Here is a 121,896-nt window from a genome sequence, read left to right on the forward strand (position 1 = left end):
TGTAAACCTTCAGTTTTTTATCACGCGCATGAAAAACAAATCAAAACGCATTGCACCCGCGCGGAAAAAAATGAATAACTGAACGAAATCGCAGACTGCAAAACTGACTGAATTCGTTTGCAAAATGGTGCGAGTTTCACTGAACGCACCCTGAATGCATCCGGTGCCAATCCGTCACTCTCGTGTGAAAGAGGCCTAATGGTAACCCAACTGACCCCATTATAGTCAAGTGGGCTAGTCAGGTGCTGTTGGTCCATCATATGCCGATACAGCACTTCCATTTTTCTTTTATATTTCTGTTCATATAGTGGAAGAAATAAATGGAAAATGCACATATGTGAGCCTGCCTTCTAGTGGTTGCTACTTCTGTACTGAGATTCATTTACCAAGCTTGAAGTTTCATGTAAAAGGGGTTGTCCGAGATTACAAATCCAGACAAGTCACTGTGCACACCACAATAGTTAATGATGTGTACAGTGACGTGCCTGGATTTGGCATCTCACTGCTGCAGCCAATCACTGTCCTCAGGTGTAGACCACTGAGGACAGTGATCGGCTGCAGTGCTCACATGATGTAGCCAGGCACATCACCATTTTTATGTGAAAACAAACAGCGTTGGGAGTACCCGGTCAGTACCACAGAGAACGGCACTAGAGAAACGGGTGAGTATATAATTTTTGTTTTATTTTAAGACATTGTAGGACTTGCCAAGATTTTTTTTTATTGTGTTTTTTTTTTTTTTTTTTTTAAATTAAGTCTTTTTTTGTCCAAGATTTTTAATTATCTCAGCCAATCCCTATAGTTTGGAAAACCCATATAGCATTGCCAATAACCCCATAAGAAATAAATAATAAACCATAATAGAAAAATTGAATTTATTAATCTCACAAATGATAACACAAATATAAATTAAGGGCCAAAAGCCCCAAAGTATATGCTACAGAAAAGAAGCCAATACCGGGCATTTTAGACAAGGTCAATCGGATAATAGTAAAGATGACTATATTTAAATTATCTATAGTACCACATGTAGCTATATCAAGAAAAATAAATAACATATCCTACATTGTGACTCAGGGAGAGTCGATAGACATGCTACATATAAAAGAAAGCCCAGGTTGGAGATAATACATGTACATACATGATAATTTATAGATGTAAAAAATGATAATATAGACCAACCATCGGTATAACTAGGCAAAAAGAGGTTAAATAACCATAAACCCTATTATGTTTGACTCTCACAGAGATAATGTTTTTGTGTAGACAGGGGTCACAAAGCAGAATATACCATACATAACTAATCAATAAAATATATAAATACCCATATTGGCGGTGGTCCCAAAGTGCCCCGTACAGCAGACACCCTTGAGGCTATTTTTGGCAGAACCCAACATTTTCAGTGGGACAGGCCAACAAGCTGATGTGTATCTTAAGTGTATGAAGAACTCTGGAATTTTAGTGGCTGATGCTTTTGTTCTCAAGGTAGACCACCACCACTAGAAGTGTCAAGCAGCGCCTTTCTGTGCTCTAGCATTGAAACACATAAGTTTAACCAAGATGTGTGTGCATAGGGGAATCGGGACATACAGCTATCAGACAAATCGAGCGAGTATGTGTGCGGGGGAGCTGGTTGCCCAGATTCACTAAGGTATCTGGGTCTAAAATCTGTCTGGCGCAAATTGGTACAATTTTGGTTCAACTAGGATTTCTACACTTTTTCCAATTTTCTCAAAGTGGGCATGGCATAGCGGGAAAGGGCAGGATTTCGCTTAGCCTAAGATGCACAAGTTTTCACCACAATTATGGCGTAAGATTCTTTCTCAAAGTAAGCGGAAAAAATAGCTGTTATAGTCAGGGAAAAGTGTCTATCCCTGCACCAGATTTATCATCCAGCCTGAGCCCCTGGGATAAATCTGGTGCAGGTCTAGACAGCCGGTCTAAGGTTACTCCATTCATAACATTAGTAAAAATGGGCCAGTACACAACATATGTGTGTCTTCATGTATAACTGATCTAATAGGGTATCTGACATAGGGAGGTATCAAGTGGCATCAAGATTGTAAAGTTTCCAGAAAAGCTATGAAGAAGCACAAGCTTTTAATAATTTTTAAGAATTGCAGCATAGAGAATCTGTCCACGGCACTCACCCAATTGCAAAAAAGTCTATTTAGGCCTCATGCACACGACCGTTCCGTTCTTTGCGGTCCGCAAATCGCGGATCTGCAAAACACGGATGGCGTCCGTGCGCGTTCCGCAATTTGCGTAACGGCACAAACAGCCTTTAATATAACTGCCTATTCTTGTACGCAAAGCGCGGACAAGAATAGGACATGTTATATTTTTTGGGCGGGGACACGGAACGGAGCAACGGATGCGCACAGCACACAGAGTGCTGTCCGCATCTTTTGCGGCCCCATTGAAGTAAATGGGTCCGCTCCGGAGCCGCCAAAACTGCGGCTCGGATGCGGACCAAAACAACGGCCGTGTGCATGAGGCCTTATTCATACAAAAGTGCACAATACAGGGAGTAAGAGTACAGAACATACAGTTTTGCGTTGTGTAACGCTTTTAAGAATTGCTATGAAACGTTTTTATTTGAATTCAGGATGGAAAATTGACATTATACGAGAAGGTATATATGAGGGTATAGGTAGAACGGGAGAGGGTATAGAACTGATGAAATCTGAGTTGTTTTTTGCTTTCACATTTGTGAATAGAATAACATCTTTTAAGGCATTTGGCTTGTGTAATATGTGTATGCACTATGTGGAGTACTTTTTGGCATCTTATTGAGCAGTACAGTATTGAAGAGGTTCCTAGAATGATAAGGTTTCCACAAGCTGTGACATTTTCGGTTGCCCTTAGCAATGTGAGTCTTGGATTACGTCCTGTAAAAGAAGCTTTTGTTGCACTGTTTTGAATAGATCTACCACTGAATGCAAATTGAGGAGAGTATTTTATCAGATGACTGTGCATATTATTGCAAGATTAGAAGACCTTCCAGCTAGAAAGACTGCTGGTATCCAGGGAAACAGGGGAAGGGTACCACCTTTAACTCACCCTTGGCCCCTTTACCCAACCTTGACCCATAACAAAAGACACCGACAACTGTATCATTTTCTTGCTGGGTGGTGATCGGCCACAGCTTCTTTATTAAAGCGGCAAACCTTAATAAACCATAATATCGGAGCGGTCTGCCAACCGCTGGACTCCCAGCGGGCAGTTACGCCATCTGCTACCACCATATCTCCGCTGTACTCAAATGCCGCCAGCTGTGACTTCATAAACTCGACCAGAATTCGCAGCTCTCAAAAGCCGTAATCATCGGAGCAATATCCAAAACCGCTGGACTCCCAGTGGGGGCTCTTAAGAATATAAAAAAAAAAAAAAAACAGAATAACCAAGTATCCATAACTGATCATAACCGTGCACCTCGACCCGCCTCCCAAGAATAACCGCAAAGGGAGGGCCAAATCTGCTTCCACTTGCAAGAGGAAGTGACCAGAACAGAGAGGAGGTATATGTGACCTTCAGGATTTCCTGCACCGCCCCATCCTGTCTAAGGAGGATCCTCAGTGAATTAACCCTTAATGACCCTAATCTGCAACCTACTTAACCATTACTAAGACGGTGCCAGCTCCCTAAACGCCCCTAAGGGGAAAAGGGGGGAGGGGTAGGACCATCAGTCCCTAAGCACCCTCCCTATACATTCGGGCGCTTGCCTAGACTGCTACTTTTTGCGGTCAACGTGAGTGACTTTGGGGCTACTAAACTTTCTGCAGTGAACCAGTAACATCTGGCTCGTACTGGGGTTCCTCTGATCCACCAGAGAAAAGTATTCTCAGGGCCCAAACCCCATATCATCAATAATGTCTAATATGTTTTGAGTCAAAGAAATAGACCCTAGTTGCAACTTATTGGCTCCAAGGCTGCTCCAAATGAACATTTCTTCTGGACCTTTGGGGCCCACTATGCTATAAGAGCCTAGGCCCACCAGAGAATCCTCTGGTACTCTAGTGGGCCAGTCTGATGCGGACATCCATGTAAACTATCAGCCACTGACAGCTAGCTCTGTATACACACTTAGGCCCCTTTCACACGGGCGAGTTTTCCACGCGGGTGCAATGCGTGAGTTGAACGCATTGCACCCGCACTGAATCAGGACCCATTCATTTCTATGGGGCTGTTCACATGAGCGACGATTTTCACGCACGGTTGCTAGGAGACGATCGAGATGGGGACCCGATCTTTATTATTTTCCCTTATAACATGGTTATAAGGGAAAATAATAGCATTCTGAATACAGAATGCATAGTACAATAGCGCTGGAGGGGTTAAAAAAATTATAAAAAAAATGTAACTCACCTTAATCCACTTGCTTGCGCAGCCCGGCTTCTCTTCTTTGCTGTGTACAGGAAAAGGACCTGTGGTGACGTCACTCCGGTCATCACATGGTCCATCACATGATCCATCACCATGGTAAAAGATCATGTGATGGACCATGTGATGACCAGAGTGACGTAACCACAGGTCCTTTTCCTGTACACAGCAAAGAAGAGAAGCCGGGCTGCGCGAGCAAGTGGATTAAGGTGAGTTAAATTATTATAATTTATTTTTTTAACCCCTCCAGCGCTATTGTACTATGCATTCTGTATTCAGAATGCTATTATTTTCCCTTATAACCATGTTATAAGGGAAAATAATACAATCTACACGACCCCGATCCCAAACCTGAACTTCTGTGAAGAAGTTCGGGTTTGGGTACCAAACATGCCGATTTTTTTCACGCGCGTGCAAAACGCATTGCAATGTTTTGCACTCGCGCGGAAAAATCGCGCATGTTCCCGCAACGCACCCGCACCTTTTCCCGCAACGCCCGTGTGAAACCAGCCGTACAGTACACAATGTTATCAGTCACTGATAAGACCGGCCTGGTGTACAACTATCAGTGACTGACAGCTAGCTCCATATACACACTTACATATACAATACTATCAGTCACTGATAAGACCGGCCTCGTGTACAACTAGCTCCGTATACACACACAATGTTATCAGTCACCGATGCGCAACTAGCAGTGACTGACCGCTATCTCTGTGTACACACTTACATAGACAATACTATCAGTCACTGATAATACTGCCCTGTGCACAACTAGCAGTGACTGACCGGTAACTCTGTGTGCACACTTACATATACAATACTATCAATCACTGATAATACTGCCCTGTGCACAACTAGCAGTGACTGACTGCTATCTCTGTGTACACACTTACATATACAATACTATCAATCACTGATAATACTGCCCTGTGCACAACTAGCAGTGACTGACCGCTATCCATCTTGAATCCAAACCAAAATCCATCTTGAATGGGTTTCTCGCGACTGTCTTGTCGCAGTCGCAGTGCGACAACATAGACTACCATTATAAATATTGTCATGCGATAAATGTCGTTGTGTAGACCTAGCCTAAAACTATACATCAGTCTGCTCAGCTCCTCCTGCTCTGTAACATGCTGCCTGCAGACTGCACTGCATTTCCATAGTGATAGGCTTGCTTTAAGGTGATACTGAAATAGGATGACATCAATAATTCCACAGTAATCTCACATGCATAGAGCCTTATATGTTAACCCCTTCCCACCCAGCGGCGTACATGTACGGCGCTGGGCAGAACTTTAAAGATAAAGCCTGCTTGCGAGTGCAGCGGGCACGATAGCCACCGGGTGCATCCAGGGCTAATGCCTGTGATTGACAATACGTTCCTATGGAACGTAAGAAAAACTATACAAATATTATATCAATGTACTGCCCTGGAGAATGAAGAGGACAGGTCAGTTTTACCTCAATAGGGAACGCCAGAAGAACAAAACCCATAGAACTGTGGCAGAATTGCCTTTTGTTTCCAGTTCCACTATATGTGGATTTTTTTTTTTCAGCTTCCCACTACATTGTATGCAATATTAAATGGTGGCATTAGAAAGTACAACATGTCCCTTAAAAAACAAGCCCTAATACGGCTCTGTGAACGGAAAAAAAAAACAAGTTATGGTCCAGAGAGACAGGGAGTGAAAAACTAAAAGGGAAAAACAAAAAACCCTCCGGGAGTGAAGGGGTTAAAGCTGTGTCTTTGCCACAGCCTTTGGCTCCTAGGTCTAGGGTTACATTTACAACCAGCTTTCCACTTAACTAGTTTACCAGTCTACTTGACTGCACCCATATTGATATCACTATCATTAGGGCTGGGTTCACACTTGAGCGTTTTACAGCGCGTTCAAACGCGCTGTAAAACGCTCAACACATGAAAACCAATGCTTCCCTATGGCCCTGGTTCTCACTTGAGCGTTTTACAGCGCGTTTGAACGCGCTGAAAAACGCCCTACGCTCAAACAAGTTCTTGAGCTTCTTTGGGGCGTTTTGACGCGCGTTTGTGGCCATAGGACACTGCAGTCAACCACACAAAGAATTACTGATAGGGAACTTAGAGTGTGAGCTCCACTGAGGACAGCAAGCGATGCTAATGTCTGTAAAGCTCCACGGAATATGTCAGCGCTATATAAGCAAGAAAAATCTAATATAAAAAAAAAAGGGTCCAACTTGACAGGTATTCTTCCCCATCCTTACCAAGGTAGTACCAAAGCATCACTAGATTAAAGGGGTTCTGCACTTTCATTTAACTGATGATCTATCCTCTGGATAGATCATCAGTTTCTGATCAGCGGGGCTCCGACACCGAGGACCCCCGCTGATCAGGTGTTTGAGAAGGCAGCGGCGCTCCAGCAGCGCCGCGGCCTTCTCACTGTTTACCGCCGGCCCGGTTAAATGAAAGTGCAGAACCCCTTTAAGCATGTCACATGGTTGTCCTTTCTCAACCACTTTCTATTTGAGAAACATTGGAAGAGGGCAGGTATTTTCCAGTATGTGTCTTAAAAGGGGTTTTCCAAGATTATGGTCATTTTACCAATCCAACCCTGAATTTGTGGTACCTAATGAAAGGAATCATACTCACCTGCTCCCGCCACCCGGTTCCAGTACCCTGGCTCCATTCAACGATCTTCTAGTCTCTGGCTCGTTTACTTCTGGCTGGGTTATGGACAAGGTCATGTGCTTTGTTGCAGCCAATGACTGGCCCCCGCAGTGACGTGTTCACAAGCAGCATGTGACCCAGCTGTGATGTGCTGCTTGGGGACAGATGACTGCTGAGGCCAGTCATTGGTTGATGTGGTGCATGTGACCCTTGCTGGAAGTAAATAGGCCTTGGACCAGATTGTCGAATGGAGCCATGGTGGCAGCAGGGAGTAGGTAAATATTTATGTTTTATTTTACTGAAAGCATTATTCTAAGTGATGTACCTATTTAGGGTCCATTCACACGTCCGCAACTTGGGTCCGGATCCGTTTCGCAATTTTGCGAAATGGGTGTGGACCCATTCATTTTCACTGCATCCGCATTTCCGGATCCGCAATTCCGCTCCGGAAAAAAATAGAACATGTCCTATTCTTGTCCGCAACTGCCCACATTTTCTATTATAGTGCCGGTGATGTACATTGCCGGTGTCCGTGTTTTGCGGATCCGTAAAACATTTACGGACGTGTGAATGGACCCTAAAGGTGAATATCTTTGTGCAATGCATCAGCAGATTTGTACCTATGAAGCTGGCTGACCTGTTACATGTGCACTTGGCAGCTGTGTTGGTCCCATGTTCATATGTGTCTGCATTTCTGAGAAAAAAAGATGTTTTAATATATGCATATTAGGCCTCATGCACACGACCGTTGTTTTATTCCGTGTCCGTTGTTCAGTTTTTCGTGATTTTCTGTGGACCCATTGACTTTCAATGGGTCCATTGAAAACTCGGCTAATGCACCGTTTTTCATCTGCGTCTGTGATCCATGGTTCCAGTCCGTCAAAAAAATATGACCTGTCCTATTTTTTTCACAGAAAACGGTTCGCGGACCTATTCAAGTCAATGGGTCTGCGAGAAAACGTGGAGGCACACAATATTGTCATCCGTGTCCGCACGTCCGCGTCCGTTTTTTTCCTATCATTTGCATGGCAAACTTGACTTAGACTTTTTTTTACTTTCCTTCATGTCTGGTGATCCTCCAAAAATCAAGGCAGACACACGGAAACAAAAACGGATCACGGAACAACGGAAGCCCATTTTGCGGAACAGAACACAACAACGGTCGTGTGCATGAGGCCTTAACCTGTAGGAGCAACGGGGGCGTTGCCGTTACACCTAGAGGCTCAGCTCTCTGAAGTTGCTGCGCCCTCTCTACTTTGAATGACTATAGGAGAAGTCAGGGCCAGGCAGGTGTGATCACGTTTACAATGCCTGGCCCTGTCAATCAAAGTGCAGAGGACGCAGCAGTTGCAGAGAGCTGAGCCTCAAAGAACAATGCCAACGCCCCTGTTGCTCCCAGAGGCTCATTTGCATATACTAAAACTTCATTTAGATCAGCAATGATGAACTTGGGACCAACACAGATGCCTTCAGTTGCCAAGCGCATCTGCAACAAGTTAGGGAGAGTTCACAACTCTGTTTCAGAAGAACAGAAAAAATTAAACGGGATCCTGTAAAAAACATTTGGCATCCGTTTGAGCCATTTCCGCCAGAGATCCGTTATTTTAGACAGACTTGTATGCAGTACTTTTTTCCATCTAAAAAAAAGGATCTCGGACGGAAATGGCTCAAACAGATGGCAAATGTGCCTAACTGAAGAACAGTGTCCGTATTTTGGGGGGTTTTTTGTTTGTATTTTCCGTTCTTCTGATGTATCAGAAGAACGCAAAATGAAACTGAGATGTGAACTCTCCCTTAGGCCTCTTTCACACGAACGTGTGTCCCCCGTGGCCGTGCTGTGGACCGCAGATTGCGGTCCACAATGCACGGGCACCGATCGTGGGGCAGCCGCATGCGGATCGCGGACCCATTCACTTGAACAAGTTCTATCTTTTTGCAGAACGGAAGAACAGAACGGAACCCCACAGAAGCACTCCGTAGTGCTTCCGTTTCGTGGTTCCGTTCAGCACCGCATCCCCGTATTTGTGGACCCATTCAAGTGAATGGGTCCGCGTCCGTTATGCGGAATGCACACAGCCGGTGGCCGGTGTATTGCGGACCCGCCTCAGCCAGTTTCACAGGTACAAATCTACTTACAGATTCCCTTTAATAAACTAAATGCTTACTAATGGGGGTCCTTTACTAATAACTTTGCATTTCAATTATTACTAAGATCTCTGCTTGCTGTGAGTAAATGAAAATGTGTTTAAATGTCAAGCCCAAGAACACATCCTGACCTGCATTTCCTAATAATGTAGTTTGTGACTTTTTTTTCCTCCCAACAGGATCCTGTAGAAATGTAACAGAAACGAAAGTCATCCAACAAACAGATTGTAAAATCTTCAAAGAAGCAGAAGACCACGGAGGGCAATGATCTGAACTCAGTAAATCCAGGTGTTTCTACTGACTCACCCTCTTCCTTAGGCCTCTTGCACATGACCACATGGCTTTTTCAGTATTTTGCGGTCCGCAAAAAACGGATCTGCAAAAAATACGGATGACGTCCGTGTGCATTCCGTATTTTGCGGAATGGAACAGCTGGCCCCTGATAGAACAGTACTATCCTTTTCTCTTATTCGGACAATAATAGGACAAGTTCGATTTTTGAACGAAATGGAAAAACGGAAATACGGAAACGGAAGGCATACAGAGTACCTTCCATTTTTTTTGCGGATCCACTGAAATGAATGCTTCCGTATACGGTCCGTATACGGAATGCAAAAAACGGAACCTAAACGGAAAAAAAAACGTTTGTGTGCAAGAGGCCTTACCTGTATCGAGGAGCTATTCTCTACCAGGGAGGGAGAAGTCCTTTGAAACTACTAGAAGATCCACCTGGAGACCATCATACTGTGGGGCTGAAGCTCCTTATCCTTCAGATAGAGCAGATTTCCAAGTCAGGAAGGATTTTACAAAACATTATGTGAAGTTTGCTGCAAAGTCTGAGATTTCACATTGATTGTCTCCTCTATGTATTCTGATGAAACCACTAAGGACAAAATGCAGAGGCTAATGGAAGTGTTACCGAAGAAAGAGAAGAGGGAAATATAAACAGCACTCCAAGATTTGTCTTGCTTAATATGTGATATTTATTTAGCTTTTCCCAAAAGTCAGATCCAAACCAAAAAGCATCACACTTTGTAGGTAAATGCAAAGTTTTGGGTATTATAAAACCTTCGTGAGGCTTGAACTGGGTCTCTGGGAGGCTACTTTTACACTAGTGTTTTTTGCAGATCTGTCATGGATCTGCAAGAACACTTCCGCATGCATCCGTCATGAACGGATCCGGTTGTATTATGTCTTCTATAGCCATAACGGATCAGTCATGAACACCATTGAAAGTCAATGAGGGACGGATCCGTTTTCTATTGTCAGAGAAAACGGATCCGTCCCCGTTGACTTACATTATATGTCAGGACAGATCCGTCTTGCTCCGCACCACATCACGGACAGAATAACGCTGCAAGTGCAACCAAACGGAATGGAATGCATTTTGGTGCATTCCGTTCAGTTTTGTTTTGCCCCCTATTGACAATGAATGGGGACAAAACGGAAGCACTCGGCTATAAAATCATACTTCTGATATATGTGAATGCATATGTGGGAAACTACTACTGAGGTTTTTAGCCATAATATAGTTACAGCAGATTAACATGAAGTTCTAGAGCCCAGTGGTTAAGGTTCTTGACTTTAATGTAGAAGGCTGTGAGTTCAAATCCCAGCAGAATCGTTAAAAAAATAGAGGCTAAATAGACACACCAACCTTTTTAATTTGTGAAACTATTATTTTTTGTTGGGAAAGGTGGCAACCCTAACAGAACCCCCATAACTTTTTTTTATAGTTATGTCTACGGAGATGTGTGGGGCTCATTTGAGTGAAATCTGTCTTTTTTGACAATACCATTTTGGGGTGTGTATGACTTGATCACTTATAAAATTTTCTTGGGAGATAAAGTGATGAAAAACGGCATATGGGCTAACTTTTTTTAATATTTTAATAGTATGGGTGTTTTCGCATGCGACGATGCCCATAATTTTATTCTTTTTTGTTCTTTTTTTATATTTTCAAAACTTTTTTTTTTTGCTTTTTTTAAATTGCTTTTCATCAGATTGCAACTTATACAGAATAATGGAAATTGCTCCATTATTCTCTATAGAAATCATTATATCACAGTTTAGTGCTGACACCTAGTGGCCTGAACTGGGATATACTAATAATGAGCCTGGAAGCCTAGTACAGGCTGCGGCTCATTTGTAGAACAGGGTGCTTTCCCTGATCTCCGCTGGGAGAAGGCGTGTCTGAGAAGGAAGCCCGCGCTTCCGTTTTTTAACACTCTCAGATGCCATGGTGACATTTGACAAATGGCACAAGGGGGTCCACTGTGATTTATCGCCCAAGGGCCCACATGAACCTGGAGCCGGCCCTGGTTTTCCCCTGCTATTGAGATCCTATGAAGGATCTCAATAGCAGAAAGGGAAAACGCTAATGTGAAAATAGCCTTAAAGGGTTTCTACCACTTCGTTTTCACATAATTAGCTTTCAGACACTAGCGATCCGCTAGTGTCTGCTCTACCAAACAATCCTAATATAATAGCTTATTGTGCAGCCGTTTCGCAAAAAAAGAACTTATATTGATATGCTAATGAACCTCTAGGTGCTATGGGGGCGTCATTAGCACCTAGAGGCTCGGTCTACCTTCACAAAATGCCGCCGCCCAGCGCGTCCCTCCAGCCCGCCCATCTCCTCCGGAATGCGATCCTCCCTGTGAGCCAGCGGACGAATTCTCGCGCATGCGCCGTGCGCGTCTGTCTTCGGCGCATGCGCAGTGAATGTCTGACCGCTCCCTGCTCAGACATGTCCACTGCGCCTGCACCGATGATGTCATAGTGCTCCGAGGAACAGGCGCAGTGGAGATATCTGAGCAGGGAGCGGTCAGACATTCACTGCGCATGCGCCGAAGACAGACGCGCACGGCGCATGCGCGAGAATTCGTCCGCTGGCTCACAGGGAGGATCGCATTCCGGAGGAGATGGGCGGGCTGGAGGGACGCGCTGGGCGGTGGCATTTTGTGAAGGTAGACCGAGCCTCTAGGTGCTAATGACGCCCCCATAGCACCTAGAGGCTCATTAGCATATCAATATAAGTTCGTTTTTTAGCAAAACGGCTGCACAATAAGCTATTATATTAGGATTGTTTGGTAGAGCAGACACTAGCGGATCGCTAGTTTCTGAAAGCTAATTATGTGAAAACTAAGTGGTAGAAACCCTTTAAGGACAACTGCAGATGATGAAGTTGCATGATTGTCCTATAAGGGACCTGCATGGGACAGATATCTTGTTTTGTGGTGTATGACCAGCAAACAGGAAATCCCTCCCCTGCAGATCCTTCATAGGACATTCACGGAACTTCATCTATAATTGTCCTTTACAGAGACCTAGTCGAAGCCTGATGAAGGATTTATATTCCCTGAAACATTGCAATTAAGCTCAAACTATCACAAACCAGTGTGTGACGCTTTTGTTCTCAGGGAGAAAAACCTTCTCACCATTCAACACACATGCATGTTTGGCCGAGCAGGTAGATAGCTGTCAGAACAGATAACTGCTGGCCGGACAAACCAACAGTTTATCGCATGTCTCTGTCACAGTACGTTTCCATCTTCTGTAAATAATCTGACTCTAAAATTCAGAAACTTTCAAGTGCTTCCACACAGGCGAGTGTGGTCCAGAAAGAATCGTCAATGTGATGGCCACATTTCCCAGACTGACCGTGTCTTGACTGACTCATTCTCACTGCATTACAATGGTTTTTGATGCTGTGAGTTTCAGCCCAACCGCAGGTCTACTGTCCTGTAGTCATAACCTCATGTGAGTACAGTAAAGTAGACCTGTGGTCGGCTGGAACCCACAGCATTATAAATCATAATGATACAGTGAATTTGGGTCAGTCGAGACACGGTCAATCTGGGAAATGTGGCCATTATATGGACCATTCTTTCTGAGTCGAGCCATAGTCATTTCGGGAAATCCAGCCACCACACTGACTGTTTTTCTCAGAACCAAACTCACCCATGAGGAAGCACCCTGAAAAGTCGTTTAGAACAAGGGCTAGACACAAACAGCAGAGCCCCCTGTGCAAGAATGAGCCCCTAGCTCTTGAATAATATATTGCATTTTAGGTTGCTCCTTATTTCTAACAAGCCACCAGCATTTGTGAACGATAACATTATTTAGCACGTTCCCTTATGTAAAATCTAATACACAGTAGGAAACTGCAGTTAAATTGACAATGGCCCCCTTGCTTACTGGGCCCGTGTACAATTGCACAAGTGGTGTGTCCGCTCCTGGTTTAGAACCCTGGCCCATAAGAGCTGCAGATTTTATTGTATTTTTTATTTTTCCCTATTGTTCACTTGTAAATGAGTTTTTTCTGAGTGTAGCTGTTTTAAAAGCTTTAATGTCTTCACTTAAAGTTACAGGCAGAAGTGAAGTGTTCATATTTAGTGTTAAGCCAGATGTAGTCATTCCCCTCCTGTTAATGGACATTTGGATTTTGGTAATTGGTTGGAAGAGAGGACAATCTTAAGAAACATTTCATGATTACACTTAGGAGTTGTGTGTACTTAGACTAGGGGTAGAATGGGACTTACATGGGTCATTTTAGGACCGCACCACATGGCTAATCCACAATGTATATAAAGGATGTAATAAAATTGTAATATTGTCTAATAAATAGCTCCTTTATTAAAAAAAATATTTCAGGACCATTTTATTTATGTGATGCAGCAATATTTCTTTGAATATATTACACAACCTTTTCAGCTCCCATGAACCGAGTGAGGTCAAGAATCCTATTTGATGCCCCTACAATATCAGGATGATCATCAGATACTTATCATCCAGAGACTACACTTCATATGCGAAATTGTGCAATTCATTATACTGCGCATTGTCCCTCAGTTTCTCCCTCTCCTCTGCTCTGTAAATTTACTGATAACAAGGACTCCAATCTCCCATGACACAAATTCAGAAAAAGAGCACCGACCTTATCTGGGAAGTAGGACACAGATAGCATCCAAATGGAAAGCAGACTCTTCAAGATCAATATTGGCTTCTAGGCCTTCCATTGAAAAGGTATACAGACAGGCTTTCCATTCACATGGGGGGTCAACTTTGTTGGGTGCTTCCCAGTAATCGCAAATTGTCGCGCGACATTGGTGCGACAAATGTTGCAGTGTAGTTGTGCCCTATCGGTCGTGCGACACATCTCGTCGTGTAGACCTAGTCTTACGCTGCCAGATCATTGCTAACGAGCGTTCATACGAAAGCTCGTTAGCAATGATCTTCATGATTATCTGCAGGTGTAATATAAGTTTTAGATTTGACCAGTTTAACAAGTGGTGCAAGCCTTTTAGGAAATTTGTTGCACTTGTGAGGTCAGTGCACTAGACACTAAAGCCTATCCTAAATCTTCAGTAATGCCAGTTTTTTGGCATAATTTATAGCAAAGGTGTCAGGTTATGGTGTCCCACCCCCTTCATTCACAAATCTTTTTGCAACATGCCATTCACACAGAAAATTTGGGACTTGGCATGCACGTTTGGTAAATGAGCACATTCCTACACTGATACTACTAACACTTATTGTATTCGCACGTGGCTACTCAGAGGGAGGTTTATACTGGGGGTCTGCAAGCTCCATGCAGATGAATGAGCTATGGTAATTGTCCTGAACCACAGAATGAGGTTGTCATGTCCACACACAGTACTGCACACAGTGAATGCCATTAAAAAAAAATTGGTAGAATTGCAGTTTTTATTTTCACCCCACAAATATTTTTTTTCCCCATTTTTAGGACATGATACGGTAAATTATTATATGGTAATAATTAATGATTAAATGGTGCTAGTAATACATACAATTTGTACAACAAAAAAAGAGACGTCATCCACCTATGTGAATGGAAAATTTAAAAAGTTATGTGGCACTTGGATAGTGCGGAGAAGAAAACGACAACAAAAAATAAATTGGATGGGTCCTGAAGAGGTTAAATCCATCTATCTAGTTATCATGAAGCTGCCCTGGCCGACTTACTATCTACCTGCAAACCGGACTTTAGCAACCTGGGACATGTGGGTTTTTGTCCTGTGACTGTTGTCACTTTGGAGTTCAGCCATGCACCCCCCCACCACCCCCCTCCATACAGTCTGTGTATGACTGGTAGCTGTCCTCAGTAATTAACCACTTTCTCACTAGTAGAGCAGGCTTGTAGCTCCACTAGAGGCACAGGTAGCAGAGCCTCAGGCTAGGGAGGGTGTGGTGCCACCCAGCCCCAGTAATAATAGTGTTAATGAGTGCATTAACCCCATCATTACTGAGCGGCACCACATTGCTGATTATGCCCTTAGTAGAACTGCTGCAATAGTGAGGAAGGGGTTAATCACTGGCGAAAGCTGCTGAACATATACACCCTGAAGTGGATTCAGGGGACAGAGAAGGAGGATCAAAGAGATCACCTTGAGATAAGAGAACATGTCTGGTTTGTGTCCTGTCAGGTAATAACTAGCTATATGGGTGACCTAGTGCCTTGAAAAAGTATTCATACCCCTTGAACGTTTCTACATTTTTTCACGCTACACCCACAAACTTAAATACATTTTGTTGGGATAGACCAACTCAAAGTAGCGTGAGAAGTGATACACGGTTTTCTAAATTTTTAATAAATAAAAATTTGAAAAGTAAGGTTTGCATTTGTATTCAGGCCCCTGTACTCTGATACCCCTAAATACAATCCAATGTGACCAATTACCTTCAGAGGTCACCTAGTTAGTAAATAGAGTCCAGCTGTGTGTGATTTGTTCTCTATATAACTACAGCTGTCCTGTGAAAGCCTCACTTACAGAACATTAGTGATCAAGCAGTATCATGAAAACCAAGGAACACACCGGATAGGTCAGGGATAGAGTTGTGAAGAAGTGTAAAGCAGGGTTAGGTTATAAAAATAAATCCCAAGCTCTCAACATCTCACAGAGCACTGTTCAATCCATCTGGATGGCTAACCTCTGGCACTCCAGCTGTAGTGAAAATACGACTCCCAGTATCACCCAATTCTCTTCTCTCCAGGTATGTCTGCACTGAAGTTTACTACTCCACCCAGCATTTCGCTAGTCTGATTGTCCACACATCTCCTCTTTCCTTCTTCTCATCCTCTTCTATGTATGCTGCTTTCCCGATACATCCCCACATGTAATCTCCAATACGCACAAGACCTCCTTCTCTCCTCTTATCGCCTCTTCCCACAATCGCCTCCAAGATTTCTCCCCTGCATCCCCCACACTCTGGAACTCTCTACCCTAACATATCAGACTCTCACCTACAGTGGAATCCTTCAAAAGAAACCTCAAAACCCACCTCTTCAGACAAGCCTGCTGCTGCTAGACCACCATGACCAGCTTAAGGCTGGGTTCAGACCTGAGCGTATTCGATATGCGCTTTTTACAGGCATTTTTATCGGGCGTTTGTATTGGGCGTTTTTAATGGGTGGAAACAAGCAAACGCCCATTTAGGCGCGTTCCCGCTGAAGTCTATGGGCGGGAACGCGCGACAATACGCCCGAAAGAAGCTCCTGTACTTCTTGAGGCGTCGGGCGTTTTACAGCGCGTTCGTACACGCTGTAATACGCTCAGGTGAGAACCATGCCCATAGGGAAACATTGGTTTTTGCCTGTTGAGCGTTTTACAGCGCGTAGGAACGCGCTGTAAAACGCTCAGGTCTGAACCCAGCCTTACCCTCATATACTGTGTCCTTCCTCCATACCTTGTAGATTGCAAGCCCTAGTGGGCAGGGCTCTCTCTCCTTCTGTACCAGTTTGTAACTCGTCTTGTTCATGCTAGTGCAATTGTCTGAATTATGTATGTATATCCCTTTTCATATGTACAGCGCTATGGAATGAATGGCGCTTTAATAATAAATAATAGTAATAAGTATCCTGGAGACCAGGCAAAGTGGTCTCCCTGCGTGGTACAGCAATCCATCGCAGTGTAAAGTGAAAATGCCAGTAGGGGCATGATCTTCTTGATGTGAGAGCTCCCTCTGCTGGTTGTTAAATTAATTGTGAACTTGCACTCTTTGAATTAACCCCCTTCTGCCCTGACTGAGGCAGGAAGGGGTCAATTAACTTTTTTCACAAAATAAATAAAAAGTTAAAAAACAAAATCAATAAAAAAAAAGTGAAATGAAAATAAAAAAAATATAGCTAGCTACAGTTACTAGTTTGAGCAATTGTATAGTAGACTACATACAAAGAGAAAAGAAAGAAACACAGAGAGGCAGCGCCTCATGGGATGTATAGTCAGATGCTTACTGTAATAGATGGTAAGTATTGGACTCACCTATTGCCGTTGTGTGTCACCAATGCTCAATGGGGAAATATATATGCAAAGAGGTATCTCACTAACTCCAACTTCTGGAAGTGGCTCAGTATGAGTCAAAATCTGACTTTTTAATAAGCCTTGCTAGATAATTCCTTTGGAGATACCTCCATTATCTGACCTATTTTAAAGGTACATGATATGAACTGCAGTAAAGGTATTTATTTTTTTTACCAGTGACTGCATTTGAGTTATAACCTCCCTTCTGATCCTTAGCTGTGTCATGTGATCAGCACTCTGATCTCCAACTGACACAGGACATTAGTTATTTCTCTGTTCATTCCTATGAGACTGACAGTGAGGCTCCCATAGGTATACATAGAGAAACTGGCTTCCTGTCCACACATAAGATACTGTGTTATTTGGATAATCTGTGTCAGTCACATGACACAGCTGAGGATCAGAAGGGCGGTTATAACTCACAAATACAGTCACTGGTAAGAAGATTGCCTCGAGTACAATTTACATCATGTACCTTTCTAACAGGTCAGAGAATAAAACATTTTGTGGGAGTTCTTCTTTAAGGAGACCTAGCACCCTGCTTAAGCTGCATCGAAGACATCGCACCCAGTTAGAATCCTACTCCAGAGATAGCTGTCTACAGATGGATATTTGACTTGGCTATTTTTCCATGTCATGTCCCAAAACTTGTTAAAACGTTGGATTTTGACTCATAGGGGCCACTCCCTCCTAAAAGAAGAGCTGCACCGTTTACATTTGTCCTTGTTAGGCCTCTTTCACACGGGCGTCGCGGGTGAGGGCCGGATGCGATGCAGGTGTTCAGGGAAAATCGTGTGAGTAGGCACGCAATTTCACTCCGTTTTGACTGCGAGCGCGATGACGTCAGCGGAGACCCTTGTCTCCTTAGCAACCATGCCTGAAAATCTCACCGCATCCGCACTTGCTTGCGGATGCGATGCGATTTTCACGCAGCCCCATTCATTTCTATGGGGCCTGCGTTGCGTGAAAAACGCAGACTATAGAAAATGCTGCAATTTTCACGCAACGCACAAGTGATACGTGAAAAACATTGACATGTACACAGCCCTATCAAAATGAATGGGTCAGGATTCAGTGCCGGTGCAATGCGTTCACCTCACGTGCCAGATGAAGGCAGCACCGCGGTGACCGGGGATGTGTAGAAGGAGGTACCGACCCAAGGACAGACCATATATAGCACATTATATACCCACATCAGCCTGTATGTGAAGACTGACCCACACCTAAAACTGCTTATCATTTCAACGCAGCTTTCTCTCAATTATTAGGGAAAGGCAGAGCAGGTGGCACTGGATTATTTTGCAAGTATGAGTGAATATCAACAACCAAAAATGACTGTGTCACTTTTATGGAAGCACTGTGTATGACTTTGTTATGGCAGCACTATTGTGGAAGCACTGTGAATGGCTCTGTTATGGTGGCACCATTATAGAAGCATGGTATAGCTCTGTTATGGTGGCACTGTTCTGGAAGCACTGTATATGGCTCAATTATGGTGGCACTGTTATGGCAGCACTGTTGTGAAAGCACTGTGTGAGGTTTCACTGTTATGGCAGCACTGTGTACGGCTCTGTTGTGGTAGCACTGTGAATGGCTCTATTGTTGCTTTTCCTGAACATGGACTAAACACCCAGATGACAAAGGTATGGTTAGAAGACTTTTACAATGTTCTGATGGCCATTGCTGGTAGATATATTAGTGAAATTTACGTGACGGACTCCCTTTAATTGTACATAATATTTCATGGTCTGACTGATATTGTTTATGGCAAAACCCATGCCCTTCACTCTCTGGGTCAGTATGATTACAACAATACCCCATATGTATAAGTTCTTTATGTCTAAATAGTGTAAAAATAAATTCACTTTGATCATTACTTCTTTTTTTTTCACGTCACCATATTCTGACCCCCATAACATTTTTTATACTTATTTCTACTGAGCTGTTTAGGGGCTCATTTTTTGCAGAACAATCTGTAGTTTTTATTGATACCATTTTGGAGTGTGCGTGACTCTTTGATCACATTTGATGCCATTTTTTTTGGTAAAAGAAGCAATGAAAAAATGGCAAATAGGCCATTTTGACCCTTTTTTCCGTTACGCCATTCACCTAATTGGATTTTTTTTCTATTTTAATAGCATGGGCGTTTTCGGTCGCAGTGATACCCATGATGTTTATATTTATTGTTATTTATGTATTTATTTTTTTATTATACGGAAAGGGAGGTGATTTAAAATTTTATATATTTTTTATATATTTAACATTTTTAAAAAGAAAATTTGTGATGATTTTGTGGCTCATATATGAGCCTATAAATTATGTTTTTTATTTTTTTATTTTGGTCTATCAGGGATTTTTAAAATGCCATTTAAACTCTATTTTGCTAATTTCTTATCCTGGCCTTATCCAGCGAGGCTGAAAGTGTTCAGTGCAAGAAACGATGCCCAAATTGGCCACACGGGGCATCAGTAGAAAGCCCGAACTTCTGGGTCTTTGTGCATTTAGATGCCGTGACCTCACTTGGTCCCGGCATCTAAAGCATTTAATTACCGCGATCGGCATTATTGCCGGTCACGGTAATTAGCCGCAGATCTCTGCTGTTTGAAACAGCAGAGATCTGCCGGCCATGACGCCCGCTGCACGTGCGAGCGGGCGCCATGTTTACACATCGCTCCAGTGCCATACATGTACGGCGCTGGTAGCAAACGGGTTAAAGTGCATGACTTGGGTCAAACGTTTTAAACATCCTTCCACAAGTTTCTCACAATAGTTGGTCAGAATTTGGGCCCATTCTTCCTGACAAAACTGGTGTAACTGAGCCATGTTTGTTGGACGCCTTGCTCGCACCTGCCTTTTCAGCTTTGCCTATAAATTTTCAATAGGATTGAGATCAGGGCTTTGTGATTGCCACTCCAAAACATTGACTTTGTTAAGCCACTTTGTAACCAGTTTGGCAGTATGCTTCAGGTCATTGTATATTTGGAAGACCCATTTCCGCCCAAGCTTTAACTTCCTGGCTGATGTCTTGAGATGTTGCTTCAGTATTTCCACATAATCTTTTTTCCTCATGATGCCATCTATTTTGTGAAGTGCACCAGTCCCTCCTGCAGCAAAACAACCCCACATGATGCTGCCACCCCCGTGTTTCACAGTTGGGATGGTGTTCTTAGACTTCCAAGCTTCTACCTTTTTCCTCCAAACGTAACGATGGTCATTATGGCCAAAAAGTTAAATTTTTGTTTGGTGAGACCAGAGGACATCTCTCCAAAAATGTAGGTCTTTGTTCCTGTGTGCATTTGCAAACATTAATTTGGCTTTTTTATGTTTCTTTTGGAGTAATGGCTTCTTCCTGGCAGAGTGGCCTTTCAGCCCATGTTGATACAGTACTCGTTTCATTGTGGATATTAACACAATCTTACCATCTTCACAAGATCTTTTGCTTTTGTTCTAGCGTTGATTATGCACATGTCGGACCAAAGCACGTTCATCTCTGGGACACAGAACCTGTCTCCTTCAGGTATCTTGAAATTGCACCCAAGGTTGAGCCAGACTTGTGCAAGTCCACAATTCTCTTCCTGATATCTTGGCTGATTTCTTTAGACTTTCCCATGATGCTACACAAAGAAGCAGTGTGTTTCAGGGGTGCATTTAAATACATCCACAGGTGTGTCTCTAGTTAACTCAGATGTTGCCAACAAAGCTAACAGAAGCTTCCAAACACATGACGTAATCATACGGGCAGTCCAGAATTGTTTAAAGGCATAGTAATCTTAGTGTATGTAAATAGTGATGATCGAGCATGCTAGGCTGAACAATAGTTAGGCTCGAACATCGCGATGCTCGGCATATCACAGTGTTCGGCCGAATACCAAGTGTGCTCGAACGCCATACTCGAGTCTCCTCCCCGCTACGCAGCCAATATATGTGCAGGTAAGTACTGCCACTCACTGAAATGCCATAGCCTTGCTGGTTACTGGCATTACAGTGATTTGCTGGCCGGAACGCGTCATCGGGTGCTATAAAGCACCCGATGACATGTGGTTCGGCCAGTCTTAGTCAGGGAGAGCTGTGCTGTAGAAGGGACAGATAGTGTAGGGAATTTAATTTAATTTTTTGGTTAGGCAGGGTTGGTGTTAGAGACCCAAAAGTCCTTTTAAGGACTATTGTTGTGTCTGGCAGCAATATATATTTTTTGCGCAACCTGCGCTAAATTGCGTGCGATTAGAGACCCAAAAGTCCTTTTAAGGACTATTGTTGTATCTGGCAGCAATATATATTTTTAGCGCAACCTGCGCTAAATAGCTTGCAATTGTTTGGCCGCTGCAGACAGCGACATTATCTGCGCTACATCTCCTGTGTAACGTGTGCGCAGCCTAAAAATATCTGTGACATCCAGTGTACTTTTTCCGTAGACGGTGTCCGCTGCAGACAGATACATTAACTACGCTACATCTCCTGTATAACAATTGCGCATCCTAAAAATATCTGTGACATCCAGTGTACTTTTTCCGTGTACGCTGTGGACAGTTACATTGCCTGCGCTACATCTCATGTATAACGTTTGCGCATCCTAAATACAGTATCAGTGATATTCCCTGTAATTTTTTATTAGCCGCTGGTGGCAGCGACATTACCTGTGCTACATCTGCTGTATAACGTTTGCACATCCTAAATATCAGTGACATTCAGTTTAATTTATTTGCGCATACACTTACAAAACCTGCGCTACTGTACCTATGACATACTTGCAAGCATATATACCATTTAATATGCAGAAGGAGAGCAGTAAGAGACGGGGGAAATGGCCGTGCTGCTGATGGTGCACGCAGAGGCCGTGGCCACTCAACCTAGAACCAGGCATGGTTGTGTCTGATAATGGCCGTAACTTGGTGGCGGCTTTGGAGATCAGCAAGCTTACACACATACCATGCCTAGCCCATGTGTTCAACTTAGTTGTTCAGCGGTTTCTTAAAACCTATCCCAATTTGCCTGAGCTACTGGTGAAGGTGCGCCGCGTGTGTGCCCATTTCCGAAAGTCATCTACAGCTGCCACCGGTCTGGCAATCTGCAGCAGCTCTTGCAATTGCCATCTCACCGACTGTTGTGCAACGTGAGAACACGCTGGAGCTCCATGTTCCACATGTTGGCCAGGCTTTGTGAGCAGCAGAGGGCAGTAGTGGAATACCAGCTGCAACATGGTCGTCTCCTTTCCAGTCAGCTTCCACTCTTCACAAGCGACAAGTGGCCATGGATGTCTGACTTCTGTGACGTTTTACGCAACTTTGAGGAATCAACACAGATAGTGAGCGGCGATGCCGCTATTATCAGCGTAACCATCCCACTTCTGTGTCTACTGAATCGCTTGCTGCTCACAATGAAGGAGGACACTTTGCATGTGGAAGAGGTGGAAATGGGGGAAGACAGTACACAGGATGATAGCCAGACCACCCTCCTTTCGTCTTCTCAGCGCGAATTGGATGATGATGAGGAGAAGGAGGAGGAGCAGGAGACGGTTGCCTCCGCTACAGCGGGTAGTACCCAAAGCAGGTTTATTCCATCTGTTCAGCGTGGATGGGCCAAAGATGAGGAGATTGAGAGTCATCCTCTTGATGAGGACAGCGAAGTCTTGTCTGTTGGGACTCTGGCACACATGGCTGACTTCATGTTATGCTGCCTTTCCCGTGACCCTCGCATTATACGCATTTTGGCCAACACCGATTACTGGTTGTTCACCCTTCTTGACCCCCGCTACAAAGAGAACTTCTCATCTCTCATTCCTGTGGTGGAGAAGACAAGCAAAATGGTGCAATACCAGAAGGTCCTTGTGGAAAAATTGCTCCAAAAATTTCCAGCTGACAACGCTGGCAGCAGAGTACGTAGTTCCTTGGGCAACCGAGGAGGGGAGACGAGGGGAACACAGATCAGTTCCAGCAGAGGCAAGGCAACACTCTCAAAGGCCTGGGACAGTTTCATGACACCCCGCCAGCAACCTCACCCTGATGCGTGGTCTAGTGTCACAAGGAGAGAAAAGTTTTGGAAGATGGTGAAGGAGTACGTAGCAGACCGTGTCAGTGTCCTCAATGATCCCTCTGTGCCTTACAACTATTGGGTGTCCAAGCTGGACACGTGGCATGAACTGGCGCTCTATGCCTTGGCGGTGCTGGGTATTTAGTGCTGCTGGGGGCATAATAACTGATAAGCGCATCCGACTGTCAACTGAAAATGATACACTTTCACAACTGGATATTTAGCAATTTTCAGGTTTGATAGACAGTCTATCAATAAACCTGAAAATTGCAAAATATCCAGTTGTGAAAGTGCGCCTCCTACTGTCCATACATTCGACTGAGAAAGTCAAGCATCCTTTTATTCTATTTATACTGTCTCACAAGAGTGGTGGCGTGGTTCCCGCCCAAGGTGTTTGGACAAATCCAGGATGCACCAACTGTGAACCATCTACATTTAGCCTCCACTGTGGTTACACCCAATTAAGTGCAACCCAAATAGGTGAGCAAAACACAAAAAATCGTTCTTACTGTGGATTATCAATATAACAAAATAATAGCAAAGACTGTGGATTATCCACTTATCGTAGATACTCACCCTATGAGCGCCCCTCTTTACCCTCTGGCCATTATTAACTGAAAATGCTGACAGGTTGACTCTTATAAAAATGAACAAGGCCTGGATTGCCGCTGACTTCTCTACTCCACCAGAGGAAAGCGGCTGAACATAAAGGCCCTTTAAATATGGCTTTTATGGTGTATTGAATACACTGTATTCCCATGCACCCCTTCCACCACTAAAAAGGGTATATGGTTCAATCTCCCTTTTCTCGTCCTCCTCCTCCTCCTCCTCCTCCACCTCCACCATCATATCAACGTGCCTATTAGGCTGCCCTCGCTTCTAATGTTTTAGATGGTCAGATCAGCAGGTCCTTGCTTCTAATGTTTTTGAGGGTCACCAGCAGGCCATCAATCATAATTTTTCAAGGGTGTGTATGATGCCCTCCTTTATGTGTGATAAAGGGTGTATTGGAGTGCCGGTTCCTTGTAATTTTTGGCAGCCCTTTCCCTTAGTGCATAGGCTTTATGAGTGTAGGAGTCCCACTACCTGAACAATTGTACCACAATGTAAATGCGGCTCTCCTTTATGTGATATACAGGTTGTATCGGAGTGCCTCTTCATTGTAATTTTTGGCAGCACTTGCACTTTATATACAAGTAAATATACAGGAAAGAATGTTTCCTAATAATTTTTCTTTTTATCTTCGGTTTGGTGCGTATTATTGTCAGTCTGTATAAGTGGCGTGCTAATCGGACAACATCGTTCCCAGTAGCGACCTGGGAGTCCAAGATGCATCCAGACATCCTTCCCATGCTGTTCCCGAACCATTTCAGTGGTGTTTCCATCAATTTCTAACCTTTTTATGTGAACAGACACCCTCCCCTCTTCAGAGCAGGGGGGGCCTGGTTTAATGCTCGGGTTCTCCCATTGACTACCGAGCACCCGAGCATCCCGAGGTGTTCTACTTGAGCACCTGAGCACTTTGGTGCTCGATCAACACTATATGTAAACTTTTGACATTGTAGAAAGTAATAAAAATGCTCTCATTATTCTGGCATTTGGCAAATAATAATAATTATGGTAAACCTAAAAAACCAAAAACAGGAAAGGTTTATTCTGATTTTATGTCAGATATTGAGAAAAACATGCATATGTGTCTTTTTATATAGTTTATGTAAACTTACTGGTTTCAACTGTAATTGTCTGCAATTTCTCCACTCAAGCCTCCAGCTTCTTCTAATCCCTCTGTGATATTATATTATCTTCCTCTGTGCTGATTACTTTACAGAGCTTATTATCATCTGCAGATATTGAGATTCTACTCTTTAATCTCTACAGGGCCATTAACAGATTAACAAGAAGAGGGTCTACTACAGACCTCAGTGGAACCCACGGGTGACTTTGTATTTGAGGCTGTACGAACCCTCTATTTCCTATCACTGAACCAGTTGTTAAACCATTTATACATATTCTCCCCTAGTGCTAGCATTCTCATTTTATGATTCTTTCCTTTATAAGTCTAAATACACATGACCCTGTTCCAGTACGAAACGTACATTCTCTAATTAAGGCCAAATCTAGTACTCATCAGGTCAGTCTATGTTACATGTGTCATTCTAACTATGATTCATAGTCCCCAATTAAGGTACAAAATAGTATGTGGCCCCACCAACTGGTATAAGATTACTAGTGTAAAATTAAAACATAATTATCAGCATAAGTAGCAATAATTTAAAGGTATGTATAATTGCACTACATACAGTTGCAAGAAAAAATATGTGAACCCTTTGGAATTATATGGATTTCTGCACAAATTGGTCATAAAATGTGATCTGATCTTCATCTAAGTCACAACAATAGACAATCACAGTCTGCTTAAACTAATAACACACAAAGAATTAAATGTTACCATGTTTTTATTGAACACACCATGTACACATTCACAGTGCAGGTGGAAAAAGTATGTGAACCCTTGGATTTAATAACTGGTTGAACCTCCTTTGGCAGCAATAACTTCAACCAAACGTTTCCTGTAGTTGCAGATCAGACGTGCACAACGGTCAGGAGTAATTCTTGACCATTCCTCTTTACAGAACTGTTTCAGTTCAGCAATATTTTTGGGATGTCTGTGTGAATCGCTTTCTTGAGGTCATGCAACAGCATCTCAATCGGGTTAAGGTCAGGACTCTGACTGGGCCACTCCAGAAGGCGTATTTTCTTCTGTTTAAGCCATTCTGTTGTTGATTTACTTCTATGCTTTGGGTCATTGTCCTGTTGCAACACCCATCTTCTGTTGAGCTTCAGCTGGTGGACAGATGGCCTTAAGTTCTCCTGCAAAATGTCTTGATAAACTTAGGAATTCATTTTTCCTTCGATAATAGCAATCCTTCCAGGCCCTGATGCAGCAAAGCAGCCCCAAACCATGATGCCCCCACCACCATACTTCACAGTTGGGATGAGGTTTTGATGTTGGTGTGCTGTGCCTCTTTTTCTCCACACATAGTGTTGTGTGTTTCTTCCAAACAACTCAACTTTGGTTTCATCTGTCTACAGAATATTTTGCCAGTACTGCTGTGGAACATCCAGGTGCTCTTGTGCAAACTGTAAACGTGCAGCAATGTTTTTTTTGGACAGCAGTGGCTTCCTCTGTGGTATCCTTCAATGAAATCCATTCTTGTTTAGTGTTTTACATATCGTAGATTCGCTAACAGGGATGTTAGCATATGCCAGAGACTTTTGTAAGTCTTTAGCTGACACTCTAGGATTCTTCTTCACCTCATTGAGCAGTCTGCGCTGTGCTGTTGCAGTCATCTTTACAGGATGGCCACTCCTAGGGAGAGTAGCAGCAGTGCTGAACTTTCTCCATTTATAGACAATTTGTCTTATCGTGGACTGATGAACAGCAAAGCTTTTGGAGATACTTTTATAACCCTTTCCAGCTTTATGCAAGTCAACAATTCTTAATCGTAGGTCTTCTGAGAGCTCTTTTGTGTGAGGCATCATTCACATCAGGCAATGCTTCTTGTGAAAACCAAACCCAGAACAGGTGTGTGTTTTTTATAGGGCAGGGCAGCTGTAACGAACACTTCCAATCTCATCTCATTGATTGGACTCCAGTTGGCTGACACATCACTCCAATTAGCTCTTGGAGATGTCATTAGTCTAGGGGTTCACATACTTTTTCCACCTGCACTGTGAATGCTTACATGGTGTGTTCAATAAAAACATGGTAACATTTAATTCTTTGTGTGTTATTAGTTTAAGCAGACTGTGATTTGTCTATTGTTGTGACTTAGATGAAGATCAGATCACATTTTATGACCAATTTGTGCAGAAATCCATATAATTCCATAGGGTTCACATACTTTTTCTTGCAACTGTATCAGAAAACCCACACTATAGCAAAAAGTCACCATATTGTTATTCCCCACAAAAGGCTACAATGTACAGTGATTGCACGTGACCTCTGGGCCCCATATCGAGTGCTATGGCTATAGATACAGCCATGCTAAAAGCACTTTGGATAGGTCATCGGTATCTAATGGGTGGGGGGCTGACACCCGGGACCCTTGCTGATGAGGTGTTTGAGAAGGCACCAGGGGTCCTTACAAAGCACAGCGCCGTACATTGTATAGTGGCCATGCCTGATAATGCAGCTCATCCCCATTCACTTCTATGGTGTTGAGCTGCGCCTAAGCCACGTGACTGACGAACGTGTCTTCACTGGCCTAGGAAAAGCTAAGCTAAGCGAAGGCTGCGGCACTACTGTGAGCGTCACTGCCTTCTCAAACAGCTGATCGGTGGTGGTCCAGGGTGTAAGACCCCCACTGATCAGATACTGATGACCTATCCTGAGGATAAGTCATCAGTATTAAAATCTCGGAAAACCCTTTTAACCTTCAAATCCCTAGTCTCCCCGGAGGTCTGCCTCTTGAGAATCATTGATGCGATTGTACAAGAAATATATAATAAGCTGTTCTTTCAGCCAGGAAATGTGATCCTTATGGCATGGAAGTCAGAAGATCAGCCTAGCCTTAGGCCTCATGCACACGACCGTTCAGTTTTTTGCGGTCCGCAAACCGCGGATCGGCAAAAAACGGAAGCCGCCCGTGTGCCTTCTGCAATTTGCAGAACAGAATGGGCAGCCCATTGTAGAAATGCCTATTCTTGTCCGCAAAACGGACAAGAATAGGACATGCTATATTTTTTTTGCGGGGCCACGGGACGGAGCAATGGATGCTGACAGCACACAGAGTGCTGTCCACATCTTTTGCGGCCCCATTGAAATTAAGTGGTCCGCACCCGAGGCGCAAAAAATGCAGCTCGGATGCGGACCACAACAACGGGCGTGTGCATGAGGCCTAACTCAGTAGTTAAGAGCTGTTCCATTGTATAACTTGCTATTTATGAGTAGAGGATGCCCTTTGATAAAAATATGGGATAGGTCCACCGTGATGGCTAACCTCTGGCACTCCAGCTGTGGTGAAACTATGACTCCCAGTATGCTCCATTCATTTATATGCAGTTCTGAGAACAGCCAAGCAAGTGTGCATCTTGGGAGTTGTAGTTTTACCACAGCTGGAGTGCCGGAGGTTAGCCATCACAGGGATAAGGGAATAAACTGTAAGCTTACTGCTACATAATACAATACATTTAATGGATTAACACACTGGGAATAATGACCAAAGTTTTGGGTATACTGGTTACAAGTAAGCTAAGCAGCAGTACTAGATACCGGACAGAGGCTACAAATGCAAATATGATTTAGTGTTTATAATAAGAGAAATAAAATCCTGCCATTAAAATACAATATTGCCCCCAATATAGTATATACTTTACAGTTGATATTTTTCATAACAAAGGTGAATTAAAAAAACTAGTACATTAAAGCATTGATGCAACTCACTACCAGTATTCTTACAGTGTAATCTGTTCCACCCTTATTTGCATCTATACATTTTGAACCTTTTCATTATAGCAACCTGATCTTGTGACTTTAATCTGACCCCAAGCCCAGAACTTACTGTAATTTGTCTCCCAGAAGTCACTCTGTGTGAATTACAGGATGACACAATCACCTATAAAATACCTCCTGGCAGCTCTCAGGCCCCTCTCCACCATACATGTTCCTCTGTATACCCCTGTATTCTGTTGTAGAAAAAAAGTGTCTCCCTATCCGAAGGTCCAGGAATGCAGACATATAGTAGTATAGTAGATGAGTGTATACAGTGATTGGCTGCAGTTATATAAAACTCTTGACTTACAAAGCCTGTCTATGCCATCTGTGTATGCTGACCCTCCAGTGCATGGGAGGTACCTTCACATTGGTCTCCCTGATCCCAGCATGTAAGAGCCAACAGGGGAGAGAGATGACAGGGCAGAGAGGGCAGACAGGTTCAAGTTGCATCACATAAGAAAACATAGAGATCCTGCAGTGTGAGGGGATAGCAGCTGTGTCACTGATCTGTCATGGCTGCCATTACACAGGACTCAGAGCTGTGCAGTGTGATGACACTCTGCCCTCCTGGCTCTGCAAAGCCAGGCCTGACGGGAAATGTAGGATTCATTAGGAGAACCATATCTATGGTGAAGGAATTAAGATGCAGACAATGCACAAATTGCACATACACAAGAGCCTCCAATTCTTTAATAATTGCCTGTCCTGCACTATATAAGCAAAAAAAAAAAACTAGCGTGCTTCTATGTTTATTCCAAGAACTGTACAAAAGACCAAGGGATGCTCTGTGTGTAGGGGAAAGGCAATTCATTGGGTGAACAGTCATGTGGAATGGCCTACCATATAGACAGTACTAATAGCAGATATTTTTAAAATTTGATTAAAGCTTTTAAAAGTAAAAAAAAAAAAAAAAAAATACAGTATGTGACAGAGGAGGATGTAGATTAGTTGCAGCAATCACGGCCATATAACGGGGCGTCACTGCTGCTGTTTGTAAGAAAGCAGTGGCTGGAGGACTGGACCAGCAGAGTAGATAAGCCCACTAGAGGAAAAGTCTAAATTTGCTTACCGAAATGTATCTTTCCTTAAGTCCAAAGGCAGCACAACACAAAGGGGTTAATGTCTTGCTCCTCCCATCTAGGACAGAAGATAAATCATTAGTAAATCAGACAAATTAACCCCCCTATAAAGGAGTGCACACGCATTAGGTAGATGTGTTTTTTCCAAGCAATGTCTTTTTCAGGGAGGGATCAGTGCTGCCTTTGGACTCAAGGAAAGATACATTTCGGTAAGCAAATTAAGACTTTCCTTATCGTCCTACAGACAGCACAACACAAAGGGATCTGAAAAGCAGTATTAAACAAGGAGGGGGGTCAAAATTGCGGACTTAATAATCACTTGTCTGTCAAAGGCTGAATCGTAAGCACCAGATACATCCAACTTATATTGTTTTGTAAAGATGCATGGAGAAGACCATGTAGAGGCTCTGCATAATTGATCCAATGTTTTTTTTTTTTCCCCTTTCCTCTGCCGAAGCGACTAAGTGGACTGAGTTGAGTGTGCTATAACTCTACCTGGTAACTGGAGTACTCGAAATTTAGAAGCAGACTTTAATAGTATTCTTAATCCAAGCAGTGTAGCTTGCTGGCTTTTATACTACTCTATAAACAGCTGGTCAGCAGACCTGAAGGACCCTGGTTCTCCAATAACCAGTAGATGAAGCTTGTCTTGTTCAGCTGATTGAGGATTCTGACAGATGAAACTTAACTTACATTCATGTCAGATGAGAGCTTTGGTAGGATATAGGGCATCAACCTTAAAATCGAGTCTTCTTGATGTACTTTCAGATATGGCCCTTGCAAAGTCTGACACCTTCTTTGCTGATGCACATGCCACCAGAAATAAAACCTTCCAAGATACCAACCTTACTGGTGCTTCTGTAAGAGGCTGAAATAGAGATTCAACCAGGGTCTTGAGGAGAATAGCCCAACCCCAGGCTGGAATAGGAGATTTAACCGATTAAATTAAATTGAATAAAGAATAAAAAAAAAAAATATGCATGAATGCACGAAAGCTCCATCTATGCAAGCAGTGGGGGTTGTGAAATGCATTCTTACAGTGTTGGATTTTAACCGAAACTGGAAACCTTCCTGAAAAAAATGTAAGACTTCAGACCGATCAGGGTTCTGCAAAGTTTCCTCCACCACATCTTACAAGCTCTTCTCTAGTCCTGAACCGTCAGATTCCAGGCTATAAGCTGAAACATCTCCAGTGGATTCTGTAGGCCTACTTGAACCAGAAGGTTCGGCTGGACTGTATCTCCAATAACTTCCTTTGGAAAGTTGCAGCCAGTGAGGGATCATGCCCTTTTGGCCAGATAAGCACTATGGCTATAGCTGAGACTCTTGTCTTATTTTCCTGAGCACTCAGGATATGAGAAGAAATGGAGGAAAATTTGGATGAAAAATTCCTTCCCAACTGAAAGACAGGCCATCTATTCTTTCTGGTGGATCCGCTGGATTCAGGGAGCAGAACTTCTTGAGCTTTGTATAGGAGGCTTTTTCCTTAACATCTAAATGGGGGTACCTCATCTGCACACAATCTTTTAAAAATACAGCCGCTGAGACTTCAAATGTGACTTAACAGATCCGTCTGAATATTCAGAATACCTTGAATGTAGATGGCTGTCTACAGTTTGACATGCCGCTGCCTAAGTCAAAATTTGATTGCATTGACTGTACCGTGGATCAGAGCGAGTCCTGTGCCAATTGTTGATATAGCACATGGTGGAGATTACCTTCCTTAGGCATCGTGGCTGCCTTCCGTGTGAGCCTGTGAGATCCAGCCCCCTAGATCTCACAGGCAGAAAGGCTGTAAGTGTATTACAGTGTGTAATACAGCCAATGTATTACAATACAGAAGTATTGTAATGCATTGTAAAGGGGATCAGACCCCCAAAAGTTGAAATTCCAGAGTGGGATAAAAAATAAAGTGAAAAAAAAGTTGAGGGGAGGCCACTGTGAAAATCACTGTTAAAAGGGCGGTCACTGTCAAAGTCACTGTTAAAGGGGCGGTCACTGTGAAAGTCACTGTTAAAGGGGCATCCACTGTTAAAGGGGCGGTCACTGTGAAAGTCACTGTTAAAGGGGTGGTCACTGTGAAAGTCACAGTTAAAGGGGCGGTCACTGTGAAAGTCACTGTAAAGGGGCGGTCACTGTCAAAGTCACTGTTAAAGGGGCAGCCACTGTTAAAGGGGCGGTCAATGTGAAAGTCACTGTTAAAGGGGCGGTCACTGTGAAAGTCACTGTTAAAGGGGCGGTCACTGTGAAAGTCACTGTTAAAGGGGTGGTCACTGTGAAAGTCCCTGTTAAAAGGGCAGTCAGTGTGAAAGTCACTGTTAAAAGAGCGGCCACTGTTAAAGGGGTGGTCACTGTGAAAGTCACAGTTAAAGGGGCGGTCACTGTGAAAGTCACTGTTAAAGGGGCGGTCAATGTGAAAGTCACTGTTAAAGGGGCGGTCACTGTGAAAGTTACTGTTAAAGGGGCGGTCACTGTGAAAGTCACTTTTAAAGGGGCGGTCACTGTTAAAGGGGCAGGCACTGTGGAGGTCACTGTTAAAGGGGCAGGCACTTTTAAAGGGGCAGGCACTGTGAAGGTCATTGTTAAAGGGGCGGGCACTGTGGAGGTCAATGTTAAAGGGGCAATCTGTAGTAAAGTGAGGAACCGCACTCTGTTCAACGGTGTCACCCGTGCCAATCAAGGGCTTGTTATGCCGTTTATCAAAGTAAAAAAGTATTGAGGCACACAGGTTGAGATTTTTGCAATTCAAGTGAGGTTTATTTCAGCGCCCCAGAATACCACTACCCACCACTCAGATAACATGACCACTGATGAAGGTCCACCGTGACCGAAACGTCTGGTCAGAAATATTTTGATGTTGACGCTTATATATACCATGGGCAAATGGATGATGCAGAGATTATGAAATAAACCTCACTTGAATTGCAAAAATCTCAACCTGAGTGCCTCAATACTTTTTTACTTTTACAATGTTAAAGGGGCAGACACTGTGGAGGTCAATGTTAAAGGGGCGGGCACTGTGGAGGTCATTGTTAAAGGGGCAGGTACTGTAGAGGTCACTGTTATGGGGGAAACTGTGGATATCTTTTTACGACACACGGAAACATAAAATAATATAGATGCAATATACCCGTGCTAAGCCGGGTCTTTCTGCTAGTATATAATAAATATAATACACATTCAATATTATTTTAAGAATAAATAAATAAATAAAACTGTCCTTTATCTATAGTACCAGACTATATAGGGAGGGCTGCTTATTGACTGCTGTGGCACCACTTTCCCCACAATAACCTGAAATGCTACTGTGCTAGTGAGAGCTGTGCAGGGATGAATCCAGGGACAGCCAGCACTGTGCAAGGATGAGAAGTCCACATGTGTGACCAAATTATTTAAGTTCCACTGGCGAACGTTACCACCAGTAATAGATTTTCTTAAAAAAGAGAGTAGCATGGACATCTGATAAAAGAATAACTGTGAAAAGAAACATATACTGAAAATAAATTGAATTAGTTATATTTTTGGATATCTGACACTTTTGCTGAATGTATGTTAGTGAAAACCCCCTTAAATTTTAAATCAAGGTAGTTATATTACTGCACAATGTTTAAATTCTATATCATTTTGTCTTGTGACTATTTGTTTTACATAATATTACCCGAAGTATAGTAAAGCATAGTATAGTATAGTACAACACCAATGAGAACAAGCAGAAATCAATAAGCCTTTCCTGAAAAACAGAAGGCAAGCCAGTGTTTTCTGTTTGCTAGCCATGCTTACAGTAAGTCTCTACTTTCAATTACTGTGTACAGTGAGGAACAGAAGTATTTGAACACCCTGCGATTTTGCAAGTTCTCCAACTTAGAAATCATGGAGGGGTCTGAAATTCACATTGTAGGTGCATTCCCACTCAGAGACAGAATAAAAAAATAAAAATCAGGAAATCCCATTATATGAATTTTAAACATTTTATTTGTCTTGCACTGCTGAACATAAGTATTTGAAGACCTGAGAAAATCAGTGTTAATATTTGGTACAGAAGCCTTTGTTTGCAATTACAGAGGTGAAATGTTACCTGTAGTTCTTGACCAGGTTTGCACACACTGCAACAGGGATTTTTGCCCACTCCTCCACACAGATCTCCTCTAGATCTGTCAGGTTTTGGGGCTGTCGCTGAGCAACACGGAGTTTCAGCTCCCTCCAAAGATGTTCTATTGGATTTAGGTCTGGAGACTGGCTAGGCCACTCCAGAACTTTGATATGCTTCTTACGGAGCCACTCCTTGGTTATCCTGGCTGTGTGCTCAGGTCGTTGTTATGTTGGAAGACACAGCCACGACCCATCTTCAATGCTCTGACTGAGGGAAGGAGGTTGTTGCTTAAAATCTCACAATAAATTACCCCATTCATCCTCTCCTTAATACAGTGTATTCCTCCTGTCCTCTTCGCAGCAAAGCACCCGAAAAGCATGAGGTTACCACCCCCATGCTTCACAGTAGGGATGGTGTTCTTGGGATGCAACTCATCCTTCTTTTTCCTCCAAACACGACGAGTGAAGTTTAGACCAAAAAGTTCTACTTTAGTCTCATCTGACCACATGACTTTTTCCCATGCCTCCTCTGGATCATCCAGATGGTCATTGGCAAACTTCAGACGGGCCTGGACATGTGATGACTTGAACAGGGGAACCTTCCGTGCAATGCATGATTTGAAACCATGACGGCGTAGTGTTCTACCGACAGTGACCTTTGAAACTGTGGTCCCAGCTCTCTTCATGTCGGTGACCAGCTCCTCCCTTGTAGTTCTGGGCTCACCTTTCTTATCATCAGCGATACCCCTCGAGGTGAGATCTTGCATGGAGCCCCAGTCCGAGGGAGACTGACAGTCATCTTTAACCTCTTCCATTTTCTAACAATTGCTCCAAAAGTTGATCTATTTTCACCAAGCTGCTTGGCAATTACCCCGTAGCCCTTTCCAGCCCTGTGGAGATCCACAATTTTGTCTCTGGTGTCTTTTGACAGCTCTTTGGCCTTGCCCATGGTAGTAGTTGGCGTCTTACTAACTGTGGGGTGGACAGGGGTCTTTAAAAAGCTCAGACCGGTGATACTAAGTTAGATTAATAAGTGGAGTAGAGGTGGACTTTTTAAAGGCACAGTAACAGATCTTTGAGAGCCAGAATTCTTGCTGTTTCTCAGGTGTTCAAATACTTATGTTCAGCAGTGCAAGACAAATAAATTCTTTAAAAATCATACAATGTGATTTCCTGTTTTTTTTTTTTTATTCTGTCACTCAGAGTAGGAATGCACCTACAATGTGAATTTCAGACCCCTCCATGAATTCTAAGTGGGAGAACTTGCAAAATCGCAGGTGTTCAAATACTTCTGTTCCTTACTGTATATAGAGAAAAAAAAAAATCAATTGAAAATGATTTGTTATGGTTTACTGTTTCTAAGCAACGAGCCTTGTGGGTCTATTAAATGTGGTTACTGGACCAAGCTCCAATCAATGATTTATTCACATGTTGGGTAGGATCGGTGGTTTGTATCATACTAATCTGTGGACCACAATTATAATTAGTTGTGACCTGGCTTGATTGATAGGTGCAGAGTTTTTTAATGAGTAAAGGTGGCCATACCCATTAGTCTAAATTTGATCAAAGCAGGGGAGTTTTGGTGATATTTAACAATAAACAATCCTTTTAGCTGACAGATGACAGACTATTATTGTCGGAAAAGAAGTTGGCCATGTTTAATACTTTCGTTCGATAGCCAGATGAACGAACTCTCTTTGAAAGAAGGTTCCCAGAAAGATCTTTCGTCCATCGCCCAGTTTCATTGAACATGTATGGGCAGTTTGAGCAACTGTGACGGCCAATATGGACTAAATATGTTCAGCCGTGTCTGCAGACAGAACGTTCACCAGATGACTGTGTGTTCAACTGCTGTTCAATCATCAACAAACTGCTGTCTAATCTGTATGGTCACCTTTAGTTACAGACTAATGAAATGATAGGTGTCATTTTTGTTGACAAACTTTCCCCGAAGACACTTTTACATGTGGTGAAACTTGCTGGGAGACTCAATGAGATCTTTTATATGTTTTAATCTCAAAAATCGCTTTACACCGACTGTACAATAACAAATATAATGAAAAACTATAAAAAATATGTTGCAAACTAATTCCTTATATAGAATTGAGTAAGATGTAAAATGCACCTAACCTTTCAACAAACCCTGCATTAATCAATTGCACGGTGTCTGTTCCGACCATTATATGACATGTATATGGCAACTTTTTGCAGTTTTCCTCTGTGCAAGGAGAATGTCTAGTTTGCAGTTCTCCCAGAGATGGTGGGTGGAAACCAGCTTCCATCCACTGCACACTGAAAGTGGACGATAATCTGCATCCTAACCTTCTCTTACTCACTCAGAAGCAGACTCAAGCCATTACAGAGAAGTACTGACCTGTATGGTTGTAAATGTAGCACTTTTGCTGAGATATAAACTTCTTATGTAGCTGTGCAGTCTTTTTAGTGTTTCGACTCACTAATGCTCCTGCTCACTCCTCCCCCTCACCACTCCATAAACTTTTATTGACATGTGTAATATAATACTTCAGCAGAGCTTGTCCACCTGAAGACTGATTTAAAGCATTTTTTAAACAGTAAAGCAATTATCGAGGAGGGGAAGTAAAGAGCTGATATCATGAGAAGTAAATATTCCTATATTTAGTTCTCCCTATTCTTATATACCTATATTTTTCTAGGATAAGACATATTACATAGTTTGTTATAGTTGCTTATACTAAAGATTTATGTATAGTTGTGTGAAAAGTTAGCGACCATTTAAGCTTGACTCTTTCCCTTTTAAATACATGTAAATATAAAAGTCATCTGAAACAATAGGAAATAAGTTAATTAATAGCCCCTGCCTTCCGAGGTTCTAGTTGGTACAACTGATTTCACAGTGGGAATGGTAAACCTTTGAAATAAAGAAACACATTTACGGGTAGAATTTCATCTAATGATTGAATTTATTAGTAATGATATATTGAGAAATAGGGGTCATGCACTAAATGTCTGGTCATAGCAAATAAGAAGTGACCTAATACTTGAAAACATAGAAAGGCTGCAATTGTCTCATTGAACACTTATATTTGCTGTTAAATGTGAGAAATGAAGATCACACATTGTGTTCTGCAGTAAGCGCATCCTAAAGGGGTTTTCCAATATTTGGATACTGATGTCCTATCCTCAGGATAGTTAATCAATATCATATCAGCAGGCGTTCAATACCTTGCACGCTTTTAAGCCAGCCGCTACCACCAGAAACTACACTGTGTGTGGAAGGCACTGTACACAGTATAGTTTCTGGCGCCAACATACTGCAGCTCAGTAATCTGACACCACCGCTAAACAGTGTACGGAGCCTTCTGCTGCTAGCTCCATCCACTGTATAGTTTTCTACACCGCCGTCTGCCCACAGCTGATTGGTGGTGGTGTGGGGGGTCGGACATCCACCAATCTGATATGGATGATGACCGTAGCTCCCTGAGATAAACTAAAAGAATTGGGCATGTTAAAATCGAATTGCTTGATCTGGAAGGCCTCCATACATATTTGGCTGGATAATTCGACTGGCCTTTAATGCAGTGGCGTACATAGAGAAGTAAGGGCCCCATAGCAAGGATCAAACCAGGCCCCCCACACAGGACAGAAGGGTTTCTGCCTAAACCCTTTTCAATGACCCTTGGGCCATTTTTCCACTGCCTCATTTTCTAAAAGTTGTTCCTTTAGAGTCCTGATCAAGTTTTCACCTCCAGTAGAAGAGGAGATAATCCCTACTAAGACTGGGTCCTTCTTGCCCAGAGCCCCATAGCAGTCGCATGGTCTGACACTATGGTAGTTATGCCCCTGCTTTAATGTTTACTGCCAGTTTTAGGAAATGGCTACAGGTGCAGATTTTACACTATGGATTTTCATGAGGAAAATCTGTATTTTACAGTGCTACAAAGTGAGATTTTCAAACATCTCACTGACATGCTTTGGAGAGCGTCCACAATGAATAAACTCATAACTTGACATGCGGTGCAGATTTTAAATCCACAGTATGTCAATTTCTGTTGCAGACTACACACTCTGCTCAAATCTACAGCAAGCTCATATAACTCATGCAGACTTTGCAGCAGGTTCCTTGTGAATTTTACACTAAAAATACATCCAATCTAGACGCCCCCTTAGGGTGACTGGGTAGATAAAACAAGCAATCAGTAATGTGCATATAATTGCTGGCACTTATAGCAGTGATGGAGGACACGGCACATAGATGTACAGTATAATTAGTTATTTACAGTGTAGAAAGAGGTCATTTACATGGATACTGCGCTTGTCATTAAACAGAATACAAGAGCTGCTTCCTCCATAATCTTTCTTTTGTTTTCAGCTGCTGATTTTGGTTAACATTTTATTAATAGCTTGTTTAACGTGAGTGGTTGAGCTTCTTCTTCTGGTCTTTCCTTGAATCATTTTCCGCCTTCTTATTTCACGACAAAGCTCATAAAACACCTCTGTGATATTCCCCTCCCCAGTGCAGGCTGAGCACTCATAGAAAGCACATGCCAGTTCTGTTGCTAGTTTCTCACCTTCTTCTGTGCTAACTTGACGAGAGTGACCAAGATCTGCTTTATTTCCCACTAGAATAAATGTGACATTTTTTGGTTTCTTTACTTCATCTAACAGATTCTTAAAAGTCATGACGTCTTCAAAGCTTCCTCTGTCAGTTATGTCATATACAATTATAAAACCTTCTGCCCAGCGGATATGTCCTTCTCTCTGCAATGGGTCTTCCTGAACAAAGAAAGTAAAGAAAGTAAAGAAAAAACAATTATTATAATAAAAGATGGTAATAAATCTACACTGAGAATAGTGTTAGCAAGAAATTCTTAAAAGGGTTGTCTTATCTCACCATTTCCATGGTGAGATGGGACTAAGCGCTTGGCCCTATGTGGCCGGGCTTACGGAAACAGCTGAACGAGCCGGCGCTCTGCTGTTTCCGTAACTCCCATTGTAGTGAATGGGATCTACACAAACAGCAGAGCAAAATAATCTACTCTTCTTCTGTAAGTCTCACCTACAGGTGGTACCTAGTCTGATCTCGATGTGAAGACAGCAAGATGAGACAACCCCTTTCATGTCTCATTATCAAGAAATGGAAAGATGACTTTTTCATTTTTATTTAGGCACAAGAAGAACTGATGTTCATGTTTAAGTCAAACTCTAGGCAAAAAGTCTGTATTTACTGAAGATTATGTTGTTTAATGTGCAAAAATGTTAGTAGGGTTAGCAACCCTAACTTATCTTAACCCATAAAGGGGTTGTCCTATCTGGACATTTATGGCATATCAATAGCATATGCCACAAATGTCTGAAAGGTGCAGGTCAAGAACGAGGCCTCGCTGTGAATGGAGAGAAAGCCATGCAGGGCTATTTTCAGAAGTCCCATAGCAGTGAATGGAGGCGTTAACACGCAGCCCCAAACCCTGGGGATGTTTTTAAAGACCAAGCTACACCAGCAAATGTTCACCCTATATTTCTGTTGAACATCAATGTAAACATATATGGTAAAATAATAGCAAGTAGACTACATAACATTCTACCCATCTTGGCTTACCAATACCAAGTGGGATTTGTATGTAGCAGACAACCTCTCGCTGGTACCCGCAGAATTATTAATCCTGTTCAATGCACAGAATTCCTCAGAACGCTTTCTCTGCTCCTCACTTTGGATGCATTTGATAGGTTTTGTCAGTGTTCATTGGGAATATCTTTAAAGAGGTTGTCTGGGTTCAGAACTGAACCCAGATATATCCCCTTCTTCCCCGCTCAGCCTCTCTGACATGAGCATCAGAGCATTTCATGCTCCGATGCTCTCCCTTGCTCTGCACTGTATCACGCAGGGCAAGGGCTTTGTTGTTCACATTTTTACACTGCTAGGCAGAGACTTCTACCTAGCAGTGTTACCGGTGACGTCACTGGCACTAATGGGCATGATGTCATCAGGCTCAGGGGCGTAGCTATAGGGGGTGCAGAGGTAGCAGTCGCTACCGGGCCCAGGAGCCTGAGGGGCCCAAAGACCCTTGTACCACATGAGAAGACACCTGTTTTATAGAAGGTACATGCTGGTCAAGTTACACCTCTGGCTGGAGGGTAGGTGTTAGGTCAAGAATTTGGCATGGTGGGGGGTGCAGTTTCAATTTTTGCCTCAGGCAGCAGGAAGGCAATGTGCTTCCCTTCCCCTGGCCACAAAGCAATGAGGGATGGGGGGCCCAAGCTAAACTCTTGCACCAGGGCCCATGAGCCTATAGCTACGCCCCTGATCAGGCTCACTGCTAGGGGGAAGCCTCCGCCTAGCATAGCCCGGTACGGCAATACAGCGCGGGGTTAGGGAGAGCATGAAATGTTCCGATGCTCACGTCAGAGTGGCTGTTTGGGGGAAAAAGGGGGATGTGTCCGGGTTCAGCTCTGAACCCAGATAACCCCTTTAATTTGTCTTAGATAAATTTGGCTTTAGTGGCTATATTAAATCAGCCATAATCGCTTTTTATTCTAACCCCTCTGGTACAGTCTGTTCTTCTGGGTTTCCTTGAGATCCATGTAGTATCAGTAATGGAACCAGGAAGGAGAGGCTCCTCTTCCCCATAATTTCTCCTTAAAGGGAATCTGTCAGCTCTGAAACACCCCAAAAGTAGATTAAGCGGTGTTAAGTGACAAGTCCGGTTATAAAATTTTTATCTACATACTTCATAATTTTTATCTTCAAATTGGCTTTCTGACATTGTGCTCCCACAAACCACTAAAATGCATTGAGAGGACTCATGAGCTCACGCACATAATGGATAGGACTTGAAGAGGAGTCCTCTCAGTGCATTTTGCAGCTGGTTTACGGGATCATAGCTTCGTAATTTGAGTATGATGATAAAAATTACATAATCAGACTCAGTGTCACTTACACTGTACACTGTTTACTCTAGTTTGGGGCGTGCTTTGGAGCTGACAGATCCCCTTCTTTAGAGTCCCTGACCACATATAGAGTCCATAGAGTATCTGACCAAATATATTTGAACAGACACCCATATCAAAGGTTTGAAAGTAGGACACGCAGAACACAAAATAGGTTTATATGCAGACAATGTGCTCCTAATATTAAATGACCCTGCTAAGATACCCTAAACAGATTCAGCAACCTACCATACTATAAAGTTAATAAGAAAAAAAATCGAAATTCTCAGCATAGGATTCCCACACAAAACCTGACAAAATCTGTCCACTAAATTCCACTACCCTGCTGCTTAAAATATTTTGGAATCTCCATGAGGGTGCATTCATAAGACCGTATGTATTTTGTGGTCTGCAAAATGCAGATCCAGAACATATGGATGACATCAGTATGATGTTCATTTTTTGCAGACCCATTGACTTCAGTGGGTTTGTGGTCTGCATTTGCAGCCAAAAATAGGACATGTTCTATTTTTTGCAGAATAGACGGATACATAAAGTACACAGAAAACATCCACATCCATATGTCCATTCTGCAATAGATAGATCATGTCCTATTCTTTGCCTCAAATGTGGACCATGGACCCAAAATACATACGGTCGTTTGAATGTACCATAACTCTGCCTACTTCTTGCTCTATTTAACAAAAACTTTAAAACCTTCCTCCACATCATCTAGCAAAAGATGCAATCATATACTAAAATCCCCCGTTCTTGGCGGGTAAAATTTCCACTTCCAAGATGTCAATTCTCCCCACTATGCTATATCAATATCTACTGAATATCCAATGCCTTATGTAATCAACTGCAAAAAGTAAACTTAAAAAAGTACACAGTTTGCAGTTTTGAGATAAAAAATGGAAGTTACGTGGGAAGGGTCTTCCAGACTGAAACACAACCGTCAAGCAACAATACCATCAGACAAAGTTTTGGTGGCAAAACAAACCAAGTCAAGGGCGGAGCGGGAACTTAAAGTGGCCCTGGAAAAAAACCTAAAAGTGACCCCATGTTGTAGGCAAATCCAAAGAAAGGACAAATCCAAGAAGGGACAAAGAAGTAGGCGGGACCAGCAATATTTTACAGCACAAAATACCACCCCAGTAGAACTAAATACCACAGTGCAGCACAAAATACTTCCGCCCAGACGCAGTATTCAACTTTATCACTGTCCAAAGGATAACTATACAGTTGAATTCAGGAGGGTATTTCCTGAGACCATCATATTGTTATGAACCTAGGCTATGGCAATGAGGGGGTGCTTGAGCAGCCCCTGGGTATCGTCCCACTGGGAAATTTCCCTGTAGGGTCTACCAAGTAAACCATAGGTCGAAAGGAACACATCATTGGTTCGTAACTGTTATCCCTCTCAGTGTCCCTGACACACAAAAAGAACAATACATCTCTTGATCATCACACCCAGAGTAATAAAGCTATACATACTAAGAAACCTAAATACCCCCCAAAAAATGTAGAATCAGTGTTATTTCAATTTCCCCCTTAAAATGTACACATTTTTATCAATATATTATATGTATCCCAAATCTGTGCCATTTAAAAAACTACAACTCATCCTGCGAGCCACCATACATGTCGACATAAAGCTAAAAAAATGATGGCTTTCAAATGCAAAAACAGAAAAAAAAGTTGCTGCCTCAACATCAAGAATAACTGTGCTCTCAAGGGTTAAAAATAGAGTTGAGCGGACACCTGGATGTTCGGGTTCGGCAGGTTTGGCCGAACTTGAAAAAAAAAATTTGTGTTCGGGACCCGAACTTGACCTGAACTTGACCCCGAACCCCATTGAAGTCAATGGTGACCCGAACATTTGGGCACTAAAATGGCTCTAAAATAGGCCTGGAAAGGGCTAGAGGGCTTCAAAAGGCATCAAAATGTGCTTAAGAGCATGACCACTGTTCTGCAAACAAATGTGGATAGGGAAATTGTAGTGTACGGGAACTGTAATACCCGTCACTACCAAAGTGTCACTTGGTGTGCTGTCGTCCCTCCTAATTATGGAGAAGTTGGTATATGTCAGTTTTATAAAATGTCATGTAATGCAATGCTATGTGTTTCCCTGTTACTATGAAACTTGCATGTACAGGCCTGCAGGGGTGTCATTCCAGCTTCTAGTCGCTAGAGGGAGCTAGGGAGCCCTAGTTTATATAAGGCTCAGACAGGGAAGCAAAAGTCAGTCTAGACCAGTGTTTCCCAACCAGTGTGCCTCCAGCTGTTGCAAAACTACAACTCCCAGCATGCCCGCACAGCCAAAGGCTGTCCAGGCATTCTGGGAGTTGTAGTTTTGCAACAGTTGGAGGCACACTGGTTGGGAAACACTGGTCTAGACCACAGCTCAGAAGTTTCTAGAGCCTGAGGAAGTGTCCAGAAGCTGAGAGAGACAGAGGCAAAGATCAGGAAAGCAAGAGGTACTCAGAAAGACAGAGGAGGTACTGATTAAAGCTATAGCCAAGGATATAAAGCCAGAACTAGGTTAATGGGCCTTGGTGAAGAATTGCTGTATTCCGGGATCAGACAGAATTAGAGTGCAAGCTCCTGTGCTGCAAGTCCTGTGTTCAACACTCTGTAATCACCCTGCTATAACTGAATTGCCTGCATCGACCGAATTGCAAAATCGACTGTATGCTTAGGAACTGCATTTCCAATATTGTCTCTGCTTGCAAAACTACTAAAGTTGGAGTTCTGTTTTAAAGCTACGTTTCCTCAATTTATTCCTGCATCTGCAAACGGCGTGCCACCGTTTACTTGGCACTGGCGTCACGAACTATTTCTACCTATACCTGCCCTTGCAGAGAGTCAGCCGTACCAGGTTAGTGTTTATTGCACTACATCACCCAGAAACACCTATTGCACACAACTTGAGTACGCTGCACCTCTCTTTTGGCGTTCCACGAACAGGATTCGCACGCTTTCTAGTGCAAGAAGCGTGAACTTTGTGCCTTATACAGTTGCCCTGTGACCAAAGTGACAATTTGCCTGTTTTATTCAAGTGGACTTTGTGGACTGAAAATCATACCCAAAGTGTACCAAAAAACTCTAAAAAGCGCTGTGCAGTGTTGCGCTACCCAGAGGAAGAAAATCGCCGCATTGGAGTGTGGTTTTGTGGACTTTTTACAATCCTGCTTGCTGTCAGTGAATGGACAGCGTTTTGCTAAAGATGGCCACCGGCTGCCTGGAGTAAAGTTTCCCGCGCTGCTGAGGACCTTCGTGGGCGGATCCCTGCAAAGACACAGAGAATCCCGCCCCTCGTCATCATCGCACCGCCGCGGCCCTGCTTCTTCTACGTCATCGGGTGCTCAGGACGTCCGGAACCTCGCGAGACTTGGCCTGCGCAAGACCAGCGATACCGGTAAGCACTTGTAACCGGAGGGAAGGGGAGTGTACCGGCCCCTTTAGTCGCCAGCGGCCACCTCTCAATAGACTACCATGTCAGAGCCAGGAGTGCCTGAGCAGCCGGCCCCAGGAGAGCTTGCGGCTCCTGATCATCCTACAGCCCCTAGCATGATGCCCTTTACCATGCCCTACTATTTCGGGGCCCCATGGTTCCCCCGCTACAGGGGAGAGACCCATACCCTAAGGGACTTTAAAGAAAAGTTGCTGGCACTATTCCGACTGTACCCTATAAATGCTGACCAGCAAATGGAGATCCTGCTGGCGCAGCTGGAGGGAGCTGCCCGCAGGGAAGTGTTATCCTGGCCTGCTACTGAGCGGAGTACTTTAGAACAGATCTTCACCCGCCTCAGAGCCACTTTAGAAACTAGGACTGCCTCAGAGATAAAGATGCACTTCTTTGGCAAGAAACAGAAGTCCGGTGAGTCCCTCCGTGACTATGCCCTATCACTTCAGGAGGCTTTAGGGGCTGTAATCCAGATAGATCCCAAAGAGGCTGATAACCGGGACCAGACCCTGAGGGAACAATTTATCAACGGGGTGTCTAGTGAACAAATAAGGACCCAGTTAAAGATGCTGTCCGCCCAGCACCCTAACAGTGCCTTTCTGGACTTTAAAGAACTGGCTATAAAAATTCTGGGGTCCACAGTATCTCCTGAGTTGAGCGCCCTATCTGAGTCATCAGCCTGCAGGGTGAAACCACTTATCACTAACCGAGCTGAGGCCGGCCAAGCTGTTCAAGTGTCAGCTACTGATACTATTGCCATGCTGACAGAGCAAGTAAATCACCTCACTAAAAGTCTAGAGAAAGTGTGCAGAAAAATAGAGGAATGGGAAAAACCCATAATGCTAGATGAAGAATTCCTGTCACCTCCTAGGCCGTTCCCACCTCCATACCAAGAGACTCACCCCAGGGATCCTGGGAGGCGTAATAGCGGTCGTAAGAAGCCCGTGTGTACATACTGCAAAAAGCTGGGACACACAGAATTCACGTGCTGGCAGTTAAACGGGCAACCCCTGAGGCTGAGGACCAACCCTCGGGAGGTAGAACACTAGGTCCAGAGGATCCAAATTGGATGCCACGTTATGTAGGATCCCATCCTAAAATCAATATAGAGATCAACGGGATCCCCTTTGAAGCCCTATTAGATACTGGGTCTCAGGTCACTACTATTCAGCTGCCTGCATTTGAAAAGTTCTGGGACACCAACCAGTTGACCCAACCGCCTGAATCCTGGGTGGAAATTATCGCCAGCAATGGCAAACCAGTAAAGGTTCATGGATACTGGGAACCCACCCTGCAGGTGGGAGAAGTCACCCTGCCTCAACAGGGAGTGATCGTAGTGCAGGCCGGTGACAGAGGAGGACATCCTGTCATTCTAGGCACCAATGTCTTCAAAAACTGTTATTCAGAAATACTTGCTGTATTACATCAGACTTTGCCCACTGCTTCCTCTGCATCCAGGAGGGTGATTCAAAAGACTATCACTGTGTTAAGTGCCCAGCAGAGGTTTGCTAATGGGAAAGGAGAAATTTGTACTGCCAGGATCCGTGATATTAAGCCTGTGACTTTGCCTCCTAATTCTCAAACTCTTTTGTGGTGTCGTGCTGTCCTGGGAGTCGAAGGCCGAGATTATCCAGCCCTGGTGGAACCAATCCAGATGGAGGATTACCCTTATGTGAGAGCTGCCAAGTGCCTGGTGAACGTCTCCCAAGGTAAAGTACCTGTCCGTCTGATTAATCTGAGTAATCATCCTGTTGCGCTTACTAAGCATTGCCCTGTTGCCCAGCTGTCCCAGGTGTCCTTCCAAGACATCATTCGTCTTCCAGTGACAGAAAAGCCGCCAGCTGCAGACAGCAGATGTTCGCCGGTGACCCAGCCACAAGTGCCCTGGTGGGAAGAGCTCCATGTCGGGGACGAGAATACCCCCCAACGGCAACAAGAAGGGATTATACAGCTTGTCAAGGAGCACCACCAGGCCTTCAGTAAGCATGCCACTGATTATGGAGAGGTGAGTGCCATACAACACACCATACCTACTGGCTCTCATCCTCCTATCAAGGAGAGATACCGACCTTTACCGCCTACTTCATATCAGACTGTAAAGGAAATGATCCAAGAGATGAAGGACTCTAATGTAATCCGGGACAGCCGTAGTCCGTGGGCTGCACCCCTGGTCCTTGTAAAGAAGAAGGACGGTGGTATCCGTTTCTGTGTGGATTATAGGAAAATTAATCAAATAACCCACAAAGATGCATACCCACTGCCCCGCATTGAGGAGTCACTAACTGCTCTGGGCTCCTCTGCCTATTTCTCCACATTGGACTTGACCAGTGGCTACTGGCAAGTACCCATGGCCCCTGCAGATAGAGAAAAGACTGCCTTCACTACTCCCATGGGCCTGTTCGAATTCAATTGTATGCCGTTCGGGCTATGTAATGCCCCAGGAACTTTCCAGAGACTAATGGAGCGGTGTTTGGGTCACAAAAACTTCGAAACAGTGCTGCTGTATCTAGATGACGTCATTGTGTACTCAAAAACATATGAAGACCATCTGAAACATTTGGCAGAAGTATTTGAAATCCTTATCAAATATGGCTTGAAAGTAAAGCCATCCAAGTGTCACCTGCTCAAACCTGCAGTAAGATACCTGGGGCATGTAGTAAGCGGAGAGGGAGTGCAACCTGACCCTGATAAATTAGCAGCTGTCCGTAATTGGCCGGTTCCTACTACCGTCAAAGAGGTGAGGAGTTTCCTTGATTTTGCCGGCTACTATAGACGTTTTATCCCCCATTTTGCTCAAATAGCTGATCCTATCCAGGAACTCTTGAGGGGGCAACCCAAGAAAAGCCCTAGAACTCCTGTGCCCATTGAGTGGAATGAGAAAAGAGAGATAGCGTTCCAATTGCTAAAAAAGAAACTGACCGAGCCTCCAGTGTTAGGTTATCCAGATTATAGCAAGCCCTTCCATCTCTATACTGATGCTAGCAAGCGAGGCCTGGGAGCTGTGTTAGCCCAGATCCAAGAGGGAAAAGAGAGAGTGATAGCATATGCAAGTCGCTCCCTGAAAGGAGCTGAGAAAAATGACCAGAATTATAGTTCCTTCAAACTAGAGTTCCTGGCATTAGTGTGGGCGGTGACAGAAAAATTCAAGGATTATCTAGCCGCCACCCCGTTCATTGCATTCACGGACAATAACCCTCTGGCGCATCTAAATACAGCTAAATTGGGGGCCTTGGAGCAGAGATGGGCCTCTCGCCTTGCCAACTATAATTTCTCTGTAAAGTATCGTGCTGGACGCACTAATGATAATGCTGATGCTTTATCCAGACTTCCCACAGAGACAGCTCCTGATGATGTACGAGATGCTTGGGAAGATGTAGAGATGCCGGCTTTCTATAACAAATTTGCTCAACAGGATCAGGCTCGAGCTACCAATAACAGAGCTGCAGTTCCTTCACCCTCCAGTAGGCCTGATCCTAAAGAAGAAAGGTGGGTGAAACTACAGTCTGAAAGTAGAGTGCTGGGTGAGTTGTTGGACTTCATTACTAGTGGCAGAGCCCCTGAGAGGATTCGGCGTAAGAGTGCAGATCCTGAGCTCATCAAACTGTGGAGACAGCGCCATCAACTCTTCATACAAAAGGGCCTATTGCTACGGAGAAGCCTAGACCCAGTGTCCAACGAGAGAGTGCACCAGATTCTCATACCCCGACTAGATGCAGGTATGGTGTTGGAGATGTACCACAATCAATCCGGTCACTTTGGGGTCCAAAAAACTGAGGCTACTATCCGCCAGCGGTTTTACTGGGTAGGCATGAGAGAAGACATGGAGAAGTGGTGTCGAGAGTGTGTAGCCTGTGCCTTGAAACGAAGTGAGCACCATGATCAGAGGGCACCACTGAGACCCATTGTAAGTACCCGTCCTCTTGAACTTGTCGCCATCGACCATGTAAAACTGGAGCCTAGTCGCTCAGGGTATGCTTATGCCATGACTATTATTGATCATTTCACAAAGTTTGTTGTAGCAGTGCCTGTGAGAGACCAGACAGCCAAGACTACAGCCGAAATGTTCTGGAAGCACTTCCTCCTGCCCTATGGATGTCCGGAAAAGATCCTCACCGATCAAGGACCTGCTTTTGAGTCCCATCTGTTCCATGAACTGTGCCGCTTACACAACTGTAAGAAGATCCGGACGACGGCCTACCATCCTCAAGGTAACGGATTATGTGAAAAAATGAATCAGACCTTGATAGAGATGCTGAGGGCCGTGCCTCCTGAAAACAGAGGAGATTGGCCCAGTCTGTTGCCACAGCTCATGTTCACATACAATCATACCATACATTGTTCCACCGGGTATACCCCTTTTTACTTGATGTTTGGGCGCCAAGGGACATTGCCTGCTGATCATTCATTGGACATACATGTGCCTGATTGCATTAACCCATTACCTAACACCGACTGGGTTGCTGAGCACCAAAGGCGATTGGATGCAGCCAAAGCCATCGTTCAGGAACGTATGGACTTTGCTAGAGACCGACAGCAGAGAGACTATGATCAGGCAGCCCATGCAGAACCCTTGACCATAGGGGCCGTGGTATGGTTAAAGAATAACCGTCGTACCAGCAAATTGGACAGTAAGTGGGAGCGAAGTCCTTATGTTGTCACTGCAATCCCAAATGTTGGAACTCACACTTATGAGATCACCCGGGAAGGCAAGGGATCCCAAATTGTACACCGAAACCGGTTAAAGCTCTGCCTGACACCAGAATCTAGTGACGAGAGTTCTGGATCTGAATATCCTGTGTCAGAGTCAGCAATACAGCCCGAGGATCCTATGCAGGCTGTTAGTAATCTGAGGTATGACGCGGATCCCATGCATTGGCTTCTGACACCTTGGTTGAACTTGCTGGTGCCTGCTCCGGCACCTACTGTAGCTTCACCTCCAGAAGAGCCGGTTCAAGATGCTCCGGATCCAGTTCCCCCTCTCATGGATATTGTTGTTCCAGTTGTTCCTGTTGTTCCAGTTGTTCCTGACCGAGGTCTCACGGATGGAGACCCTCCTGTTGCTCCTCTCCCTTCTACCTCGTTGCTAAGGGAAGAGGAGACCCCTGTGTTGAGAAGGTCTACCCGGATGACCAGGGGACGCCCACCAGTCCGTTTAGGAGACTTTGATTATTCTGGTGGTGTCTCCTCCCAAACAGTTGCCACGGGCAATACCTTACTTGACATTTGTGCGCAAGAATGGACTCCTCCACGTGAGCCCTTGCCTGTGATACACCCACGGGAAACTCCTGGGTAGTTCCGTTATTTTGCTGTTCTATTATGGACTTATTCATTGTCATGGACTATCCTGGTTATAATGTTACGCTGTGCCAGGTCAGCGCCCCCGTTCCATTCACTATCCTGAGAGAAGAGAACGACGCCCCTTGTCACTACCCTTCACTTTTGCCAATTAGACCTGATGTAAATGTAAATGCAGATGAATTACATGTATGTATGCCTGCATGTCTCTATTTTCTATTTCAGGTAGAGATTCCAGTTGGGCGACCCATGATGGAGTACGAGGTCGTACTCAGCTTAAAGCAGTGGGGTATGTAGTGTACGGGAACTGTAATACCCGTCACTACCAAAGTGTCACTTGGTGTGCTGTCGTCCCTCCTAATTATGGAGAAGTTGGTATATGTCAGTTTTATAAAATGTCATGTAATGCAATGCTATGTGTTTCCCTGTTACTATGAAACTTGCATGTACAGGCCTGCAGGGGTGTCATTCCAGCTTCTAGTCGCTAGAGGGAGCTAGGGAGCCCTAGTTTATATAAGGCCCAGACAGGGAAGCAAAAGTCAGTCTAGACCACAGCTCAGAAGTTTCTAGAGCCTGAGGAAGTGTCCAGAAGCTGAGAGAGACAGAGGCAAAGATCAGGAAAGCAAGAGGTACTCAGAAAGACAGAGGAGGTACTGATTAAAGCTATAGCCAAGGATATAAAGCCAGAACTAGGTTAATGGGCCTTGGTGAAGAATTGCTGTATTCTGGGATCAGACAGAATTAGAGTGCAAGCTCCTGTGCTGCAAGTCCTGTGTTCAACACTCTGTAATCACCCTGCTATAACTGAATTGCCTGCATCGACCGAATTGCAAAATCGACTGTATGCTTAGGAACTGCATTTCCAATATTGTCTCTGCTTGCAAAACTACTAAAGTTGGAGTTCTGTTTTAAAGCTACGTTTCCTCAATTTATTCCTGCATCTGCAAACGGCGTGCCACCGTTTACTTGGCACTGGCGTCACGAACTATTTCTACCTATACCTGCCCTTGCAGAGAGTCAGCCGTACCAGGTTAGTGTATATTGCACTACATCACCCAGAAACACCTATTGCACACAACTTGAGTACGCTGCAAAATGACTTAAAATAACATAAAATACAGAAAAATTAAAAATAACAATCTGGATCTAGGAGTAGGAGGTTGAGGAGGCGGTGGATGGGTGTATGTGGCGGTGTAGGTTGACGTGGCGGTGTAGGTGGAAGCGGCGGTGAAGGAGGAATAGGTAGCCAACACTGATTTGTGTGCTTTTTTTTATTTTTAAATTGTGGTATCCCCAAAAATATTGGGACATATAACAAAATAAAACTAAGAATAAGTGCACTTGAGTACAAGAATGGATGGTTGAGGCTGGTATAAATGTCTATTCTGCACAAGGTACGGACAAGTCCTGTGGGATCCATGCCTGGTTCATTTTAATAAACGTAAGCTTGTCCACATTGGCTGCGGCCTGTGATAATGCTCTCTGCCATACTAAACACACGTTCACACTATACACTGGCTGCAGGGCAGGTCAGCACCTCCAAGGCTGACAAAGCTTTTCCACATTTTGGCCATGCTAACCCTGCCTTCTCAGGTGCTGGTGGTGCCCCAGCTGCATTGGCGACCTTTTCCTCCTCCTCTGCCTTCGCCTTGTGCTTCCACTGTGCCCCCGCTGTCAGGCGGGAATGCCATCAGCAGCGTGCGCTTATAGTCGCGCATCTTCCGATCAGTAACAGATGTTTTCACTAAATTTAGTTCCCTGTCAGCAATGCAGAGCAGGGGTTCATTCACGGCAAAAGTGGGTTCTTGTCACCCAGCAATAGAACAGAGGATTTTGAGAGATTTAGGCCCCTGTCAGCAATGCAGAGCAGGGGTTTATTCACGGCAAAAGGGGGTTCATCTCACCCAGCAATAGAACAAAGAATTTTGAGAGATTTAGGCCCCTGTCAGCAATGCAGAGCAGGGGTTCATTCACGGCAAAAGGGGGTTCATGTCACCCAACAATATAACAGAGGATTTTGAGAGATTTAGGCCCATGTCACCCAGGCACAGCAGGGGTTCATGTCACCCAGCAATCGAACAGAGGATTTTGAGAGATTTAGGCCCCTGTCACCCAGGCACAGCAGGGGTTCATTCACGGCAAAAGGGGGTTCTTGTCACCCAGCAATAGAACTGAGGATTTTGAGAGATTTAGGCCCATGTCACCCAGGCACAGCAGGGGTTCATTCACGGCAAAAGTGGGTTCTTGTCACCCAGCAATAGAACAGAGGATTTTGAGAGATTTACGCCCTTGTCACCCAGACTCAGCAGGGGTTCATTTACGGCAAAAGTGGAATCATGTCACCCAGCAATAGAACAGAGGATTTTGAGAGATTTTGGCCCCTGTCAGCAATGCAGAGCAGGGGTTCATTCACGGCAAAAGGGGGTTCATGTCACCCAGCAATAGAACAGAGGATTTTGAGAGATTTAGGCCCCTGTCACCCAGGCACAGCAAGGGTTCATTCACGGCAAAAGGGGGTTCATGTCACCCAGCAATAGAACAGAGGATTTTGAGAGATTTAGGCCCCTGTCACCCAGGCACAGCAGGGGTTTGTATACGCCAAAAATGGTAAAATATCATCCGACAATTGAAAATAAGATTTTTTTCAATTTAGGGCACTAAAATTGGCACTTTTTTGCATTAAAATGGCTCTAAAATAGTCCTTGAAAAGGCTAGAGGGATGTAAAAGGTAGTAAAATGTGCTTAAGAGCATGGCAATTGCTCTGCAAACAAATGTGGATAGGGAAATAACTTAAAATGAAATAAAATAACAAAAAATTACAAATTATTAACCTGCAACTCAGAGGAGGTGGATATGGAGTCGGAGGTTGAGGAGGCGGTGAATGTGGTGTTGTAGGTGGAGGCAGCAATGGAGGAGGAACAGGTAGCCAACAATGTTTTTTTTTATTTTTTATTGGGGTAGGTTGCCCCCAAAATATTGGGACAAATAAAAAAAAAGAAAACAAAGAATCATTGCACTTGACTTGAGTACAAGAATGTATGTTTGATGGTGGTATAAATGTCTATTCTGCACAAGGTACAGATAAGTCCTGAGGGATCCAAGCCTGGTTCATTTTAATGAACGTGAGCTTGTTCACATTGGCTGTGGAAAGACGGCTGCGTCTGTCTGTAATGACGCCTCCTGCCGTACTAAATACACGTTCAGAGAGTACACTGGCTGCAGGGCAGGCCAGCACCTCCAAGGCATACAGGGCAAGCTCTGGCCATGTGGACAATTTGGAGACCCAGAAGTTGAATGGGGCAGAACCATCAGTCAGTACGTGTAGGCGTGTGCACAGGTACTGTTCCACCATGTTGTTCAAATGCAGCCTCCTGCTAACATGCTCCATATCAGCAGTTGGTGCCGGTTGTTGCGGCGAGGTGACAAAGCTTTTTCACATGTCGGCCATGCTAACCCTGCCTTCTGAGGTGCTGGCGCTGGCACAGCTGCGTTGGCGACCTCTTTCCTCCCCTGCCTTCGACTTGTGCTTCCACTTGTCTCCGGCGTCAGTCGGGAATGCTCTCAGGAGTGCGTCTACCAGCGTGCGCCTGTAGTCGCGCATCTTCCGATCATGCTCCAGTGAGGGAATTGAGGACGGCACATTGTCTTTGTAACGGGGATCCAGCAGGGTGGCCACCCAGTAGTCAGCACACGTTAAAATGTGGGCAACTCTGCAGTCGTTGCGCAGGCACTGCAGCATGTAGTCGCTCATGTGTGCCAGGCTGCCCAGAGGTAAGGACAAGCTGTCCTCTGTGGGAGGTGTATCGTCTGCGTCCTCCGTATCCCCCCCAGCCACGCACCAGTGATGGGCCCGAGCTGCGTTGGATACCACCCCGCTGTGAACATGCTTCATCCCCATCCACCTCCTCCTCCTCATCCTCCTCCTCCTCGTCCTCCAGTAGTGGGCCCTGGCTGGCCAAGTTTGTTCCTGGCCTCTGCTGTTGCAAAAATCCTCTTTCTGAGCCACTTCTAAAAGACTGGCCTGAAAGTGTTAGAGATGACCCCTCTTCCTCCTCCTCGTCCTGGGCCACATCCTCTTCCATCATCGCCCTAAGTGTTTTCTCAAGGCGACATAGAAGTGGTATTGTAACGCTCATAACGGCGTCATCGCCACTGACCATGTTGGTGGAGTACTCGAAACAACGCAACAGGGCACACAGGTCTCGCATGGAGGCCCAGTCATTGGTGGTGAAGTGGTGCTGTTCCGCAGTGCGACTCACCCATGCGTGCTGCAGCTGAAACTCCACTATGGCCTGCTGCTGCTCGCACAGTCTCTCCAGCATGTGCAAGGTGGAGTTCCACCTGGTGGGCACGTCGCATATGAGGCGGTGAGTGGGAAGGCCGAATTTACGCTGTAGAGCAGACAGCCGAGCGGCGGCAGGATATGAACGCCGGAAGCGCGCACAGACAGCCCGCACTTTATGCTGCAGCTCAGACATGTCGGGGTAGTTGTGAATGAATTTCTGCACCACCAAATTCAGCACATGCGCCAGGCAAGGGATGTGCGTCAAACCGGCTCGTCCCAGAGCTGCAACGAGATTTCGCCCATTAACGCACACCACCAGGCCGGGCTTGAGGCCCACTGGCAGCAACCACTCGCCAGTCTGTTGTTCTATACCCCGCCACAACTCCTGCGCGGTGTGGGGCCTGTCCCCCAAACACATCAGTTTCAGAATGGCCTGCTGACGTTTACCCCTGGCTGTGCTGAAGTTGGTGGTGAAGGTCTGTCACTGACCGGATGAGGAGGTGGTAGAAGAGGAGTAGGAAGAGAAGGCAACAGGAGGCAAAGAATGATGCCCTGCGATCCTTGGCGGCGGAAGGACGTGCGCCAAACAGCTCTCCGCTTGGGGCCCAGCCGCCACTGCATTTACCCAGTGTGCAGTTAGGGAGATATAGCGTCCCTGGCCGTACTTACTGGTCCACTTATCTGTGGTTAGGTGGACCTTGCCACAGATGGCGTTGCGCAGTGCACACTTGATTTTATCCGATACTTGGTTGTGCAGGGAGGGCACGGCTCTCCTGGAGAAGTAGTGGTGGCTGGGAAAGACGTACTGTGGGACAGAAAGCGACATGAGCTGTTTGAAGCTGCCTGTCTCCACCAGCCTGAATGACAGCATTTCAAAGGCCAGCAGTTTAGAAATGCTGGCATTCAGGTCAAGGGATCGAGGGTGGCTAGGTGGGAATTTACGCTTTCTCTCAAAGGGTTGTGAGATGGAGAGCTGAACGCTTCCGTGTGACATGGTGGAGATGCTTGGTGACGGAGGTGGTGTTGTTGGTGGCACATCCTCTGTTTGCTGGGCGGCAGGTGCCAACGTTCCTCCAGAGGCGGAGGAAGAGATCGAGGCAGCAGCAGAAGAGGTAGCAGGGGGAGCCTGAGTGAGTTCCTTGTTTTTAAGGTGTTTACTCCTCTGCAGTTCATGCTTTGCATGCAGATGCCTGGTCATGCAGGTTGTGCTAAGGTTCAGAATGTTAATGCCTCGCTTCAGGCTCTGATGGCACAGCGTGCAAACCACTCGGGTCTTGTCGTCAGCACATTGTATGAAGAACTGCCACGCTAGGGAACTCCTTGAAGCTGCCTTTGGGGTGCTCGGTCCTAGGTGGCGGTGGCCAGTAGCAGTCGAACTCTCTTGGCGGCGGGTGTTCTGCTTTTGCCCACTGCTCCCTCTTTTGCTACGCTGTTGGCTCGGTCTCACCACTGCCTCTTCCTCCGAACTCTGAAAGTCAGTGGCACAACCTTCATTCCATGTGGGGTCTAGGACCTCATCGTCCCCTGCATCGTCTTCCACCCAGTCTTCCTCCCTGACCTCCTTTTCGGTCTGCACACTGCAGAAAGACGCAGCAGTTGGCACCTGTGTTTTGTCATCATCAGAGACGTGCTGAGTTGGTATTCCCATGTCCTCATCATGAAACATAAGTGGTTGTGCGTCAGTGCATTCTATGTCTTCCACCCCTGGGGAAGGGCTAGGTGGATGCCATTGGGAAACCCTGCCAGCAGAGTCTTCAAACAGCATAAGAGACTGCTGCATGACTTGAGGCTCAGACAGGTTCCCCGATATGCACGGGGATGATGTGACAGACTGATGGGTATGGGTTTCAGGCGCCACCTGTGCGCTTTCTGCAGAAGACTGGGTGGGAGATAATGTTAACGTGCTGGATCCACTGTCGGCCACCCAATTGACTAGCGCCTGTACTTGCTCAGGCCTTACCATCCTTAGAACGGCATTAGGCCCGACCAAATATCGCTGTAGATTCTGGCGGCTACTGGGACCTGAGTTAGTAGGTTCAGTAGGACGTGTAGCTGTGGCAGAACGGCCACGTCCTCTCCCTGCACCAAAGGCTCCACCAACACCACGACCATGACCGCGTCCCTTATTAGATCTTTGCCTCATAGTTAGCGTTCACAAAGCAAAATAAAAAGTGGTTAAGTATGTTAAAAATAATTAACCGCCAATATAAACCCTGATGTAGGGTATTGCACTAAAAAAAATTTTTTTTAACTCTATATGACATAAGCGGTATTTGTGACCTAAATGTGACACTCACGTCATGCACGTCTTATCCCAGATGTGCAGTATATCAGGTTTTTTTTTCACCCCAGTATGCCAAAGCCGTATTTACGGCCTAAATGTGACAGTGACTTATGCACGTGTAATCCCAGATTTGCAGTATATTAGAGGCTTTTTTCACCCCAGTATGCCAAAGCCGTATTTATGGCCTAAATGTGACAGTGACTTATGCACATGTAATCACAGATGTGCAGTATATTAGAGGCTTTTTTCACCCCAGTATGCCAAAGCCGTATTTATGGCCTAAATGTGACAGTGACTTATGCACGTGTAATCCCAGATGTGCAGTATATTAGAGGGTTTTTTCACCCCAGTATGCCAAAGCTGTATTTTTGGACTTGCAGATAGCCTATGCTGGTGCACTATCGTTGCATAAAATGGCTGCCGATCATGTATTGATATTGACTAACTGAAGAAAAAAAAGTTTGTTTTCAGCAGTAGTTAGCTCAGGGCAGGCTTTGAAAAATGGTGCACTGCACCCACAAAGCACTTTTTCTGTAGATCGCTGAGTACATAAACCAGTTTTTGATAAGATTTCTCCCTGATCTCTCCTCTCACAGCAGCTGCAGCCTCTCCCTACACTAATCCGAGCAGAGTGACGGGCGGCGCTACGTGACTCCAGCTTAAATAGAGGCTGGGTCACATGCTGCAGTTGGCCAATCACAGCCATGCCAATAGTAGGCATGGCTGTGATGGCCTTTTGGGGCAAGTAGTATGACGCTTGTTGATTGTCTGCTTTGCAGCCTTTCAAAAAGCGCCATAAAAATCGCCGAACCCGAACTTTAACGTAAATGTTCGGGTTCGGGTCTGGGTGCCGAAAACCCTAAAGTTCGGTACGAACCCGAACTTTACAGTTCGGGTTCGCTCAACTCTAGTTAAAAAGTATCTATAACCAAAATGATCGGAATCAGTTTGGTAAGAGTCATTACTATAGTAATGGCTTTTATACTCATAAGCCACCTTTTACGTTTCAAAAGGTATTTATTGGATTTTTGCATAGGTAAGCAGGCATTTACAGTAGTAAATGATAAAATATGTTATACAGAATCAAAAACATTACTTGGAGGAATACATAATATAAGATACATTCTCATTAACATGTCAGGGTTAACACATTTTTCTGAGTTTGATGTGAAAGTGCAGTGAATCAACAACATTGCTCAGGATTACAAAAGAAAGAAAAAAAGAAAAAGGGAACATAAGATCAAAGGGAAATACTAAATCGTAAATCTGGAGAGTAGGAGGAGGATAGCCAAGGTTCCCACACCCTCTCAAAAGCGGGAAATGTGTCGGTGCGGATAGCTGACAACTTCTCAAATATCAAGCTTTTATTAATCCTATCCACAACAGCTTGGAATGATAGGGAGTCAGATCGCCATCTAAAAACTATGTGGATTCTAGCTGCTAGTAGTATGTATTGAGAAAGCTTGAATCTTGCATAGGTTAGCCAGTGGGGTTTGTCCCCTAGTAAGCATAGTGGCAATGTTAGAGGAAAGCTACAGTCTAACACAGACGATATCAGGTTTGTTATTTGGACCCAGAACCGTTTTACAACAGAACAGGACCACCAAGTATGCAACATTGACCCTTCTTCATTACATCCTCTAAAGCACATAGGGGATATCTCGGGGTATATGCCGTGTAGCCGTGATGGAACCATGTAGGTTCTGTGAAGCACTTTTATTGAGGTTTCTGCTAGTGTAACTTGCCAAGTACCCTTCATAAGAGTCTGCGAGCGTTGGGACCATTTGGATTGCGAGTATTCTTGCTGTATGTCTTCCTCCCAAGCTCTCATATAAGCTAGTTTATGACCTTCGGGAATAGAGTTGAGGGGGGCCTCATACATTCTTGACAGGAGACCCTGTCTATATAGTGAGTAAGTAATAGAACGCTCGAACGGTGTAAATTCCACGGATGGGTTGGGCATCTGAATAGCTCTGAAATATGAAAATACCTGGTTCATGAGAAGGTATTCTCTAACGGGGGGGGGGGGGGAGTATCTATCCTTGAAGTCTGTAAGGGATATCAGTTTACCTCTAATTAGAAACTTGTGCAGCGTACACAGTTGATTAGTCGACCACCAATTGAGGTTGCGGCATTGAAGGCCCGGTGGAAAAGCTGGGTTTCCTATTAGGCCCAGTAATGGAGATGGTTTGGATTGGAGAGCAAATTTGAATCTAACCGCTCTCCAGAGTATCAGCGAGTAATATGAAGGGGGGAATTGTTACATAAGGCCGAAGGGATAGGTGCTGTATTCCATATCAGAGCCCTCCATGTGTAAGGGTTAAGATTGGAGCGTTCGAGTAAGATCCATAGCGGGTGTTCTCGTGGATCTAAATGGGTCAAGAACATCTGGGCCAGTCTGGCTGCTTGATAATATTTCACAAAATACGGTACTGATAATCCCCCCTGAGACTTATGTCTACACATAGTCGACTTGGATATACGAGAACGCTTGTTAGCCCAGATAAACTTCATCACATCTCTCTGAACGGATCTCAGGTCCCTCACTAGGACTGGGGTTGGTAGAGGTCTAAATAGGTATAGGAGTCTTGGGAGGACTACCATCCTGACGATGTTAATCCTACCCACCCATGAGGTCTGTAAGGTTTTCCATGTCACCAAATCCTGCCGTATCTTTCTATACATAGGTAAGTAATTAGTTCTATAAACCATGTCAAGGGCCTTTGGTAACATAACTCCTAGATAAGAGATGTGCTGAGGTCTGTGCTGGAATGGGAAATTTTGGAGTAGTGATGATTTAGTGGAGGAAGAGGTGTTACATAGGAGCATTTCAGATTTGGTGTGGTTAATGGAGAGGCCTGAAGCTTCAGTGAAGGATTCTAAAAGTTTTAAGAGGGAAGGAAAGGAAATAATGGGGGTGGTAATAGATAATAAAAGGTCATCAGCGAAGAGACTTAGTTTATATTCCGTTCCCCCAATAGATAAGCCTTTAATGTCGGGGTGGGATCTCATATGGCTTGCTAAGGGTTCCATGGCTAAGGCAAATAGGGCTGGGGAAAGGGGGCATCCTTGCCTCGTACCTCTTCTGATTGGGATATGGGAGACCCTTGTGGTGGGTAGTTTAAGACAAGCCTCTGGCTTAGAATAAAGACCTTGAATAGCTGCCAGGAAGGGGCCCTTAATTCCCATTTTTGAAAGGACATTGTACAGATATGGCCAAGTGACGGTATCAAAGGCCTTCTCGATATCAAGGGCTAACAGGGCTAATGGGACTTTAGTTTTGTTGGAAGTTTGTATAATGTTAAGGATTTTTCTAATATTTCCCTACCTGGTATGAAACGGACCTGATCCTAATGTATAAGGCTCGGGAGGAATCTGTTGAGTCTCCTAGCCAGAATAGAAGTGAACAGTTTGTTATCAAGATTCAGTAGTGAAATTGGCCTATAGTTAGATGGTAGTAAAGGGTCTTTGTTGGGTTTAGGAATGACTGTGATAGAAGCTTTTAGGAATTCCTCTGGCGGGGTAGAACCTTGCATCAGGTGGTTACAATAATTAGCTATATGGGGGATAAGCAAAGGAGCAAATTTTTTATAGTACAAGGCAGAGTATCCATCTGGGCCCGGTGCTTTGCCTAATTTTAAGGATTTAATGGCGTGTTCCACTTCCTCTACTGAGATAGGGTTGCTAAGTTCAGACTGGGACTCAGGGGACAAGACCGGGAGACGTGCTGACGATAGGAAATCGTTCGTCTGTGAGCTAGAATCTCCTGCAGGGGCAGACTAGAGGTGTATATAGAATTTTTGGAATGTAGTGTAGATGGCATCTGGGTTTGAAGTGGTTTGGCCAGATCTCGTACTTATTTTGAAGACATGATTAATCCTTTGCTTAGCTTTAAGCTGGTTAGCTAGTAGTTTGTCCGGCTTATTGGCATACTTATAATAAAAGGAGTTCGTCCATCTGAGGGCTTTTTCTGTATTATTTGTGAGAATCATGTTAAGCTGCTGTTTCACATCTTTTATCGCTTTGAGTAGGTACAGTGATGGGGATCTTTGATGGGCCCAGACTAGCCTGCTTAACTTGGCTTCCAGACCAGCTTGGGCTTGGGTACGCTCCCTCTTTCTCTTGGATGCTAAACTTATCAACCTGCCCCTCATATAGGCTTTGTGTGTCAGCCATAGTGTCATAGGGTTGATTTCAGGGGAGACGTTCTCAGCGAGAAAGCTCGAGAGGTCATCCTGCAGTTGAGTAAATTGAGCTGGATGAGTCAAGAGCGATTCGTTTAGCCTCCAATGAAACGGGGTATAATTATGTTGAGGGTCTGTAAAATCTGAGATAACCATATCATGGTCTGACCATGAAGATACTACATGTCTAGAATAAGACATATAGGGGAGGAGAGAGGTGGAAGCCAGAATCATGTCTATGCGTGAATACACTCGGTGAGCTGAGGAATAATAGGTGTAGCTTGTTTGTGAGCCATTATGCTCCCTCCATGTGTCAGCCAACGATAGAGATTGAAGAACTCGATTAATCCTACTCATCAATGTCGCAGAGTGTGGGATTGTGGGTGGGGCAGTGCGGTCTAGTACGGGATGGATGGTGAAGTTAAAATCCCCACACCACACTAGTTTATGAAAAGTAAGGGTTTCAATCACCCTTCCCACATTTTCAAAAAAGGCAATAGGGTTCTCCGTAGGGGTATACGAATTAACTAGGCAAAGAGATTCCTCTCTGTAAGTCCCTACAACAATAACGTATCTCCCATCCGGATCAATGCATGTCTGGGTGACAGTGAAAGGGAAGGAGTTTCTCAGTAACGTTACTACCCCCCGACATTTTGAAGTGAATGTAGAAGAGTAAAAACTGGAGTATTGTGGATGAAAATACCTAGGATGGGATGTGTGGGTGAAATGAGTCTCCTGCAAACAGATGACGTCAGGCATATGTTTAAGATATATCGAAAAGGCTGTCTTTCTTTTTCGAGGGGAATTTAAGCCCCTCACATTATGAGAGAGCAATTTGCACATAATGACAGGACAGTGTCACACTTCCAATATAAAGGGAACGCCAGACGTCATCCGCTCCCAGGGTTAACTGAACCTCAGTAATCCCTCCCACTTGTACACTTACATTAATAACCCTAAGCATGGTCTCCAAGAGCAATAAAACAATACAGTTAAACAGGAGATTAACATAAAAAAACGCAGAAGAACAAGTTGAGCTATTAAGCCCAAAACAAAAGATATTAATGGATGGGATATGTGAGTAGCCTCAAGGTAGCCAACATTACACTCTCACAGGATCCCAGGATCAGGGACAGCATGAAAAACCGCTTTATCGAGTCCCTGGATTAATGGAACAGGCCTAGTGTGATTTTCAGGATATGTAACAGGAGTCCCCGAAGAGACCAGGTAAAGAAAGGCTGAGCAATACCGCTATTCAGCTGAATAGAGTAGAAAGTTCAGGTGATTCAAGTGATTCTCGATCTGTTCAGACCACCAGGAGCCGAAGGGACTTTGGTCCAGACTCTAGCTGGACGCTGTGGTTTCGGCAAGGAGGATAGAGGAGCGTGGTGTTCGCAGGGGATCCCTGCGCGCTGCAAAGCTTCCAGTCCCTCCGCCGGCGAGTGCACTGTGTGAAGGCGAGAGTTCAGCTGGAAAGTCAGGTTGAAGGGGAATCCCCACCTGTATCGGATATGTGCCTTCTGCAGGGACTGTGTAACCGATCTCATCTCTCGGCGTCTTCGGAGTGTGGATGGTGCTAGGTCCGCATAAAGATGGACTGAAGGTGGAAGTCCAGGTAAGTCAGACAGATCCCTGGCTGCTGCTAGGACTTTATCTGTCGTCTCCGGGTGATGAAATTTAAGGATTATATCCCTTGGGAGGTTCAGACTGCGAGGTTTCCCCAGAGCCCTGTGGACTCTATCCATCTTCAGAAGGGAGAGTTCTGTCAGCGGTAGGAGAGCTGTAAACAGAGTGGAGAGGGTGGCTTGTAAATCGGTATACGATTCAGGGAGGCCCCTGACCCGCAGGTTACCCCTCCTGGACCTATTTTCAAGGTCTTCTATTTTAAGCTCCAGCTCTGCTAATTGAGCGTCATGGTTGTTAATGTCCTCTTTGTCACAGCCCAAGGCGTCGGACATATCGTCCATCCTCATCTCTAAATCCGAGACTCTGTTTCCCAGATCTTGTATCTGGCGGGAAAATTCTGAGACGGCTTGGGACAGTTCCGCTTTAAACAGAGCAGCTATATTCTTGTATACATCTTCCTGACCTGTATGGCAAGCAGCCACATCCGGAGAGGGCCCGCCGCCATCCGAGGATGTAGGGCTGGCGGCGTCTGTTATAACATCCGCCATGACAGTCTGTCTGGTCTGTCAGAAGATCTCCGGTATAGTTTGCGATGGGACTGGGGTACCCAGTATTCTTGACCTCCCTTTGGTGCGGGTCATCTTCGGGGTTCCCTGCATCGATTTTTAGGCTTAGTGGAGCCTGATAAAAGGCGCTTAGATCAGGGTTGGTTCGATAAGCGGAGCGGAGCTCACGGAAGCATGACCTCCTCGTGTGCCGCGCGCATGCGCCCCCAACTCATAAGCCACCTTTTAGACTTGCTCATACTTCACTAATCAGAGGAGTAACAAAGATCTATGGAGGACCCATAGCAAAACTTAAATTGGGGCCCTACACCACCAGGACCACCATTAGCAGCATGGATATGAGGAGCTTATGATTATGTTGGTTTTCCTAATGCACACAGTGATGTCACATTGGTGTGATAACATTCTCCGTGATGTACAGAAATTAACCAGTGATGTCACAGCACAGAAATAATGCAAAAAGTAATGCACTCTATAACTGTCTATATACATCACTAACTGCACATATGTCTGAGTGGAGATGGACCCCCTTAGTTATTGTGGCCCCTGGTAGCAGCTGATATGCCTGCTACCCTGATAGTTACACCCATGGTTAAAGTTTTTTAAAGTATCCAAAAGAGACACTAAAAAAGTAAAAGATATCATGTAAATAAGTGCCCCATAAAGCAATATGTCCATTCAGACAGGGGATTTGGAGACCCCTGTGTGACGCCCTGTTCTTCTGACCAGTGGTTGTTCCAGCCAGCCGACCCATGGAGGTCATTCATTTTATCACCCATCATGTGGATAGGTGATAAATGTTGTTTATGGGTTAATCCCTTTAGGCACTGAGCTATCTCCGGCAGCCACACAGAAGTGAATAGAGCAGTGGTAACACAGCACACTACCACTCCATTCACATAAGGAACTTGGAACCTTATTGTGATTAGTGTTGGGCCCGAATATTTGAATTGCGAATATTAAGCGCGAATATATGCACTTTGAGAATTCACGAATATTTAGAATATAGTGATATATTCGTAATTTCGAATATTCTAGATTATTTTTTCATGAGTAACCTCCCTTCTTGCTGGTGGGCCAATGAGAAGGCTGTAATGTCTTTGTCTGAGCTTAGCAACATCCCTAGCAACCAATAGGAAAGTTTCCTAACCCTTTAGTATATAAGAACCTCCCCAGCTGCCATTTTCTACAGTTTTTTAAAGTTCTGAGAGAGACAGCAGTGTCATTGCTGTGCTCTGTGCTTTCCACACTACATTAGATAGATAGTTAGTTAGCTTATATATATAATACAGATAGTTAGTGGGAGATAGTCAGTGTATGTTATATCCTGATATAGTGTAGCTGTTGCAGTGCAGTGTGTTAGGTAGTGTGATAGGTTCTGCTGTCCATACATACATGCAAACCTGCTAAAATCTGAATTTTCACGTATTGCACCAAAATATTCGCATCATTAGTGCTGATTAGTGCAATCGCGAATATATCGAAGCACTCTATCTGCATATAAAGCTATTGCAATGTTCTGCTGTGCCAACCATTTTCTCCAGTCTCAGGAAACTTCTAGCAGCTTGGAAAATGTAGCAAAAGTGACCCACGCCTGTATTTCGCACGCATTACACGAATATTACATTGCCGATTTTTCGCAATCAAGAAAATAATCTTGAATTCGCGAATATATGAGGAATATTCGCCCAAATATTCGTGAAATATTGCGAATTCGAATATAGCCCCTGCCACTCAGAACTAATTGTAATCGGTCAGGACGAAGCTGTCCGATTACTCTAGCGTTCATACCTATCCTGTGGGTCAACCTCTTTATAGTAATGCTGGTTAATCTCCGGAAATTGATGAGAGATACACTTTAGTCAACAGTTTCTAAGTTATCTTGGTCTCCCACATAGGTAACAGATGGTGATGACTACTTATTGCTGCCATGACAATGATCTTATAGACCGTTGTCAGGATTTTGAAAAATCCTGTACCTGTTTCAAAAGGTCCAACCATTTGCCCCTGCCTGATCCTTCATGGTTAGAAAACTTTGTACCATTGCCCACTCTACCAGCTAAATGCCTTTCCACGGTGTATAGACAGCTGTTGACGCCTGGAGATCCTCAAGAACCTAGCTATCTAAAAAACTGGGAACGAGAGTTGAACATTAAACTAGATAAGAGCAGTATATCCTCCATCCTTGCTCACTCACATGGGTTCTCTAAATGTGTCAGAATTCAGGAAAATTCCTTTAAAACACTTTCTAGGTGGTATAGGACCCCAAAGTTCCTCCACTGAATTAATCTGTCTCCCTCAGATCAATGTTGAAGGTGCTCATTAGGAATTGGTAACATCTCAGATATTTGGTGGTTCTGCCCCAAATTTAAAGAGTTCTGGTCAGAGATAGAACTTATAATTAATAAAGTATGTCCCAATAAGATAAAGCTATCTGCCCCATTAGTACTACTTTGGTTACCAGAAGCTGACTTTAGACCAAATAAATCGAATTTTGCCACTCACATGATCACGGCAGCAAAGTTACTCATTCCGCTGAGGTGGAGAGAGGCGGACCCCCCGACTATCTCTATGTGGTATGATAAGATGTCAAACTTATGTCGTATGGAGGGTGCTAGCTAGCTGGGAAAACAAGACTAGGAAAGCTTTCCTAAACGTATGATAACCGTGGTTAGCACATGTAAAGGAGAAAATGGAACTAGACACAAAGAAGTGAGTCTTGATAAGACCAACAGATGTTCAAAGTTTTATACGTCTTCTATAATGATTTCACATGTATCTCAATACATATGGGGATCTTGGTCGACACCCCCCCTCCCCCTCCCCCTCCCCTGATTCCCCTAAACCCCCCCCTCTATCTTTTCTCCACATGTGTACTTAGATAACCAGCTGTTCGCTTATTGTACCATGCTAATGATGCTATATGATCCATGTCTCCTGTGTTGTCAGGCGGATGGCCTCTGAAGGTTTTATATAATGTACATGATGTTGCATGGAACTTGACCAATAACTATATGACTGTACAATGATCTGTGTCTCATCGACTTATCTGGTGATCTCTGTATACTGTCTGTATATGCTCATTTGTCATATCCACAAAGTTCAATAAAAAGAGATTTGTTAAAAAAGATTAGGATCTACAAGATCAAGACTCAAAACAGAAACCCCATAAAATCTTAATCTAAAGTCCACATCAAACCTTCAGCAAAAATAAATACTATGTGCAGTGTACTAAAGCTTTGATGAGGGTACCCTTTGTGAGGGTACGTTTGCATATGCAGCAGCAGATGAGGCTGGCTGCCCTCTGCCGGTTTTCACCAGATGTGGCATTGCCAGATTCTACAGTTCACCGCCGGATCCCCATTGACTATAATGGGGTCCAGTGGTGATCCAGCCGCTTTCTGGGTTTCAGACTGACAAAAAGCATGCAACAGATCGGGCACGCCGCAGATGCGGACATACCCTGAGTAGATGTACATCAAATCCCATGAATATATTCACCAGTAGCCTTCAGACATAGACTGTGCAGAAATAAATCATTTACCATTTATAACATGAGCACAAATACCTCAGCAGGCAACTTAGCTTCCATTATACACCAGTGGTAAAACAGTATGAACAATTTCTTTTAAAAAGCCCTTTGATTTTCCCCAAGGACACCCGTTCCTGATGTGCTCAATAGAAACTCTTGATTCCTGCGTGGGAGCAGAAGGGATAAAGCTACTAATAGGATGCAGCAAATTCATTCCTGCTACAGAGGACACACGCGCAATACATCTCCAGTCCTGATTTTTTTTATGTAAATCTCAAAGCTAAAAAAACATAATGTGAACTAATCCTCCACAGCAAGAATAATCTCACGTTCTGTTTGCTTGAGCCGACCAGGATTAATGTATAGTGGTGGAGACAAGGGTCATAATGTTGGCTGTGTTGTGTAGTGCTGACATTATTATTTCATTTTGTCTTTTTTTTAAGCTGGTGTCACAAATAGTTTTTTTTCTGGCATTTTAATGGGTTTTTTTGGGGTGGTGTTTTGTGCAGCTTTTTTAGGCAAAAAAACACCAGCTACAGAAGCCTTCGGGAGTTATTAAACACAGGATAAATAGGTGTTTGTTTTTGTAGCATCATGAATACTTTACAATAAACAAAAACACAAGGAATACAAAAAAGCAACCAATCATATTCCACTTGACATTTTTCAAAGGAGCTCTAAAAAATGAAAGATGGTCTGATGTCTGAATGGTTGCTATGGACAACTAAGACAGTTTTCCTTTACACCAGTTTTTGATAAATCTGCTCCACTATATGGGCAAAAATGCATTAAAACACCTAAACATCAGGTCCTTTTTAAGGCTCTTTTTATGTTAAAACCCCACAACATGAAGCACACTTACAGGGGAGAATTTATCATCCCTACACCAGTTTTTTTAAGTGCAACTGTGCCTATATCTGGGTCAAAGTGGCATTTCTATGCTGTCCTCTCCACTTTGTAAAGGGGGGCGTAGTGGGGCAGGACCATCCGCTCTGGCATATTTATCATCATTTATGTATAAAATCTCAATTTCAGTTTAGACACACAGACTGCTGGAGGATGCATTTAATTTATATTTACAGGATAAATCCCCCCCACAGTGTTTTAATTTCCTATGTACTTACCCTGGTGGAGGAAACTCAATTAATGTTGAGGTTAGGATTTTTACGATGACATACTAAATACTGTACTAAGATGGAATGAGTTTTAAAAGGCCTTATTCTTGTTCTGACAATCATAATATTTTAGCAGGGTTAGAATGCCTGGCCATGGGATCTGCATGTGGATTGCCTAAAACTATCAGCCATTAGGGGGAGTCCACATGCAGATTCCACATGTGGGCACCCTTAAATTCAATATATGATTAACAGTAAACCGATCGTCCCTCCTAATCTTTGAGTTAAGGTGTTTCAAACACACACATTACAAAGAGGTACAAAAAAAACTAGTACACGGCTATTCAATCTTCACAGAGAAACACTTCTAGTAGTTTGAGTGCCATACTAAAGATCTCAGTTATTTTAAAAGTGGCACTATCATAGGATTCTTATATATCCTGTTGACCACATTCCCATGTTGTGATTCACAAAAACAACCCCCTCTAATTTCAGTCTATTAAAACTTAAAAGGGTTGTCTGGCCCAGACCTGTGCTCCTGTCCTGAAGTCCTTTAACATCAAAAAGGAAGACTCACCTGTCCATGCTCTTACCACTGTTCCATTCCCAGCTGCTTGCTGGTCTCCACAGTGCTGCAATGTAATGTTCAAGCCACTGTGACCAGTGAGGCCTATGATTGTTTGCAGCAGTCACAGGACCCAGCCACTTCCTGGTACTGCAGGAACTGGAAGCAGCCAGGAACTGAGCACTGGCAGGACTGCAGAGAATTGAGTCTTTCTTTTTTTAAGTTCAAGGTCACAGGTCCAGACCAAAGTGGTAGTTGGCTCCAAGATCAGACAATATCTTTAAAGCATACCTGAATTTTCAAAAAAAGGTTGCATAATGGCTGTGCTTCTTTGTACAATCATAACTGTAAAGGAGCAGTTATGTTTGGGCTTCCCTAAAGTCTCTTTCAGCCTTATTATTGCCTGTTTTAACTACACAGCTAGATTAATTTCTCTCACAAGCAGGGAGTCTCTCCCTTCTGCAGGGACCTCACTTTCCATTATGTTTGTTTTCTTCTAGGGAGATGAAAGCTGATAAGGAAGGACAAATCACACTTACAGAAAAACAGGAGGCTCCTGTGATGTTCAGAAGGAGTGTAGAAGAAGTTGTTTTATCAGGCTCACGATCTCAACTAGCTCTGATACCTCCCCATTCCCTCTGAGATGTCCTCCGAGTTTCTGTTACCAGGGATGGATCTTGCCTGACAACAAGCAGTGGACTTCAACTTAGATGGAAATAAGACTCCTAGTGGCCATTACTTTACAGCTTTTTTTTTTCAGGTGGATGCAGGCATATATATTTTTTATGAAGTGACTTAGAAATTTGCACTTGTTACACCATTCTCTATTAAATGAAATGAAACTCTGTGAAAGTACACTAACTCCTTAATCTTTATTACATGAGCCGAGTGCTCCCATGATCATCCCAACTTTTCTCACATCAGTGATGTTCGGGATGCACACTATTTGCAATGATTTCAAAAATTTATCTATACTGTCAACAGCTATTCTAAACTGAATATGCCTGCCCTCATTGGACCGCAAATGTTGCTGAGCTTCAAGTCTGGCAAGTACCGGCATGGAAATCTGTCTGGGAACTCCTGGCTTCATTGCCTGTCAATTTTGGCACAAGTCAGTGACATTTCTGATCTGCTAAATCTTCCCCGGTAACCTGTAATGGCTATAATTGTGGAGTTACAGTGTCTAGGAGTAACAACAGCTGGGAAATAAAAACACACAGAAAATGGCCATGAAGTATTGAAGTGTGTAGTCCCTAAAAAAAATAGCCTTTCATCTGTTGCATCACTTACTACAAACTGAAAACTACAAACTGCCTCTGATAGGGACATCAGCATAAGGCCTCATGCACATGACCATTGTGTGCTTTGCGGTCCGCAAACTGCAGATCCGCAAAACACAGATGGCGTCCGTGTGCGTTCCGCCATTTGCGGAACGGCACGGACAGCCATTGATATAACTGCCTATTCTTGTCCGCAAAACGGACAAGAATTGGACAGGTTATATATTTTTTGCGGACCACGGAACGGAGCAACGGATGCGGACAGCACATGGAGTGCTGTCCGCATCTTTTGCGGCCCCATTGAAGTGAATGGGTCCGCATCCAAGCCACAAATACTGCGGCTCGGATTCGGACCGGACCAAAACAATGGTCATGTGCATGAGGCCAAAGAAGTATGGACAGGGAGCTTCATGAAATAGATTTCCATGGTCAATCAGCTGCACACAAGCCTAGAATTACCATGCACAATGGTGTAGGTGTGTAGTGGTGTAACGCACACCACCACTGGACTCTGGAGAAGTGCATATATGTCTGGAGTGATGAGTCACCTCTCACTATCTGACAGTCTGGTGGAACAAACTACGTAGGTTTTGCAGTGGCCCTGAAAATATTACCACAAAAATGTAAAATTTGGTAGAGAAGGGATTATGGAATGGGGCTGTGTTTCAGGACTTGGCCCCTTATTTCCAGTCAAGTGTGATGCTAGTACAACAACATACAAATACATTTTACTTAACTCTAAGGCTCTTTCCTGTTCCAGGATGACTTCGCCCAGTGAACAAAGTGAACTCCATAATGACAAAGTGTGACAAGTTCGAAGTAGAGGAACAATAGTGGCTGGACAGAGCCCAAACTTCATCCCCATCATATACCTTTGGGATCAGCTAGAACACAAACTGTGTTCAGTGCCTGACCTAAAAAATGTTGCACAATTTCCCACCTCCAAATTGTGTGGACAGAGAAGAGTCAACTATATTGTTGCCACAAAACAGAGTTCAACAAATTCATATAGGTGTTAGGCTGGGTTCACACTTAAGCGTTTTACAGCGCGTTCCTACGCCCTGTAAAACGCTCAACAGGCAAAAACCAATGTTTCCCTATGGGCATGGTTCTCACCTGAGCGTTTTACAGCGCGTACGAACTGTAAAACGCCCTACGCCCCAAGAAGTACAGGAGCTTCTTTGGGGCGTATTGTCGTGCGTATTGTGGCAGTTTTTCATTGGATTAATCACACAAACGCGCGTACTACACACGTTTCCAAAATACAAAAACGCCCCATAATACGCCTCAAAAACGCCCGATAAAAACGCCTGTAAAAAAGCGCTTATCGAATACGCTCAGGTGTGAACCCAGCCTAATGGTCATGTGTCCACATACTTTTGGTCATATGATGTATTAATTTGCACCCAAAGTCAAACTGGATTTATAAACCCAGCAACGGTTCAAGCATTTGCTACTAATTTATGCTTTTATAACCCTCTCTGTAAGGCCTCTTTTACACGAACTATATGGATTGGCTCCGGATGCGTTAAGTGAAACTCGCACCATTTTGGCTCCGCGATTGCGTTCAGTTGTTCAGTTTTTTTCATGCGGGTGCAATGCGTTTTGATGCATTTTTCAATCGCGTGATAAAAAACTGAAGGTTTACAAACAACATCTCTTAGCAACCATCAGTGAAAAACGCATTTCATCTGGAAACAAGTTTTTCACTGAATCCCCATTCACGTGTATGGGGCTGCGTGAAAAACGCAGAATATAGAACATGCTGCGTTTTTCACAAAATGCATGGGGATAAAACTGATCAGTTCTTTTGAAATGAAAGGAGGAATCTGATTGGTTTCTATGGGCAACTAAGCCGGTTTTCCTTTACAGCAGTTTTGATAAATCTCTCCTAATGTGTTATAATAATGTTATCTGGCTGTTCAGGAAGTAGAAGATAGATATGGGAGAAGACACTGCAGGAGATTTCCAACATAGTCATGAGAGAGAAGAATGCAGCAGGTCAGAGCACGTTCGCTGTACTGCAGTTCTATGTAGAACTTACTTATTGATGGGCTATCCTTAGAATATGTCATCAAAGTCAGACTTGCAGAGGTCTGACTCCTGGCACTCCTTCCAATCTGCTGTTTTCAGAGGATCCAGCACCGGAACAACACAGCTCCCATCACTGTGTGGTGGCCAGATCTGGTTACTGCAGCACTGCTCCCACTCACTTTACAGGGGTTGTCTAATCATGGACAATGCGGGCATATCGCTGGGACCCGCACCTATATCAAGAACGGAGCCCCACAAGTGAAGGAGGGCACACTGCGCATGCGCAGTTGTCCTCCATTCATTTTCTATGGGGCCGGCGAAAATAGCATGCGCGGTACGTTCCCATTCACTTCTATGGGGAGCCGGCTTGGTGGTGGCCTGACCGGAGTCCTCCAGCCACCACCTTGCGGGGCTCTGTTCTTGATATAGGTGCGGGTCCCAGCGATGAGACCCGCACCTATAAGACAATGGGGGCATATCCTAGCGATATACCCCCATTGTCCATGATGAGACAACCCCTTTAAAGCAGCACTGTACTAACCAATTCCAACGACTACAAGTCAGAGAAATAAGAAAAAGTACAAAGAGCAGGTAGCACTACACAGATAGATTTCAGTGAAAAACTCAGTGGCTATGCTATATTTTTAATTACATGCAATTACAAAAGTATTCATATCCAGGTACTGGTTTGAAAACAGTTTTCATGGGACAACCCCTTTGAGGGCAGAGGTGGCATGGGAAAGTGAACAGGTTAACAGAGGAACATAATGAAACAGGTCGGGGTTAGATGGTATAGTAGGCTAGACTATAATCAGTGGTGGGGATAAAAGGTCCCATGAACTGGGATGAAATTGCTGCTGGAGGCCCCAACTGGGAGGCGGGTAGATATTCTAATCAGGCAGGGAGGGGATGGACCATACGGGAGAGGCTTAGACACGGTGTTGATCTGATTGAAACCCCATTGACACATGACGTCTTCACACAGGGGAGAGAGAAAACGTTTCCTCCTGCTTTGAGAATGATGGAACTACATGACTTCCTGTCTTTGGGAAAGCATGCCAAAAGAGAGGAAAATCTGCTATTTTTTTTAATAAAGTTAAATTTATTGAAATCTACATCTGGGAAGGGGTTGCTACTAAAGCATATCTTTTACACTGAAATATCCCTTTAAGCCTTTCAAGCACTAAATTCTGGTCAATAGACAGACAACAAATAGTTTACCTGACCAGCAGTGTCGAGCAACTCCATGGCAACTGCTTCATCGTCTATTGTGGTCTGATGCCGGTATGTAGATTCTGATGGGGAAAATTGCTATGAATAACACGCATGAAACCACAAGCACATCTTGTACTGTACATATATTCAGTGTTCAGTATGATTTAGGTGACACAACTTATTTAATTTATTATGCATTTAATGGAGACTACTCACCCCACTATAAAAATGGCGACAAGACGTCAATGTCCTCCAGATGTAAGGAAATGTATGAATAAATGTGCACTTATTAACTCCATGCTGAATCCAAGCAGATGAATTATTAAAGTGGACTTCAGTAATTAAATGTCGGGAATGTGCTACAGGGTATTTAATAAAAGCACTAAGAAAAAGATCCTGGGTCTCCAATGAAAGGCACTTCCTTCGAGTGCCCTTCCCTCCCTGTAATGTAATCATACAATGAGACTGGAGAGCAGGAGACTTGGCTGCGGTTCCATAAGATGTCAAGCTTGACACACACTTACTCATTTTAAATGAGCATTTATTGATCGGTCTGATGGAGTTAACTCTCTACTATATATGCTGATTCTGGATTTCATGGATGAGGATGTCACTAGCAACCTTCTTATGAAGCTGTTTGCATAGACACATAGCTGTAGTTCACCTGATTTAAATTCAGCTTTTCCTGTGTTGATCTTAGGTTCTGTTCCAGAGTTATGATCCTTTTATTTATTTGGAAATTAGGCTTGTGGTGCAATGAGGACGTCACCATTGCTCTTGTTGTGCCCAAGCTCCACTCATTTCTGTGGTCAGCCGCAACTTTGCTGCTTTCATTGACAGCTCCAGTCCAGGCAGTGGCAAAGCAGCCAGGGAGGAGCTGACCACTGAAAGGAGTGAATCTTTCGTGTAACAAAAGCAATGGTCCTGCACCGGAGAGGAGTGTGAAAGGGTCCTGTCTAGAATGGAGTTGCCCCTGATAGGTTACATGACCAGAAAGGAAGGAGGCATGTCACTAATGCAGGTCTAAAGAGAGAAAAGGAATGGAGAGGATGAAGATGCTATGGAGCGGTGACTAAATTCAAGAGAGCAGCCAACGATGTCTCAGCAGTAAATTCTGCAGTCATGAGGGGAAGTCATCAAGGTAGTCTGGGCTCAATGGAGAAGTAAATGCATACGCTAAGGTAAAATCGAGCAATGAATATTAACATCGCAGAGTTGTTTTAACAACTATAGAAGTAGTCACCAAAAAAAATGAAACTAACTTTTGTATGTATGAAAATCCAAAAAGCTTTATTGTAAATATATATAAACAGTACATACATGTATTATAAAACAGGCAGCACAAGGCGGGACACACAGATGAGGAGCAGGACCCAAGGAGAGGCCGGGAGATCAGTGCAAAAAAATACAGGGAAAAAGAATACTAGCTGAAAGATCATACCTCAGAGTCTCATAGCAGCAACGCCCCAAACACAATGCAACAGAGGCGATTGTGGAGACTGAGGTTTAAGATGGAAGGAACACAAAGGAACACAATTAAACATACCCTGAATGGTGCAAAGATCTCTCGGCCAACTCCTAACCCAACGTCGTTTCGCCAGTAGATCTGGCTTCTTCCGGAAGAAGCCAGATCTACTGGCGAAACGACGTTGGGTTAGGAGTTGGCCGAGAGATCTTTGCACCATTCAGGGTATGTTTAATTGTGTTCCTCTGTGTTCCTTCCATCTTAAACCTCAGTCTCCACAATCGCCTCTGTTGCATTGTGTTTGGGGCGTTGCTGCTATGAGACTCTGAGGTATGCTCTTTCAGCTAGTATTCTTTTTCCCTGTATTTTTTTGCACTGATCTCCCGGCCTCTCCTTGGGTCCTGCTCCTCATCTGTGTGTCCCGCCTTGTGCTGCCTGTTTTATAATACATGTATGTACTGTTTATATATATATTTACAATAAAGCTTTTTGGATTTTCATACATACGAAAGTTAGTTTCATTTTTTTGGGTGATTATTATGACTCCTTGCCCTTGGGGGTCCGATGTTTTGATATCATTCTGTCCGGTTAATATTGGTTGACAATTATAGAAGTAGGTTGCAGTCACTTCTAAAGTCAATTGTAAATGATAACTTTCAAATAGACCATATAATAATGTATCTTACCTAAAGTCGGGTCATATTCCCAAATAAATCGTTTAGTAAGAAACCTCACCAAGAGAGCTGAAAATAAAACACACAAATTAAGAATTTCCTCCTTAACACTAGACGAAAAAGACTGATCATTACACAATTTATAATGTGTCCAATGTCCATTATTATTCTAAAATGGCATCTGTCAGCAGATTTGTACCTATGAAGCTAGCTAACCTGTTACATGTCCGCTTGGCAGCTGAAGGCATCTGTGTTGGTCCCATGTTCATATGTGTCCGCATTGCTGAGAAAAATTAAGTTTTAATATATGCAAATGAGACTCTAGGAGCAACGGGGGCGTTGCCGTTACTGCTAGAGGCTCAACTCTCTCTGAAACATCCGGGCCCTCTGCACTTTGATTGACTGGCCCTGTCAATCAAAGGGCAGAAGGCACGCTTGCAGAGAGAGCTGAGGTACAAATCTGCTGACAGATGCCCTTTAAAGGGTTTCTGTCACCAGCATTAACCCTATTAAACTGGCTGACATTAGCGATGTGCTAATGTCAGCAGACCCTACTCTACTATTTTTATGCTTATGGATGCCCCGGTTACTGTACAATTTTAACTTTGATGATATGCAAATCAGACATCCCAACCTGCAAAAACTCATTTCAGGGAGGTGCACTTCTCATTTCAGGGAGGTTTTCTTTTTTTTTTCTTTCACAAACTTTTTATTACATTTTCCAGACATATGCAGTATCTGCACACTTTGCTCTATGGTGTGGAGGACTGGGCTCATTACCCTGCCCCAAATTATCCTATTTATGTATATGATTAAAGGGATTCTGTCACCACCTATAAGCCCTGTGAGCTAAACACATGCTCATGTTCAGGGTAGCATTCTGATTTCTAAGGTGGCCTTATAAAAGCTATTTGTGGCTTTATTCTGCGGAAAAACAGGTTCTACTAACTTGTCAATCATTGAATTAAGGTGCCCAAGCAGGGGAGGTCTGTAGATGCATGGTGACCGGCCGCACGCATCGCCGTTCGTGCCCAGCGCCGCCTTCTACTCCTCAGTGCCGCCTCTCCCTCCCTCCCCCTCCTCCCGCTTTGAGATCCCGCGCGTGCGCACAGGCTAAGCCTGATGCGCCGTTGCGGACTGCTGGCATCGGCTTCTTCTTGCACTGTGCGCACGCGCCGAGAAGGGGACACTGCTACAGGTTGCCGGAAAGGTTTACTGCGAGTAAACTAGAGATGGGAAGTTCGGATCTTTCACATGAATCGAATCTTCGGTTCACTCGCTGAGCTGACAAGAAACAAGTGAACCAAAGCTTAGGTTGCGCAATGCGCCTGCGCGGATGCTTCGATTCACTTGCTGACTCGCTGAGTCGGCTCTTGGTCTGAGTCAGGAAGTTTATTCTATAAAACCCTGTCTGGAATTATCTACCCCACTGTAGGAAAAAAACATGCATCCGAGGGGGTGAATTTAACACTGGGGTAAATAATATAATTAAAATGGAGGGTTAAATGTGTAAATGTATTTAAAAAAAATACATCTCTCTCAATAGTTATATAGCTACTGAATGAGACAGAAGAAGGGATGCCTTTAACATATATATCTCCCTGAGAAGCCAATTTGACCCTAAAGGGTTAATTCAACCTACAATCTAAACTCTGTCCTGTCACTTCTCTTATCTCTCTGCTCTGCTATCGGTAAACCTTTCCGGGATATATTGTCTCACATGCTGGTGTCAGGGAGCCGCTATCTAATAGCGGGAGACTCCCTGAACCTCCGGGAGACTTGAGATCCCTGGAAAATGAGCATCTAGGAGCGGGGGTGGCGTTGCTCCTGCTCCTAGAGGCTCCGTTCTCCCACCTCAAGTCACGCCCTGCCGTCCTTGATTGACATGGCCAGCGTTTGTCTTCTCCTGCCAGCCCTGTGCGCTGGATAAATCTCGCGCCTGCGCAGTCCCAGCACACAGGGCCGTCAGGAGGAGACGAACGCTGCCTGGCCCTGTCAATCAAGGACGGCAGGGCGTGACTTGAGGTGGGAGAACGGAGCCTCTAGGAGCAAGAGCAACGCCCCACCTGCTCCTACATATCATCAAAGTTAAAATTGTACAGTAACCGGGGCATCCATAGGCATAAAAATAGTAGAGTTAGGGTCTGCTGACATTAGCACATCACTAACGTCAGCCAGTTTAATAGGGTTAATTGTGGTGACAGAAAACCTTTAAAGGCTATGTACACCTTCAGAGACATTTTTTATTATCACATTTTACTCATTTTGGGATAAAAAACATTTTTTCAATTGGTCTTTTTTTTTAAATGTCCTTCTGACGTACAAGGGTTAAAAAAAATCAGTCCGCAAACTGTGACTTTCTGTGTCATCTGATACTCATTTAGAGCTCTTATCTCTGATCTCTTGACCTCACAGAACACATTATAGCTCAATTCTTATCAAATTGATAACTGATAGGGCTTGTTGTTTGCAGGACAAAATGCACTCTCGCTGAGAGAGCGATCTTTACTAGCCACAGGAATGGCGGCATGAAAGGAAGGGGTTGCGAAAAAATGACTGGGGGAGGGGGGCCCCATTCAAAAATTTGCTGTGGGGCCCAGTCATTTCTAGCTACACCACTGAGTATAAGGCTACTTTCACACCTGCGTTTAGGTGCGGATCCGTCTGGTATCTGCACAGACGGATCCGCACCTATAATGCAAACGCTGGTAGCCGTTCAGAACTGATCCGTCTGCATTACTCTGTCAAAAAAAAGTCTAAGTCTAAGTGTAAGTCAAAAAGATCCGTCCTGACTTACATTGAAAGTCAATGGGGGACGGATCCATTTACAATTGCACCATATTGTGTCAATGTAAACTGATCCGTCCCCATTGATTTACATTGTAAGTCAGGACGGATCCGTTTGGCTCCGCATCACCAGGCGGACACCAAAACGCTGCAAGCAGCGTTTTTGTGTCCACCTCCAGAGCGGAATGGAGGCGGAACGGAGGCAAACTGATGCATTCTGAACGGATCCTTATCCATTTAGAATGCATTGGGGCTAAACTGATCCGTTTGGGGCCGCTTATGAGAGCCTTGAAACGGATCTCACAGGCGGACCCAGAAACGCCAGTGTGAAAGTAGCCTAATTTGTGTATTGATCATTCTGATCAAATTTACGATTAACTAATACTAAGATGGCCTGGGGTATTATTTGAGGTAAATAAACAGCACAGCAAATCATTCAAGTCAAATAAAAAAATATACAAATGAAGTTCCCAATTTCAGTCTTAGCAAGTTCCGCACCATAAAAAGAGAAATTCTCGGATCATTTGTTGAACAGTTTTACCATATAAGTCACTAGGATGTTAATATTATACCATTTTGGTGCTGCCAACAGCGACACAAAACTTTTGTAAACAAAAGAGAAATTTATGACGTGTGAATACTTGTGAGAATATAGTAAGAATATTAACCCTTAACCCGGAGATGTCACCAATAATTCAGCACTTATGCCGGCTGTTTATTCAGAACAGAGTCATTTCCAAACAGCTACAATGAAGGCTTGGGAGACAAGAAAGGAATGGGCACAAGATACAGATTCCAGTGTCCAGACCTTCTAGGGCATTTTGAGCTAAGATAAAGGCAAATAATATGTGTAAAATAAAAGGCAACAAAATGGTGCAGAATTAGAAGCAGCGCCCTAACTGTAATCTAGTGTCAGTATCTCAGCACTTGTACCCATGGATACAATCTACGTAGGTGTATCTCCTATGCCGAAAGGTTCCATCAGGTTAGTGATTCAGTAGAACATGATAACAGACAAAAATAAATCCCTGGAAACCTTTTATTCAACACAGTGGCGCAGTTTTTATAATCCTTTAGGCATAAAATTAGATAGGCTGGACCAGAGGGTTGTTTAGGCTACTTTCACACCTGCGGCAGAGTGATCCGGCAAGCAGTTCCATCACCGGAACTGCCTGCCGGATCAGGCAATCTGCATGCAAATGGACAGCATTTGTAGACGGATCCGGATGCGGATCCGTCTCACAAATGCATTGCAAGAAAGGATCCGTCTCTCCGTTTGTCATATGGACAAACGGATCAGTTTCAAATTTTTTTCACATTTTTACCGGTCTGCGCATGCAGGATGGATCCAGCATTGCGGTATTCTTAATGCCAGATCCAGCACTAATACAACGGCAACTGATCCGTGATTTTGGAGAGAGATAATACTGCAGCATGCTGTGGTATTTCCTCTGTCCAAAACGCCGTTCAGTGACTGAACTGAAGACATCCTGATGCATACTGAACGGATTGCTCTCCATTCCGAATGCATGGGGATAAAACTGATCAGTTCTTTTCCGGTATTGCGCTCCTGTGACGGAACTCAATACCGGAAAACAAAAACGCTAGTGTGAAGGTACCCTTTTGAGACAATTTTACGCCAGAATTGTGGCACAATTTTGGTGCTAAATGTTGCATATTAGACTACAACCCCTTTCCACAAAGTCACACTCCATTTCCAGTAAGCCATGCCTCCTTGTTGAGCTAGGTGCAGAGGATGTCTCAAGAACTAGATGTCAAAATAATCAGTTGGCACTTTAGAAGAAGGGGGTGCTCATATCCTAGGTTGCAGACCCATACAGCCAAGTGGAAGAAGTGGATCAGTACTCACTTTTTAATGCAAAACAATCTTCACTTTATTTCCATAAACAAAATACAAGCAAATGTGACACGTTTCGGCTAAACAGCCTTTTAAGCCGAAACGCGTCACATCTGCCTGTATTTTGTTCATGGCAATAAAGTGAAATTTGTTTTACATCAAAAAGTGAGTGCTAAACCATTTCAAGAACTAAATGTGCCAAATTGGGCAAAAATGTGCTATAAGCTCCACCCCTGAAGAAGCCGCTGGTCTGGTGAAACATGTTGGAGGAGCTTGAAGAGGGAATTTTTTATTAGCACCATCTGTTCAGTGGCTGCTGATAGAGGCAATACATAATATCTGTGGAATACCAAAAGCCTATATTAGATAGAGCAAATATCGTACCGAATGTCGTTAAAGCTAACAAAATTGAACAAGCCTCCCGAGAAATAATAAGTAGGAGCGATTAAATGATGAGTTGGAAATTGCTAGTTTCTCACCAATCGTGATCTTTTATCCTGCTAAAAAAAAAATCTTTCCTCAGTCACAGATCTGTTCATATAATATGGAGTGGTCTACTCGCTTGCAGATCACATAGAGGCGCGGTACTTTGTAGCGAATGATTAACGAGCATACATCGCTCTATGTAATAAGCACATTTTTGGTCGCTAACTAGTGGCAAAATCGTAATCTATAATCGTTATCTGCAAGACATCTGCCGGTGTCCTACAAGCCTAAGATACAGGGTGAAACTATCACTGCTTTAGCCCTGAGTAGTATATGATAACAGCCACACTATTTGGTTGAGAAGCCCTTACAATATTGCTGCTGGTATAATAAACAGTGATGTACCACTTTGTGCTAAGCTACATATTATACCAAGTTTATTGTTGGGATACTACTTACACTGATCAAAAATATAAACGCAACACTTTCAGTTTTGCTCCCATTTTGCAAGAGCTGAACTCAAAGATCTGAAACATTTTCTACATACACAAAAGACCCATTACTCTCAAATATTGTTCACAAATCTGTCTAAATCTGTGTTAGTGAGAACTTCTCCTTTGCCGAGATAATCCATCCCACCTCACAGGTGTGGCATATCAAGGTGCTGATTAGACAGCATGAATATTGCACAGGTATGACTTAGACTTCCCACAATAAAAGGCCACTCTGAAATGTGCAGTTTGATCACACAGCACAATGCCACAGTGTTGCAACGTTTGAGGGAGCGTGCAATTGGCATACTGACAGCAGGAATTTCTACCAGAGCTGTTGCCCATGCAATGAATGTTCATTTCTCTACCATAAGCCGTCTCCAAAGGCGTTTCAGAGAATTTGGCAGTACATCCAACCGTCCTCACAACCGCATCATAAATCTATCAGTGAGTTTCTACCTCTGTATATTTTTTATCTTCCAGTGTTGATACATGCTTCATAATATTATTCCTGCCACTGTCCAGTTATACAGTTCGGCCCTACTGTAAGTCCTTGTGGTGTCGGAGTGTTGGGAGACACCATTAGTACCCGGAAAAGATAACTGCTATAGGTGAAGTCCAGTTCTGCAGTCTTGTGAACAACCAGCGTTGTTACACATCCTTGATATTTTTTCAGATGAACTTCCACTATAAGGGCAAGAGTCAAACCACTTCTCTTTATATTAGATCCATACGACATCACAAACAGATTGGGCTTTGCTCTACCTCAGCAACAGAAAAACCCCTACTTTTGTGTATTTCTATATAGAGAAAGTCTTCGAACCTTCTCTTCTTCTTTATAAATACCAGAGATTGGCTCCCACCATACATTGATAGACATGTGTTGTTTTTTCATTGTAGTCTTCTTTATTAAATAGGAACTGGTAAAGCATACTTACCTGCTTCCCAATGCTGGCTCCCGACTCCTCCACTCTCTGGTCCGCCTCTGGTTTGATGCCACCGCAGCCAATTGTTCGCCACAGTGGTGATCTTCTCCCCTTGCGTCATGTCAAATGGTCACATGATGCAAAGGGAGCAGGTCAATTGCTTGCTGCAGCATCATCAAACTGGAAATTTACACTCAGGGACCCAAACAGAGCAGTGTAGGCCAGAGAGGGAAGGAGCCGAGAGCCAGCATCGGGAAGCAGGTTAGTATGCTTCCCTTCAGAGGTAAGGGGGGGCAGTTACCAAACACCACCCCCAAAATGTGCACAACCCCATTAATCTTGGGACCCTCTTCCTTATTACAGGTTTATTTATTCACTTATATAGCACCAACATCTTCCACAGAGATTGTCTTTACTCATCACTAGGGTTGAGTGAACCCGAACTGTAAAGTTGGGGTTCGTACCAAACTTTAGGATTTTGGGACCCCGGACCCGAACATTTCAGTGAAAGTTCGGGTTCGGGTTCGGTGTTCGACGCTTTCTTGGCGCTTTTTGAAAGGCTGCACAGCAGCCAATCAACAAGCATCATACTACTTGCCCCAAGAGGCCATGACAGCCATGCCTACTAATGGCATGGCTGTGATTGGCCAGAGCAGCATGTGACCCAGGCTCTATATATCCATCTACCCCTGTAGGCCTTTTTAGCCCAACAGGAGCCCCCAGCTTTCAGCTTACCGAACCTCATAAGATGCACGCTCCAACGTGTCATGCACCTATTAAACATTGTATTGCCTTCCAGGACCCCCCGTTAGCCTTCCACCGATGAACATAGGAGACACCTCACCTATGGACGTCCTGCCACACCCTAAAAGCTGTCTTCAAACCCTCTTGAAGCCCTAAAGCCCACAAATCCGTACCGACCTTGTTGAGATGTACCTCATCATCCCTGAGCAATTGAGGCGACGCCGCCTCCAACTCCCTATGGCGCACCATAAAACCACCTTGACGACATACAAAACGCCCTACCTCTTTGTTCAGCTTCGCTCGAGCCCTATTAATGCGTTCAACCGACCTTGCAAAATGCCACGACCTCCTCGCCACCACGTCTGACCAAACGACCAGCAGATCCGGAAACTCACTCAATCGCAAAAGGTCCAATTTAATGTCACGTATCACATCCCTCGAACGGCGTACTCCTAAATCGTTACCAACCACATGCAAGACCACAATGTCAGGGTGCCTATCCAAGGAAGCATACGCATGGAATTCAGGTAGCACTCGCCCCCACAAAATGCCCCGCAAACCTATCCACCGGACCTGCAACTCATTCGGCTGGAAACCTAACTGCTGTCCATTTCTTCGCACATCGGCTCGCAACGCTCCCCAGTAAGAGTGACCGAAAATCCACGCCAGACATGAAGGTTACCCTGCAAACAAACAATATAAACTTTGGCCTCTGCATTCCATTAAACAAATAACAAACAGACAGCACCACCCATCATGAAACAGCCCTTACAACATATGAAGACGAATATACGAACGAAAACACGCCGACTCCCACCGGCCAATCCGCATAATGGCATCCTCACCCAGACCCCATCTGGCAGCCTCAGTCGCCGCGCCTATATGGAAGGAATGAGATGCAAACTCACTTGCTGGATAACCCGCTGCTGTTAAACATCTTCTAAAGACCGCAACAAACTGGAAGCGAGACAAAGCCGAACCATCCTGATGTACCAACAAAGAAGCCCCACACACGGCCAAAGCGTAAAAAATTCCTCCAAACACCGAACTGGGCACAACACCGACCCCAGCAAAGGCCGTAACAAAATGCATGCCCCTCTACCCACCTGGTCAGTTTTCAACCTACGCAATACACATCGCAATCCATCTTTGCAAAAACATACATCATCACGCAACAAACCACCACCCCGCACTCCTAGCCACAAGCTCAGAAACCCGAAAAGCACCAAAGAAAGCCAAAGAAAACGCCGCTCGAAACAAACACACCTCATACCATGACTTACACACAATTCCCACCCGATCCCACAACGTCTGCAAAACCTGAAAAGAAACTGGACGCCGAGTGTCCTTCTTCACCACACTGCGACGATACCCCTTCAAAGCCTGTCGCACCAAAATACTTCTTGACACATCCGCCAAACCACGCAGCCGCAACCAGAAAGCTACTGCCGCTACCCTTTTTGACGCCACCGAAAAAGACACACCCGCACTAAAAGACATTCCCAAAAAATAAACCAGTAACGAATGAAAATCCTCAACTACCTCACAACCCCCCACCTGCTCCACTAAACGTTACCACTGAGACCACACAGAAGAATAAGCCGACCACGTACTGCTACTCACGGACCGCTGAATCAGATCTAAGGAGACCCCAAGGCCACGCTCCAGAGCCACTGAGGACACGGCAGACCTGTCGCGTCCGCGCCCGGCACCAATCTGCGAAAACAATCCCACTGGAAACGAGAAAGAGCATCAGCAATGGAATTATCAACACCAGGTACATGCACCGCCACAAAACAAGCATTCAACTTCAAACCGTTAAGAACCAAGTGCCGAAGCAGCCGCCCCACTGGGTGCGAGTTAGCCGACTGACTATTAACTGCTTGCACCACCCCTAAATTGTCACAACAAAAACGCACACGTTTATTCCTCAACAAATCCCCCCATAACTCGGTAGCCAAAACAATAGGGAACAACTCTAACAAAGCTAAGTTTCCAAGTAAGCCGGCAACCCTCCAGTCCTCCAGCCAAGTACCCGTACTCCATTGCCCCTGACAGAAGGCGCCGTATCCACACAAACCCGACGCATCTGTAAACAATTCCAAATTCCACACCAGAAACGGGCGCCTCCATCCATACCGAACGTCCGTTAAATTCACTCAAAAAACGCTCCTACACTTCCAAATCTGCACGCAAAATGAAAAGGGGCCCTCACCCCTGCGGTGGCGATGGCCAAGCGCCTACAAAAACCCGCCCCATAGGCAAAATCCTACAGGCAAAATTCAATTTTCCCAAAACGGATTGCACACGACGAAACTGCACTTTCTTCGCCTTACGCAAGAAAACCACCTCGCTACTCAAATCGACTATTTTATCCAAAGGCAACCTACACTCCATCGCTACGCTATCAATCACAATCCCCAAAAATTTCACTGACGTAGACGGCCCTTCCGTTTTCTCTGGCGCCAGCGGCACCCCAAACATTGCAGCCACCCGTTCCATAGTGCGCAGAAAAACCGAACATACCCTCGACCCAAAAACAAAAAATCGTCAAGGTAATGCAACACCGAACTCCATCCCGCCTCTTGCCTCACTACCCATTCCAAAAACTAACTAAACGTTTCAAACAACGAACACGAGATAGCACATCCCATTGGTAAACAACAATCAACAAAGAACTGCCCATCCCATTTAAAACCAAGCAAATGAAAACTATCTGGATGAATCGGCAACAAGCGAAACGCAGCCTCAATATCCATCTTAGCTAACAATTTCCCCTCCCGACACACCCACCAAACCGCCTCATCAAACGACATATATGACACAGAACATAAATCATCATCGATACCATCATTCACAGAGCACCCAGCCGGATAAGACAGATTATGAATGAGCCCAAATTTATTAGGTTCCTTCTTCGGGACCAACCCCAAAGGCGAAACCCATAAATCATGCAAAGGACACTCGACAAAGGGGCCCGCTACCCTCCCTGCCGCCACCTCTTTTGCAATCTTATCAGATACCACCTCCGGACGTTGCAATGCAGAGGACAAATTATGCGCAGCAACCCCCGACCCCACTGCAGCACACGGGATCCTAAATCCATCCCGAAACCCTGCCAACAATAAATCCGCTGCCTCCCTATTTGGGTAGTTCCTTTGAAACGGCTCCATCACGTCCACCCTCACTGGGGTCACCGCTCTTCTGTGTAACCTCGTATCCCCTCCCTCTACCGCGCTTGAAACACCTCGCCAAGCTGTGGGCACCGCCGCAACCTGAGCACTCATGCTTGAAGTGGCAATCGTAAAGATACTTGCAGTATCCTTCGTTGAATTGCCAGCAGCATCCCTTTCTATTCCCACTGGTTGCATCTGACGCCGAGGAACCCCCGGCCGCACCCCGAAAGGGCTGATTAACCCCTTTCAGAGCCGTCATCAACCGCATCCAAAGGCCGATGTCTTTATGATCCCAACGTATGCTAGGCCTGACCGCTTTCCTCTGGCGAAACTGCTTGTCGTACCTGAGCCACGCCACCCCCCCATACGTCCGATATGCCTCCCCTATGGTATCCATATAGCAAAAAAGGGCAGAACAGTGTTCAGGTGCCTTTTCACCCACCACACTTGCAAGAATAGCAAACGCCTGCAGCCAATTTTAAAAAGTTCGCGGAATCAGCCTATACCGCCGCTTCTCTTCCTCCTCTTTTTTGCTCTCGTCTGGCTTCACCCTATCCAATTGAAACTTGTCTAACGGAAGCAACGAGAATATCTCTACATACTCGTCCTTCCAAATCTTTTCCCTGACCTCAACCTTCAAATGAGCCCCAAGGGGCCCCTCAAAGCATACGTAAACCTCCCCTTTCGCGGGATCTGCCAGCCTGACCTCCTCCCCAACATTTACTCTACTACCCCTGCTCCCGGCCACTTCTACCACTGACGAACCCGCCCCAACGGCAGAAGTGCCCCCCATGCCAACCGCACTCAACCGCTCCTCTGCCCGAGCTGCCGACGCAGAAGCCCACACTGCAGCAGGAGACAATACCCGACAATTCCTGTGCTAGACCTTCCTCCCCCAACTGTACACCCCCAACCCCCATAACAGGAGCCTGACACAACGTCCTCTCACCTGGCTGTCCCTGGGGCATCCTCCCAGTAGCCGCCGTCCGCACCGTTGCTCCTCTCAGCGACGACCCAGCCGATGTCCTGGACGTTGATAGACATGCGCCGTCTTCATCCTCCAGCCTGCCCTCGACTTCCCACGCCTCCTGGCTGACTTCTCCTTCTTCCAAAGACTGGTCCGCCATGAACCCACCGCCAAGATCCGTATGACGGGGTTGTAATGCCGATGATTCAACGTTGATGGGCCCACCACCAGGTAGCCGCCGTCCCCGATCGCCTCCATACTCTGCTTCTGCCAATCCCAGCTCCCCGGCCTGACAACCGTGAGCCGCATCCTGGCACCTCACTGCCACTTCTTCCTCCAGCTGCACTGGGGGCGGAGCTAAGTCCAGGCCCGCAGCCAACGCACTACTCAGGTGACCTCTGCCTGAACCACTGAACTGCCCAGCAGGTGGCGCTGTCCCGGAAACCTCACACTGCCGCTGTCTCACAGAAGCTTGCCGCCGGCCAGGATGCACCGACCGCGACGCTACCCGCCTCGTCCTGGATGACCCGCCCGCTGCAAGGCCCCCCCAGAGGTAAATGGGGCCGCATCTTCTCTCACTCCCCCGCCGCAACTCCCGCCGTCCTCCCAGTCTGGAATGCCTCGGCCGCCAGCTCGCACCCTGCTCTGACATTCCGCACTGCTCTGGGACCCCCCGCTCCCCCGCCGAGAAGGAGACCGAATACGGGCGCTACCCCGTACCTCTCCTGCAGACACGCGACGTGGGACAGGATTCCTCCCGCTGCGCTGGCTGGCAGTAACACCTGCAACCCCAGCCGACGGCAGCGGAGGGTCCCTAGGGGGGCTCCTTAAAAGTCGCCGTACCCGGGGAGCCGTGCCCTAGGAGCCTCCAAAGCAGCCTGCAAACTTCTCTGCAGCCAGTCAGAACCGCCACTAACAAATCATCCAACGACGCCATATCCCTGCACTAACCTGAAGATTCACTACCCACTTATTGACAACTTGCTCAGATACAGAAAACAGCCACTGGTGCCGCCCCCACCCCTACTCCAGAATATATACAGCCCGTTAACCTGCCGCATCGCCCCTAAACCCTCCCATACAACACTCCTCCCAGACTACTAAACTTAACCCTTTCCTGTTCTTCACACTTCCCCCTAAGTCAATTTCCACTGCGCTACGTCTGCGCCTCGCTCCGTTGTCAAAAAACTGTATTTTCTAGATCTGCAAGTGTTAAATTCAAGATTAATATATACAGCTTTCATATTCTGTTAGCAAAAAAAGACTTTTTTGGCAATCTACAACATCTGTATTAGTCAGTGTGCAATTTAAGGTAGAAATACACCCATCATTTTCTGGGGTTTGAAAAAACACACTCTTGACAAAAAACACTATTTTCAGGCCTTGCAGCATCAGCACGTGTGAATTTACAGGCTTATATACTGCTGTCAAATTCAGTTTTTAAACAAACACTCATTTGGGCACAAAAAATTTAGTTGGCAGCCTTTGATCCAGATGTTATTGTGAGATACACCCTTAATACATTTGGGTTACATTCAGAGATTTTAAATACCGCCATTTGGTGCACCAATATTGAATTCAGGCCTACACTGGTTCAGGCCCTGTAAGATACCCCCTCTACATACAGGGGTTTGAATTAGGCATTTGAAATACAGCCATTTGAAATACAGCTTTTTTGTGCAAAGATATATTTACTTCAGGCCTACACTGGTTCAGGGCGTGTGAGATACCCCCCTACATACAGGGGTTTGAATTAGGCATTTGAAATACAGCCATTTGAAATACAGCCACTTTGTGCAAAGATATATTTACTGCAGGCCTACACTGGTTCAGGGCGTGTGTGATCCTCCCTATACATACAGGGGTTTGAATTAGGCATTTGAAACACAGCCATTTGAAATACAGCCTTTTTGTGCAAAGAAATCTTTAATTGAGGTCTAGTCTGGTTCAGGCCGTGTGAGATACACCCTTTACATATTGTCGTTCTTTTCTACTATTAATTAAACACCCATTTAGGGCAAGATCCTAAATTCAAAAAATATGAGTAGAACGTCAAATAAGGGACGTGGCCCAGGTCGTGGTGCTGCTGGTGGAGCTCCTGTTGCAGGGAGAGGACGTGGTCGATCTGTGCCAGCTACACGCACAAGTAAAACCCCTTCCTCAGGTGCGAGTAGGCGACAAAACCTGCAGCGGTATTTGGTCGGGCCTAATGCTGCTCTACGAATGGTGAGGCCTGAACAAGTACAAGCGATAGTAGATTGGGTTGCTGACAGTGGATCCAGTTCCTTCACATTGTCTCCCACCCAGTCTCCTGCTGAAAGACCACAGTTGGCACCTGCAGCCGATGTCCATCGGTCTTTCACCTCACCCCCTTGCAAATTAGCAAAGCAGTCTGAGCCCCAAGTCATGCAGCAGTCTCTTCTGCTTTTTGATGACTGGTAGCAGGGTTTCCCAGGGCCATCCACCTAGCCCTGCCCCAGAAGTGGAAGAGATTGAGTGCACCGATGCCCAACCACTTACTTTTCAAGATGAGTACATGGGAGGACCATCGCAGCACGTCTCGGATGATGACGAAACACAGGTGCCAACTGCTGGGGCTTTCGAAAGTGTGCAGACTGACAAGGAAGTCAGGGGTGAAGACTGGGTGGAAGATGATGTGGAGGACGATGAGGTCCTCGACCCCACATGGAATCAAGGTCATATGAGTGACTGATGTAGTTCGGAGGAAGAGGCGGTGGTCACACAGAGCCACCAGCACAGCAGAAAAGGGAGCAGGGTGCAAAAGCGGAGCGGCCGTCCTCTAGACAGTACGCCTCCTACTGCCCAACGCAGCAAGGGACCAAGCACACCAAAGCCAGCTCCAAGGAGTTCCCTGGCATGGCAGTTCTTCAGACAATGTGCTGACGACAAGACACGAGTGGTTTGCACGCTGTGCAATCAGAGCCTCAAGCGAGGCATAAACGTTCTCAACCTGAGCACAACCTGCATGACCAGGCATTTAAGTGCAAAGCACGAGCTGCAGTGGAGCAGACACCTCAAAAACCAAGAAAGGTCTCTGGCTCCTCCTGCTTCCTCTTCTGCTGCAGTCGCGGCCTCTTCATCCACCTCTGGAGTGATAGTGCCACCTGGCACCCCACAAACAGAGGATCTGCCAGCAACACCAACACCTGGGTCACCAAGCATCTCCACAATGTCCCACAGAAGCGTTCAGCTCTCCATATCCCAAACGCTGGAGAGGAAGAGGAAGTACCCCCCTACCCACCCGCGATCCCTAGCCCTGAATGCCAGCATTTCTAAATTACTTGCCTTTGAAATACTGTCATTCCGTCTGGTGGAGACGGATAGTTTTAAAGGCCTTATGGCGGTGGCTGTCCCACAGTACGTCGTGCCCAGCTGCCACTACTTTTCAAGGCGAGCCATCCCTTCCCTTCACAACCAAGTAGGGAACAAAATCAGGTGCGCAATGCGCAACGCCATCTGTGACAAGGTGCACCTGACTACGGATACGTGGACCAGTAAGCACGGTCAGGGCCGTTATATCTCCATAACAGCACACTGGGTAAATTCAGTGGCGGCTGGGCCTGAGACGGATAGCAGTTTGGCGCATGTCCTTCCACCACCGAGGATTGCAGGGCGCTTCAGTTTGCCTCCTGTTGCTTCCTCCTCCTACTCTGCTTCCTCATCCTCTACCAGCTCCTCATCCGGTCAGCGTAACACCTTCACCACCAACTCCAGCACAGCCAGGAGTAAACGACAGCAGGCAGTTTTAAAACTTATCTGTTTGGGGGACAAACCCCACACCGCACAGGAGCTGTGGACGGGCCTTGAACAACAGACCGATGAGTGGTTTGTGCCAGTCAGCCTTAAGCCCGGCCTGGTGGTGTGCGATAATGGGCGAAATCTCGTAGCAGCTCTGGGACTAGCCGGTTTGACGCACATCCCTTGCCTGGCGCATGTGCTGAATTTGGTGGTGCAGAGATTCCTTAAAAATTACCCCAACATGTCAGAGCTGCTGCATAAAGTGCGGGCCGTCTGTGCGCGCTTTCGGCGTTCTCACCCTGCTGCTGCTCGCCTGTCAGCGCTGTAGCGTAACTTCGGCCTTCCCGCTCACCGCCTCATATGCGACGTGCCCACAACGTGGAACTCCACCTTGCACATGCTGGCCAGACTGTGCGAGCAGCAGCAGGCGATAGTGGAGTTTCAGCTGCAGCACGCACACGTGAGTCGCTCGGCGGAACAGCACCACTTCACCACCAATGACTGGGCGTCCATGCGAGACCTGTGTTCCTTGTTGCGCTGTTTCGAATACTCCACCAACATGGCCAGTGCCGATAACGCCGTTCTCAGCGTTACTATCCCACTTCTATGCCTCCTTTAAAAACGCTTCGGGCGATGATGGAAGAGGATGTGGCACAGGTGGAGGAGGAGGAAGAGGGATCATTTCGTAGGGTTTCCGGCCAGTCATTCCCAAGTGGCTCCGAGGGTGGGTTCGAGGAAGGCAGAGGAAGAGGTTGCCAACGCAGCTGGGGCACCGCCAGCACCTCAGAAGGCAGGGTTAGCATGGCCGAAATGTGGAAAAGCTTTATCAGCACGCCACAACAACCAGCACCACCAGCTGATATGGAACGTCTTAGCAGGAGGCAGCATTTCACCAACATGGTGGAGCAGTATGTGTGCACACGCCTACACGTACTGAATGACGGGTCTGCCCCCTTATACTTCTGGGTCTCTAAATTGGGCACATGGCCTAAGCTTGCCCTTTACGCCTTGGAGGTGCTGGCCTGCCCTGCAGCCAGTGTATTATCTGAACGTGTGTTTAGCACGGCAGGGGGCGTCATCACAGACAAGCGCAGCCGCCTGTCCACAGCCAACGTGGACAAGCTCACGTTCATTAAAATGAACCAGGCTTGGATCCCACAAGACTTGTCTGTACCTTGTGCAGAATAGACATTTATACCACCATCAAACATACATTAGTATACTCAAGTCAAGTGCAATGATTCTTTGTTTTGTTTTTTTTATTTGTCCCAATTTTTTGGGGGCTACCTACCCCAATAAAAAATAAAAAATAAACATTGTTGGCTACCTCCTCCTCCTCCATTGCTGCCTCCACCTACAACACCACATTCACAGCCTCCTCAACCTTGTAATTTTTTGTTATTTTATTTTAAGTTATTTCCCTATCCACATTTGTTTGCAGAGCAGTTGCCATGCTCTTAAGCACATTTTACTACCTTTTACATCTCTCTAGCCTTTTCAAGGACTATTTTAGAGCCATTTTAATGAAAAAAAGTGCCAATTTTAGTGCCCTAAATTGAAAAAATTCTTATTTTCAATTGTCGGGTGACATTTTACCATTTTTGGTGTATACAAACCCCTGCTGTGCCTGGGTGACATGGGCCTAAATCTCTCAAAATCCTCTGTTCTATTGCTGGGTGACATGAACCCCCTTTTGCCGTGAATAAACCCCTGCTGAGTCTGGGTGACAGGGGCCTAAATCTCTCAAAATCCTCTGTTCTCTTGCTGTGTGACAAGAACCCACTTTTGCCGTGAATGAACCCCTGCTGTGCCTGGGTGACATGGGCCTAAATCTCTCAAAATCCTCAGTTCTATTGCTGGGTGACAAGAACCCCCTTTTGCCGTGAATGAACCCCTGCTGTGCCTGGGTGTCAGGGGCCTAAATCTCTCAAAATCCTCTGTTCTATTGCCGGGTGACATGAACCCCCTTTTGCCGTGAATGAATCCCTGCTGTGCCTGGGTGACAGGGGCCTAAATCTCTCAAAATCCTCTGTTTGATTGCTGGGTGACATGAACCCCCTTTTGCCGTGATTGAATCCCTGCTGTGCCTGGGTGACAGGGGCCTAAATCTCTCAAAATCCTCTGTTTGATTGCTGGGTGACATGAACCCCTTTTGCCGTGAATGAACCCCTGCTGTGCCTGGGTGACAGGGACCAAAATCTCTCAAAATCCTCTGTTATATTGTTGGGTGACATGAACCCCCTTTTGCCGTGAATGAACCCCTGCTGTGCCTAGGTGACAGGGGCCAAAATCTCTCTCAAAATCCTCTGTTCTATTGCTGGGTGACATGAACCCCCTTTTGCCGTGAATGAATCACTGCTGTGCCTGGGTGACAGGGGCCTAAATCTCTCAAAATCCTCTGTTCTATTGCCGGGTGACATGGACCCCCTTTTGCCGTGAATGAATCCCTGCTGTGCCTGGGTGACAGGGGCCTAAATCTCTCAAAATCCTCTGTTTGATTGCTGGGTGACATGAACCCCTTTTGCCGTGAATGAACCCCTGCTGTGCCTGGATGACAGGGGCCTAAATCTCTCAAAATCCTCTGTTCTATTGCTGGGTGACAAGAACCCACTTTTGCCGAGAATGAACCCCTGCTGTGCCTGGGTGACATGGGCCTAAATCTCTCAAAATCCTCTGTTCTATTGCTGGGTGACATGAACCCCCTTTTGCCGTGAATGAACCCCTGCTGTGCTTAGGTGACAGGGGCCAAAATCTCTCAAAATCCTGTTCTATGGCTGGGTGACATGAACCCCCTTTTGCCGTGAATGAACCCTTGCTGTGCCTGGGTGAAAGGGGCCTAAATCTCTCAAAATCCTCTGTTCTATTGCTGGGTGACATGAACCCCCTTTTGCTATGAATGAACCCCTGCTCTGCATTGCTGACAGGAAACTAAATTTAGTGAAAACATCTGTTACTGATCGGAAGATGCGCGACTATAAGCACACGCTGCTGATGGCATTCCCGCCTGACAGCGGGGGCACAGTGGAAGCACAGGGCGAAGGCAGAGGAGGAGGAAGAGGTCGCCAATGCAGCTGGGGCACCGCCAGCACCTGAGAAGGCAGGGTTAGCATGGCCAAAATGTGGAAAAGCTTTGTCAGCCTTGGAGGTGCTAACCTGCCCTGCAGCCAGTGTATAGTGTGAACGTGTGTTTAGCACGGCAGAGAGCATTATCACAGGCCGCAGCCAATGTAGACAAGCTTACATTTATTAAAATGAACCAGGCATGGATCCCACAGGACTTGTCCGTACCTTGTGCAGAATAGACATTTATACCAGCCTCAACTATCTATTCTTGTACTCAAGTGCACTTATTCTTTGTTTTATTTTGTTATATGTCCCAATATTTTGGGGGATACCCCAATTTAAAAATAAAAAAATAACACAAATCAGTGTTGGCTACCTATTCCTCCTTCACCGCCGCTTCCACCTACACCGCCACGTCAACCTACACCGCCACATCCACCCATCCACCGCCTCCTCAACGTCCTACTCCTAGATCCAGATTGTTATTTTAAATTTTTCTGTACTTTAAGTTATTTGAAGTCATTTCCCTATCCACATTTGTTTTCAGAACAGTTGCCATGCTCTTAAGCACATTTTGATGCCTTTTGCAGCACTCTAGCCCTTTCCAGGACTATTTTAGAGCCATTTTAGTGCCCACAAGTTTGGGTCCCCATTGACTTCAATGGGGTTCGGGTTCAGGGCCAAGTTCGGGTCAAGTTCGGGTTCTGAACCCGAACTTTTTTTTCAAGTTCGGCCGAACTCGTTGAACCCGAACATCCAGGTGTCCGCTCAACTCTACTCATAACAATACCTGTTCCCATTGGGGCTTACCATTTAAATTCCAACTTAACCTATCATTATTATTTTTGGAGGAACCCAGAGAACCCTCTATGCAGATGTTGCCCTTGCTTGGATTTCAACCCAGGGCCACAACAATGCAGGGAACCATTCTTAACCTCGAGCCAGGTCTAATATTTTGTATCAAGGCAAATGTTGATTATTGCTAGACTAGCCTTTCCTGCCTCTGGAAATCAGTCTCTTGTTCTAAATAACTTGCATACATTAATAGCAAAAAGGTTGGCTGAATTTCTTATCTATAGTCTTGTGCTTAAGTCTAAACACACTAGAATTTGGCTTGACTAAAAGAACTTACACTATTTGCAAGCCTGTAACAGTGACCCTGTCTCTTCCTGTGCAGGTGTTTTCTATTTCACTGGAGAACCACATAAAAATTAACCAAGATGAGGAAAAGTTATACAGTTCACCACTGAACTACTTTGCAAGGTCCAAATCCTGGGAAAATGTGGCAGTACACAGAGAAGGCGCTCCAGAAATGGTCCAATATGGATTACATGGCATGCCTTGATTAAGGACGACCTGCTTTCGTCTGAAACACGTAGCATGTGAATTCGCACTTTATGGATCTTTCTAAGAGGTGACCAATAAAGAACTGTTTTATCGAGACGCGGTGCTGGATTTTTATTATCAGTTCTATTTCTCTATTTCACTGTTTACTGCCAATTAGTGTTGGTCGAGCACCAAAGTGCTCGAGTAGAACACTTCCCAATGCTCAGGTGCTCTACACCCGAGCACAATGGAAGTCAATGGGAGAACCTAAGCATTAAACCAGGCACCCCCTGCTCTGAAGTGGGGAGGGTGTCGGGACTCTAGTTCGGCTTAGCAGTCCCTGCTCTGACTCCATATATAGCTATGTCCATATATGGAATCAGTGCTTGGGGACACCCCAGTGTATTTAAATCTAATTTAGCTTCTATTCCTGAAAAGTTTCAGGTGGGATTCAAACTCACAACCTTCTACATTACAGCCAAGAATCTTAACCACTACACCATAGAGCTGCATGGCCAGTTATTAAAAAATAAAAAAATATGAGATTTCTGCTGTATAGGAATACTTATACAGCAAGTATTCCTATACAGCAGAAGTCTCTTTTTTTTTTTTTTTTTTTTTTTTTTTTTTAGGTAACTGGCCATGCAGCTGTATAGTGTAGTGGTTAACATTCTGGGCTGTAATGTAGAAGGTTGTGAGTTTGAATCCTGCCAGAAACTTTTCAGAAATAGAGGCTAAATTAGATTTAAATACACTGACTCAAGCATCGCGCTCGAGCCGAACTGGTGTTCGGCCGAGCATGCTTGCCCAACACTACTGCCAATCCATTTCACATATTCTGACAATACTATTTGTACTGTGTAAAATCATAAGCATTATATATATATATATTGTTTACTCATCCAAAATGTTTCTCCCAAGTTTTATCCTTGTTACTGATAGAAATAGAGCCTGAAAAACAAGCAGACTCCTACTTTGATCCATGTACATCTATATTTCTTCTGTATTTACGTCTGGATTATGTAAAAAAATATATCATATATAAATATAACTGAAAATGGCTAAAAAAACAACAACACAGCAACAAAAAGCAGAGTGTGTGAATTAACCCAAAATGTAGCAGACAAAAAATAAATAAATAGTATAATGGAGGAGACGCCATCCCACATATACAATATGCACCAGTACAGAAAATATGCATACTCACCAGATTTGCCAACTCCAGCACGGCCAAAAACAGCAATCTTCACTTCTGCGCTTTTCGCCATCTTGCTGTTATTCGATTTTCTTATATAATAAAATTGCTGATTCACTGTGACATCGTTAATACTACAGAATCTTCAAGTCTAAACAAAAGAAGACACAAAGTCCTGACAATAAAGCCAATGTCATAAGGGCAAATTTATTATACAATAGGGGTTATTTACTAAAGATCAGTGTTTCCCACACCAGTGTTAGTAGAAACTCAACGGATGATCTGACCAATTTATTAAGAGGCGCACGTCTTATGTTGTTAAATGAGTTGGACTCCTGCCCACAGCCCACCTCCTCATGTCCATTTTTTTGGGGGGGAAAAGTGAGAGTATCAGAAAAAGCTATGAAGTTAGACATTTTGATCTTTGGGGCTTTTCAATTATACACTGCTCAGATCCAGGGGTTACCCGACAATCCAGCCGGCGCCTTCTCCTGTAGCGTGCAAGCAGGAGGCAATATGGACAATGACAATACATTAGGAAGTGCCTTGTATCAACATTGTCTACAATTTCATTTTAATATGACAGCAATACCAGATAACCTAATGTCACCACATTTCTTCCTCTATGTATAGAAACATATCAGATAAAATCAGACTGCAAAAGCCAGATGTGCTAGAACTGAAAGGTTGCAGGCACCAGATTGCAGAAGCCGTAGCCCCCTAATCCATCTTTACTGTCACAGCCACAGAAACACAGTCTCGTTTGGAGCCAGCTAGATTACACATATACCTTCTGCTGCCTTTGCTTGATGCTCGTCTCATCCTGTCTTTTTTTATTAGTTAGAAGAACAATTAATGCTCATTCAGTTTAGTGAGGGCATTGATGTATATCACACTGTGGGTGGTTTGGGCAGCTGAGGCTCCCGTGCAGTCCATCGCTGCACCAAAGTGCCAATGGATTTGATGAGGTTTCAGTTTAAATTTTACAACAAATCATAACAAAAAAAAATCCACAAAGCTGCTTTCTGCAATGAAGGACATTGCAATTTTGTCATGTTTTTGAAGAAAACTGCTACTAAAACCATGAAAAAACTGCTTTCTGCAATGATCACTGGTGCAAATGTGTGCAGGACCTGCACAGAGGATGTTACTTTCACACTGGCGTTTTGAATTCCGTTTGTGAGATCCGTTTCAGGGCTCTCACAAATGGTTCAAAACTGATCAGTTCCGCCCCAATGCATTCTGAATGGATAAGGATCCGTTCAGAATGCATCAGTTTGCCTCCGTTCAGCCTCCATTCCGTACTGTATGTGTTAAGGCCCTGATGCCAGATTGACAGCAGCAAGGTGGCTCCACAGAGGAGCGTGAGCAGCTGTGCACGTGTATGAGGTGGGGTCCTAATTTATTCATTGGCTCTGTCTGGGGACTGTAATAGTTTAGAACACATTCTGAGAAAATGTCACCTGTGAGTCACTGACTTTACAGAGGAGCTGGCAGCAATTCAGATGTATTTTAGTAAATACTTGTATTCTATAAAGCGTCTCGCCTAGGCCTCATTGACAACTGGGCATTACCATACCCCAGGTCAAAAAGATTTGTCCTTACACAGTCTGATACTGTTAGCGATGACGGGACACTTTTTGTGTTTAGGAAAACAGCTTTTTGACAAGGTAATAGTAAAAGTTGTCAATAGTAACACAGAAAAGTGGTGTCGACTATAGACACAGTATAACAGGATGGCACTGGGGAAGTGGGGCAGCAGAGTTATAGAAATGGTTCAGGACCCATGGTTTCCTTAACCCCTTCAAGACCAAGCTAGTTTTCACCATATATGTCTATTTTGCAAATCTGACATGTTTCCCTTTATGTGGTAATAACTCTGGAACGCTTTCACTTATATAAACGATTCTGAGATTGTTTTCACGTGACATATTGTGCTTCATGTTAGTGGTAAATTTGAGTCAATATGTTTCACATTTATTTATAAAAAATTCCAAAATTTACTGAAAATTTGGAAAAATTCACAATCTTTGAAATTTGAATGTCTGCTTTTAAAGCAGATTGTGATAACTCATAAAATAGTTGTTACTGTACATTTTCCAGATGTCTTCTTCATGTTGGCATAATTCTGTAAATGTCATTTTATTTTTTTAGGACGTTAAAAGACTAAGAATTTTAGAAGCAATTCTTAAAATTTTTAAGAAAATTTCCAAAACCCACTTTTAAGGACCAGTTCAGTTATTAAGTCACTTTGTGGTGCTTACATAATAGAAACCACCCATAAATGACCTCATTTTAGAAACTAACCCCTTCAAGTTATTCAAAACTGATTTTACAAACTGTGTTAACCCTTTAGGTGTTCCACAAGAATAAAAGGAAAATGGAGGAGAAATGTCAAACTTTCACTTTTTTTTGCAGATTTTCCATTTTAATCTATTTTTCAGTGTAACACAGCAAAGGTTAACAGCCAAAAAAAAACCTCAATATTTATTACTCTGATTCTGTAGTTTACAGAAACACCCCACATGTGGTGGTAAACTGCTGTATGGGCACCCGGCAGGGGGCAGAGGGAAAGGAGCGCCATATGGATTTTGGAGGGCAGATGCCGCTGGGATAATTTTAAGTTGCCATGTAACATTTGAAGACCCCCTTATGCACCCCTAGAGTAGAAATTCCCAAAAAGTGACCCCATTTTATAAACTACGGGATGAGGTCACATTTTTGTTGGTACCATTTTGGATTACATATGATTTTTTAATGCTTGATATTACACTTTTTGTGAGGCAAGGGAACCAAAAAATGGCAAACTTTTTTTTTTTTTTATGGAGTTCTTCTGACAAGATAGATCATGTGTGTTTTTTTTAGAGCAGGTAGATACGAACATAACAATACAAAATATGTGTATTTTTGTTGTTGTTTCGGCTTTTTTTGCAGGAAGAGCTGACATTATTATTGGTGCAATTTTTTGGTACATATGATTTTTTTGATCATTCAATATGACACTTTTTTAGGGCAATGTGACTAAAAAATGGCTATTTTAGCACAGTTTTTTTTTTTTTTAACAGCATTTACCTGAGGGGGTAGATCATGTCATATCTTTATAGAGCAGGTCATTACGGACATAGCAAAACCTAATATGTCAATTTTTAAAATTTTTATTTCAGTTTTATACAATAAAAGCATTTGTGGAAAAAAAATCTCACTCAATATTACACTTTATGTGGAAAAAGGACCAAAAAATTTATGGAATTCACCTTAGGGGTTAGATCATGTAAAATTTTTATAGAGCAGGTTGTTACGGATGTGGCGATACCCAATATGTCAACTTTTTTATGTATTTCAGTTTTTAAAAAAAATCATGTTTTAGTGTCTCTATTTTCTGAAAGCCATATTTTTTTATAGTTTGGGAATTTGTCCTATGTAGGGGATCATTTTTTGCAGAAAGAGATGACACCTTGATTGGTACTATATTGGGGTACATATGTATTTTTGATCGCTTAGAACTACACTTTTTGTGATGTATGGTGATAAAAAATAGCATTTTTGGTACAGTTTTTATTTTTTTACGATGTTCACCTGAGGGGTTAGGTCATGTGATATTTTTATAGAGCAGGTTGTTACGGATGTGGCAATACCTAATATGTCTACTTTTTGAAAATGTATTTCAGTTTTACACTATAAAAGCATTTTTGTGAGGAAAAAACAAACATGTTTTAGTGTCTCCATTATCTGAAAGACATATTTTTTTTACCTTTAGGGAGATAGTCTTCATTTTTTGTGGGAAGAGATGACTGTTTGATGGGTACCATTTTAGGGTGTGTATGACTTTTTGTTAGCTTGGAATGACACTTTTTGTGATGAAGATGACAAAAAAATTTAATTTTTTGCAAACTTTTTTTTCTTTACGGTGTTCACCTGAGGAGGTAGATCATGTGATATTTTTATAGAGCATGTCATTATGGATGCGGCAATACCTAATATGTCATCTTTTAGTGTTTCTATTTTCTGAAAGCCATATTTTTTTTTATCTTTTGGGTGATTGTATTGTGTAGGGGCTAATTTTTAACGAACAAAAAATATCATCTTTTAGTGTCTCCATTTTGTCTTATATAGGGGCTAATTTTTTGCGGAAAGAGATGACGGTTTTATTGGTACTATTTTTATGTCTTTTTGATCGCTTGGAATTACACTTTTTGTGATGTAAGGTGACAAATGGCATTTTTTGCTCAGTTTTCATTTTTTTGTGGTAGATTATGCAACATTTTTCTATAGCACGTCGTTACGGATGCAGCGATACCTAATATATCTGTTTTATATTCTTTTTTATTATTTTTTTAACACTATTTTATGGTGAGGTTTTTAGTTGTTTTTTTACTTGAAACTTTTAATTTTTTTATTATTAAAAAAAATACACCTTTTAAACTTTTTATTTTGTCCCACTGTGAGACTTTACCTTTTCAGGTTTGATCCCTGTTTCAATTCAGTACAATACATTGTACAGGCCCCCTGTCAGCGCAGCATGGGGAGGTGATTGAGTCAGAGGGAGTCCCCTCCCTCTGTAAACCCTGCACGTGCCCTGGTCAGCGCTGAACGCGGCATGTTAAAAGGTTATTCAGCCGGCATGACCACATACAGAGATGCCGGTGGATGCAGCAGGGGCCTGGCTACCAGCAAGAAGCCGCATTCCCTCACGTACATGTATGTGAATTTGCCTGAAGGGGTTAATCTGCCAATACAATGCTGCCCCAGGATACAATATTTTCAAGCCTTTCAACATACAATGGTCTTTTCTAACCCATCAAATTGAAACTACAATCAACATACAATGTCTAAGACTCAGACCCAACCAATCAACATGGCCACTTCTCTGGTAAAATAGCTGTATTTGCTAGTTAGCAGCTATTCTTGACTGTTATATCTAAGGACTTGTTTTATCTGCTTATTTTTCTTCAATCCTAATTTTTCCTTATCTTGAATGACAGAATGACATATAGGGACTTTGGAACTGATTTAAAAAGTTACAATGGTTTCAACATACAATGGTTGTCCTGGAACCAACTAATATTGTAACTCTGTATATAATTATTCACTTACCCTTGGTGCAAATGTTCTAACTTTTTTAAGTCCCTGACTTATTGAAGAGGAGAAAGAGTTAACCAGTGCAGCAAGTCAAACATTACATTCTTTTTCTATCTTTATCACTATACAGACGGCTACCCTGATGCCAAAAATCTTGCAGATGGCAACTGAACTGATGTCTACTGAGATCTTTCTAAACAGTTGAACATGAAAAGGTTACAGTTGCATATGACCAACTGTGCAAGTATAATAGACCTACAAATTATTTCAACTTATTCCGTATTTACACAAATGTATCTGATTTGTGTCCATAAAAAACGATCATTTTGCATCCATCCTTGTGTCTGTTTTTTTACGCTCATTTGCCATCCGATTTTCTGTGACATACATTTTTCACACCCCTGAAGACTGTAACAGGCAAATCTGGTCTGCAGAAATGGACCAAAATAGGGCATGCATTGAGTTTCTCGCAAGGGACATATGAAAAAAACTAAAGAAAAACAGATGCGTGAATAGAATCATTGACTTGTACCGATCCATTTACTGTCCATTGTTAAAAGGGAAAACACACAGACATGAAAAATGTATGAATAAGGCCTCTAAGATCATCCTGGAGCCTAATGTACACAACGAGAGTGTATGATATTACAAAATTAGGGTGCTATTGCCGTCTTCTTATAATAGCCATCACCATGCTGTCTCCTCTAGAGAGCTGAAGTAATGGAAAGAATTTACTAATATAAATATACTATACTACTAGTGATCAGTGTATACATTTTACTTGGTCACAGACGCTAATAGGATATGAATTTAGCTTTTATAAATCATAGTCGTTTACAGTGAAGGTCCAGCCTTCCCAGGATCTAAAATTCTACAAGAATAAAAGAACTCACAAAATGAAAAATACTGTTTTGAAGAAGAATGAGCAGCAACCTGTTATCTCCTCTTTTAAATCATTCTGGTTATTTGGTCAATCAACATGAAAGTTACTCAAAATGTGGAAGGAGCTATAATATATTGTACCTGTACAGAGTCTCAGAGGAGTGTACGGTTACAAGAGTGCATGAGGCATCTCTACGTTCTGTAGACCCAGAAGACATTTCAGTGGAAAGTGGTTGTGAACAAAACTTTGCTGCATCATCAGATGCCATTAACCATTTGGATTATTAGGCACAGGTTTTCATTAGACAATGCACTGTGTAATTTGATGCTATAATGGATGTAAATATATATATATATATATATATATATATATATATATATATATACACATATATACATACACACACAGTCAGGTCCATAAATATTGGGACCTCGACACAATTCTAACATTTTTGGCTCTATACACCACCACAATGGATTTGAAATGAAACAAACAAGATGTGCTTTAACTGCAGACTGTCAGCTTTAATTTGAGGGTATTTACATCCAAATCAGGTGAACGGTGCAGGAATTACAACAGTTTGCATTTGTGCCTCCCACTTGTTAAGGAACCAAAAGTAATGGGACAATTGGCTTCTCAGCTGTTCCATGGCCAGGTGTGTGTTATTCCCTCATTATCCCAATTACAATGAGCAGATAAAAGGTCCAGAGTTAATTTCAAGTGTGCTATTTGCATTTGGAATCTGTTGCTGTCAACTCTCAAGATGAGATCCAAAGAGCTGTCACTATCAGACAGTGAAGCAAGCCATCATTAGGCTGAAAAAACAAAACAAACCCATCAGAGAAATAGCAAAAACATTAGGCGTGGCCAGAACAACTGATTGGAACATTCTTAAAAGGAAGGAACGAACCGGTGAGCTCAGTAACACCAAAAGACCCGAAAGACCACGGAAAACAACTGTGGTGGATGACCGAAGAATTCTTTCCCTGGTGAAGAAAACACCCTTCACAACAGTTGGCCAGATCAAGAACACTCTCCAGGAGGTAGGTGTATGTGTGTCAAAGTCAACAATCAAGAGAAGACTTCACCAGAGTGAATACAGAGGGTTCACCACAAGATGTAAACCATTGGGGAGCCTCAAAAACAGGTAGGCCAGATTAGAGTTTGCCAAACGACATCTAAAAAAGCCTTCACAGTTCTGGAACAACATCCTATGGACAGATGAGACCAAGATCAACTTGTACCAGAGTGATGGGAAGTAAAGAGTATGGAGAAGGAAAGGAACTGCTCATGATCCTAAGCATACCACCTCATCAGTGAAGCATGGTGGTGGTAGTGTCATGGCGTGGGCATGTATGGCTGCCAATGGAACTGGTTCTCTTGTATTTATTGATGATGTGACTACTGACAAAAGCAGCAAGATGAATTCTGAAGTGTTTCGGGCAATATTATCTGCTCATATTCAGCCAAATGCTTCAGAACTCATTGGACGGTACTTCACACTGCAGATGGACAATGACCCAAAGCATACTGCAAAAGCAACCAAAGAGTTTTTAAGGGAAAGAAGTGGAATGTTATGCAATGGCTAAGTCAATCGCCTGACCTGAATCCGATTGAGCATGCATTTCACTTGCTGAAGACAAAACTGAAGGGAAAATGCCCCAGGAACAAGCAGGAACTGAAGACAGTTGCAGTAGAGGCCTAGCAGAGCATCACCAGGGATGAAATCCAGCGTCTGGTGATGTCTATGCGTTCCAGACTTCACGCTGTAATTGACTGTAAGCGTCTGCAGTTAAAGCACATCTTGTTCGTTTCATTTCAAATCCATTGTGGTGGTGTATAGAACCAAAAATGTTAGAATTGTGTCGATGTCCCAATATTTATGGACCTGACTGTATATATATATATATATATATATATATATATATATATATAGTACCTTGGTAAATCGAGCAGTGATAAAGCAGATGTGCATACATTTATACAGTTGCAAGAAAAAGTATGTGAACCCTTTGGAATGATATGGATTTCTGCACAAATTTTCATAAAATGGGATCTGATCTTCCTCTAAGTCACAACAATAGACAATCACAGTCTGCTTAAACTAATAACACACAAAGAATTAAATGTTACCATGTATTTATTGAACACACCATGTAAACATTCACAGTGCAGGTGGAAAAAGTTTGTGAACCCTTGGATTAAATAACTGGTTGAACCTCCTTTGGCAGCAATAACTTCAACCAAACATTTCCTGTAGTTGCAGATCAGACGTGCACAACGGTCAGGAGTAATTCTTGACCATTTCTCTTTACAGAACTGTTTCAGTTCAGCAATATTCTTGGGATGTCTGGTGTGAATCACTTTCTTGAGGTCATGCCACAGAATCTCAATCAGGTTGAGGTCAGGACTCTGACTGGGCCACTCCAGAAGGCGTATTTTCTTCTGTTTAAGTCATTCTGTTGTTGATTTTCTTCTATGCTTTGGGTCGTTGTCCTGTTGCAACATCCATCTTCTATTGAGCTTCAGCTGGTGGACAGATAGCCTTAAGGTCTCCTGCAAAATGTCTTGATAAACTTGGGAATTCATTTTTCCTTCGATGATAGCAATCCGTCCAGGCCCTGACGCAGAAAAGCAGCCCCCACCACCATACTTCACAGTTGGGATGAGGTTTTGATGTTGGTGTGCTGTGCCTCTTTTTCTCCACACATAATGTTGTGTGTTTCTTCTAAACAACTCAACTTTGGTTTCATCTGTCCACAGAATATTTTGCCAGGACTGCTGTGGAACATCCAGGTGCTCTTGTGCAAACTGTAAATGTGCAGCAATGTTTTTTTTGGACAGCAGTGGCTTCCTCTGTGGTATCCTCCCATGAAATACATTCTTGTTTAGTGTTTTACGTATCGTAGATTCGCTAACACGGATGTTAGCATATGCCAGAGACTTTTGTAAGTCTTTAGCTGACACTCTAGGATTCTTCTTCACCTCATTGAGCAGTCTCCGCTGTGCTCTTGCAGTCATCTTTACAGGATGGCCACTCCTAGGGAGAGTAGCAGCAGAGCTGAACTTTCTCCATTTATAGACAACTTGTCTTACCGTGGACTGATGAACAGCAAGGCTTTTGGAGATACTTTTATAACCCTTTCCAGCTTTATGCAAGTCAACAATTCTTAATTGCAGGTCTTCTGAGAGCTCTTTTGTGCGAGGCATCATTCACATCAGGCAATGCTTCTTGTGAAAAGCAAACCCAGAACTGGTGTGTGTTTTTTATAGGGCAGGGCAGCTGTAACCAACACCTCCAATCTCATCTCATTGATTGGACTCCAGTTGACTGACACCTCACTCCAATTAGCTCTTGGAGATGTCATTAGTCTAGGGGTTCACATACTTTTTCCACCTGCACTGTGAATGTTTACATGGTGTGTTCAATAAAAACATGGTAACATTTAATTCTTTGTGTGTTATTAGTTTAAGCAGACTGTGATTGTCTATTGTTGTGACTTAGATGAAGATCAGATCACATTTTATGACCAATTTGTGCAGAAATCCATATCATTCCAAAGGGTTCACATACTTTTTCTTGCAACTGTACCTGCCTTATCATCCTGATCTACTCAAATATGATTTATTCAGAAATCATAAGGACCCATCCTTCCACTAGTGATATAAGGGATTAAGCATTATTGCTCCCTAATATTGTCCTATCCCCCACGAAGGACATAGGTCTCTCTCACATGATTAAAAACTAGAAGTTTTGCTCAGTCTATCACTACACACCATGAACTATATCAGGTACCAGCCCATGGTCTATAATTTCTATACAATTTTTATACCTATTTTACCAGATTTGAAACAGTCTATTATTCTGGTGTTTGCCAAGTTCAAAACAAAACTAAAACTCCCAGTTTTTTCCCATCAGTTGAAGAAGAGAAAACTCTTCGTAGACAAAAACAATGAAATAGAGGTAGACAAGGGCAGACTGGCCATAGACCATACAGGGAAACTTCTCTGCCTATGGGGCCACCAGAGTCTTCCTCATTCCCACCAGCCATGGAAAGTAATGATCTGTCGCTCCCCTCCTGACACCAACTGTATTGCCATCCTAAAGCAACTGGAGTAGAAGGGCAGAAAGTGGCAGCTGGGGCAATTTTCAGGGAGGCATTTTGTGCTACTGGGGTAGTATTTTGTGATGCATTGTGGAATTTGGCTCTGCGGGGGTGGGATAATGTGCAGCATTATGGTATTTCTGGCTCCACCTTCTTGTGTTGACCCTGCCTTGTGTCAATTTGTGCCCCACTACAAAATAGGGCCACTTTTAGTTTTTTTTTTCCAGGGCCACTTTAAGTTCCCAGTCCTCTCTGGGCCCTGGAGGTAGAAAGTAAGAAACCAAAACCTCAAAATAATGTGTAATTATCACTAATACAACAAGTAAATAATCACACTGAACTAAAAACACTAGGTATTCTCAGCCATCCTCCCTTAGGGCTCATGCCCACGAACGTAAGGGCTCCGTGCCCGTGCTGCAGACCACATACGGCGGTTCCGCAATACACGGGTCACTAGCCGTGTGCATTCCGCATCACAGATGCGGACCCATTCACTTGAATGGGTCCTCAAATCCGGAGATGCGGTGCGGAAGCACGGATCGGAACCCCATGGAAGCACTACGGAGTGCTTCCATGGAGTTTCTGGCCGTGCCTCAACACCGCAAAAAAAGTAGTGCATGCACTACTTTTTTGCGTTGGGACCTTCGGATGCGGATCGCGGACCCCATTCAAGTGAATGGGTCCGCAGTCCTCATGCGGCTGCCACGTGGTCGGTGCCTGTGCATTGCGGACTGCAATTTGCGGTCCACAGCATGGGCACGGAGCCCTTACATTCATGGGCATGAGCCCTTATACTGGTGGTTAGCCTAATGTGGCTATGAGTAAAGACCCCGAGCAGTCTGAACTGCATCAGCCAACTAGCATTTCTCAATCATACCATTTACAAAAAAAAATAAAAAATTGTACTCCGGAGTATACTCAGTCACAAACCTACCTAACACAAGCCTCTGCTCCCCAATGATCACATGTACCCAGTGTAGGAGAGTACCTGGGGTGGTGGTAGACGGGAGGTACGTGCCACCGGGGGTCCTGGCCCCTGTGGAATAAGAGCTGTAAAAGTGCATTTTGCAGCGGTAATGCTGTTAACACAGCGGATCCGGGCCGTCTCTTACTGGGAGCAGGCAGAGATGCGGGTGGGTGCCTGTCTCCCCACGGTCCAGGCCAGGTTTTGCAGGGAAGGGTTAAAACCCGACCAGCAACAAGGGTGTGGTGTGCAATGTGGAGGTTTTTGTTCTCTGGCTGTGAGAGTGAGAGGTGGAGGTGAGCTGGGCTGTGTGCTGAGGCCTGTAGAGGACTGTGCGGGAACCCGCAGCTGAAGCCAGGAGGGATCCGTGTTCCGTGGCTAGGAGCCGGACCCAGGGACTTACTTCACCAAGGAGAAAAAGGTGACATTACTCCTGGCTTTAAATAGATTTCGCTTTATGTGATGGTAACAGGCCTCAAGTAGCCTGCAGCAGGTTTGGGGCCCATTCAGGGACTTGCTGTGATTGAGCTATTATTTTGCTGTTGTGTGTGACCACCCTCCCTATGAACTGCACCGCCTTTCACTTGTATGCACCGTGTGAATAAACAAAGCATCGTGTTTTACACCAAGACCAGTCTGTGTTGCTTCTATACTGCACTCGCTACCACTGCCTACCAGAGTGGAGCCCCACAATTAGTGGCTTGCAGTGGGCATACTGCAGTGAGGCTGGCCAAGAATATTTATCCGGGTGGTGCACGGCTGCATGTCATACATTAAACCAGCCAGCTTGGTCGTCCCGGACAAAATGGAGGAGCTGGTTAAGCAGTTGGTGCAGAGCAATGCACAACAGCAACAAACAAACACTTTGCTGGTACAGCTAATGGCGTTTATGCAAGAGGCTCTGCGTGCGTCCCAGCGAGAGACCCCACCGGCAGTGATTCCATCGCCGTCGGCTCCCAGGGATAAAGTCCGTTCAGCATTAAGGAAAATGGCTCCGGAGGACGATGTAGAGGCCTTCCTGATGGTGTTCGAGAGGACCGTGGAACAGGAGAACTTGCCGTCGGGACAGTGGGCTGAAGTGGTGGCGCCATTCCTAGTCGGAGACGCCTAAAAAGCGTTCTTCGACCTCAGCAGGGAAGATGCACTGGACTATGGGAAGCTGAAGGCTGAGGTGATGGCGCGCTTGGGGGTTACTACCTATGTGCGGGCGCAGAGAGTACATCGGTGGGCCTTTTCTGAGTCCAGACCCGTCTGGTCTCAGGCATATGACCTGGTACATCGTTTCGTGCGGACACTGCCAAGGGCCATTCAGCGCTGGGTTGGTCAGGGAGACCCCGGCAACCTGGATCAGTTAGTAAGCCTAGTCGAGAGGTATGTGGCAACCCAGGACTTGGTGCGGGACTCAACGCAGGCACGGGAAACCCGTCAGGCTCCCTCTCAGGCTACGGATCCGGAAAAAGGGACCCAACCACAAAGGCGAGGGGGGGGGGGAAGGTTAGTCCTACTCCGGAGAAGAGAGACCGGGGAGGGACCACGGGGATTCAATGTTGGCACTGCCACAGCCTGGGACATAGGGCAGCGAACTGTCAAACACCTGAACCCATGGACTGCGGGCTCACTCGCCGGTCCTCTTTCTTTGCCCGGCCTGTATGTACCGCGAATAACCAGCCGCCGATATGCCGCCCCTGTGCCAAGTCTTGGTCGATGGGCATCAGATTAATGCTTTGCTGGACTCTGGGAGCCTGGTGACCCTCGTGCATGAGTCCTTAGTGTCTAAGACACTCCCAGAGAAGCAAACCCTGTACATTGTCTGTATCCATGGGGACCGCCGGGAGTACCCCACTGCCAGGGTTACCATGTCCGTGTTGGGCCGAGAGGTGCAGCATGTCATCGGAGTGGGACGCCAAATCCCTTATGCCGCCATACTGGGAAGGGATTTTCCTTTGTTCTGGACTCTATGGAAGAGCGATATGCCTTCCCTTAGGGACGAACGACAATCAGGCCCAGTGCCCGAAGATCCTGATGCGGGGATACCAGCCGTAGGGGTCACCACATCACCTGTAGAGTGTCATCCCGATAGGTTTCCCCTAGAGGTGTTGGCAGGTGAATCCGTGGAAACCCCGTCCATCCAGGACCTGAAGGTATCCCGTGACACGTTCGGGACCGCCCAGCTCCAGGATCCGACATTATTGCGGGCGAGGGAAGGGGTGACAGTGGTAAATGGGGTGGCTCAGCACCCAGGGGCCGACTCAGTGTTTCCCCATCTGGCATTTAACCAGGACCTACTGTACAGGGTGGACAAGGTGCAGCAGGAGGTAGTGGAGCAGCTAGTGGTACCCCAGCCATACCGCCGTATGGTACTGGACTTGGCCCACTCCCACGTGCTGGGAGGACATTTGGGCGTAAAAAAAAAACAAGAGCGCATTCTGCAAAGGTTCTATTGGCCCAGGGTTTATGAGGAGGTCAAAAGGTTTTGCCAATCCTGTCCAATGTGTCAGATGACGAGCCCCCAGCCCCACTATCGCAGTCCCCTAGTACCCATGCCCATCATCGAGGTCCCCTTCGAAAGAATAGGGATGGATCTGGTAGGCCCCATAAACAAGTCAGCCAGAGGGCACCAGCATATCTTGGTGGTCCTAGACTATGCCACCAGGTATCCTGAAGCGATCTCACTACGTCATACTTCGGCTAAGCTCATAGCTAAAGAACTCATGGGTATGTTCGCAAGGGTGGGGATTCCGAAAGAAATCCTGACCGACCAGGGGACCCCCTTCATGTCTAAGGTGACGAGGGAGCTCTGCAAGTTTTTAGGGGTTAAACGGATACACACGTCCGTATACTATCCTCAAACCGACAGACTGGTGGAGCGCTTTAACAAAACCTTAAAAACTATGCTCAAAAGAACCGTAGCCAAAGACGGAAAGGATTGGGACCTGTTGCTGCCGTACGTATTGTTCGCAGTGCGAGAAGTGCCCCAGGCATCTACGAGATTCTCGCCCTTCGAGCTAATATACGGTCGACGTCCAAGAGGGTTGCTGGACATCGCTAAAGAGGCATGGGAGCTGGCACAGAGCCAAGTATACAACCGGAGTGCCCAGGTCTGGACATTTAACCTGTGTGACCAGGTACTGGTGCTAGTCCCCACCATTGACAGTAAGTTTTTGGCACAGTGGCAAGATACCAATGAGGTGAAAGAGAAGGTAGGGTCAGTGAATTACAGGATATCCCAGCGAGGTCGGCGGAAGCCAGAACAGGTATATCATGTAAATGTACTAAAATCGTCTCGTTGGGGGCGGCCCAAGCACTGTCTTGTCTGCGGGGAAGATCCCGGCCCCACCCGAGGTCCCGGGGGGCACCTCCGCAGTAAAGATAGCGGGTGGTCTGTCGACCAAACAAGCTCAGGAAGCCAAAGAGTTGGTGGGTCGAAATAGGGACGTGTTCTCTGAGCTTCCTGGTCGAACTTCGGTAGTCCGACATGACATCGTCACCGAGCCCCACGTCAGGGTACGGTTAAAGCCTTATCGTGTACCGGAGGCCCGGCGACAGGCCATTTCAAAAGAAGTAAGGTCCATATTGAGGTTAGGGGTCATTGAGGAGTCAAGGAGCGAGTGGGCCAGCCCCATAGTCCTTATCCCAAAACCTGACGGTACTCTGCGCTTCTGCAATGACTTTAGAAAGCTCAACGAAGTGTCGAAATTCGATGCCTACCCCATGCCCCGGGTAGACGAGCTCATAGAACGGCTAGGGAAAGCTCGCTATTTCTCGGTCCTCGACCTCACAAAAGGATATTGGCAGGTGCCTCTCACGGAGGTGGCAAAGGAGAAGACGGCCTTTGTCACCCCCGAGGGGTTATTTCAGTACCAAGTTTTGCCCTTTGGCCTACATGGTGCTCCAGCCACCTTCCAGCGATTGATGGACGTCATCCTACGGCCCCATCGTCCAGATGCTTCAGCATATCTGGGCGACATCATCGTGTTTAGCCAGGACTGGGAGAGTCACCTGCCCAAAGTACAGGGCGTAGTCGATTCACTTAGAAAAGCCGGACTGACAGCCAACCCAAAAAAGTGTTCGATCGGGTTCGAGGAAGTCCGGTACCTGGGGTACGTGATTGGGTGGGGAGTTGTCAAACCCCAGGTAGACAAGGTTGAGGCAATCAAGAGCTGGCCCAGACCTCTTACCACCAAGCAAGTACGTTCGTTCCTAGGGATGATAGAATATTACATGTGCTTTATCCCTAACTTAGCCACAGTAGCGGCCCCGTTGACAAGACTTTTAAAAAGGAGGAAGATGGTGATGGTCCGCTGGGATGAGCAGGCGGAAGAGGCGTTCTCCTGTTTTAAGTCGGCTCTGTGTGGGTCCCCGGTTTTGGTGACACCCGACTTCACACGGGAATTTGTCGTTCAGACGGACGCCTCTGGAGTAGGCCTAGGGGCAGTACTCTCTCAGGAAATCAGTGGGGAGGAACACCCCGTTGTCTTCCTGAGTCACAAACTCACCCCAGCGGAAACCAGGTACAGCGTGGTAGAGAGAGAATGCCTGGCCATTAAGTGGGCCCTCGAGTCCCTTAGGTACTATCTGTTAGGGAGAAGGTTCCGTCCGGTGACCGATCATTCCCCTCTCCAGTGGATAAGCCAGGCCAAGGAGGGGAGTGCCCGGGTCACCAGATGGTTCTTGTCCCTCCAGAATTTTAAGCTCAGTGTCGAACACAGGGCAGGTTGCTTACAGGGGAATGCCAATGCCCTGTCCCGGGTACACTGTTGTACATGTGTCCAACCTCTCAGGATTGAACAGGGTGTGCAACCCTTCAGGGTTGAACAAAGGGGGGGGATATGTAGGAGAGTACCTGGGGTGGTGGTAGACGGGAGGTACGTGCCACCAGGGGTCCTGGCCTCGGTGGAGTAAGAGCCGGAAAAGTGCATTTTGCAGCGGTAATGCTGTTAACACAGCGGATCCGGGTCGGCTCTTACTGGGAGCAGGCAGAGATGCGGGTGGGTGCCTGTCTTCCCCCGGTCCAGGCCAGGTTTTGCAGGGAAGGGTTAAAACCCGACCAGCAACAAGGGTGTGGTGTGCAATGTGGAGGTTTTTGTTCTCTGGCTGTGAGAGTGAGAGGCGGAGGTGAGCTGGGCTGTGTGCTGAGGCCTGTAAAGGATGTACGGGAACCCGCAGCTGAAGCCAGGAGGGATCCGTCTTCCGTGGCTAGAAGCCGGACCCAGGGACTTACTTCACCAAGGAGAAAAAGGTGACATTACTCCTGGCTTTAAATAGATTTCGCTTTATGTGACGGTAACAGGCCTCAAGTAGCCTGCAGCAGGTTTGGGGCCCATTCAGGGACTTGCTGTGATTGAGCTATTATTTTGCTGTTGTGTGTGACCACCCTCCCTATGAACTGCACCGCCTTTCACTTGTATGCACCGTGTGAATAAACAAAACATCGTGTTTTACACCAAGACCAGTCTGTGTTGCCTCTATACTGCACTCGCTACCACTGCCTACCAGAGCGGATCCCCACACCAGGTAAAGTGGCTAAATGAGATGAGATTACTCATACATTAAGCACACATAAAACACACTTTACACACAAACCAGCACACACTCTATACACTGCACACATAGCTTATACAGTGCAGCACACGTGTGTAGCATATACAGTACCTTGTCTCTACACAGTACAGAACGCATATTGTACACTGTACACATAACTTATACACTGTGCCACACGTATACACTCACATAAAGAATTATTAGGAACACCTGTTCTATTTCTCATTAATGCAATTATCTAGTCAACCAATCACATGGCAGTTGCTTCAATGCATTTAGGGGGGTGGTCCTGGTCAAGACAATCTCCTGAACTCCAAACTGAATGTCAGAATGGGAAAGAAAGGTGATTTAAGCAATTTTGAGCGTGGCATGGTTGTTGGTGGCAGACGGGCCGGTCTGAGTATTTCACAATCTGCTAAGTTACTGGGATTTTCACGCACAACCATTTCTAGGGTTTACAAAGAATGGTGTGAAAAGGGAAAAACATCCAGTATGCGGCAGTCCTGTGGGCAAAAATGCCTTGTTGATGCTAGAGGTCAGAGGAGAATGGGCCGACTGATTCAAGCTGATAGAAGAGTAACGTTGACTGAAATAACCACTCGTTACAACCGAGGTATGCAGCAAAGCATTTGTGAAGCCACAACACGCACAACCTTGAGGCGGATGGGCTACAACAGCAGAAGACCCCACCGGGTACCACTCATCTCCACTACAAATAGGAAAAAGAGGCTACAATTTGCACGAGCTCACCAAAATTGGACTGTTGAAGACTGGAAAAATGTTGACTGGTCTGATGAGTCTCGATTTCTGTTGAGACATTCAAATGGTAGAGTCCGAATTTGGCGTAAACAGAATGAGAACATGTATCCATCATGCCTTGTTACCACTGTGCAGGCTGGTGGTGGTGGTGTAATGGTGTGGGGGATGTTTTCTGGCCACACTTTAGGCCCCTTAGTGCCAATTGGGCATCGTTTAAATGCCACGGGCTACCTGAGCATTGTTTCTGACCATGTCCATCCCTTCATGACCACCATGTACCCATCCTCTGATGGCTACTTCCAGCAGGATAATGCACCATGTCACAAAGCTCGAATCATTTCAAATTGGTTTCTTGAACATGACAATGAGTTCACTGTACTAAAATGGCCCCCACAGTCACCAGATCTCAACCCAATAGAGCATCTTTGGGATGTGGTGGAACGGGAGCATCGTGCCCTGGATGTGCATCCCTCAAATCTCCATCAACTGCAAGATGCTATCCTATCAATATGGGCCAACATCAGCATCTTGTTGAATCAATGCCACGTAGAATTAAGGCAGTTCTGAAGGCAAAAGGGGGTCCAACACCGTATTAGTATGGTGTTCCTAATAATTCTTTAGGTGAGTGTATATAGCATGTATCTTGTCTCTACACAGTGCAGAATGCATGTTGTACACTGTACACATAACTTATACAGTGCAGCACACGTACAGTGAATATAAAAAGTCTACACACCCCTGTTAAAATGTCAGGTTTCTGTGCTGTAAAAAAATTAGACAAAGATAAATCATTTCAGAACTTTTTCCACCTTTAATGTGACCTATAAACTGTACAACTCAATTGAAAAACAAATTGAAATCTTTTAGGTAGAGGGAAGAAAAAATATAAAAATAAAATATTATGGTTGCATAAGTGTGCACACCCTTAAACTAATACTTTGTCGAAGCACCTTTTGATTTTATTACAGCACTCAGTCTTTTTGGGTATGAGTCTATCAGCATGGCACAATTTGACTTGGCAAGATTTGCCCACTCTTCTTTGCAAGAACACTCCAAATCTGTCAGATTGCGAGGGCATCTCCTGTGCACAGCCCTCTTCAGATCACCCCACAGATTTTCAATCGGATTCAGGTCTGGACTCTGGCTGGGTCATTCTAAAACTTTAATCTTCTTCTGGTGAAGCCATTCCTTTGTTGATTTGGATGTATGCTTTGGGTCGTTGTCATGCTGAAAGATGAAGTTCCTCTTCATGTTCAGCTTTCTAACAGAAGCCTGAAGGTTTTCTGCCAATATGGACTGGTATTTGGAACTGTTCATAATTCCCTCTAGCTTAACTAAGGCCCCAGTTCCAGCTGAAGAAAAACAGCCCCAAAGCATGATGCTGCCACCACCATGCTTCACTGTGGGTATGGTGTTCTTTTGGTTATGTGCAGTGTTGTTTTTGTGCCAAAAATATCTTTTGGAATTATGGCCAAAAAGTTAAACCTTGGTTTCATCAGACCATAACACCTTTTCCCACATGCTTTTGGGCGACTTCAGATGTGTTTTTGCAATATGTAGCCTAGCTTGGACATATGAAGAATAGGCCTCTTGGTAGCCTCCCAGACCAGGTTTTCTTCTTGTCTGTTCATAAATTTTGGAGGGATGTCCAGTTCTTGGTAATGTCACTGTTGTGCTATATTTTCTCCACTTGATGATGACTGTCTTCACTGTGTTCCATGGTATATCTAATGCCTTGGAAATTCTCCTGACTGATACCTTTTAACAATAAGATCCCGAGATCCCTCTGATGCTTTGGAAGCTCTCTGTGGACCATGGCATTTGCTGTGGGATGAGACTAAGAAAATTTCAGGAAAGACCAACTAGAGCAGCTGAACTTTATTTGGGGTTAATCAGAGGCACTTTAAATGATGTCAGGTGTATGCTGACTCCTATTTAACATGATTTTGAATGTGATTGCTTAATTCTGAACACAGCTACATCCCCAGTTATAAGTAGATATGCAACCACATTATTATTTATTTTTTTTCTTCTTCCCTCCACCTAAAAGATTTCAGTTTGTTTTTCAATTGAGTGGTACAGTTTACAGGTCACATTAAAGGTGGAAAAAGTTCTGAAATGATTTACTTTTGTCTCATTTTTTTACAGCACAGAAACCTGAAAAGGTAACCTCTTGCCAATCAGCAGAGGTACAATTCCAATACTGCACATGTCTGGTAGCCCCCTGGTTCATTTTGTTAGTGAGCCCAGGCCTAGATCCATGCCCGGGATGGCTCATGGGATGGCGGCATCCACCCAAACTGCTGCAGAACAGTTAGGGTGGCTGTAAATATACTTGGCCCTGTCAGCTCCTCCACAGGGATTCACAGAGCTAACCATGCAGGTGGACCAGGGAATTAGGAGTGTGGCCTCCAGTGATTGCTGTAGGAGCTGGGCACATCATGATCATGAGCCCAGTGATCTTCATCTCCATGGATCAGGACATTCCTGTGCCCTACCATGACAAAGCCTGGAGGATCTGAACCTGGAAATGAGTGGGCCTGATCACCAGTTTCACCCTCACCATGGACCCCGTTCTGTTGGCTGCAGATACCAATCCGCCATCCATGGCATTTCTGCTGGAGGTACAGCCATCCAGGATACCCCAGCCTAAGGAACCTTCATCAAGGATCTTGAAAATGACAAGCCAGCAGCCATGGTATCCAACCCAGCCTGAAGTTCTTCTGACAAGTCCAAAAGATCCAGAAGTCTGACAAGTTTCAGTAGGGTGAGATACCTGGGACTGACCCCTGTTCTGTTTTTGTTTTATGGGTCCTATTTTTGCCACCCCCACATTTTTAGCCGTATGGGACTCCCTTTTCATCCAAGTTGTACCTGTTGTGCTTTTCCCATCATTTCTCTGGTCCATGATCCAACTTACCTGAGAAGGGGGAGCCCCCAAGGAAAGACTCTAACAAATCAGAGCTCCTTGCACCTCTCATTTATGTTTCTGGGACTTTATTGATTAGAGCTGCAAGTGGAGGGTTAACCTTGTTTTTTGTTTGTTCCAGCAATGTTCCAAGATCATACCCACCTTTAGGACTCAAATACACCTTAGCAAAGGCGAGCATAGTTTCTGTGTAACCAGGACTCTTACTAAGATCCACAGGCCCACGGATTCACTCTGCTCTGGATCCCAAGGACTCTGACGCACTAGAGCCTCACAGCCTAGATATTTCTACATTTAACATAGGTAGCTAGTACCACCCTCCTTGGCACCTTCATGGACAGGGTCCCCTTGGGCACTAGGTATTATGTCCCCCTAGTAGGCAACATGTTTAGCCTAGGCAATATACACTCACCTAAAGAATTATTAGGAACACCTGTTCTATTTCTCATTAATGCAATTATCTAGTCAATCAATCACATGGCAGTTGCTTCAATGCATTTAGGGGTGTGGTCCTGGTCAAGACAATCTCCTAAACTCCAAACTGAATGTCAGAATGGGAAAGAAAGGTGATTTAAGCAATTTTGAGCGTGGCATGGTTGTTGGTGCCAGACGGGCCGGTCTGAGTATTTCACAATCTGCTCAGTTACTGGGATTTTCACGCACAACCATTTCTAGGGTTTACAAAGAATGGTGTGAAAAGGGAAAAACATCCAGTATGCGGCAGTCCTGTGGACAAAAATGCCTTGTGGATGCTAGAGGTCAGAGGTGAATGGGCCGACTGATTCAAGCTGATAGAAGAGCAACGTTGACTGAAATAACCACTCATTACAACCGAGGTATGCAGCAAAGCATTTGTGAAGCCACAACACGCACAACCTTGAGGCGGATGGGCTACAACAGCAGAAGACCCCACTGGGTACCACTCATCTCCACTACAAATAGGAAAAAGAGGCTACAATTTGCACGAGCTCACCAAAATTGGACTGTTGAAGACTGGAAAAATGTTGACTGGTCTGATGAGTCTCGATTTCTGTTGAGACATTCAAATGGTATAGTCCGAATTTGGCGTAAACAGAATGAGAACATGTATTCATCCTCTGATGGCTACTTCCAGCAGGATAATGCACCATGTCACAAAGCTCGAATCATTTCAAATTGGTTTCTTGAACATGACAATGAGTTCACTGTACTAAAATGGCCCCCACAGTCACCAGATGTCAACCCAATAGAGCATCTTTGGGATGTGGTGGAACGGGAGCATCGTGCCCTGGATGTGCATCCCTCAAATCTCCATCAACTGCAAGATGCTTTCCTATCAATATGGGCCAACATTTCTAAAGAATGCTATCAGCACCTTGTTGAATCAATGCCACGTAGAATTAAGGCAGTTCTGAAGGCAAAAGGGGGTCCAACACCGTATTAGTATGGTGTTCCTAATAATTCTTTAGGTGAGTGTATGTACATGTATGCACTTATGCCCCTAACCTGCTCTCTCCACAGCAATGGGGGGAGGGGTCAGTGTGAACTATGGCTTTGGGACTCTAATGCCAGATTACAAGGAGGGACCAAAATCACAGCCGAGGACAGCATGGGGACCTACAATTGTAAATAGTTTTATATCAATCTTATGTATTTTAATATTATATAATTGGAAGTATTTTCCAGTTAAGGATATGGATGGCAAGGGTTAGCAAAAAATAGAGCTAACCACCTTGTTTCTCCCTTCTTGGTCAGAGTGGGCTGGTCCTGCTAAGACATGGGAAGGACAGGAAGCACAAGCTTGAGCTCCTGCTCCAAAACAGGAGTCTTAAGAGAGAACAACCAAGCATTATCCTCAAGTAAAGTCTTGAGACACTAGACAGCATAGTGAACTGCTACAGACACCATTAAAGACAGTGTTGCAAGGTGAGGGATTACAGCCAAGACACCCATCACCTAGAATGTTACTAGGCCAGTACCACCTAAGTGCTAAATTGCCGCCATCCAACCTGCCTCTATAATCCTTACTAGTGCCAGAGAAGATTTGTACTTGAAGTCTGCTGCTAATAAATGTATTTGAGGTTCCACATTGCACTAAAGACCCCTTTTCAATGGCCAATTTTGCAGTCGATTGTCAGGAAGGAAGCTTTTGCGCATCAGTGAAGGACATGGTCTAAATGCAGCTCCATGCAGGAAAAAGTGCCAACATTTTGGTGCATTTTTGGAATAAAACTGTGCCAACTTATAAGTGGTGTAAACAAACACGAACAGAATTTTTGGCGCACAGACAAAATTCTAGCATAAATCTGGTGCAGGATTTACGATAATCCAAATTTACAAAGGTCCATGCACCAGAATTTGTCTCATAATTATGTCTAACATAGTAACAAGTCTATTCAGTTCAGCCTGTTATCCTGCAAGTTGATCCCGAGGAAGGCAAAAAAAAGCTATGAGGTAGAAGCTAATTTTCCTTATTTAAGGGGAAAACATTCCTTTCCAACTCCAATCAGACAATCAGAAAAACTCCCTGAATCAATGACCCTTCTCCAGAAATCTAATAACTATACCCTATAATATTATTACACTCCAGAAATACATCCAGGCCCCTCTTGCACTCTTTTAGTGAACTCACCATCACCACCTCCTCAGGCAGAGAGTTCCTTAGGCTCTTACAGTAAAGATTCCTCTTCTATGTTTGTATACAAACCTTTTTTCCTCCAGACGCAGAGGATGTCCCCTCGTCACAGTCACAGTCCTGGGGATAAATAGATGATGGGAGAGATCTCTGTACTGCCCCCTGATATATTTATACATAGTTATTAGATCTCCCCTCAGTTGTGTTTTTTCTAAACTAAATAACCCTAATTTGTATAATATTTCTGGGTACTGTAGTCCAGTTATTACTTTAGTTGCCCTCCTCTGAACGCTCTCTAGCTCTTTCTATCATTCATATTATTAGACAGTGCAAAGTATGACACTATTATTAATCTGCCCCATGGTGTACACACAGTAATTTTATATATATATATATATATATATATATATATATATATATACACACACAGAACACATAAATTGTATATACACAGTGCACATATATACAGAGCACACACATTGTATATACACAATGCACATATATACATGGCACACACATTGTATATACACAGTGCACATTTATACAGAGCACACACATTGTACATATATACATGGCACACGCATTGTATATACACAGTGCACATATATACATAGCACATACATTGTATATACACAGTGCACATATATACATGGCAGATACATTGTATATACATTACAAAGTGCACATATATACACAGCTCATACACTGTATATAGACAGCACATATATACAGTACAGTTACAGTACATATATTGTATTCAATAAATCAGATGGAAGCTATGACACAAACCTATGACTAGAAGAAACACACACTGCGAAGAGCTTAATCCAGGCACGAATACATAGAAAATATCCATCTATACCTGACATGCAGAGCGACCATCATCCTCGTCATCCACACGCATCCTCTCACCTCATCCTGCAGCAACATCAGCTCTTCAGATGGCAAGGCTGCAAGAGAAGGTCGATGAGTGGGAGGCTGAGCTGCCAGTGTCACTGGGAAGCATGGCTCCACCTAGTGGACATCATCTAGAAGGCAGGGAAACTTTAGAACTAACCATCAGTACCATTGGCCATGGATAGCAGACGATTAGATAGATGATAGATGCCGAAGTATAGTATGAAAATGGCCTAACACCAAGGAACAATCTGTTGAGGTAATATACAGTAAATGCAAAGGGATATAGATAAAGGCAAAATGCCACGTTATGTAAAATGCCCACCCATACTTGCCTTTTTATGGGAGGGGAAGGAAAGGCGGTGTTACTGGCATTTATAGATCGCAAGCCATTTAGTTATTAAAGGGGTTGACCACTTTCTGGCTACAGTTGATCAATGTGTTTGCAAGATGATTATACAGCAGTTACTAAGGGTACTTTCACACTAGCGTTTTTCTTTTCCGGCGCTGAGTTCTGTCCTAGGGGCTCAAATCCGGAAAAGAACTGATCAGTTTTATCCTAATGCATTCTGAATAGAGAGTAATCCGTTCAGGATGCATCAGGATGTCTTCAGTTCAGGCTTTTTGACTGATCAGGCTTTTTAGAAAACCGTAGCATGTTGTATTTTTACCTCTGGCCAAAAATCCGGAACACTTTGACTGAACGCCGGATCCGGCCTTTTTCCCATTGACTTGCATTAACGCCGGATCCGGCACCGTGTGTTCCGTCAAACCGGATCCGGCTTTTGCATGTTAAACCCGAAAAATGTGAAAAAAAAGTTAAAGTCCATAAATGGCGGATCCGTTTTTTCCAATGCATTTTTTCATTGTGATCAAAATCCTGATCAGGATTCAAATGTAATCTGTTTTCACACGTTTTTCCGGATCCGGAATTGAACGCCGGATTCAAACAACGCTAGTGTGAAAGTAGCTTAATATAGTTTTTGTTGATATTTTGTGCCATTCTATATTCTATTCTATATTCTTCTCATATGCTTCCTTGTTTGGCCAAACTTTTTGTGCTGTCCACACACAGGTCCTGTCCATAAAATGGCTACTGCTGGAGGGTCATGTGACCAGGCAAATCGATCAGTCTCCTTCATTAAAATACATTACAACTGCAGTAGATTTTCAACATTGCAAATGCAGATGGCTGATGCAGTATATTTGAATGGAGGAGACATTACATGGAGGTGATTTGTCTGGTCACATGACCGTCCATCAGGTCTCCTGTGTGGACAGCACAGAAGATTTCCCCAACAAGGGATATGATTTTTTAAATAGAGCACATGGCAAAGAAAGTCAAAAAAGGCTACATTAGTAAGTATCATATAATCATCTTACATACACATTGATCAAAAGTAGGCAGAAAGCGGACAACTTTTTTCAAACTTGTCTTTAGGGTTGCCACCCGTACGGGAATGACCCGGACAGTCCGGGTTTGCAATCCTGTGCCCGGGTACAAGCCTTTCTCAGACCCGGTGTCATGGTCTTACCTTCTTGCTGTTCTCCTTCGTTTGACATGTGCTGGCGGCCATCTTGGTTTCTGGGTTTCCTGTAGCCTCCCACCCTGCGGCTCCTCCTTCCCACTGGGAGGAGCTGGATGCCTAGCTCATATATATAGGAGGTCTGTGGCTTCAGTTCCTTGCTTGGTCCTCCTGTGTTCACATGCTTCTAAGACTGCTGCTGCTTCTGGTTCCTGATCCTGGTTTCGTCCGACTACCCTGCTGGTTCCTGATCCTGGTTTCGTCCGACTACCCTGCTGGTTCCTGATCCTGGCTTCGTCTGACTACCCTGCTGGTTCCTGATCCTGGCTTCGTCTGACTACCCTTCTGGTTCCTGACCTCTGGCTTCGCAAAGACTCTGCTTCGGTTTCGCCATCCGTTTGGACTTTTGCTTTACAGCTTTATTTTCAATAAAGCCTTCTTATTTTCACTTATCTTTTGTTGTACGTCTGGTTCATGGTTCCGTGACATTAGGACCAAGCCATGAATTCTGACGGTACAGGGCCATCCTCGCTACCCACGCTGGTTGCCAGACTTGATCAGCAGGATCACCTGTTGGGTCGGTTCGCTGTGGCGTTGCAAACCCTGCTTGAACGCACGGCTCATTTCGCTCCCGTTGCCGATGGGTCGGTTGTCGCTCCTGGGCCCGCTCCTACTGCCGCTCCGGTTGTTGCGCCAGAGTCTACCCCGACACCTGTTGTTGCGCCTGCGGTGTTTCGGGGTATGACCGGTTCTGCCCCTCTTCCACAGCGCTTTGGGGGAGAGCCAACTCAGTGCCGAGGTTTCCTTAACCAGGTGGGCATTTATTTCGAGTTGCTGCCACATGCCTTTCCTACTGAGAGATCAAAGGTGGGCTTCTTGATCTCGCTGCTCTCGGACAAGCCCTTGGCCTGGGCCAGCCCTTTATGGGAGAACAACAATCCGGTGGTTGCCGAGTTTTCCGGTTTTGTTGCTTCTCTTCGGAAGGTATTCGATGTGCCGGCTCGTGCTGCCTCTGCTGCGAAGCTCCTTATGTCCATCAGACAGGGTTCACGATCCGTAGCTGAATACGCCATTGAGTTTCGTACCCTGGCAGCAGAGGTGGGCTGGAATAATGAGGCTCTGGTCGCTGCTTTCTCTCATGGTCTCTCGGATGCCTTGAAGGATGAGGTTGCAGCTAAGGACCTACCAGT

The 121,896-nt window shown here is 44.7% G+C and overlaps 1 protein-coding gene across 3 annotated transcripts; it reads right to left on the minus strand.

Annotated features, from left to right (window-relative positions):
• Nucleotides 1-37,902: 37,902 nt before the first annotated feature.
• RERG (RAS like estrogen regulated growth inhibitor) lies at nt 37,903-119,229 on the minus strand. 3 transcript variants are annotated; one of them, XM_040435100.1, is made up of 5 exons: nt 119,196-119,229; nt 95,421-95,559; nt 74,703-74,759; nt 72,558-72,631; nt 37,903-38,949 (listed from the first exon to the last, which is right to left on the minus strand). In XM_040435100.1, the coding sequence occupies exons 2-5, from the start codon at nt 95,479-95,481 to the stop codon at nt 38,542-38,544; spliced, it is 600 nt and encodes a 199-aa protein (XP_040291034.1). In that variant the 5' UTR covers nt 95,482-95,559; nt 119,196-119,229; the 3' UTR covers nt 37,903-38,541. The 3 variants fall into 3 exon arrangements, with proteins under 3 accessions (XP_040291034.1, XP_040291017.1, XP_040291025.1); XM_040435083.1 differs by having other exon boundaries at nt 119,146-119,217; XM_040435091.1 differs by lacking the exon at nt 119,196-119,229 and adding an exon at nt 119,073-119,192.
• Nucleotides 119,230-121,896: the final 2,667 nt, after the last annotated feature.

The sequence above is a fragment of the Bufo bufo genome, chromosome 1 (genome assembly GCF_905171765.1).
Source record: "Bufo bufo chromosome 1, aBufBuf1.1, whole genome shotgun sequence".
Taxonomy (NCBI): domain Eukaryota; kingdom Metazoa; phylum Chordata; class Amphibia; order Anura; family Bufonidae; genus Bufo; species Bufo bufo.

Bases quoted from the DNA above. Each gene is read 5' to 3' on its own strand.
- RERG (XM_040435100.1), bottom strand. From the start codon at position 95,481: ATGGCGAAAAGCGCAGAAGTGAAGATTGCTGTTTTTGGCCGTGCTGGA. The intron at 74,760-95,420 runs GTGAGTATGCAT...TTTTATTTTCAG, and splicing joins TGCTGGAGTTGGCAAATCTG to CTCTCTTGGTGAGGTTTCTT. The intron at 72,632-74,702 runs GTAAGATACATT...TTTCCCCATCAG, and splicing joins GGAATATGACCCGACTTTAG to AATCTACATACCGGCATCAG.